The sequence below is a fragment of the Chlamydotis macqueenii genome, chromosome 14, assembly GCF_036417535.1.
Source record: "Chlamydotis macqueenii isolate bChlMac1 chromosome 14, bChlMac1.mat, whole genome shotgun sequence".
Taxonomy (NCBI): domain Eukaryota; kingdom Metazoa; phylum Chordata; class Aves; order Otidiformes; family Otididae; genus Chlamydotis; species Chlamydotis macqueenii.
In genome coordinates, this window is record NC_141569.1 from 2,875,240 (window position 1) to 2,997,135 (window position 121,896).

At 52.0% G+C, this 121,896-nt stretch overlaps 7 protein-coding genes and 8 pseudogenes across 7 annotated transcripts; all 15 read right to left on the minus strand.

Annotated features, from left to right (window-relative positions):
* Positions 1-1,352, minus strand: part of LOC147598940 (protocadherin gamma-B5 pseudogene) — a 3,202-nt pseudogene extending 1,850 nt beyond the window's left edge.
* Positions 1,353-4,996: 3,644 nt separating this feature from the next.
* Positions 4,997-8,121, minus strand: LOC147598941 (protocadherin gamma-A5 pseudogene; annotated as a pseudogene).
* Positions 8,122-13,531: 5,410 nt separating this feature from the next.
* Positions 13,532-16,444, minus strand: LOC147598942 (protocadherin gamma-B5 pseudogene; annotated as a pseudogene).
* A 912-nt stretch (positions 16,445-17,356) lies between these two features.
* On the minus strand, positions 17,357-22,446 carry LOC147598943 (protocadherin gamma-A5 pseudogene; annotated as a pseudogene).
* A 6,753-nt stretch (positions 22,447-29,199) lies between these two features.
* On the minus strand, positions 29,200-32,022 carry LOC147598944 (protocadherin gamma-A5 pseudogene; annotated as a pseudogene).
* A 5,779-nt stretch (positions 32,023-37,801) lies between these two features.
* On the minus strand, positions 37,802-40,628 carry LOC147598945 (protocadherin gamma-A10 pseudogene; annotated as a pseudogene).
* Positions 40,629-47,291: 6,663 nt separating this feature from the next.
* On the minus strand, positions 47,292-49,908 carry LOC147598946 (protocadherin gamma-B5 pseudogene; annotated as a pseudogene).
* On the minus strand, positions 49,819-54,720 carry LOC147598947 (protocadherin gamma-A10 pseudogene; annotated as a pseudogene).
* An 8,000-nt stretch (positions 54,721-62,720) lies between these two features.
* LOC147598948 (protocadherin beta-15-like) lies at positions 62,721-67,002 on the minus strand. Its single transcript, XM_086759223.1, has 2 exons — positions 66,969-67,002; positions 62,721-65,715 (listed from the first exon to the last, which is right to left on the minus strand). Exons 1-2 carry the CDS (start codon positions 67,000-67,002, stop codon positions 62,858-62,860), a joined length of 2,892 nt encoding a protein of 963 aa, XP_086615349.1. The 3' UTR covers positions 62,721-62,857.
* A 1,825-nt stretch (positions 67,003-68,827) lies between these two features.
* On the minus strand, positions 68,828-73,430 carry LOC147598949 (protocadherin beta-15-like). Its single transcript, XM_086759253.1, has one exon. The coding sequence runs from the start codon at positions 73,383-73,385 to the stop codon at positions 70,944-70,946; it is 2,442 nt and encodes an 813-aa protein (XP_086615379.1). The 5' UTR covers positions 73,386-73,430; the 3' UTR covers positions 68,828-70,943.
* Positions 73,431-82,470: 9,040 nt separating this feature from the next.
* On the minus strand, positions 82,471-85,422 carry LOC147598950 (protocadherin beta-15-like). The gene has a single exon (XM_086759256.1). The coding sequence runs from the start codon at positions 85,347-85,349 to the stop codon at positions 82,908-82,910; it is 2,442 nt and encodes an 813-aa protein (XP_086615382.1). The 5' UTR covers positions 85,350-85,422; the 3' UTR covers positions 82,471-82,907.
* A 5,669-nt stretch (positions 85,423-91,091) lies between these two features.
* Positions 91,092-94,629, minus strand: LOC147598951 (protocadherin beta-15-like). Its single transcript, XM_086759224.1, has one exon. The coding sequence runs from the start codon at positions 94,627-94,629 to the stop codon at positions 92,188-92,190; it is 2,442 nt and encodes an 813-aa protein (XP_086615350.1). The 3' UTR covers positions 91,092-92,187.
* A 6,313-nt stretch (positions 94,630-100,942) lies between these two features.
* LOC147598952 (protocadherin beta-15-like) lies at positions 100,943-104,026 on the minus strand. The gene has a single exon (XM_086758885.1). It carries the CDS (start codon positions 103,908-103,910, stop codon positions 101,469-101,471), a length of 2,442 nt encoding a protein of 813 aa, XP_086615011.1. The 5' UTR covers positions 103,911-104,026; the 3' UTR covers positions 100,943-101,468.
* A 3,412-nt stretch (positions 104,027-107,438) lies between these two features.
* LOC104480261 (protocadherin beta-15-like) lies at positions 107,439-112,509 on the minus strand. Its single transcript, XM_086759255.1, has one exon. It carries the CDS (start codon positions 112,319-112,321, stop codon positions 109,880-109,882), a length of 2,442 nt encoding a protein of 813 aa, XP_086615381.1. The 5' UTR covers positions 112,322-112,509; the 3' UTR covers positions 107,439-109,879.
* Positions 112,510-113,724: 1,215 nt separating this feature from the next.
* Positions 113,725-119,510, minus strand: LOC104475988 (protocadherin beta-16-like). The gene is made up of 2 exons (XM_086759252.1): positions 116,956-119,510; positions 113,725-115,958 (listed from the first exon to the last, which is right to left on the minus strand). The coding sequence occupies exons 1-2, from the start codon at positions 119,392-119,394 to the stop codon at positions 115,839-115,841; spliced, it is 2,559 nt and encodes an 852-aa protein (XP_086615378.1). The 5' UTR covers positions 119,395-119,510; the 3' UTR covers positions 113,725-115,838.
* Positions 119,511-121,896: the final 2,386 nt, after the last annotated feature.

Below are 121,896 nucleotides of genomic sequence, written 5' to 3' on the forward strand. Positions count from 1 at the left end.
CGCCCGACGACGCCACCATCGATAGTGCCGCCTCGCCCGACAGCTCGCACGACACCTCACCATTCTCCCCGGAGTCCGTGTCGCCCACACTCAGCAGGGCCACCACCGTGCCGACCGGCGCGTCCTCGGGCACCGGGCTCGACACCGACAGCACCCTGATTTCGGGTGCGTTGTCGTTCACGTCCAGCACCTCCACCTCCACCTTGCAGTGCGCCACCAGACCGCCCCCGTCCCTCGCCTCCACCAGCAGCGTGTAGCCTCGCGTGTCCTCGAAGTCCAGCGCCTCCAGCAGCGCGATCGTCCCGCTCTCCGCGTCCACCACGAACTTCTCAAGCACCTTGGCCGCCGTTTTCCCGAACCCGTAGGTGATGCGGGCGTTGCTGCCGGCGTCGGCGTCAGAGGCGGAGACGTTCAGCACCGTCGAGCCCGGCGGCGCGTCCTCGCGCAGGCTCGCGCGGTACCGCTCCTGCGCGAACACGGGTGGGTTGTCGTTGGCGTCGGTGACGTTGATGCAGAGCTGGGCGGTGCCGCTGCGGGGCGGCTCCCCGCCGTCCACCGCCGTCAGCACCAGCTGAAAGGAGCTCTGCTTCTCCCGGTCCAGTGGCCTCTCCAGCTCTAATTCTGGCTGTTTGCTGCCGTCTGGGCTCTCTTTCACGGCCAGACTGAAGGACGGGTTGCTAGCTAGACGGTAAGTCAGCAGTGAGTTGCTGCCGACGTCCGCGTCCCGGGCTGTCTCCAGCGGAAAACGCGCCCCGGGAGGCGTCCATTCTCCGATCTCGAGGTGCAGAGCAAGCTCGCTGAAGGACGGCGCGTTGTCATTGACATCTTGGATGGCCACCTCGACGTGGAAAACGTTCAGAGGGTTTTCCACCAGCACCTGGAGGTTGACGGAGCAGGACGCTGCCTCGCCGCACATCTCCTCCCGGTCCAGCCTCTCGCTCACGTACAGGTTCCCGCTCTCCCCGCTCACGCCGAAGTATTGCTTCTCGCCGCTGAGCCGCAGCTTGCGCGCCGGCAGCTCCGCCGGGCTCAGCCCCAGGTCCCGCGCCAGCGGCCCCACCAGCGAGCCTCTGCCCAGCTCCTCGGGGATGGTGTAGCGGATCCGCTCCGCCGCCGCCCGGCAGCACAAGCCCAGCAACGCGGCCAGCAGCACTCGCCCGGCCGCTCGCCGCCGCTTCTGTCTGCCGGCCATGCTCGGCAGCTCTTCCCGCGATCCTCCCTCCTGCCGCTGCCCTCCTCCCTTCCAACCGCTCTCCGCAGAGAGCGCAGGGGCCGCCGGAGGGCAGCGAGCTCGGCGCGGGATCGGACGCCGCTGCTCTTCTCGCCGCTGCCGCTCTGGCTGGCGCCGTGCGAGCGAGGAGCCTGCGGGGGCAGGACGCTGCGGCGGCTGCGGCTCCAGCGCCGCTCCGCGTCGGCCAACAGCGGCACCCAGAGGCGCCGCGACGCCACCGCAGCCGCCTGATGGCCTCGCTGGCGGAGCCCGGGCCGTGGCCGCCGGGAATGGGCTGCTACGAGCCTCGTAGCCCCGCTTTTTCGGGAACCGAGCAGCGCAGAAAGAATCAATTCCAGTTCTTCAACTCCACTCCACCTTTGGAAAAGTACAGCGGTGGATTACCACGAATGCACAGGGATTTTATAAACTAACACATAGTAACAAGCAATTTTCTCTCCTCTTGCCCTCTCTTTCTCAATCTGAAGCTTGGAATTCCCGACCGGGAAATTCCCAGAAGCAACGAAAAATTTGCAGGAGTGCCTGGGAATGGTCTCCCGGTTGAGGAAGAAGTACCTCCAATGTGGAAAACACACAGCATTCTGATACACAAACTTGCCACTGCTGTCACTATTGGCTGAGGAGCACACTGTGTGAGGAACTTGCACACAGGAGACAAGAACAAGACCTACCCCAAAGCAGGAACAGGCGGCTCTATGTTCTTTTCCAATAATGGCTTACATCCATACTACATATTGACTGTTAACTGAAAAAGATATGTGACAAGGGAAGAATGATAATTCAGTGGGTCAAAGACAGACCTGAGAAAAAAAACCACCACAACTAACATGCCGTTCAGGATGAAAATATTTTTGTATGTGTAACAATCCCATCCTTCAAGTAAAAGTGCTGACTAGCAGGTAAGGAGCATAGAAAAAGAAGACAACCTTTGCAACGGATACTGCTCCTAAGAAAACATAGTACTCTGTTCCACACTGCTTTCAAAGATAATAAACAACAAACAATATCAGATTGAGTGCTACTACATGCGTGAGCAGATAATAATGAGAAACAAGCAATAAGATCGTAGAAAAAGTACAAAGCAGTAATTAACACATCACAGAAAGTTATGCACAGGGCTATTGACAGCTCATTTAAAGACAATCTCATCCTACTCAAGTACAATTGCTGTCAGAAAGAGATCTGATCCTGGTAATAACACAAGCTTCCATTTGTTAATAAGGCAAAATAATGCTGTTCTCCCTTCAGAAGACCTAATAGTGCCAGGAAAAATTGGTATTACGTATTACGAAGACAAAATGAGAAATGACCTGGCGCGAGATAAAACCAGAAAGTTCGGCTCTAACTTCACATACCCGCAGACCCACATCCTCCGCCTCCAGCGAAGGGACATATATGGGACAAAGCCTGGCCACAGAAACTCAACAGGGGAGTGGCACAGCCAGCAGGGTGTGACAGCAGCTGCCACCTGCCCAAGGGACTGTTTCTTCCACAAACTATACACAATGTTTTTGCCATTGATCAGTCACAGGCAAAAGAGCATTTCCTTCTGCGACATTTCGGGAAAATGTTTATCAACGTCTTCGTCTTGGCAGCTGTATCCTTCAAGGTACGGATGGAAACTGCTTCCCTCATGATTTTAACAGATCTCCACTTTTAAAGGACTATCGTCTAAATGGAGTCCCAGGTTCAGAATATGAGAAGAAGCAAGGAAAGAATGAGAAACCTGCAGAAGTGAAGGCACCATAGTATAACAGTTCAGATTATGTCAACTGTAGGAGGTACACAGTATGTACTTTTGTCTAGTTGATAAAAGGTATGCGGGAGGATCACAGAGAAGTTTATAGAAGCAAAGATCACACAGACCTTTCTCCAAGGAATTTCCTTGGATAATAAGACAAGGAAAATGCACACGACCACAACTATGGCACCCATTTAACAACTTGGAGAAAGTGAATATTGGCACCTACCTTTAGACATTTCAAACCATACCACTGCGAAGTCTCCCACCTGCCCTGTCTCTGTGCACACAGAATGCTTCAAGCGTGCACCAACATCATGGTAAGGGGAAGCTATGTTTTCACATAGACAGAAACATTTTCCACACAACTTCTCTTCAGAGAGAAGTATCACAACATGTTTCAGAGAGAAGGATACATGCTTAGAGTCTTCTCTGCTCATCATACTCATTTGAAGAAATGTAAAATGTTCTAAAGGCCATAAGCGATATGCAGCTCAGTTAAAGACTCAGTCGACAGTATCAGCTCTAAGACATCATCACTCTTTTGCAGCACACGGACAATTTGGATGGTACATGACTCTGCAACCCTTAATGCCATGTTTACATCTTCACTCAGTATCTACCATCCAAAAGAAAAGCTGTATCCTGCATGACAGTGCACAAATTGAGTTTCTTCCTCACACATGCTTCAAATAACAAGCCCCACACCCAGAAATTCCTGACGAAAATACCCCCCCTACATTCACACCAATTTAATACTCACACAACATGAGTAGTTACTTCCTATCAGCCAGAGCCATTAATATCTCTCCTGAAACACTTCACATATTGCATCGTTGCCACTGATCTTCATCTTTTGCATGTAGACTTCACCCAAAGAAAAGATGCATAGGCAGCTGCTTCTTTACCATAAATAGTGTATCACTTCTTACTATGTGTATTTGGCAAGCAAGAGCATTTATTCTGGGAACATTTTAGCATTGCAAAAATATTTCTTCCAGTAACATTTCAACTAGGAAAACAAGCAAGGCAAGAATGCAAAACACACACAAAAAAGGAACATAGTATACTCTTCTAGACGATGGCAGAGTAGATGCATAATTAAAGTATTTAGTAGGTGATGAATACACTGTTGGCTCCTCCCAAAGATCCCACTGTGGCACTTCTTATAAGTACATAATTAATCTCTCATTGAAGCACATAACAGCAACCTGTAAACAGACAGGAAGAACCTCAGAGGACATAAAGACAAAATAATGTGGTTTAGGACAAACATTTGCGGCAAGGCGAAACTCATATTGCTTCTCCCAAAGAGCGCCTTATGTCATTTCTCCTGAGTATATAATTAAGCTACTGGTTAAGTATTGACAGCCTGGAGGAAGAACCTCCCAGGCCTCCTAGTCACACATCCTCTGCCAGACTCCTTGGGGAAGACAAAACTCACATTGCTTGATACTTGAGACTGAACAAGGGAAAAGAGACACCATATCTCCTTTGTCTTTCAATAGCCCCACAAACACAGCTCCTACGACTCTCCTTGCCAACCCTTCACAACTTGCACGGTGTTCTTTGACTCTCATGATTTTAAAGCACCTGTCATCAAAAGGCCAGTTGCCCAGACCATTCCTCCACAACATCCACCGCTATCACACCTTGGACTTCACATCGATATCTTTACCTCTCTGTATTAGGATGGAAGAGACATTTGTCTGCTCACTGGTCTTCTGAATGTGTCTAAAAGGAAAAGAAGAAAGGTCCTCTAGGAGAGACTGGGCCAGTGAACATCTGCTTAGGTGGAATATTCTCCTCCTGACATCTCTCCCTGCACCTAGTATGTCTCCCCTTCCGTCCTTGTATGGATTTTCCCATAGCATTTATTTTGTAGTCAAGACCCATGCTACTTCGTTTTCAATAAGTCAACACTAAAAAACTGGGAATCAGCAAAAAAAAAAATCTCCCGTTTCCTCCAGTAGCCTTTCACACGCAGCCACCCACAGACTTTCTCACAGTCTCATCTTCAGGCATCAACAAGGGACCAGTTCTTGCCCAGACCGTTCCTCCACCTGGCACACAAACGTGGCAATATGAGGAATACGAAGACATTTCGTTTCTCACCATGTCAACATGGAGAAAAAGAAAGGCTGAGAGGTGTAGAAACCACAAGCAGCTGAGTTACAGATGAGGGCATTAAGGCTCCATTTCAAGAAAATATCATCCCACTCAAGTACAATTCCTGTCGGAAAGACATCTGACCCTGGTAAAAAGGCAAACTTCCTTTTGCTAGTAATGCAATACATCCAGAAGAGCTGCTAGTGACATGGATAATGGAATTACACATGTTAGGGAACAAAACAGGAAACGAACAGCCTCGTGATAGGAACAGGAAACCTCACTCAAACGAACTTCCAGCCTACTGCAGATCCACATTCTCTGCTTCAGACAACAACTATAACGCTGAGCAACAATCCCAGGTTCACGTCCCAGGACCGAGAGAAATCAGAACACCACGCATGTTGTGAACGAAGCCTTGCCTACTTGTAAGCAAGCTTCCCCATGCAGGACACAGCGCGGGGCAAGGGGAGGGGAGAAGCGTAGGGACGCGTGGGAGAGAAAGCCCGGCCAGAGGAACTCACCGGCGGAGGGGCGGGGTCGGCGCGGCGGGCGGCTGCAGGGTCCTCCCCGAGCAGCGGCGCGGGCTCGTCGGGCGGCGGGCGGGCCGGGAGCGTGTCGCAGCAGCTGTCGCCCGGCGAGCGGAGCTGGCTCTTGCGCGAGCCGGCGGTGAGCGACACCTCGTGCGAGTAGGAGTGCAGGAAGGCGCGGACGCCGTCGATGCCCACGAAGTGCGAGGCCGGGACGCCGCGCAAGGCGCCGCTGCCCGCCGCCAGCAGCTGCTCGCGGCGCCAGCGCCAGCGCCGCAGGCGCAGCGCCAGCAGCAGCAGCAGGAAGGCGAGGAAGAGGCAGGACACGGCCGCCACGGCCACCACCAGCCAGCGCGTCAGGCTGCCGGCCGGCTCGCCCGGCGCCGCCGCCGCCGCGCTGCCCAGCTCCGACAGCAGCTCGGCCACGCTCTCGGCCAGCACCACCGTCAGCGTGGCCGTGGCCGACAGCGCCGGCCGCCCGTGGTCCTTCACCACCACCACCAGGCTCTGCCGCGCCGCGTCGCGGGCCAGCGGGAAGCGCGCCGTGCGCACCTCGCCGCTGTGCAGCCCGACGCGGAACAGCCCCGGCTCCGTCGCCTTGGCCAGCTCGTACGACAGCCACGCGTTCTGCCCCGCGTCCGCGTCCACCGCCACCACCTTGGCCACCAGCGCCCCGGGCTCCGCCGACCGCGGCGCCAGCTCCACGCCCGCCCCCGGCGCCGCCGGCGGGTACAGCACCTGCGGCGCGTTGTCGTTCTCGTCCACGATCGACACCCGCACCGACACGTTGCTGCTCAGCGCCGGCGCGCCGCCGTCCTCCGCCCGCACCCACAGCCACACCTCGCGCACCTCCTCGTAGTCGAACGACCGCAGCGCGTACAGCGCGCCCGTCTCCGCCTGCACCGACACGTACGACGACAGCGGCGCGCCCCGCACACGCCCCTCCGACAAGCGGTACCGCACGCGCGCGTTCTGCCCCGAGTCCGCGTCCGCCGCGCGCACCGTCAGCACCAGCGCGCCCGCCGCGTTGTTCTCGGACAGCCGGGCGCTGTAGCTCGCCTCCGCGAACACCGGCGCGTTGTCGTTCACGTCCAGCACCCGCAGCCACAGCACCGCGCTGCTCCACAGCGCCGGCGACCCGCCGTCCGCCGCCCGCACCGTCACGTTGTACTCCGACACCTCCTCCCGGTCCAGCTCCCGCGCCGTCAACACGCGGTAGTAGTCCTCAAACGACTTCTCCAGCCGGAACGGCGAGCTCCCGACGATGCTGCACCGCACCTCGCCGTAGGCTCCCGAGTCGCGATCCTGCACATGCAGGAGGGCCACCACGGTCCCCGATGGGGCGTCCTCCGAGATCTCGCTTAGCGACGACCGCAACGAGATCTGAGGCGCATTATCGTTTTCGTCTGTCACTGTGACCACGACTTTCGCTGTGTCGAAAAGCTCTCCTCCATCATGTGCCTGTACCTCCAGTTCGTATGAGGAGATCTCTTCAAAGTCCAAATTCTCCTTAAGGGAAATTTCCCCTGTCTCAGAGTCCAAGTTAAAAAGTTTCGACGCCCGGTCTGAAATTTTATGGAAGCTGTATTTCAAGTCTGCGTTCAGCCCCTCGTCGGCGTCGGTGGCCGTGACAGTGACGAGGGTCGAGCCCACGGGCACGTCCTCCGGCACACGCACACTGTACTCCGCCTGGCTGAACACGGGCGCGTTGTCGTTCGCGTCCAGCACCACCACGCGGATCCGCGCCGTGCCCGTACGCGCCGGATCGCCGCCGTCGCTCGCCCTCAGCACCAGCTCGTGAAATGCCGCTGCCTCACGGTCCAGAGCCTTGGCCAGCACCAGCTCGGGACGCTGAGCCCCGGCGGGGCCCGCCTGCACGGCCAGCGAGAAGTGCTCGTCGCCGCTCAGCTCGTAGCTCCGCAGGGAATTCGGGCCCGAGTCTGGGTCCTGCGCATCCCGGAGTGGAAACCGCGACCCCGGGGCTGTGGTCTCGCTCACTCTCAGTTGTGTTTCTGCCTCTCGGAAGGTGGGGGCGTTGTCGTTAATGTCCCTGATTTCCACTTTGATTTTATAAACCTTCATTTCCCCCTCCACGATCACCTCACAGCGCAGCACGCATTGCTGCACACTCTCGCACAGCTGCTCTCTGTCTATCCGCTCCGCCGTCACCAAATGTCCCGTCTTCCCGTGCAGGGAGAAATACTGCGTCCTACCTTCGGAGACAACACGGACGCCGCGGTCGCGGAGCGCCGGCAGCTGCAGCCCCAGGTCCTTGGCCACGTCGCCCACGAACGAGCCCTTGGGCAGCTCCTCGGGAACCGAGTAGCGCAGCTGCCCCCACGCCGCCTCCCACGCCGCCACCAGCACGCACCACAGCACGGCTCGCTCCCCCCTGCTCCAGCGCTTCCCCGCCGCGCACATCGCTGCCGCGACCCCGCCGACAGCTCCCCGCCGCAGCTGCCGCCGGACCCTCCGCCTCGCCGCAACACGGCTCCGCAATGCCGGGACGCTCGCACAGCGCCCGCCCGCCGACACACACAGCGAGAGACCGAGACAGTCGGCCCGCAGTGGCCAGGGCTGCCTCCTGCGCTCCGGCCTTCCTCTCGCTCCTTCTCGGTCAACAGCGGCGCCCGCAGCCTCCTCCCGGCACTGCAGGCACCGAGCGCTGCCCAGCAGCAAATGCCCACCAGGAAATGCTCCTGCCGCAGCTATCGATAAGTAATCACAAACAGAAAAAAGCAGAGCCGTTGCAATCTTGTAATGTCCATTCCTTCCTTCTGCTTATGCAACGCTCTGACGCTTGTCCCAGCGTCAAGTCTTCTTTCAGGCAGAAGAATGATTACACTGAGTAATCTATCCCCCAAACGGTAACGTGTATAGATCTGACGTTTGTGCCAGCGTCAGTTTATTTTTTTTACAGAAAAGAACAATTACACAGAGAAGTGCATCCCGCGAAGGGTAATGTGTATAGCTCCATGCTAAGATAGAAGAATGGCCTTTATTCTTTTGATTCTGATTCACAGAACCTCCTTCTTCTGCATTTCCTTACTTGAGGTGTTCGCAATGGAAAAGTTGAACCAAAGAATGGGTTGGGTTGGAAGGGACCTTTGAACACCAGCTAGTCCAACCCCTCCACCACAGGCAGGAACATCCTTCAACAGAGGAAGCTGCTCAAAGGCCTGTCCAACCAAACGTTGAGCACTTCCTCTTTTGGGGATCCACAACTTCTCTGGTTAACCTGTTCCATTTTCTCACCACCCATATCATAAAACATTTCCTCTTTACCTCCAATCCAAACTCTTCGTTGCCTCTTCTCCTGTCACATCAAGTCTTGGTAAAAAAAAAACCCTGTCTCCATCTTTCTTATAAACCTCATTTATCAATTCCAAAGTTGCAATAGGGTCTCTGCAGAGCCTTCTCTTCTCCAGGAAGATGAATTTCAACTCTCTTAGCCTTGCTTCACAGCCCTTTCACAGTTTTGCAGCCCTCCTCTGCTGCTGGTCTAACATGTCTATGTCTTGCATGTACTGCAGGCTCCAGAGCTGTATGCATACTCCAGGCAGTCTCACAAAGGCTTAGTAGAGAGGGGATGTCATAGTTTAGCCCCGCTTAGGACCAATCTACACAGTCTCTCACTCCCCCCACCCTCCAAGAGAATAGGGAGAGCTAAAAAAAAAAAAAAAGTTCGAGATTTGAGATAAGGACAGAGAGACATTCTTAAAGTTACCATTACGTGCAAAACAGGCTCGACTTGGGGAAAACTATTTGTTATTAAAACCAAAGCACTATAATGAGAAAGAGAACAAGATAACTTCCCCCACCCCTCCGTCTTTCTGGGCTTAACATCATCTATACTTCCTTCCCCCCTAACCCCGAGCCGCACAGAGGGGAAGAGGTAATGGGAATTATAGTCAGTTCATCAAACATTGCTTTATGCTGCTCCTTCCTCCTCAGTGGAAGAACTCCTCCCATTCCTCCCCTACTCCAGTGTGGGGTCTCTCCCATATGATACAGTTCTTCATGAACTGCTTTGGTGTTGGTCATTTTTCCACAAGGTGCAGTTCCTCCAAAATGGCTGCCCCACTCAGCGATCTACACAGGCCCTCTTGAGGCATCCACCTGCGCAGACATGGGGTTCTCCATGGGCTACAGATGGATCTCTGCTCCACAGTGGGCCTCCATGGACTGCAGGGGGACAGTCTACCTCACCATGTTTTTCACCACAGGCTGCAAGGGATTTTCTGCGGGGAGCAATATTACTCCTCCTTTTCCTTCTTTACTGACCTTTGCGTCTGCAACCATTCCTCTCACAAAAAAAAAAAAAAAAAAAAAAATTCTTTCCAATCGGCAGGCAGATACCTCGCAGGTTCTCTTCACATCCCCTCTCCATTTCTTGCCACTGGGCAGGGACAAATCTGGTCCAGACAGCCACGCAGAGGGAGGCCAGAGGGTGAGGGCTGCAAGACCCACAAGGCTCGTGCCTCCCCATCTCTGCCCTCACTCAGCTTCTTCACATCATCTATTCTCCTTTTTTCCTGTTTTTCCCATTCTTAAATACATTATCACAGAGGTGTTATCAGAAAACATTCTGCTACAAACTGGCTTGGTCCTGGCCAACAGCAGGTCCACCGTAGGCCCGGCCAAGTCCACCGGACAAAGGAGAAACAATTTCTAGCAACTTCTTACAGAAGCTGCAACCATAGCTCCCCCTCACTAGATAAAACTAACACAGGGGAGAATCACCTCCCTTGACCTGCTGCCCATGCTGCTTGTTGCACAGCTCGGGACACGATTGGGTTTTTGGGCTGCAAGCACACGTTGCTGGCTCATGTCCTACTTCAAGTCCTGCTCTGCGAGGCTGCTCACAATCCATTCACCCCACAGTAAGTATTGGTATTGAGGCTTACCCCAACCCAGGTGCAGGACCTTGCACTTGGCCTTGTGGTTTGCACAGGCCCACCACTCAAGCCTATCAATGTCCCTCTCAATGGCATCCCTTCTCTCTACTCAATCAACTGCACCACTCAGTTTGTATCGTCTGCAAACTTGGTGATGGTGCACTCAATCCCACTCTGTGGTTGATGAAGATACTGAATTTTACTGGTCCCAGTATAGACCCTGGATGCGCACCACACATTACTGGTTTCCAGGTGGACACTGATCCACTAACTTTTAGTACATGGCCATCCAGCCAGGTCCTCACCATCTAACAGCCAATCATAGGTCTAGGAAAGCCTTCATCTTTACAGCTGTAAACATCAAAGGTGTGCATGGGAACTGCCCTACACTCAGACAATTGGAACAGATGGGACCTTCCCCATTTGATCAGACACCCTGAGGGTGAATAATAAGCTGATGTCGACAAGCAAGGGAAGAGTTAGAAACTTAACAGAAATGAACAAGTTGGGTGCAATATTATTTCTTAGGACAACCTTATTGAACAGAAGCAACTCAAATTGCATGGTACTCCACTAGGCTCGCAGTTGTGTTCACAATGACAAGCAAGGAAATTTTAATCTCTTCTTCTATAGGCTCACAACCAGAACTCCTCATTTTCTCTCCAGCTCTACAGAACTTACAGGTTTCCTTCTGACCTTTTTATAACTGACAAAACATATCACCTGAAGATAATGCACTAGGATAACGCCAAGAAGGGAGGTGCATTATTCTCCTCACCACCATTCTCAGAAGAAAGAGAAGGATTCTAAAGCACACAGAAGAGAAACAGCCAAGCTAAAACAGCAGTGATCACCCAACAGAGAACAGGTCAAACTAATGGCTTAGGGAGAATCTCCTCCTCTTTTTTATCACTTACAGTGGTCCAAAGGGACGCGACTTCTACCCAGGTCATGTTTACACCTATTCCCCACAACAATAACAGAAAACAAAGATACTTTTGCATCTCCTGACTTTCACAGCCATTTTAGCATGAGCAAGAAGCACGAGTACATGACGCCTTACTAAATGAAGCTATGCAGAGAATTTAATGTAAATCTACATACCGAGTAGACTACGTAAAGAAAAAACAAAACATAAATCAGATAAGCAAGGCAAGAAAACATTAGAAGATAAAGAGATGTCAGAGAAACTCACTGGGAAGTTGGCTCACTCTTCACTGCAGGTGTAGAAATTCACCCTTAAGAGGACCTGCAAGTCATGGAGGTCTCACATTGCAAGTGCAGCCCTAAAATCTTACTCCAGACTACAAAGAAGTGGGGTTGATTTTAAGAAATGGTCATCACCTCTCAACAAATTTTGTAACACATCGCTTACTATCTCCCACAAATATCAAGCTGTAAGTTTAAAGGCCGCATCAGGCACCACTTTCTCAAGCTAACTTTTAAAAGAAATTACAACTGATACTCTTTCAGCTTCTGCTTCATTTTCTCACCCATACAATTGTGTCTTAGGTGGTTGAAGTAGCATTTGCTGCAAAACAACACTCAAGAAAAGGAAGAGGTGGGCCATATCCTGCATTTTCCTTGCCTTCCTCCAAAATGGTAACAGATATGACCTTACCCATTTGACCAGACATCCTCAGGTTTAGCTGTAGCTCATCACAACAAGGAAGGCAAGAATAGCAAACATACAGAAATGAATGGATCAGCTGGAATAACATTTCTTATATCAATCTCATTGTCGTGGTTTAGCACCATCCAGCAGCTAAAACACCACACATTTCCTCACCCACTTCCTCCACGTCAGTCCGCTCTCCATAGGATGAGTAGGAGAATCGAGAAAGAAAGGCAAAACTCCGGGGGTTGAAATAAAAAATGCTGAAGAGAGCAACAGAGGAAGAGAAAATAGAGATGGAAGAAAAAAAAAAAAAAAAACAAAACTGTAACAATATACTGAAGCATGTAATTTACAGTACAATAGTGCAGCTTCATGCTCATCTCCCTCCAAGCAGTAAAACTTGCCCCTCAGCACCATCCCCACTTTAGGCATTGAGCATGAGGTCACATGGGATGGAATAGCCCTTGGGCTAGTTTGGGTAAATTATCCCAGCTCTGTCCTCAGCCACAGGTGCCACCAGCTCCACCTCCTCTCACAGCTCTATAAAAAATTAACTCTATCCTAGCAACAACCAGGACACTTATTGAGCAGAAGCAACTCAAGTTTTATGCATTGTACTGCAACTGTGTGAATTACAGGTTACAAAAACAAGTAGGGAAATTAGCATCTCTTATTCCACTGCTCATCCTCCGACATACCTCCTCTGAGTCTTCTCTCGGCATGAAGTCAGGGAAGAAGGCATTTCTGAGAAAATTGTACTGCTCCAACACCATTCTCTGCCACCCACCCCGCTTTCAGGCTCTAGGTCACTGGATCACTTTCCACTGGTTGTACTACAGATACCCAGAAGGCAGGAAGCACTGTCACAAATCATCTGCTTGGCTCCCCACAAACTGCAGGGAAAATGGCTTTGCTCGTGCAGCAAGAAGAAGAGATACATCTGTGTTGGGTCCTGTGCCTATCTTGTAGCCCACACATCTATAACTTCTCAATGCATCAAGCCACACACAATGGGGTTTGCAATAAGGTCCAAATACACCAGTTTGCAAAAAGAAGCATTTAGGAAGGAAAAATCTCCAACACCATGTGACAATCCCGAGCCTGTCACACACAATCATTGGGTCTCATTCTACACAGTAAGCAGTCACCGTTAATACCTTATATGGTTTTCGACAGCACAAGAGTTGTCGACAAAACCTGTCAGTTGAAACTGAACCTGTAACCACTTAAGAACAAAGGAGCACACCGGCTAACTGCCTGCTCTGAGTGTGGAAGGGACTTGGAGTGTGAGCAGAAGGCAGTCACCCCGATCTTTCGTTCCTTCACGGAGACACACACCAGCACTCCACATCCACACCCCCCCAAGGAAAACCCACGGCAAAGAGGACGGGGTTCCAGAAAGGTTCAAGACAAGCAACGAGAACGCGTGGGCTGACAGACCTGCGGTGCGTCGGGGTCCGCGGGCGGCTCTCCCGCGCAGATCCTGCTGCTCGGGCTCCGCTTCCCGCAGGGCTCCCCGCTGAGCAGCTCCTCCGCGGGCAGGCTGGGCAGCGACGGCGGCAGCCAAGAGGCCTCTGCCATGGCGCGGCCCGGCGCCACGGCCAGGTTGTAGCAGTAGGGCAAGGTGCCCTCGCAGAAGTCGGCCGGGAAGGCGGCGCCGGCCACGGAGAAGCGCTGCGCGCCCAGGCAGCGCAGGACGGCGGGCGGCCCGGCCCCGCGCACCCGCGCCAGCACGGCCAGCGCCACGCTGAGCAGGAACAGGGCGGAGAGGAGCGCCAGCGCCAGCACCAGGTAGAACTGCAGCTCCGCCGGCGAGTCGGCGCCCGCCGCCCGCTCGCTCAGCTCCGGCAGCGCCTCCTGCAAGCTCTCGGCCAGCACCACGTGCAGCGTGGCCGTGGCCGACAGCGCCGGCTGCCCGTGGTCCTTCACCACGGCCACCAGCCGCTGCTTCGCCGCGTCCCTCTCCGACACGGCCCGCGCCGTGCGCACCTCGCCGCTGTGCAGCCCGACGCGGAACAGCCCCGGCTCCGGCGCCTGCACCAGCTCGTACGACAGCCACGCGTTGCGCCCCGCGTCCGCGTCCACCGCCACCACCTTGGCCACCAGGTACCCGGGCTCCGCCGACCGCGGCACCACCTCGAACGGGGCCGAGGCTGCTGCCGACCCCGCCTCTCCTGAGACCGCCCCCGCGCCTGCCGCCGGCCACAGCACCCGCGGCGCGTTGTCGTTGCGGTCCAGCACGAAGACGCGCACCGTCGCCGTCGAGCTCCGCGCCGGCGAGCCGCCATCCTGCGCCCGCACCGCCACCGCGAACTCGCGGCACTGCTCGTAGTCGAACGAGCGCTGCGCGTACACCGCGCCGCTCTGCGCCTCCACCGACACGTACGGCGCCGCGCCCGCGCTGCCGCCCGCCAGCCAGTAGCTCACGCGCCCGTTGGCACCGGCGTCCGCGTCCCGCGCGCGCACGTGCAGCACCGCCGTTCCCGCCGCGTTGTTCTCCGCCACGTAGGTGCTGTAGGCGGCCTCCTCGAACACCGGCGCGTTGTCGTTCACGTCCGACACCTCCAGCACGAGCGCCATGCGGCTAGACAGCGACGGGATGCCCCGGTCCCTGGCCACCACCGTCACCCGCTGCTCGGCCGCCTGCTCCCGGTCCAGTGCGCTCGCCGTCACCACCTTGTACGAGCCGCCCGACGACGCCACCATCGACAGCGCCGCCTCGCCCGACAGCTCGCACGACACTTCACCGTTCTCCCCGGAGTCCGGGTCGCTCACCCTCAGCAGGGCCACCACCGTGCCGACCGGCGCGTCCTCGGGCACCGGGCTCGACACCGACAGCACCCTGATTTCGGGCGCGTTGTCGTTCACGTCCAGCACCTCCACCTCCACCTTGCAGTGCGCCACCAGACCGCCCCCGTCCCTCGCCTCCACCAGCAGCGTGTAGCCTCGCGTGTCCTCGAAGTCCAGCGCCTCCAGCAGCGCGATCGTCCCGCTCTCCGCGTCCACCACGAACTTCTCAAGCACCTTGGCCGCCGTTTTCCCGAACCCGTAGGTGATGCGGGCGTTGCTGCCGGCGTCGGCGTCAGAGGCGGAGACGTTCAGCACCGTCGAGCCCGGCGGCGCGTCCTCGCGCAGGCTCGCGCGGTACCGCTCTTGCGCGAACACGGGTGGGTTGTCGTTGGCGTCGGTGACGTTGATGCAGAGCTGGGCGGTGCCGCTGCGGGGCGGCTCCCCGCCGTCCACCGCCGTCAGCACTAGCCGAAAGAAGCTCTTATTCTCCCGGTCCAGCGCCCGACGCAGCACGAGCTCCGCGAACTTGCTGCCTTCCTCGCTCTCCTTCACCTCCACCGCGAAGTGCCCGTTGCCCTCCAGCTCGTATACCTGCAGCGAGTTGCTCCCTACGTCCGCGTCCTCAGCGGCACCCACGGCAAAGCGGGCGCCGGCAGGGGTAGATTCAATGATTTCGAAGTGGATGTTGTCCTTAAGGAAACGCGGCGCGTTGTCGTTGACGTCCTGGATGGCCACCTCGACATGGAAAACGTTCAGCGGGTTTTGCACCAACACCTCCAAGATGATGGAGCAGGACGCTGCCTCGCCGCACATCTCCTCCCGGTCCAGCCTCTCGCTCACGTACAGGTTCCCGCTCTCCCCGCTCACGCCGAAGTATTGCTTCTCGCCGCTGAGCCGCAGCTTGCGCGCCGGCAGCTCCGCCGGGCTCAGCCCCACGTCCCGCGCCAGCGGCCCCACCAGCGAGCCTCTGCCCAGCTCCTCGGGGATGGCGTAGCGGATCCGCTCCGCCGCCGCCCGGCAGCACAAGCCCAGCAGCAACGCGGCCAGCAGCACTCGCCCGGCTGCTCGCCGCCGCTTCTGCCTGCCCGCCATGCTCGGCAGCGCTTGCCGCTCTCCGCAGCGAGCGCAGGGGCCGCCGAAGGGCAGCGAGCTCCGCGCCGGCTCGGACGCCGCTGCTCCTCTCCCCGCTGCTGCCCGCGCCGCTGCCGCTCTGGCCGGCACCGCGCGAGCGAGGAGCCTGCGGGGGCAGGACGCCGCGGCGGATCTGGCTGCGGCTGCAGCTCCAGCGCCGCTCCGCGTTGGCCAACAGCGGCACCCGGAGGCGACGCGGCGCCACTGCAGCCGCCTGATGGCCGGGCTGGCAGAGCCCCGGCCGGGGCTGCCCGGCAGCTGCTGCTCCCGGCCTCGGGGCTCCGTTTTTGCGGGAATCGGGCAGCGCAGAAGGAACAGTTTCCTGCCGTTCAGCAGTGGGAAGGAAAAGGCCAGCTGAGGAACGTGCTGCAGAGCAGCGAAGGAGCGCACGGACATCGTACAACGCAGCTCAACTCAGAACAGGTAGATACCAGCAGGGCAGCAGGTGGCTGGTGTATTCCAACAGCTCCTAATTCTGCTGCGGGGTCTCTGCTCGGGTATTTGGGTATTTTTTTTGCTCCAAGAAAGAACAGCTACACGGTACTTCAGAGGATAAGTAGCTACACAGTACTTCCAAGGAGAAGCTCTTGGAAAATAGAAGCACCACAGCCACTGTTTGCTTTCAGGAAATGCTTGTTTATATAAATTTCATTTTATATACATGTCAGAGTTACTGAGAATCAATATCGATGTATGCTCTTAGTTTTACAGATTACAAAGCTCGCCATAATTTCTTGCTCGGGAACACAGACCTATGAAAATCTCTCTTTCAAAATTGCTTTTTTTTTTTCCTTCAATAAACAGGGTAATTAAGTAGATCTGAGAACATGGATGCACAGCAAAAAGGTACCCATGCGCCCAGGATCCTTCAATTGCCAGTGTGCTATTCTGAAAATTGTAAAGTGGAGCGGTACACTCCTCCATCGTGATGCCCAAGTTGTATACAACGTATCGGTTGCTTTTCCCAGGAGACACAGAGACTTGTAGAAAAAAGATGGAAAAAAAAATCCCAAGAGTAAAAGTTAGAAGTTGCATTACTAAGGTACTGCTTACATGCATTTCAAGTAATTAACGTTAAATGAAAACTCTGTGTTGTAAGACAATAGTGGTAAATAGAGCAACAAATGACAGACTGTTGGGAAAACCTTCAAATAATAAGCCCTTCACAATAAATATACCTGTGCATGTCTAATAGTCCAGTACTATGGGTAATGCTGCCCAGCAAAATCGAAAATTGTATCAGCATTAGGCTCAGTGGGACATATTGCCAGCCAGTTGCCAGCCCCTCGGCCACATTGCTACCTCTAACTACACCTCCCTCTAAAAGACACGATGACAAACAGCAAAGAAGATGAGATGTGCCCATAGTTCAGTAATGATGTATCGGAGATTACCCCACCTTTGTCAGGAGGGACCACAAGGTTTCTGGGTGAAGAGACTCCTGCGAGGAAAACAAGGTCATTCTCACAAAATCATCCCAGGTGGAGGAAGACTCTGGATGTGCTCAACAGCTGATAAGGAGCACAGAAAGAGAAAACACCTCTCTAACCTGTAATACCATGCTACTCTGCTCCTCACGCACCATTTCCATTGATGTTAAGTACTTAGCGTCGAAAGATCAAGTGCTGCTACACGAGGGATAACGATAGGAAACGAACTGTAAGTTGACACACAAGGCACAAAGGAATAACCCTTCAGAGCAAGAATAGCTTCACATCTCTTGAAGTGCCATGCCATCTGTAAGGCACCCCAGCAGAAACCGCTGCAATACTCTCCACTTTCTACAAATTCATCCACAGTTTGAAGGTCTAAGAGGCTTACAGAGTCTATAAGCACAGTCTGGGAACAGCCAGTTCTTCTGGTGAGTCCACTTCACCTTTGGAAGAGCACAGCAGTGGATCACCATGTATGCTCACAGATTTTAGAATTTAACACATAGCAACAAACAATTTTGCTCCTCTTGCCCCCTCTTTTTCAATCTGGAGCTTGGAAATTCTCAACTGAAGAAATTCCCGGAAGCAAAGAGTTACCTCCAATGTGGAAAACACACAGCATTCTGGTACACAAACTTGCCACTGCTGTCACTACTGGCTGAGAAACACGCTGTGTAAGGAACTTGCACACAGGAGACAAGAACAAGACCCACTCCAAAACAGGAACAGGCAGCTCTATGTTCATTTCCAATAATGGCTTACATTCATACTTATCATTATTGCTTAGTGAAAAAGATATATAACTAGGGAAGAGTGATAATTCAGTGAGATGGACTTGAGAAAAAAAAAACACCACAACTAACAAGCCATTCATGATAAAAATATTTTTGTATGTGTAACAATCCCATCCTTCAAGTAAAACTGCTCACAAGCACGTAAGTAGCACAGAAAAAGAAGACAACCTTTGTAACAGATACTGCTCCTAAGAAAACATAGTAGTGTGTTCCTCACACACTGCTTTCAAAAATAATATGTAACAAACAATAGTAGATCAAGTGCTACTACAAGCGTGAGCAGGTAATTATGAGAAACAAGCGTAGAAAAAGTACAAAGTAGTAATTAACACATTACGGAAAGTGATGGGGCTATTAACAGCTCATTTAAAGACAATCTCATCCTACCCAAGTAAAATTCCTGTCGGAAAGACATCTGACCCTGGTAAAAAGGCAAACTTCCTTTTCCTAGTAATGCAATACATCCTTTCAAAAGAGCTAATAGTGACATGGATAATGGAATTACACATGTTGGGGGGGGGGGAATGAGAAAAGACGTGGCGAGAGATAAGAAGAGGAAACCTCACTCAAACGAACTTCCAGCCTACTGCAGATCCACATTCTCTGCTTCAGACAACAACTATAACGCTGAGCAACAATCCCAGGTTCACGTCCCAGGACCGAGAGAAATCAGAACACCACGCATGTTGTGAACGAAGCCTTGCCTACTTGTAAGCAAGCTTCCCCATGCAGGACACAGCGCGGGGCAAGGGGAGGGGAGAAGCGTAGGGACGCGTGGGAGAGAAAGCCCGGCCAGAGGAACTCACCGGCGGAGGGGCGGGGTCTGCGCGGCGGGCGGCCGCAGGGTCCTCCCCGAGCAGCGGCGCGGGCTCGTCGGGCGGCGGGCGGGCCGGGAGGGTGTCGCAGCAGCTGTCGCCCGGCGAGCGGAGCTGGCTCTTGCGCGAGCCGGCGGTGAGCGACACCTCGTGCGAGTAGGAGTGCAGGAAGGCGCGGACGCCGTCGATGCCCACGAAGTGCGAGGCCGGGACGCCGCGCAAGGCGCCGCTGCCCGCCGCCAGCAGCTGCTCGCGGCGCCAGCGCCAGCGCCGCAGGCGCAGCGCCAGCAGCAGCAGCAGGAAGGCGAGGAAGAGGCAGGACACGGCCGCCACGGCCACCACCAGCCAGCGCGTCAGGCTGCCGGCCGGCTCGCCCGGCGCCGCCGCCGCCGCCGCCGCGCTGCCCAGCTCCGACAGCAGCTCGGCCACGCTCTCGGCCAGCACCACCGTCAGCGTGGCCGTGGCCGACAGCGCCGGCCGCCCGTGGTCCTTCACCACCACCACCAGGCTCTGCCGCGCCGCGTCGCGGGCCAGCGGGAAGCGCGCCGTGCGCACCTCGCCGCTGTGCAGCCCGACGCGGAACAGCCCCGGCTCCGTCGCCTTGGCCAGCTCGTACGACAGCCACGCGTTCTGCCCCGCGTCCGCGTCCACCGCCACCACCTTGGCCACCAGCGCCCCGGGCTCCGCCGACCGCGGCGCCAGCTCCACGCCCGCCCCCGGCGCCGCCGGCGGGTACAGCACCTGCGGCGCGTTGTCGTTCTCGTCCACGATCGACACCCGCACCGACACGTTGCTGCTCAGCGCCGGCGCGCCGCCGTCCTCCGCCCGCACCCACAGCCACACCTCGCGCACCTCCTCGTAGTCGAACGACCGCAGCGCGTACAGCGCGCCCGTCTCCGCCTGCACCGACACGTACGACGACAGCGGCGCGCCCCGCACACGCCCCTCCGACAAGCGGTACCGCACGCGCGCGTTCTGCCCCGAGTCCGCGTCCGCCGCGCGCACCGTCAGCACCAGCGCGCCCGCCGCGTTGTTCTCGGACAGCCGGGCGCTGTAGCTCGCCTCCGCGAACACCGGCGCGTTGTCGTTCACGTCCAGCACCCGCAGCCACAGCACCGCGCTGCTCCACAGCGCCGGCGACCCGCCGTCCGCCGCCCGCACTGTCACGTTGTACTCCGACACCTCCTCCCGGTCCAGCTCCCGCGCCGTCAACACGCGGTAGTAGTCCTCAAACGACTTCTCCAGCCGGAACGGCGGGCTCCCGACGATGCTGCACCGCACCTCGCCGTAGGCTCCCGAGTCGTGATCCTGCACATGCAGGAGGGCCACCACGGTCCCCGATGGGGCGTCCTCTGAGATCTCGCTCAGCGACGACGACACTGTCAGTTCAGGCGCGTTGTCGTTAATGTCTGTCACAGTGATCGTGACTTTTGCCGTGTCGGAAAGGCCGCCGCCGTCCCAAGCGTGCACCTCCACTTCGTAGGAGTTGCCTTCCTCGAAGTCCAGGCTCCGCAACAGCGTGATTGCTCCCGTGTCGGAATTCAGCTGGAGAGTTTCCGATGCCATGTGAGACGTTTTCTTGAAGGAGTATTTCACGTCCCCATACAGACCCTCGTCGGCGTCGGTGGCCGTCACAGTGACGAGGGTCGAGCCCACGGGCACGTCCTCCGGCACACGCACTGTGTACTCCGCCTGGCTGAACACGGGCGCGTTGTCGTTCGCGTCCAGCACCACCACGCGGATCCGCGCCGTGCCCGTTCGTGGCGGATCGCCGCTGTCGCTCGCCCTCAGCACCAGCTCGTGAAACGCCGCTGCCTCACGGTCCAGAGCCTTCGCCAGCACCAGCTCGGGACGCTGAGCCCCGGCGGGGCCCGCCTGCACGGCCAGCGAGAAGTGCTCGTCGCCGCTCAGCTCGTAGCTCCGCAGGGAATTCGGGCCCGAGTCCGGGTCGTGTGCCTCGGACAGGGGAAACCGCGATCCCGGGGCTGTCGTCTCGCTTATTCTCTCCTCCAGCTCACTTTCCTTGAAGCTGGGGGCGTTGTCATTAATGTCCCTGATTTCCACTTCGATTTTATAAATCTTCATTTCCCCCTCCACGATCACCTCACAGCGCAGCACGCACTTCTCCACCAACCGGCATAGCTGCTCTCTGTCTATCCGTTCAGCCGTCACCAAATGTCCCGTCTTCCCGTGCAGAGAGAAATACTGCGTCCTACCTCTCTCCAAGATGCGAACGCCGTGGTCGCGGAGCGCCGGCAGCTGCAGCCCAAGGTCCTTGGCCACGTCGCCCACGAACGAGCCCTTGGGCAGCTCCTCGGGAACCGAGTAGCGCAGCTGCCCCCACGCCGCCTCCGACGCCGCCACCAGCACGCACCACAGCACGGCTCGCTCCCGCCAGCCCCACCGCCTCCCTGCCGAGCACATCGCCGCCGTGGCCCTGCCGCAGCTCCCCGCCGCAGCTGCCGCCGGACTCTCTGCACCACGGCTCCGCACCGCTGGGACGCTCGCACAGCGCCCGCCCGCCGACACACACAGTGAGAGACCGAGACAGTCGGCCCGCAGCGGGCGGGGCTGCCTCCAGCGCTCCGGCCTTCCTCTCGCTCCTCCTCGGTCAACAGCGGCGCCCGCAGCCTCCTCCCGGCACTGCAGGCACCGAGCGCTGCCCGGCAGCAAATGCCCACCAGGAAGCGCTCCTCTCGCAGCTGTCAATAAGTAATCACAAACAGAAAAACAAAAGCCATTGTAATCTTTTCATGTCAGATCTACCAAACCTGTACAGCTTCCCGACATTCCTTCATTTTCCTCATGCAATACTCTGATGTTTGTCTCACCATCAATTCTTCCGTTAGGCAGAAGAATGATTACACTCAGTAATCTATCCCCCAAACGGTAACGTGTATAGCTGTATGCTAAGATAACAGAAAACCCTTTATTAGTTTTTTTTTCTCATTCACAGAAGTTCCTTCTTTTGCGTCTCTATACTTGAGGGGCTCACGATGGAAAGGTGTAAAGCCACGTTAAGTCTGTTGTAGAATGAAATAATGGTTTGGATTGGAAGGGACCTTTGAAGACCAGCCAGTCAAACCCATCCACCATGGCCAGGGACATCCTTCAGCAGATCAGGCTCCTCAAAGACCTATCCATATGTTATGTGCACCTGCACATAACAGAGGTTTCATATTACAAGTGCAGCCTTGAAGTTTCATTCCAGACTATGTAGAAGAGGGGTTCATTTTAAGAAAGAATCATCAGCTCTCAACAATTCTTCTAACATGCCGCCTACCCATCCACCTACCCTGACCTTGAGCACTTCCAATGATGGAGCATCCACAACTTCTCTGGGCAACGTCTTCCATTGTCTCACCACCCTTATCATAAAACTTTTCTTCCTTGCCTCCAATCCATTCTCTGTCTTTTATATAAACCTCTTTTATCTATTCAAAAGCTGCAGTCTTCTGCACAGCCTTCTCTTCTCCAGGCAGAGGAATTTCAACTCTCTTCAACTTTCTTCACAGCCCTTTCACAGTTCTGTAGCGCTCCTCTGGTGCTGCTCTAACAGGTTCCTGTCTTTCATATACTGGGGGCTCCAGAGATCCATGCATACTCCAGGCAGAGTCTTACAAAGGTTTAGCAGAGGGGAATGGCATAGTTTAGCCCCACTCAGGACCAATCTACGCAGTCTCTCTCTCACTCTTCACACCCTCCAAGGGAATAGGGAGAGATAATGTAAGAAAAAAAAAAACACTCAAGATTTTAGATAAGGACAGGGACAGATGTTTAAAGTTACTGTTATGTGCAAAACAGACTCGACTTGTAGAAAACTATTCATTTCTTCCTAAAACCAAAGCAGGATAATGAGACAGAGAACAAGATAACTTCCCCCCACCCCTCCCTCTTCCCGGGCTGAACATTACCTCTACCTCCTTCCTGCCTCAAGTGGCACAGGGAAGAAGAGGGCATTGGAGCTTATGGTCAGTTCATCACTTGTTGCTTTACACCGCTCCTTCCTCCTTGGGGGAAGAACTCCTCACATTCCTCCCCTGCTCCAGCTTGGGGTCCCTCCCACGGGCTGCAGTCCTTCAGGAACAGCTCTGGCATGGGTCATTTTTCCACAGGGTGGAGTCCCTCCGGAATGGCTGCTGCAGCATGGGCCCTCCATGGGCTGCAGCCTCCTTCAGGCAACCACCTACCCAGACATGCGGTCCTCCATGTGCTGCAGGTGGATATCTGCTCCTCAGTGGTCCACCATGGGCTGCAGGGGGACAACCTGCTTCACCATGGTGTTCATCACAGGGTACAAGGGAATTCTGGCCAGGAGCAGCATTACTCCTCCGCCTCCTTCTTCACTGAACCTTGGTGTCTGCAGCCCTTCCTCTCACAAAAAAAAAAAAAAAAAATTATTCACAATCAGCAGGCAGATGCCTCTCAGGTTCTCTCCACGTCTTACCACTTCTTGAAGCCAGGCCAGGCCAAATCAGCCCAGGTGGCTGCCCAGAGGGTGGCAACATGGTGAGGGCCACAAGGCCCACAAGGTTTCCACCTCCCCCTCTCTGCCCTCTGCTTCAGCTTCTTCATATCATCTCTTCTCCTTTTTTTTTTCCCTGTTTTTCCCATTCTTAAATACACAGAGGTGTTATCACGGAACATTCTGCTACCAACTGACTTGGCCGTGGCCAGCAGCAGGTCCGCCATAGGCCTGTCTGAGTACACTGGACAAAGGGGAAACAACTTCCAATACCTTCTTCAAGAAGCTGCAACCGTAGCTCCCCCTCACTAGATAAAACTAACACAGGGGAGAATCACCTCCCTTAACCTGCTGGCCATGCTGCTTGTTAAGCAGCTCAGGACACGATTGGGTTTTTGGGCTGCAAGCACACATTGCTGGCTCAAGTCCTACTCTGCAAGGATGCTCTCAATCCATTCATCCCACAGTAAGTATTGGTATTGAGGCTTACCCCAACCCAGGTGCAGGACCTTGCACTTGGCCTTGTGGTTTGCACAGGCCCACCTCTCAAGCCTATCAATGTCCCTCTCAATGGCATTCCTTCTCTCTACTTAATCAATGGCACCACTCAGTTGGTATCGTCTGCAAACTTGATGAGGGTGCACTCAATCCCACTCTGTGGTTGATGAAGATACTGAATTGTACTAGTCCTAGTATGGACCCCAGAGGAGCACCACGCATTACTGGTTTCCAGGTGGACATTGATCCACTGATATTACGTAGCTGTCCAGCCAAGTCCTCATCGACCTAACAGCCAAATCACCTGTCTAACTCATCTCTCTCCAGTTTCCAGCATAGTTTGGGGAACACACTGCACACATTCTCCCACTGACTGCTAGACTGGTCACGGAATCCTTAGCTGAGCTGAGGGCTACTCTGCATTCTCAGGATGGCACTACAGATGGGCTTGCTTCATTACACTGCAGACCAGTGTGCCTCTGCGATCATGCATAGGTCTAGAAAAGCCTTCCTCTTTACAGTTGTAAACATCAAAGGTGTGCATGGGAACTGCCTTGCAGTCTGACAGCTGGAACAGATGGCACCTTCCCCATTCAATCAGACACCCTGACGTCGAGCAACAAGCTCATGAAAACAAGCAAGGCAAGAGTTAGAAACATAGAGAAATAAAAAAAATCGGGTGCAATAACAATTCTTAGGGCAACCTTACTGAGCAGAAGCAACTGAAACTGCATGGTACTCCACTAGGTACGCAGTTGTGTTCGCTATGACAAGCAAGGAAATGACCACCTGTTCTTCTCTAGCCTCCCAACCAGAGCTCACCCTCTTCTCTCCAACTCTACACACCTTGCAGGCTTCCTTCTGACCTTCTTGTAACATGAAAAAACATATCACAGAATCATGGAATCGTTAAGGGACCTTTTAAGGTCATCCACTTCAATCATCCTGCAAGGACGAGGGACATCTCCAACCACATCAGGTTGCTCAGAGACTCATCCAAGCTGGCCTTGAATATTTCCAGGGATGGGGCATCCACCACCTCTCTGGGCAACCTGGGCCAGAGCGTCACCAACATCAGTGTAAAAACTTTTTTCCTTATATCTAATCTAAAGCTGTCTCACTCTGTTTTAAGACCATTACCCCTAGTCTAGTCACAACAGGCCCTCCTGAAGAGTTTCTCCCCATCTTTCCTGGAGGCCCCCTTGAGGTACTGGGAGACCCCTATATAGGAGGTCTATACACCCCCTATATAGGGGACTCCCCGGAGCCTCCTTTTCTCAAGGCTGAACAGCCCCAACTTTCTTACCATGTCCTCATAGGAGAGGTGCTCCAGCCCTCTTATCATCTTTGTGGCCCTCCTCTGGACCCTATCCAACTCGTCCATGTCCTTCTGGTGTTGGGGGCTCCAGAACTGGACACAGTACTCCAGGTGGGGTCTCACCAGAGCAGAGTACAGGGGCAGAATCACCTCCCTCAACCTGCTGTCCATGCTGTTCTTGATGCAGCCCAGGATACGGTTGGCCTTCTGGGCCTCAAGGGCGCATTGCTGGCCCATGTTGAGCTTCTTGTCCACCATCATCCCGAAGTCCCTCTCCTCAGGGCTGCTCTCAATCCATTCTCCACCCAGCCTGTATTTGTGCGTGGGATTGCCCTAACCCGCGTGCAGGACCTTGCACTTGGTCTGGTTGAACTTCATGAGGTTTGCACGGGCCCACCTCACCAGACTGTCAAGGTCCATCTGGATGGCATCTCTCCCCTCCAGTGTGTCGACAACACCACATAGCTTGGTGTCATCAGTGAACTTGCTCTCTATCCCACTGTCCATGTCACCGACAAAGATGTTGAACAGGGCCCAAAACTGACACTCATCAGTGGGAATGACACTCATCACCAGCCTCCACCTGGATATTGAGCCGTTGACCACCACTCTCTGAGTGCGGCCATCCAGCCAATTCCTTATCCACTGAGTGGTTCATCCGTTAAACGCATGCCTCTCCAGTTTAGAAAGAAGAACAGTGTCAAATGCCTTGCACAAGTCCAGGTAGATGATGGCAGTTGCTTCTCCCTTGTCCACCCATACTGTAACCCCTTCATACAAGGCAGGATCTGCATTTAGTGAAGCCATGCTGGCTGTCACCAATCTCCTTGTTGCTCTCCATGTGCCTTAGTATGGTTTCCAGCAGAATCTGCTCCATTACCTTGCCAGGCACAGAGGTGAGGCTGATCAGCCTGTAGTTCCCTGGGTCTTCCTCGTTCCCCTTTATAAAAACGGGGGTTATGTTACCCCTCTTCCAGTCATCAGGGACTTCATCAGACTGCCACGACTTTTCAAAGATGATGGCCAGCATCTAGGCAACTTCATCCACCAGTTCCGTCAGGACGCACAGATGCATCTCATCACATCCCATGGACTTGTAGACCTCCAAGTTCCTCAGGTATTCGCAAACCTGCTCTTCCAGCACAGCAGGTGATTCTTCATTCTCCCAGTCCCTGCTTTTGCCTTCTGCGACTTGGGTGGTTTCGAGTCCTTATTGGTGAACACTGAGGCAAAAAAAAAAAGTTATTAAGCTCCTCAGCCTTCTCCATCTCCTGGGTAACAAGGTCACCCGTTTCCTTCCAGAAAGATCCAACGTTCTCCGTGAACCTTCTCATCACCCAAGGATAATGCACTACAACCACACCAAGAAGGGAGGTACACCATTCTCAAAATGCTGCTCCCAAGCAGCAAAACCTGACCCTCACCACCATCCCCACTTTAGGCACTGACCAGGAGGTCACATGGGATGGAAGAGCCCTTGGGCTAATTTGGGTGAACTATCCCAGCTCTGGCTAATTAGCCAATTATACCACCTGTGTCTCCAGACACAGGTGCCACCAGCTCCACCTCCTCTCACAGATCAGGTGAAAATTAGCTCTATCACAGCCACAAACAGGACACACATGGAGCAGAAGCAACTCAAGTTTTATGCATGGTACTGCAACTGTGTGAATTACAAGTTACAACAACAAGTAGGGAAATGAGCAACTCTTCTTCCACTGCTCACCCTCCAATATATCTCCTCCAAGTCTTCTCTCCAACCATGAATGACTAGCGGGTTTCCTTCAGAGCCTTTTAATTGGCAAGAGGCACTGACACACAATGCTACTTTGGCTGACGTTTTGCACAGCAACTAGAAGCCATTCCACCCATACACCATCCTTCTAGGTACACACTTGTGCTCAAATACTTTCTTCTCAGAGGATTACCATTGCCTTTCTGGACAGCAAATCCAGGATCACACCATGAATGGCACAGACCTATGCACCAACCATGAGATCAAACCATCGGCCAAGACAAAAACACACTGACCCACCTACTTTCCTGGTTGGAAGCCAGGCTCTCACTCTCCTTGCTCTGCATACACAGCTTTTACTTGAACCATGGCCTATACCCAATGTTTGGGCCATGAATCAGGCACAGGCAGAAGAGCATTTCACTCTGCAACATTCTGGGGAAACAGAAGTAGATCAATGTCTTTGTCAATGTCTACAGTCTTGGCAGCTGTATCCTTCAATGTATGGATGGAAACTGCTCCCCCAGAGTGATAATTTTCACAGATCTCTACTTTTAAAGGACTATCAGACTAATGGAGGGCCAGCTTTAGAGCATAACAAAAAAAAAAACAAAACAAGGAAGGAATAGGAAACCTGCAGAAGTGAAGGCATCATATCTTAACAGTTCAGATAACGTCAACTGTAGGAGATACATGAGATGGGTACTTAGCTGGTTACAAGTACATGCGAGGATCACCCTGGAATGCGCAAAATAGACCGTAGCCACTGTTCCCCAAGGAATTTCTTTGGACAATAAGAAAATACACAGGAACACAACTATGGCACCCACATAACAACTTGGAGAAAGTCAATATTGGCACCTACCTTTTAGACATTTCAAACCATACCACAGTGAAGTCTTCCACCCACCCTGTCTCTGTGCACACAGAACGCCTCAGTGTGCTCAAATATCATGGAAGGGGAAGCAAGGTTTTCAAACAGACATCGTTGAAGTAAATGTTTCCCACACAACTTCTCCTCAAAGAGAAGAAGGGTCACAAAACAGACATACGCTTAGAGACTTCTCTGCTCATCACGCTCATTTGAAGAAACACAAAATGTTCTAAAGGCCATAGGCGATATGCAGCTCAGTTAAAGACTCAGTCAGCAGTATCAGCTCAAAGACATCATCATTCTTCAGCACATGGACAATTTGGATGGAACATGACTCTGGCACTGTTAATGCAATGTTTACATCTACACCCAATATCTACCATCCACAACAAAAGCTGCATCCTACATCACAGTGCACAAATTGAGTAGCTTCCACACCCAGAAATTCCTGACAAAAATACCCTCCCATTCTCTACATTCACACCTCTCTAATCCTCACAAAACATCAGCAGTTGCTTCCTATGAGCAAGAGCCATTAATAACTCCTCACAGATTGCATCGTTGCCATTGATTTTCATCATATGTATGTAGACCCTACCCAAAGAAAAGATTCATAGACAGCTTGTCCTTTACCATGAGGTCTATCAACTCTTACCATGTGTATTTAGTGAGCAAAAACACTTATTCCAGGAACATTTTAACATAGACACATTTAACATTTCTCCAAGGAATTTCTTTGGACAATAAGAAAAGGAAAATGCACAGGACCACAACAACAGCTGTCAATTAAGACCGTCACAACAAACTGGAAACACAAAGGAAGAACCTCAGAGGACTCCCCAAAAAAGTGACAACAATGTGTTTTAGGCAAAAATCTTGTAGGAAGATTAAACTCATATTGCATGAAACCATAGCTAGGCACTGAACAGGGAAAGGAGCAAAACGTATCTCTTCTCTAATTCAACAGCTCCTCACACACAGCTCCCACAGCTCTCATCTCCAACCCTTCACAGCTTGCGTGGTGATCCTTGACAAGCGTGATCTGCATGAACGTCTTCTCAAAAGACCAGTTCCCCACACCACTTCCCTGAAATAACTACCACCATCAGGCCATGGACATATGGGCGGAGGGAGGGCACATTTCCTGAGAGGTTTGAAAGCACAGAAATGACACACACATACATCCACCTCTTCTACTGCATTAATAGCTGCTTTACATCTACTTCCCCTACCGGAGAAAGGACAGAACACCAAAGCACCCTCACTTCTCCTGCCTTCCACACCAGGTAGAAGGCTGATGAAAGCTCCAGAAAATGACCTACGTGAACAATAGGCGCCAACACACAGAGTCTCTGTACAGGTAGCTATGCCCCGCCTTATCTTCGTGCACGGAGGAAAGGTAATGGAAAACAAAAAAGAAATTGAGACTCCAATAAAAGAAAGCCAGGAGAAGCACACCGCACGTCGTGAACCTCCTTAAAGCAAGGCTCCTCCCTCTTGAAAGCTTAAAGAACTCCTTGTAAGCAAGCCTCCCCATGCAGGACACAGCGCGGGGCAAGGGGAGGGGAGAAGCGTAGGGACGCGTGGGAGAGAAAGCCCGGCCAGAGGAACTCACCGGCGGAGGGGCGGGGTCGGCGCGGCGGGCGGCCGCAGGGTCCTCCCCGAGCAGCGGCGCGGGCTCGTCGGGCGGCGGGCGGGCCGGGAGGGTGTCGCAGCAGCTGTCGCCCGGCGAGCGGAGCTGGCTCTTGCGCGAGCCGGCGGTGAGCGACACCTCGTGCGAGTAGGAGTGCAGGAAGGCGCGGACGCCGTCGATGCCCACGAAGTGCGAGGCCGGGACGCCGCGCAAGGCGCCGCTGCCCGCCGCCAGCAGCTGCTCGCGGCGCCAGCGCCAGCGCCGCAGGCGCAGCGCCAGCAGCAGCAGCAGGAAGGCGAGGAAGAGGCAGGACACGGCCGCCACGGCCACCACCAGCCAGCGCGTCAGGCTGCCGGCCGGCTCGCCCGGCGCCGCCGCCGCCGCGCTGCCCAGCTCCGACAGCAGCTCGGCCACGCTCTCGGCCAGCACCACCGTCAGCGTGGCCGTGGCCGACAGCGCCGGCCGCCCGTGGTCCTTCACCACCACCACCAGGCTCTGCCGCGCCGCGTCGCGGGCCAGCGGGAAGCGCGCCGTGCGCACCTCGCTGCTGTGCAGCCCGACGCGGAACAGCCCCGGCTCCGGCGCCTTGGCCAGCTCGTACGACAGCCACGCGTTCTGCCCCGCGTCCGCGTCCACCGCCACCACCTTGGCCACCAGCGCCCCGGGCTCCGCCGACCGCGGCGCCAGCTCCACGCCCGCCCCCGGCGCCGCCGGCGGGTACAGCACCTGCGGCGCGTTGTCGTTCTCGTCCACGATCGACACCCGCACCGACACGTTGCTGCTCAGCGCCGGCGCGCCGCCGTCCTCCGCCCGCACCCACAGCCACACCTCGCGCACCTCCTCGTAGTCGAACGACCGCAGCGCGTACAGCGCGCCCGTCTCCGCCTGCACCGACACGTACGACGACAGCGGCGCGCCCCGCACACGCCCCTCCGACAAGCGGTACCGCACGCGCGCGTTCTGCCCCGAGTCCGCGTCCGCCGCGCGCACCGTCAGCACCAGCGCGCCCGCCGCGTTGTTCTCGGACAGCCGGGCGCTGTAGCTCGCCTCCGCGAACACCGGCGCGTTGTCGTTCACGTCCAGCACCCGCAGCCACAGCACCGCGCTGCTCCACAGCGCCGGCGACCCGCCGTCCGCCGCCCGCACCGTCACGTTGTACTCCGACACCTCCTCCCGGTCCAGCTCCCGCGCCGTCAACACGCGGTAGTAGCTGCCCCGCGAGCTCTGCAGCCGGAACGGGAGCCCCTCGTCCAGCGAGCACCGCACCTCGCCGTTGGCCCCCGAGTCGCGGTCCTGCACGTGCAGCAGGGCCACCACCGTCCCCGACGGGGCGTCCTCCGAGATCTCGCTCAGCGACGACCTAACCGAAATCTCGGGCGCGTTGTCGTTCACGTCTGTCACCGTGATCGAGACTTTCGCAGTGTCGAAAAGCTGTCCTCCGTCCCGTGCCTGCACCTCCAGTTCATACGAGTCGCCTTCCTCGAAGTCCAGGCTCCGCAACAGCGCTATCGTTCCTGTCTCCGCGTCCACCTGGAATACATCCGGTGTGATATCCGCCGCTTTCTTCATCGAGTATTTAACTTGACCGTTCATCCCCTCGTCGGCGTCGGTGGCCGTCACAGTGACGAGTGTCGAGCCCACGGGCACGTCCTCCGGCACACGCACTGTGTACTCCGCCTGGCTGAACACGGGCGCGTTGTCGTTCGCGTCCAGTACCACCACGCGGATCCGCGCCGTGCCCGTCCTCACCGGCTCGCCGCCGTCGCTCGCCCTCAGCACCAGCTCGTGAGACGCCGCCTCCTCACGGTCCAGAGCCTTCGCCAGCACCAGCTCGGGACGCTGAGCCCCGGAGGGGCCCGCCTGCACGGCCAGCGAGAAGTGCTCGTCGCCGCTCAGCTCGTAGCTCCGCAGGGAATTCGGGCCCGAGTCCGGGTCGTGAGCCCTGGCCAGGGGAAACCGCGATCCCGGGGCTGTCGTCTCGCTTATTCTCTCCTCCAGCTCACTTTCCTTGAAGCTGGGGGCGTTGTCATTAATGTCCCTGATTTCCACTTCGATTTCGTGGATTTCCATGTCCCCCTCCACGATCACCTCACAGCGCAGCACGCATTTCTCCACCAGCCGGCATAGCTGCTCTCTGTCTATCCGCTCCACCGTCACCAAATGTCCCGTCTTCCCGTGCAGAGAGAAATACTGCGTCCTACCTTCGGAGACAACTCGAATGCCGTGGTCGCGGAGCGCCGGCAGCTGCAGCCCCAGGTCCTTGGCCACGTCGCCCACGAACGAGCCCTTGGGCAGCTCCTCGGGAACCGAGTAGCGCAGCTGCCCCCACGCCGCCTCCCACGCCGCCACCAGCACGCACCACAGCACGGCTCGCTCCCGCCAGCCCCATCGCCTCCCTGCCGAGCACATCGCCGCCGCGACCCCACCGACAGCTCCCAGTCACCGCTGCCGCCGGACTCTCCGCCTCGCCGTACCACGGCTCCGCACCGCTGGGACGCTCGCACAGCGCCCGCCCGCCGACACACACAGCGAGAGACCGACACAGCCGGCCCGCAGCGGGCGGGGCTGCCTCCAGCGCTCCGGCCTTCCTCTCGCTCCTCCTCGGTCAACAGCGGCGCCCGCAGCCTCCTCCCGGCACTGCAGGCACCGAGCGCTCCCCGGTAGCAAATACCCACCACGATGTGGTGGGAGCTATCAATAAGTAATCACAAACAGAAGAATGCCAAAGCCATTGCAATCTTTTCATGTCAGACCTAGCAAGGCTTTCCAGCTTCCTAGCATTCCTTCCTTTGGCTCATGCAATATTCTGACTTTTGTCCCACTGTCAATTCTTCTTTCAGGGAGTACAACTATTACACTGACAAATAGATTCCCCAAAGGGTAATGTGTATACATCTATGGTAAGAGAGCAGAATGACCTTTATTCTTTTGTTTCTCCTTCACAGAACTTCCTTCTTTTTCTTCTCGTTAAAAAAAAAAAAACCAAACCTTCTCTGTCTTTCTTATACACTTCATTTTTCTATTCAAAAGCCTCAATAAGGTCTCCGCACAGCCTTCTCTTCTCCAGTCACAAGAACTTCAAATCTCTTAGCCTTTCTTCAGAACCCCTTCACAGTTTTGTTGCCCTTCTCCGGTGCTGCTGTAACAGGTCCATTTCTTTCATGTACTGGGGGCTCCAGAGCTGCATGCAGTACCCCAGGCAGAGTCTCACAAAAGTTTAGTGGAGGCACACACTGCCAGCTTATGTCCCATTCTTCACTCATCTCTCCACCCAAGTCCTTCTCTGCAAGGCTGCTCTCAATCCATTCATCCCACAGTCCTTATTGATAATGAGGCTTGCCCCAACTCAGGGGGGCCTGAGCCATCTTCCACTTGGCCTTGTGTTTTGCACAGGCCCACTTCTCAAGCCTGCCAATGTCCTTCTGGAAATCATCCCTTCCCTCTACTCAACCAACTTCACGACTCAGTTGTTATTATCTGCAAACTTGATAAGGGTGCACTCAATCCCACTCTCTATGTCGTAGATAAAGATATATAGTTTTGTTCCCAGTACAGACCCTTGAGGTATACTACACGTTACTGGTTTCCATTTGGAGATTGAACCACTGACTCAGTACATGGCCATACATCCAGGTCCTCATCATCTAACAGGCAAACCATATAACCTGTCTCTCTCTGGTTGAGTTTCCAACATGGATTGTGGGACACCCTGCACACGTTCTCCCTCTGATCCCTAGTCTCTTCATGGAATCCTTGGCTGAGCTGGGTTGCCACTCTACACTTTCAGGATGCCACTAGAGTTTACTTTGCTTCGTTACGCTCCTTCATCTTTACAGCTGTAAACATCAAAGGTGTGCATGGGAACTGCCCTGCACTCAGAAAACTGGAATAGCTGGGACCTTCCCCATTTGATCAGACACCCTGAGGTAGAGTTGTAGCTCATGACTACAAGCAAGGCAAGAGTTAGAAACATATAGAGATGACAGATAGGGTGGAAAAACATTTTTTTACACCAAACTTATTGACTAGAAGCAACTGAAATTGCATAGTACTCCATTAGGCTCACGGCTGTGTTCACTATGGCAAGCAAGAAAATAACCATCTTTTGTTCCACAGCCTCACAACCAGAGCTCACCCTCATCTCTCCAGCTCTACAGAACTTGCAGGCTTCCTTCTGACCTTCTCATATATGACAAAAATATATAATTCAAGGATATCGTACTATGACCACACCAAGAAGGGAGGTATGTTGTTTGCCTCACCACAATTCTCAGAAGGAGGAGAAGGATTCTAAAGCACATGAAAGAGAAACAGCCAACCTAAACCAAAAGTAATCACCCAAGAGAGAACGGGTCATCAAACTAATGGCTTAGGGAGAATTTCCTCCTCTTTTTCATCACTCGTACTGTTCCACAAAGATGCGATTTCTACCCAGGTTACATTTACACCTATTCCCCATAACAATAACCAAAATCAAAGATACCCTTACATCTCCTGACTTTCACACCCATTGTAGCATGAACAAGAAGCATGGAGACACAACGCATTGCTAAATGATGCTATGCTGAGAATTTCAAGCAAACCTACATAACGAGTAGACCAAGTAAAGAAAAACCAAACACAAATCAGACAAGCAAGGCAGGGAAGCATTAGAAGAGAAAGTGGTGTCAGAGAAGCTCACCAGGAAGTTGGCTCAGTCTTCATTGCAGGTGTAGAAATTCATCCCTGAGAATACCAGCAAGTCATGGAGGTCTCACACTGCAAGTGCAGCCCTAAAGTCTTACTCTGGACTATGTAGGAGGGAGTTTCATTTTAAGAAATCAGGTCTCAGCAATTTTTCTAATATATCACCTACCCACCTCCCACAAGCCGGAAGTCCAAACACCTCATCAGGAGCCTCTTTCTCAAGCTAAGTTTTCAGAGAAATTACCACAAATGCTCTTTTAGCTTCTGCTTCATTTTCCTCACACATACATAGTCTTAGGTGGCTGAAGTAGTGTTTGCAATATAACACGCAGGAAGGGAAAGAAGTGGGCCATGTCCTGCCTCTTCCTCACCTTCCTCCAAAATTGGAATAGATCTGACCTTCCCCATTTGATAAGATCTCCTTAGGACTAGCTGTAGCTCATAACAATGAGGAAGGCAAGAATTGGAAACATACATAAATTAATGGATCCATTGGAATAACATTTCTTGCATTAGACTTACTGCTGTGGTTTAGCCCCACTCAGCAGCTGAAACACCACACGGTTGCTCTCTTACTTCCCCTCGTTCACCACACTCCTCCTCCTTTCACTTCCCCTCCTTCATCACACTACCCCTCAGTGGGATAGGCAGGAGAATCAGACACAAAATGTAAAACTCATGGGTTGAGATAAAACAGTTGAAGAGATGTAAAATAAAACCAATAAGACAATATACGAAGCATGTGATTTACAGTACAATAGCTCCCAAGGGAGCTTGATGTCCATCTCCCTCCCAAGTAGCAAAACCTGACCCTCAGCACCATCTCCACTTTAGGCACTGAGCATGAGGTCATATGGGATGGAATAGCTCTTGGTCTATTTTGCGTAAACTATCCCAGCTCTGGCTAATTAGCAAACTATCGCAGCTGTATCTCCAGCCACACAGGCCACCAGCTCCACCTTCTCTCATAACTCAGGTGAAAACTCTATCCTAGCTACATCTAGGACACTTACTGAGCAGAAGCAAGCTTTATGCATGGTACTCTAACTGTGTGACTTACAGAGCAACTATGATATGAAGGGAAATTAGCATCTCTTCTTCTACTGCTCATCGTCCAACATATCTCTGAGTCTTCTCTCCAACCTGAAATGATTGTAGGTTTGCTTCTGAACCTCTTAATGCGCAAGAATATTGAACCAAGAGGGGAGCTACATTTGTCTGCTCACCACCATTCTCAGAAGAAATAAGATTTCAAATAACACAAATGAGCAAACGCTGACATATAACAGCAGCGGTCATCCAACAGAGAATGAGTCATCAAACTAGCGACTCAGGTGGAATCTCCTCCCCTCTTTTATTACATGCACTCTTCCATAGAGATGCAACTCGTACTCTAGTCATGCTTTCATCTACTCACACTACCAAAAACAGAATACAAGTGCACCCTCACATCTCCTGCCTTCCATACCAGCTGCAGCATGAGCAAGAACCACTGACACACAATGCTACTTTGAATGAGGTTTCACACAGCAAGTAGAAGCCGTTCCACCCATACACCATCCTTCTAGGTACACACTTGTGCTCAAATACTTTCTTCTCAGAGGATTACCATTGCCTTTCTGGACAGCAAATCCAGGATCACACCATGAATGGCACAGACCTATGCACCAGCCATGAGATCAAACCATCGGCCAAGACAAAAACACACTGACCCACCTACTTTCCTGGTTGGAAGCCAGGCTCTCACTCTCCTTGCTCTGCATACACAGCTTTTACTTGAACCATGGCCTATACCCAATGTTTGGGCCATGGATCAGGCACAGGCAGAAGAGCATTTCACTCTGCAACATTCTGGGGAAACAGAAGTAGATCAATGTCTTTGTCAATGTCTACAGTCTTGGCAGCTGTATCCTTCAATGTATGGATGGAAACTGCTCCCCCAGAGTGATAATTTTCACAGATCTCTACTTTTAAAGGACTATCAAACTAATGGAAGCCCAGCTTTAGAGCATAACAAAAAAAAAAACAAGGAAGGAATAGGAAACCTGCAGAAGTGAAGGCATCATATCTTAACAGTTCAGATAACGTCAACTGTAGGAGATACATGAGATGGGTACTTAGCTGGTTACAAGTACATGCGAGGATCACCCTGGAATGCGCAAAATAGACCGTAGCCACTGTTCCCCAAGGAATTTCTTTGGACAATAAGAAAATACACAGGAACACAACTATGGCACCCACATAACAACTTGGAGAAAGTCAATATTGGCACCTACCTTTTAGACATTTCGAACCATACCACAGTGAAGTCTTCCACCACCCTGTCTCTGTGTACACAGAACGCCTCAGTGTGCTCAAATATCATGGAAGGGGAAGCAAGGTTTTCAAACAGACATCGTTGAAGTAAATGTTTCCCCCACACTTCTCCTCAAAGAGAAGAAGGGTCACAACACGGACGTATGCTTAGAGACTTCTCTGCTCATCACGCTCATTTGAAGAAACACAAAATGTTCTAAAGGCCATAAGCGACATGCAGCTCAGTTAAAGACTCAGTCAGCAGTATCAGCTCAAAGATATCATCATTCTTCAGCACATGGACAATTTGGATGGAACATGACTCTGGCACTGTTAATGCAATGTTTACATCTACACCCAATATCTACCATCCACAACAAAAGCTGCATCCTACATCACAGTGCACAAATTGAGTAGCTTCCACACCCAGAAATTCCTGACAAAAATACCCTCCCATTCTCTACATTCACACCTCTCTAATCCTCACAAAACATCAGCAGTTGCTTCCTATGAGCAAGAGCCATTAATAACTCCTCACAGATTGCATCGTTACCATTGATTTTCATCATATGTATGTAGACCCTACCAAAATAAAAGATGCACAGACAGCTTGTCCATTACCACGAGGTCTATCAACTCTTACCATGTGTATTTAGCAAGCAAAAACATTTATTCCAGGAACATTTTAACATAGACACATTTAACATTTCTCCAAGGAATTTCTTTGGACAATAAGAAAAGAAAAATGCACAGGACCACAACAACAGCTATCAATTAAGACCGTCACAACAAACTGGAAACACAAAGGAAGAACCTCAGAGGACTCCCCAAAAAAGTGACAACAATGTGTTTTAGGCAAAAATCTTGTAGGAAGATTAAACTCATATTGCATGAAACCATAGCTAGGCACTGAACAGGGAAAGGAGCAAAACGTATCTCTTCTCTAATTCAACAGCTCCTCACACACAGCTCCCACAGCTCTCATCTCCAACCCTTCACAGCTTGCGTGGTGATCCTTGACAAGCGTGATCTGCATGAACGTCTTCTCAAAAGACCAGTTCCCCACACCACTTCCCTGAAATAACTACCACCATCAGGCCATGGACGTATGGGCGGAGGGAGGGCACATTTCCTGAGAGGTTTGAAAGCACAGAAATGACACACACATACATCCACCTCTTCTACTGCATTAATAGCTGCTTTACATCTACTTCCCCTACCGGAGAAAGGACAGAACACCAAAGCACCCTCACTTCTCCTGCCTTCCACACCAGGTAGAAGGCTGATGAAAGCTCCAGAAAATGACCTACGTGAACAACAGGCGCCAACACACAGAGTCTCTGTACAGGTAGCTATGCCCCGCCTTATCTTCGTGCACGGAGGAAAGGTAATGGAAAACAAAAAAAGAAATTGAGACTCCAATAAAAGAAAGCCAGGAGAAGCACACCGCACGTCGTGAACCTCCTTAAAGCAAGGCTCCTCCCTCTTGAAAGCTTAAAGAACTCCTTGTAAGCAAGCCTCCCCATGCAGGACACAGCGCGGGGCAAGGGGAGGGGAGAAGCGTAGGGACGCGTGGGAGAGAAAGCCCGGCCAGAGGAACTCACCGGCGGAGGGGCGGGGTCGGCGCGGCAGGCGGCCGCAGGGTCCTCCCCGAGCAGCGGCGCGGGCTCGTCGGGCGGCGGGCGGGCCGGGAGGGTGTCGCAGCAGCTGTCGCCCGGCGAGCGGAGCTGGCTCTTGCGCGAGCCGGCGGTGAGCGACACCTCGTGCGAGTAGGAGTGCAGGAAGGCGCGGACGCCGTCGATGCCCACGAAGTGCGAGGCCGGGACGCCGCGCAAGGCGCCGCTGCCCGCCGCCAGCAGCTGCTCGCGGCGCCAGCGCCAGCGCCGCAGGCGCAGCGCCAGCAGCAGCAGCAGGAAGGCGAGGAAGAGGCAGGACACGGCCGCCACGGCCACCACCAGCCAGCGCGTCAGGCTGCCGGCCGGCTCGCCCGGCGCCGCCGCCGCCGCGCTGCCCAGCTCCGACAGCAGCTCGGCCACGCTCTCGGCCAGCACCACCGTCAGCGTGGCCGTGGCCGACAGCGCCGGCCGCCCGTGGTCCTTCACCACCACCACCAGGCTCTGCCGCGCCGCGTCGCGGGCCAGCGGGAAGCGCGCCGTGCGCACCTCGCCGCTGTGCAGCCCGACGCGGAACAGCCCCGGCTCCGGCGCCTTGGCCAGCTCGTACGACAGCCACGCGTTCTGCCCCGCGTCCGCGTCCACCGCCACCACCTTGGCCACCAGCGCCCCGGGCTCCGCCGACCGCGGCGCCAGCTCCACGCCCGCCCCCGGCGCCGCCGGCGGGTACAGCACCTGCGGCGCGTTGTCGTTCTCGTCCACGATCGACACCCGCACCGACACGTTGCTGCTCAGCGCCGGCGCGCCGCCGTCCTCCGCCCGCACCCACAGCCACACCTCGCGCACCTCCTCGTAGTCGAACGACCGCAGCGCGTACAGCGCGCCCGTCTCCGCCTGCACCGACACGTACGACGACAGCGGCGCGCCCCGCACACGCCCCTCCGACAAGCGGTACCGCACGCGCGCGTTCTGCCCCGAGTCCGCGTCCGCCGCGCGCACCGTCAGCACCAGCGCGCCCGCCGCGTTGTTCTCGGACAGCCGGGCGCTGTAGCTCGCCTCCGCGAACACCGGCGCGTTGTCGTTCACGTCCAGCACCCGCAGCCACAGCACCGCGCTGCTCCACAGCGCCGGCGACCCGCCGTCCGCCGCCCGCACCGTCACGTTGTACTCCGACACCTCCTCCCGGTCCAGCTCCCGCGCCGTCAACACGCGGTAGTAGCTGCCCCGCGAGCTCTGCAGCCGGAACGGGAGCCCCTCGTCCAGCGAGCACCGCACCTCGCCGTTGGCCCCCGAGTCGCGGTCCTGCACGTGCAGCAGGGCCACCACCGTCCCCGACGGGGCGTCCTCCGAGATCTCGCTCAGCGACGACGACACTGTCAGTTCGGGCGCGTTGTCGTTGACGTCTGTCACGGTGAGCGCGACTTTCGCCGTGTCGGAAAGACCGCCGCCATCCCGTGCCTGCACCTCCAGTTCGTACGAGTCGCCTTCCTCGAAGTCCAGGCTCCGCACCAGCGCGATCATTCCTGTCTCCGCGTCCAGCTGAAAAACCTGGGAGGCTTTTTCTAAGACTGGCTTCAGCGAATATCTGACTTGACCGTTCATCCCTTCATCGGCGTCCGTGGCAGTCACAGTGACGAGGGCCGAGCCCACGGGCACGTCCTCCGGCACACGCACTGTGTACTCCGCCTGGCTGAACACGGGCGCGTTGTCGTTCGCGTCCAGCACCACCACGTGGATCCGCGCCGTGCCCGTACGCACCGGCTCGCCGCCGTCGGTCGCCCTCAACACCAGCTCGTGAAACGCCGCTGCCTCACGGTCCAGCGCCTTCGCCAGCACCAGCTCGGGACGCTGAGCCCCGGCAGGGCCCGCCTGCACGGCCAGCGAGAAGTGCTCGTCGCCGCTCAGCTCGTAGCTCCGCAGGGAATTCGGGCCCGAGTCCGGGTCGTGAGCCCTGGCCAGGGGAAACCGCGATCCCGGGGCTGTCGTCTCGCTTATTCTCTCCTCCAGCTCACTTTCCTTGAAGCTGGGGGCGTTGTCGTTAATGTCCCTGATTTCCACTTCGATTTCGTGAATTTCCATGTCCCCCTCCACGATCACCTCACAGCGCAGCACGCATTGCTGCACACTCTCGCACAGCTGCTCTCTGTCTATCCGCTCCACCGTCACCAAATGTCCCGTCTTCCCGTGCAGAGAGAAATACTGCGTCCTACCTCTTTCCAAGATGCGGACGCCGTGGTCGTGGAGCGCCGGCAGCTGCAGCCCAAGGTCCTTGGCCACGTCGCCCACGAACGAGCCCTTGGGCAGCTCCTCGGGAACCGAGTAGCGCAGCTGCCCCCACGCCGCCTCCCACGCCGCCACCAGCACGCACCACAGCACGGCTCGCTCCCGCCGGCTCCAGCGCTTCCCCGCCGCGCACATCGCCGCCGCGACCCCACCGACAGCTCCCCGCCGCCGATGCCACTGGACCCTCCCCCTTGCCGCACCACGGCTCCGCACTGCTGGGATCCTCTCACACCGCCCGCCCGCCGACACACACAGCGAGAGACCGAGACAGCCGGCCCGCAGCGGGCGGGGCTGCCTCCAGCGCTCCGGCCTTCCTCTCGCTCCTCCTCGGTCAACAGCGGCGCCCGCAGCCTCCTCCCGGCACTGCAGGCACCGACAGCTGCCCGGCAGCAAATGCCCACCAGAAAATGCTCCTGCCGCAGCTATCAATAAGTAATCACAAACAGAAAAAAGCAAAACCGTTGCCATCTTTTCATGTCAAAGCTAACAAGGCTTTCCACCTTCCCAGCATTTCTTTCTTTTCCTCATGCAATGCTCTGTCGTTTGTCCCACCATCACTTCTTCTTTCAGAGAGAAAACGTTTACGCTGAGAAATATATCCCCCAAAGGGTAATGTGTATAACTGTATAGTAAGATAGCAGAACGACCTTTATTCTTTTGTTTCTGATTCAGAGAACTTCCTTCTTTTGCTTCTCTTTAGTTGAGGGGCTCACTACAGAAAACTAGAAAGCCATGACAAGTCTTTCATAGAATCAAAGAATGTTTTGTATTGGAAGGGACCTTTGAAGATCAGCCTATCCTAGCCCTCCACCACGGGCAGGGACACCCTTTGGTAGATCAATCTACTCAAAGACATGTCCAAGCTGACCTTGAGCACTTCCAATGATGGTGCATCCACAACTTCTCTGGGCAACGTCTTCCATTGTCTCACCACCCTTATCGTAAAACATTTATTCCTTACCTCCAATCAAACCTACCCTCTTTCACTTTCAAATCCTTACCCCTTCTCCTGTCACATCAAGTCCTGTCCAAAAGTCATTCTCTGTCCTATAATCCTCCTTTATCTATATCGAAGCCTCAATAAGGTCTCTGCATATCCTTCTCTTCTCCAGGCAGAGGAATTTTAGCTGTCTTAGCCTTTCTTCACAGTCCTTTCACGGTTTTGTAGCCCTCCTCTGCTGCTGCTCTAACAGGTTCCTGTCTTTCATATACTGCAGGCTACAGAGCTGCATGCATACTTGAGCCACAGTTTCACAAAGATTTAGTAGAGGAGGATGTCATAGTTTAGCCCCACTTGGGCCAATCTACACAGTCTCTCTCTCACTCCCCACACCTTGCTTGAGAGGCTCACAATGGAAAAGTGCAAAGCCACATCTAGTCTTTCATAGAACCAAGAAATTATTTGGGTTGGAAGGGACCATAAAGATCATGTAGCCTGACATTGCCCCCCGTAGAGTAAGCAGGGACAGCCTCCAGTAGATTCAGTTGCTCAAAGACTTGTCCAACATGACCTTGAATACTTACAATGATAGAGCATCCACATCTCAGAAAACTTGCTGATGATGCCCTCATTCCCACTGTCTATGTCACCGATAAAGATATTCTTGAGATATATTAAATACTACTGGTTCAAATACAGACCTTTGAGGGACACCACATGTAACCAGTTTCCACTTGGACATCGAACAGCCGACTGTAACTCCAACTGTAACTCCGCCGACGTCCGCTCCTCAGAGTTTCTTAACCATCTAACAGCGACCAGTCAAACCCATTTCTCCCCAGTTGAGTTTCCAGCATGGACTGGGGGACACCCTTCACACATTCTCCCACTGACCCATAGTCTCTTCATGGAATCCTTGTCTGAGCTGGGCTGCCACTCTGCACTTTCAGGATGGCACTACAGATGTGCTTGCTTCATTACTCTCCAGACAAGGGTGTCTCTGAGAGCACACGTAGGTCTAGGAAAGCCTTCCTCTTTACAGCTGTGAACATCCAAGGTGTGTATGGAACTGCCCTGCACTCAGAAATTGGAACAGATGGCACCTTCCCCATTTAATCATTTGATCAAACACCTGAGGTCGAGCTGTATCTCATGACAACATGCGAGGCAAGAGTTAGAAAGATACAGAGGTTAATGGATCAGGTGGAAAAACATTTATTAGGGCAAGAATTTACTACTGAGCAAATAGCATGGTACTCCATCATGCACACGGTTGTGTTCACTATGGCAAGCAAGTAAATGACCACCTGTTCTTCTATAGCCTCACAACGAGAGCTCCCCATCTTACTTCCAAAACTCTACACAACTTGTGAGTTTGCTTCTGACCTTCTCATAAATGACAAAAATTTATCATCAGAGGATAATGCACTATGATCACACCAAGAGAGGAAGTACATTATTCTCCTCACCACCATTTTCAGAAGAAAGAGAGGGATTCTAAAGCACATGAAAGAGAAACAGACAATGTAAAAGAGAAGTGATCACCCAACAGAGAATAGATCTTCAAACTAACAGCTTAGGGAGAATCTCCTCCCCTCTTGCACTGTTCCACAGAGATGTGACCCCAGTCACATTCACACATATACCCCACCCAACAATAACCAAAACCAAAGATATCCTCCCGTCTCTTGACTTTCACAGGCACTGTAGCGTGACCAAGAAGCATGAACACACAACACATTGCTAAATGAAGCCATCCTGAGAATTTCAAGTAAACCTACATAACAAGTATAGCGGGTAGAGAAAAACAAAAACACAAATCGGACAAGCAAGGCAAGGAAGCATTAGAGGAGAAAGTGGTCTCAGAGCAATTCACTGGGAAGATTGCTCAGTCTTACTCTGGACTACACAGAAGGGGGATTTCTTTTAAGAAATAATCATCACCTCTCAGCAATTGTTTTAATACATGGCCTACTCATCTCCCACAAATATCAAACTGCAAGTTTAAAGGCTGCATCAAGGGCATCTTTCTCAAGCTAAGTCCTCAGAGAAATTACAACAGCTGCTCTTTTAGCTTCTGCTTCATTTCTCTCACACATACAATTGTGTTTATGTGGCTGAAGTAGTATTTTCTGCAAAACAACACTCAGGAAGAGGAAGAGATGGGCCATGTCCTGCCTCTTCCTTGCCTTCCTCCAAAATTGGAACAGATCTGACCTTCCCCATTTGACCAAACACCCTCGGGTCTAGCTATAGCACATGACAGCAAGTAAAGTAAGAATTAGAAGCATACAGAAATGAACAGAGCAATAGGAATAACATTTCTTACACCAAAATTAGTGTCATGATTTAGCTAAAATACCACACATTTGCTCACTCACTTCCCCCTCCGTGGGACAAGGAGAAGAATTGGGAATGAAAGGCAAAACTCCTGGGCTTAGATAAAAACAATTGAAGAGAACAACAGAGGAAGAGAAAACAGAGATGGAAAACAAAACCAATAACAGAAGCATGTAATGTACAGTAAAATTGCTCACAGGGAAGCCTCATGCCCCAAGCAGCAAAACCTGACCCTCACCACCATCCCCACTTTAGGCACTGACCATGAGGTCATATGGGATGGAAAAGCCCTTGGGCTAAGTTGGGTGAACTATCCCAGCTCTTGGCTTATTAGGAAATTATCCCAGCTCTGTCTCCCAGACACAGGTGCCACCAGCTTCACCACCTCTCCCAGCTCAGCCAAAAATTAACACTAATCTAGCCACAATCAGGACACTTATTGAGCAGAAACAACTCACACTTTATGCACAGCACTGCAACTGTGTGACTTCTGGAGCACCTATGAGAAGTGGGGAAATTAGCATCTCTTCTTCTACTGCTCAACCTCTGTCATCTTTTAGCCCCGCTCAGGACCAAGCTACACTCCCCCCACCCTCCAACACATCTTCTCCAAGTCTTCTCTCAAGCCTTCAACGAGTTGCAGGTTTACTTCTGATCCTCTTAACTGGCAAAAATATATCATGAGATGACAATGCACTATGATCGCACCAAGAAGGGAGGTACGTTTGTCTGCTCAGCACTATCCTCAGAAGAAAGATGACTCTAAATACCATGAATGTGCAATCGTTGAGGTAAAACACGAGTGGTCATCAAGGTAATGAACTAGGTGGAATGTCCTACTCTCTTTAATCATGCAAACTATTTCATAGAGATGCAACTTGTACCCTAGTCATGCTCTCATCTACTCGCCATACCAAAACCAGAACACAAGTGTACAAGAGACTTACCCTCTTCCTTCTTTCTTTCCTTCACGGACACACAGTTCCACTTCCCATCCACAACACCCAGGGAAACACAGGAGAAAGAGGATGGAGGTTCAGAAAAGCCCAGGGTTCTACTTCTGTACAGTACAGATACACATACACCCTTACTAACACATAGCATTTTAGACAGCACAGCTTTTGGAGACAATTTTTTTGCCTTGTCAATGTCCACAATCTGCAGAGCTCATTACTCCCAAGAGCTTCACCACACACTGAACCATTTTGTTCAGCACAAGCTCTATGGCAAGAACCTCTCCACTGAGCCTCCTTTATGAGTGAATGGTGACACAGGAAGTGCCAGTTCGCACATTTGTTCATGGAAACATAGATCAGTGCTAATGGCCCAAGAAGAGAAAGGAAGACCAACTGCCCACTACCCCCAGCGTGAGGTCAGGAAAGGTCTCTGCATCAGGTTAGGCAAGAAGGCCTTCCTGAGAACACCATACAGGAGGAGGCTCCTCTACCGCTCCATCACTCTCTGCCACCAACCCCGCTTTCAAGCTCTAGGTCACTGGATCACTTTGCACTGGTTGTACTACAGCTACCCAGGAGGCAGGAAGAACTGCAGTGAACCTGTCCAGTGAACCTGTCCAGCCAAGCCATCTGCTTGGCTCCCCTCAAACTGCAGGGAAAATGGCTTTGCAAGTGCAGCAAGAGGAAGAACAGGTACATCTGCCTATTTCATACCCCACAACACCAAAAATGAGAATGACAGCAGCACTATGACAGAACTGTTTTGCTGCAAATTCTTCTGGTGTGCCTGTTTTACCCACATGTGTCTATTCTCAACAGTAGTTTTGAACCGGATGAGAGGAACTGACTTGCTTTAAAATGCTGATTCATCTAAAGATACAGCTAATATGGGAAAAGGCCTTCAAGTAGGACTTCAATCTTAAGTAGGGACTCTAAGTTGAAGGACTCTAACCTGTGATTTCCCTTTTAAATGCAGCACGTGGATTTGGGGTGTAAAAGATCGATGCTTATAAGTAAAGTACTGATCTAATTCTTGTAGCTTCATCTTGTTAGGATACCTTTTCAACAAAATACTCTAGGATAGCAGGAGTAGAAAAGTTCAGTTGCACACCCTAAACTATGCGGACCATTTGTGAAGGTGTAAATGATGTGTAAATGATAATTTACATGTAAATGTAAATTAGATAATTAGATAAATTAAATAAATTAGATAATTTACATTTACATGTAAATGTAAATAATTTACACTTAAATGTATATTAGGTACTTCATTCAAGTACCTAATCGCTGTCATTCTGTGTATCTCATTGTAGGTTCAGGTATGTTCTCTGGACGGGTATAGCCTTCCCTGGTAAAACAGGTAGGCACAACAACGGTTGCCACAGGTGGCTGAGAGACCAAATTGCTCGCTTTAGAATTCCTGTCAAGGGGATCAACCAGGTCCAAGCACCTCTCTTTGGGAAGAGGGGACAGGAAGAGAAGGCAATGGAACGCAAAACGTGAAGCTTTGTCTTTTTCTTGAGATCTCATTCTACACCATCACCTCTGTATGAGAGAGAGACCAGAAAAGATAAAAGAGGGACCTACCACCCAAAAAAGACATGAGAAATAACTGCACAAAGGGCTTTATCGTGCCTGGATAAATTTTATCCATCCCATTAATTACGCCATTTCCGCAGCAGCCTTCTTCCAAAAGATGAGAGGGCACTTGGCAGAAGAGGAGAACAATCACTAGGGAGGAACAATCTGTAACCTCTCAACTCATGGAGAAAACACACACCTTTCCTTTGGGAAACCAACAGGTTTGCATCCGGCTAGCAACCACGTTCAAACACATCAGTTTGGGAAAAAAAGTGATAAGGAAGGAAAAAATTCTCTAACAGAAAGCCTCCCCCACACTTTCTGTCGTGCACAATCATTAATTTGCCACGTCACCATTACTAACCCATACGATACCCTGTTCCTTTCTTCACCGAGACGCCGATCAGCACTTCCCATCCACAAAGGTTAAACCGTCCCACTACTGCTACCATTTCTGCAGCAGCATTCCCCCAAAAGATGGGCAACATTCTTCTGTCACTAGGGACGAAGTATCTGTCACCTTTCCATTCATGGAGACACATTCACCTTTCATTTGGGAGTCCAATATCGAAAAAGCATTAACCAATGGGTTTGTGTCCACCTATCAACCAGGGGCAAGTACATTAGTTTGAGAAAAAGCGATCAGGAAGGAAAAATCTCCAACACCATGTGACAATCCCGAGCCTGTCACACACAATCATTGGGTCTCATTCTACACAGTAAGGAGTCACAGTCAATAACTCATATGGTTTTAGCATAGGAGTTGTCGACAAAACCTGTCAGTTGAACACGAACCTGTAACCACTTCAGAAAAAAAGGAGCACAGCAGCTAAGTGCCTGCTCTGAGTGTGGAAGGGACTTGGAGTGTGAGCAGAAGGCAGTCACCCCGATCTTTCGTTCCTTCACGGAGACACACACCAGCACTCCACATCCACACCCCCCCAAGGAAAACCCACGGCAAAGAGGACGGGGTTCCAGAAAGGTTCAAGACAAGCAACGAGAACGCGCGGGCTGACAGACCTGCGGTGCGTCGGGGTCCGCGGGCGGCTCTCCCGCGCCGATGCTGCTGCTCGGGCTCCGCTTCCCGCCGGGCTCCCCGCCGAGCAGCTCCTCCGCGGGCAGGCTGGGCAGCGGCGGCGGCAGCCAAGAGGCCTCTGCCATGGCGCGGCCCGGCGCCACGGCCAGGTTGTAGCAGTAGGGCAAGGTGCCCTCGCAGAAGTCGGCCGGGAAGGCGGCGCCGGCCACGGAGAAGCGCTGCGCGCCCAGGCAGCGCAGGACGGCGGGCGGCCCGGCCCCGCGCACCCGCGCCAGCACGGCCAGCGCCACGCTGAGCAGGAACAGGGCGGAGAGGAGCGCCAGCGCCAGCACCAGGTAGAACTGCAGCTCCGCCGGCGAGTCGGCGCCCGCCGCCCGCTCGCTCAGCTCCGGCAGCGCCTCCTGCAAGCTCTCGGCCAGCACCACGTGCAGCGTGGCCGTGGCCGACAGCGCCGGCTGCCCGTGGTCCTTCACCACGGCCACCAGCCGCTGCTTCGCCGCGTCCCTCTCCGACACGGCCCGCGCCGTGCGCACCTCGCCGCTGTGCAGCCCGACGCGGAACAGCGCCGGCTCCGGCGCCTGCACCAGCTCGTACGACAGCCACGCGTTGCGCCCCGCGTCCGCGTCCACCGCCACCACCTTGGCCACCAGGTACCCGGGCTCCGCCGACCGCGGCACCACCTCGAACGGGGCCGGGGCTGCTGCCGACCCCGCGGTGTCCGCCGCCGCGCCTGCCGCCGGCCACAGCACCCGCGGCGCGTTGTCGTTGCGGTCCAGCACGAAGATGCGCACCGTCGCCGTCGAGCTCCGCGCCGGCGAGCCGCCGTCCTGCGCCCGCACTGCCACCGCGAACTCGCGGCACTGCTCGTAGTCGAACGAGCGCTGCGCGTACACCGCGCCGCTCTGCGCCTCCACCGACACGTACGGCGCCGCGCCCCCGCTGCCGCCCGCCAGCCAGTAGCTCACGCGCCCGTTGGCGCCCGCGTCCGCGTCCCGCGCGTGCACGTGCAGCACCGCCGCGCCCGCCGCGTTGTTCTCCGCCACGTAAGCGCTGTAGGCGGCTTCCTCGAACACCGGCGCGTTGTCGTTCACGTCCGACACCTCCAGCACCAGCGCCGTGCGGCTGGACAACGACGGGCTGCCCCGGTCCCTGGCAGTCATGCTGATATTGTAAGCGGAGACCGTTTCCCTGTCCAGCGCACTGGCTGTTACTAGTTTATAGGTGTTCTCTGATGACGCTTCTAGTCTGAAAGGCAAATCGCCGTCGATGGTGCAGCTCACATCTCCATTATCTCCCAAGTCTCTGTCACGGACGTTGATCACGGCTACAACCGTGCTCGGGACCGAGTCTTCGGGTATCGGGTTCAAGATCGGCAGGAGGGAAACGGCTGGCGCGTTGTCGTTCACATCTAGAATCTCTATGTGCACTTTGACACGCGCATTCAGCCCACCCCCATCCCTGCCTTCAACAGTCGTTTCATAATATTTTTCTTCTTCGTAATCTAAGGGGCCTGTAACCTTCACGTCCCCTGTCCTGGAGTCCAGAGCAAAGAGCTGGCGAGCACTCTTTGCGATGTCACTGAAAGAGTAGGTAATTTCTGCATTTGCACCTTCGTCGCCGTCAGTAGCTGTCACCTGAAATGCCAAGGACCCCACCGGCAGGTTTTCCAGCAGTTGAACCTTGTAGATCTCTTTGGTGAATACCGGCGGGTTGTCATTTGCATCGGTCACGTTAATCTGAATCCGAGCAGTCGCAGATCGGACTGGATCCCCACCATCCACCGCCGTCAGTATCAGATGGTGATTGCTCTGCTTTTCTCGATCTAAACTTTTCTCCAGCACTAATTCCGGCTGCTTCGTCCCATCAGGACCCTCCTTCACTACAAGGGAGAAGAGCTGGTTGGGGCTAAGTTGGTAGCTTTGTAATGAGTTCGCCCCAACGTCGGGATCTCTGCCACTGGCCAGGGGGAACCTGGCGCCGGGAGGCGTGGACTCGTTCATTTCCATGGCAACGAATTCTCTGTCAAACTGCGGCGCATTGTCATTGATATCCTGGATAGTAACGCTCACATGAAATATATTGAAAGGGTTTTCCACGACTGCCTCCAAACTGAGGACGCAGGGCGACACGACCCCGCAGATGCTCTCTCGGTCTAGCCTCTCGTTTACCCGCAGATTTGTATTCTCTTCCCCCAGAGTGAAGTATCGTTTTTCGTCACCGGACACGATCCGCAGCTTGCGCGCCGGCAGCTCCGCCGCGCTCAGCCCCAGGTCCCGCGCCAGCGGCCCCACCAGCGAGCCTCTGCCCAGCTCCTCGGGGATGGTGTAGCGGATCCGCTCCGCCGCCGCCCGGTAGCACAAGCCCAGCAGCAACGCGGCCAGCAGCGCGACTCGCCCGGCGGCTGCCCAGCCCTGCGCTACCGGTCGGCCCTCCATCCTCTGGTTTGCAGAAGCGTATTCTGCAGACGACCTTCAATTAGGCTTTCCGAGCAGCTGAATCAGTCCTTGAGATACAGAAGTCACTTAAACCCCTGTTGCCGGACGGAGGACGGGCTGAGTCGGTCGATTCCTGCTCTTCTCGGCTCTGCTCCGTGCGCAGGGGCACTGCGCGGGCGCCGGGGCCCGGGAGGAGCCGACGGCGGAGCTGCTTCTCTGCCTTGGCCAACAGTGACACCCTGAGTCCGTGCCTCAGAATCGCAGCGTCCGAGAGGAGGGGAACAGCCGGAAGGTCCCGCCCTGCGCGTCCTCAAACCGCACTCCCCGGTGGGTTGGAAAGTACCACCGTGAGAGAAACGGCGGACGGGACGAACGCTGAGGAACTGCTCGTAGACACCGGATTGATTTTCGAGAGTTGGGAGACCCGTAGGTAGCAGTCAGCTTTCCCGCTTTGAACGGTGATCGCTGACGGACGAGCAAAGCCGGGAATCCCAGCCACCGAAAAAACCACAGCGGTCACAACACTCCTACCGGATCCCACCTCTTTCGACATTCAAAACCCAGAATCGCCGTATCAGTGCCATACAAACAAACTCAAATTTCTTTTGGCTGTGTCTCAGACAAACCCTGTCCTTGCCTCCCAAACCGACTGCTGCTGCATCGGGTTTCAAGCCCTAAGAATGTTTTTTGGACAAATGTCAACGGCGGTGACTGTTGCTTGAAGAAGCCAAGAGAAAACAGACAGATCCCAAACTTATGAAAAGACGTTACATCTCACCTCCGTATTAAGAACTCGTGTCTTTTACGGTGTGGGGGGGGGGGAAACACGAAACGAAACAAACCTGAAGAAAGGCTGTATCACCTCATCTCCTTATGCAGAACACAGGAAACAGTCAGAAAACCCACCACATTGCCTACCCAGAGGACTAGCTCTCGCATGCGCACCATGCATCTCTGTAGATGCCAATGTCAAGATCTCCACCCCTTCTCAGTAAAGGTGTCCTTAAGAAATATGTTTTCCTGCTAGCTCTGGACATTCACTCAGTGGAGAGTAATTTCTTTTTCTCCAGCTGCACCTGTACACAGCTCACAGTAACAGATGAATAAACTGTCAGAACGAGAAGTTGGTTTGTATGTGCAGTGTTTCAGGAGTTGAGAGGTAGCAGGCACGTGGGCATCCCTATATGAGGTCAAGAGAAGGATGTGGATATTTACACAGGGACGAGCTGAAACTTGTCGGGGTCAGTTCACTGCCACCTATATGGCGACAGTTCCCTATTACAACCGAGACACACATTTTCATATATCTTTCTTTCATATATACAAAGACACGTAACTTACAGTACAATCGCTCACAGTGGAGCCTGATCCTCAGCTCCCTCCCAGGTAGCAAAACCCGACTCCACCCATCACTCCCACTTTAGTAAGTCAGCATGAGATCACAAGGGACGTAAGAGCCCTCGGGCTATTTTTGGTAAACTATCTTGGCTAATTAGCAAACTATCCAGCTTCGTCCCCTAGCCTCAGGTGCCACCAGCTCCACATCCGCTCCCAGCTCAGACGAAAATTAACTCTGTCCTAGCCACAAACAGCACACTGATACAGGGAATGGCAATGAAATTCTGGGAACTGGGTACTAGAAAGTACTTAAACATTTTCAAGTGTCGGAAGAAGATCCAGAGACTGAAAGTTCCTGTGATGGTTTAGCCCAAATCACCACACAGTTTCTCGCTCACTCTCCCCCTCCCCAGGGGGATGGGGGAGAGAATTGGGAAGGAAGGAGAACTCGTGGGTTGAGATGAAGACAATTTACTAAAATAAAAGGGAAAACTACAATAATAACAGAATATAAGGATATTAAAAAATATACAAAGTGAACAATATGTGTTTTCTCACCACCCGATGTCCCAATGACCGATACAGCCCGTCCCGAGCAGCGATCACGGAAACAAACCCGAGCAGCAAGCAAAGGAGCAAAAGGGAGCCAGCAAGGTAGGGGGAACGATGCCAGCCAAAACAAGCAGGAAGGATGGATGCCAGGAAGGCAGATACCCACCCTCGCCTGCCCCCACTTATATACTGAGCATGACGTTTATGGCATGGAATACTCTCTTTGGCTAGTTTGGATCAATTATGCTGTCTGTCTTTCTCCCAGCTTCCTGCATCTGCACATTAGCGAGACTCGGAAAGCAGGACGGTGTCCTTGGTCTCATTCACAACAACTGGTATCATCAGGGTGTTTATGAACATTCTTCACACACAAAATCCAAAACATACCAGCTACTGAGAGGAAAAATTAACTCCATCCCTGCCAAAACCAGGACAGTTCCCTATGCAGTTGCAGAAGAAAGGGAACCTTCCAGCATTAGAGAAAGATCAGTATGACGAGTTCTAGCCTGCCAGTAGATTCAGCACACATTCACAAGCTGGCGACCATCGTGAAATGTGAACCATGCACTTTGAAAGGTCTGTGGCTACCCTAAGAATCCCGTGCAGCGCATGCACAAAAGAAAGTTAAAAAAAAACGTACCTGAAAGGAAAGTTGGTCGCCGTTGTCTGCAGAAGGATCTGCGGCTGGAACGAGATCATCTAAAGGCTCAGCCGGTAGGCGGGTCGGGAGCGCGTCGCAGGAGCTGTCGCCCGGCGAGCGGAGCTGGCTCTTGCGCGAGCCGGCGGTGAGCGACACCTCGTGCGAGTAGGAGTGCAGGAAGGCGCGGACGCCGTCGATGCCCACGAAGTGCGAGGCCGGGACGCCGCGCAAGGCGCCGCTGCCCGCCGCCAGCAGCTGCTCGCGGCGCCAGCGCCAGCGCCGCAGGCGCAGCGCCAGCAGCAGCAGCAGGAAGGCGAGGAAGAGGCAGGACACGGCCGCCACGGCCACCACCAGCCAGCGCGTCAGGCTGCCGGCCGGCTCGCCCGGCGCCGCCGCCGCCGCGCTGCCCAGCTCCGACAGCAGCTCGGCCACGCTCTCGGCCAGCACCACCGTCAGCGTGGCCGTGGCCGACAGCGCCGGCCGCCCGTGGTCCTTCACCACCACCACCAGGCTCTGCCGCGCCGCGTCGCGGGCCAGCGGGAAGCGCGCCGTGCGCACCTCGCCGCTGTGCAGCCCGACGCGGAACAGCCCCGGCTCCGGCGCCTTGGCCAGCTCGTACGACAGCCACGCGTTCTGCCCCGCGTCCGCGTCCACCGCCACCACCTTGGCCACCAGCGCCCCGGGCTCCGCCGACCGCGGCGCCAGCTCCACGCCCGCCCCCGGCGCCGCCGGCGGGTACAGCACCTGCGGCGCGTTGTCGTTCTCGTCCACGATCGACACCCGCACCGACACGTTGCTGCTCAGCGCCGGCGCGCCGCCGTCCTCCGCCCGCACCCACAGCCACACCTCGCGCACCTCCTCGTAGTCGAACGCCCGCAGCGCGTACAGCGCGCCCGTCTCCGCCTGCACCGACACGTACGACGACAGCGGCGCGCCCCGCACACGCCCCTCCGACAAGCGGTACCGCACGCGCGCGTTCTGCCCCGAGTCCGCGTCCGCCGCGCGCACCGTCAGCACCAGCGCGCCCGCCGCGTTGTTCTCGGACAGCCGGGCGCTGTAGCTCGCCTCCGCGAACACCGGCGCGTTGTCGTTCACGTCCAGCACCCGCAGCCACAGCACCGCGCTGCTCCACAGCGCCGGCGACCCGCCGTCCGCCGCCCGCACCGTCACGTTGTACTCCGACACCTCCTCCCGGTCCAGCTCCCGCGCCGTCAACACGCGGTAGTAGTCCTCAAACGACTTCTCCAGCCGGAACGGCGGGCTCCCGACGATGCTGCACCGCACCTCGCCGTAGGCCCCCGAGTCGCGGTCCTGCACGTGCAGCAGGGCCACCACCGTCCCCGACGGGGCGTCCTCCGAGATCTCGCTCAGCGACGACCTAACCGAAATCTCGGGCGCGTTGTCGTTGACGTCTGTCACGGTGATTGTGACTCTCGCTGCGTCAAGAAGACTGCCCTTGTCTTCTGCCTGCACCTGCAGTTCGTACAGAGCCGCTTCCTCGAAGTCCAGGCTCCGCACCAGAATTGTCACTCCCGTCTCGGAGTCTAGCTGGAAAATCTGCGAGGCTTTGAGAGAAACCTTTTGAAATGAATACTTTACGCGCCCGTTCATCCCCTCGTCGGCGTCGGTGGCCGTCACAGTGACGAGGGTCGAGCCCACGGGCACGTCCTCCGGCACACGCACACTGTACTCCGCCTGGCTGAACACGGGCGCGTTGTCGTTCGCGTCCAGCACCACCACGCGGATCCGCGCCGTGCCCGTTCGTGGAGGCTCGCCGCCATCGATCGCCCTCAGCACCAGCTCGTGAAACGCCGCCTCCTCACGGTCCAGAGCCTTCGCCAGCACCAGCTCGGGACGCTGAGCCCCGGCAGGGCCCGCCTGCACGGCCAGCGAGAAGTGCTCGTCGCCGCTCAGCTCGTAGCTCCGCAGGGAATTCGGGCCCGAGTCCGGGTCGCGAGCCTCGGCCAGGGGAAATCGCGACCCCGGGGCTGTCATCTCGCTCACTCTCAGTTGTTTTTCTGCCTCTCGGAAGCTGGGGGCGTTGTCGTTAACGTCTGTGATTTCCACTTTGATTTTATAAATCTTCATTTCCCCCTCCACGATCACCTCACAGCGCAGCACGCATTGCTGCACACTCTCGCACAGCTGCTCTCTGTCTATCCGCTCCGCCGTCACCAAATGTCCCGTCTTCCCGTGCAGAGAGAAATACTGCGTCCTACCTCTGTCCAAGATGCTGAGGTAGCGAAGCGCCGGCAGCTGCAGCCCCAGGTCCTTGGCCACGTCGCCCACGAACGAGCCCTTGGGCAGCTCCTCGGGAACCGAGTAGCGCAGCTGCCCCCACGCCGCCTCCCACGCCGCCACCAGCACGCACCACAGAACGGCTCGGCCCCCGCTCCCTCCTCTCTCCGGCATCGCCAAGCCCTCCAGCAGCTGCCCCCTCGCCCCTCAGCACACTGTTGCCGCCCCGCGGAGGTGTCACCTCCGCGCCTTCCCCCGTTCAGCCCGGCTCGGCTCGCTCCCACCGTTCCGCTTCGGGCTCGGACCGTGCAGCCCCGCGGCTCGCTCACTGTTTCACCGCTGTTCCGGCGGCCGCTCTGCACCTTGCGGCCCATCGTGAGCCGACAGCGACACTTTGCAGCCGCAGACAGCAACTGCAGCGTTCCGGCGCTGGGAAGAGGCCTTCACCTGGCTGGCTTCCCTCTCCTGTTCAGCTAACAGCGCCTGCGGCAGCCTCGTGCTTGCCATTAACCCAAATAGCAGCGCTGGCAGATTCCTGGGACATGCATGCATTCAAGATAGTCTCCATAACAAGTCCTGTCCATAGTATGCTTCATTGAATCATAGAACTGTTTAGGTAGTAAGGGATCTTTAAAGGACATTCAGTCCAACTACCTGAAGGCATCTTCAACAAGATCAGGTTGCTCAGAGTCTCATCCAACCGGGCTTTGAATGTTTCCAGGGACGTGGGATCTATCACCTCTCTGGGGAACCTGTGCCAGTGCTCCACTACCCTTACTGTAAAAATTGCTTCTTTGTATCTAGTCTGAATCTACCCTCTTTTAGTTTAAAACCGTTACCCCTTGCCCTATCATAAGAGGCCTTACTGAAGTCTGTCCCTATCTTTTTTATAAGCCCTCTTTAAGTATTGAAAGGCCACAATAAGGTCTCCCTGGAGTGTTCTCCAGGCTGAACAATTTCAACTCTCTCAGCCTTTCCTCATAGGAGAGGTGCTCCAGCCCTCTGGTCATTTCTGAGGCCATCCTCTGAACCCACTCGAACAGTTCCGTGACTTTTCTGTGCTGCAGATCCCAGAGCTGGACACAGTACTGCAGGTGGGGTCTCACAAGAGTAGAGTTAGAGGGGCAGAATCACCTCCCTCAGCCTGCTAGCAATGCTGCTTATGAGGCAGCCCAGGATACAGTTGGCTTTCTGGGCTATGAGTACACACTACTGGCTCATGTCGTTTTTCACTCAACAGTACCTCCAAGTCCTTCTCCTCAGGGCTGTTCTCAATCCCTTCATCCCTCAGCTTGTACTGATACTGGAAGTTGCCCTTACCCATGCTGGCGTGGAAGTCACAGACACTGCACACGACCAACATGATCAAGCAAATGCCAATTTATTGTTGATACATCCCGGTTAATATAGCCCTTCTAGTTCCGTATCATGCTCAAGCTCTTTACTAATTGGTTAACTATATCATGCACGTGCTCCTAGCTAAAACTAAAATATGATTCGTTAAGTCTCTTTGTTCACGCGCACGGTCCTCTCCGCCTGCATCCTGCTTCATGTTCTGTTTTCAGTCATGTATACCAGCTGTTTTCCTTCTTCTCAAGGTTGCTTCATTACTTTCTCACAGGAAGCTTCATAACTTTCTCACGGGCGGCTTCATAACTTTCTCACAGGCGGCCTCCGCAATATCCTTGAAGCCTACTGCTCCCAAACATAGCAATTTCATTCGGTCTGGGTTGTTCACTAAGTGTCCCCGATTCTCCAGATATCCAACAAATTCCCCTTTTTGTTTTTGAACAATCCAGACTTCTGTCATCATACATTATACATATTCATGATTGCTAAGCAAAACTAAGTTTCACTATCTTCTAGTAATTTTCTATTATAGCATTCTTCTACCATTATAGATATAAAACTCCAGTAACTTTCTTATCTACAAGACCAGTGACTAGTTTTTTTGCAGGCCTCTGTTGAAACAAGCCATAAATTCTGCTAATAATGTTTCGTATGTTAAACCTTCCCTTCTCATTCCATGGCTTTCTTTCTGCGAGCGTGATTGCATTCCTTTCCCAAGGTCAGTGTGCTTTCACTGATACCATACTGGCTCAGCGAAATACCACATCTCCCCCTTCTTTGTTTATGAGAAGAGGCTTGTTTCAACGCTTTATCTATTAAAGTTTGCACACATTTTAACACACGGAATATAGATCAAAATACATATATAAAAAAGAATGAATAGGCATCCTACAGCTATTTGTAATAAGCTTATATCAATCCACCAAAAGGATTTCTGAATATATCAAAACCATCACTTTGTTGCAGTTTTTGTACTCCTTTTGCAAGTTTTCAATGCTTTTGTGAATAGATTCCGAATGATCAGACAGATTCATGCAGGAAAGCCCATCAAAATCCTGACAACCATGATTTTGTGCTAATAATAAAAAATCTATTGCTGATCTATTCTATTACCAACCCCACTACACCAAAGACACCGCTGAGCAAGAGGATGATGATCAGTGGGGTCAGAGCAGAGAAGGGAGGCAGGCGCAGCAGCTTCAGGGCGTCCCCTGTTGTTAATAGAGTGTGCTCTGGGTCCCTTCTTTCTCCTCCGCTCTGAGCCACCTCTGTTTATACCCTCAGCAGATTCAGTGGAAGAGTACTGACTAGATGTTGCTGCATGCGTGGCCAGCGCAAGGCCTGTCAAATATCTGCTCTGCAGGCTAACAGCGGTTCTGTTTTGTAAAGTAGCATAGCGTATAGAATCTATATCAGTTAGCAGTGTTGATAGTACCGATACAGTTGCATGTGCTTTCTTAGCAAGCCACCAGCCCAATTTATTTAGCGTAGTTAACGCCTAGGCACTTGCCACATCAGGTGCAAAGATTGAAGCAGCAATAATTTTACTTGGTTTCCAAAACTCTGTATTATCTTGGCAATCAGATTCAAAGCTATGTGTATTTCATTTAGGTCCTTTATGCTGTCTGGATTTTGATGTGTTAGTGCTTGCATGATTATACCATGCTGAATCGTTGCAGTGTATAGATCTTAAAGCATTTACAATCATTACCCCTCTAGAAACATTAGCTCTTGAAAAGTTAAAAAAAATAGACAGAAGTCCATCTTTACTGATCCCAAAAGTTCCATCTCTTGTACTTCAGCATTCAGCACTCGCAGCTGCTGTTGTTTTACACAGAGTTGCCGTCCTACCATTATCTGGCAGATTGACCAAGCATGTTCTGAAAGGGTCACTTGCAGATGACACAGACAGACAAATGGCGCCCTGCCCTGTGGCACCAGCCATAGTTACCCACACGTTTGTTCCCTCCATGACCGATGTCCATGGGGCTGCCACACAGCTTGTTTAATAATCTGAAGAACGCAAGGTGGCTTGGAACACTGGTCGTACCCATTGTGCAGGGATCCACTTGTTCACTGCTCCTGTAGAGACACAAGCATATCCTTTCCCCACGTTATAAGAGGGAATGGTCCTTCCCAATTACCTGTTTCCAGATTCTTAACCATCACTGAAGCTTGCCCTCGGATGGCCTCATGTACAGTAGATGATCCAAAATGTTTCTGTATTGGGGAAGAATTGTCACTCCAATGATTTAGAAAATTGAGCACATACATTGCTTTTGCTAACTTTTTGTTTGTAGATTTTCCTTCTATTTCCCCTTTTTTTAAATTTTTTTTAAAATTATTTATTTATTTATTTTTATTTTAACAGCATATTTTTAAGTGTACCATGGGCACATTCAATGACTGCCCGTCCAGTGGGGTGGGATACCAGTAACACGCTCGATGCCCCAAAGAGCAAGGAAGATTTGGACTGTGTGAGAAGCATACGCTGGCCCATTATCTGTTTTTATAGATAATGGGAACCCCCATGAAAGCAAACACTGATGTCCAATGTCGGCAAACATCTTTAGCACGTTCTCCTGTATGAGCAAACAATAAGCTGGAATGGGTATCAGTAGTTATATGTACATATTTGTGTTGGCCCAATGACGGGACATGAGTTATATCATATTGCCATAATTCTTGAAAGCACAAACCGGGCAGATTAACCCCATATAAAGATGGCATAATTGTGTTTTGGTAACTGCTATAGGAACGCACAATTGCCCAAGTTTGTTCCCGTGTCAGCTTAAATACTCTTTGAAGGGCTGTAGAGTTTTGGTGATAAAATTCATGGGATAGCTTAGCTTGCATGAGCGTGTTTGCAAAGAGGGCTGCATTAGTGAGAGCATCTGCTCTTGTGTTACCTTCTGTGTCAAGTATTGGAAGTGAAGTGTGAGCTCTCAGATGTACAATAAGGTAAGGATGATCCCGCACATGTAATACCGACAATATCTGTTGAAACTGATCATACAACAAAGGATTATTAATTTCCTTTAACATTGCCCATTCAGCGCATTGTATTACATTGACCACATAGGCAGATTCAGAGACAATATTGAGGGATTAATCTTTCCACTTATACAAAGCTCGTACCACCACTGCAAGTTCTACAGTTTGGGTTGAACCTTCTACCAATTGTACGTCATGATGCCACTTACCATTTTTATTCCACACAATCATGGTCTTGTGCGTTTTTCCTGATTGTTCCTGCACAACATCCTTCTCTCTAAACTAGAGAGACATGGTTTTGATGGACCCACCACTCGGTGGATAAGGAGTTGGCTGGATGGCCGCACTCAGAGAGTGGTGGTTAATGGCTCAATGTCCATGTGGAGACCGGTCACGAGTGGGATCCCTCAGGGGTCTGTGTTGGGCCCGGCCCTGTTCAACATCTTTGTCAGCGACATGGACAGTGGGATAGAGTGCACCCTCAGCAAGTTCGCCGATGACACCAAGTTGTGTGGTGCCGTCAACATGCTGGAAGGGAGGGATGGCATCCAGAGGGACCTTGACAGGCTGGAGTGGTGGGCCCGTGCCAACCTCATGAAGTTCAACCAGGCCAAGGGCAAGGTCCTGCACCTGGGTCATGGCAATCCCAGGCACAAACACAGGCTGGGCGGAGAATGGATTGAGAGCAGCCCTGAGGAGAAGGACTTGGGAGTGCTGGTGAATGAGAAGCTTAACATGAGCAGGCAATGTGCCCTTGCAGCCCAGAAGGCCAACCGCATCCTGGGTTGCATCAAGAGAAGTGTGGCCAGCAGGTCCGGGGAGGTGATTCTCCCCCTCTACTCTGCTCTGGTGAGACCCCACCTGGAGTACTGTGTCCAGTTCTGGAGCCCCCAACATCAGAAGGATGTGGACCAGTTGGAGAAGGTCCAGAGGAGGGCCACGAAGATGATAAAAGGGCTGGAGCACCTTTCCTGTGAGGACAGGCTGAGAGAGTTGGGGCTGTTCAGCCTGGAGAAGAGGAGGCTCCAGGGAGACCTGATAGCGGTCTTCCAGTACCTCAAGGGGGCCTACAAGAAAGATGAGGAGAGGCTGTTTAGTAGGGCCTGTTGCCATAGGACAAGGAGTAATGGTTTTAAAATAGAGGGGGGTAGATTTAGATTGGATATTAGGAAAAAATTTTTTTTACAATGAGGGTTGTAGAACACTGGAACAGGTTGCCCGGAGCGGTGGTGGAAGCCGCATCCCTGGAAACGTTCAAGGCCAGGCTGGATGAGGCTCTGAGCAACCTGATCTAGTTGAGGATGTCCCTGCTCCTTTCTGGGGGGTTGGACTAGATGACCTTTGAAGGTCCCTTCCAACCCTAACCATTCTATGATTCTATGATTCTATGCCCTCTGTATAAAATAACCCAAAAGAAGAATTATTTTAAATAGGGCCCTGAACAACAGCAAACCTTTGAACAAATTGAACAAGAAATTGTTCATGTGGTAGCCCTTGGGCCAGGCCAGACAGGGGAAGAGGTAAAAAAAATGTGCTCTACACTGCAGCTGGGAGAATGGCCCTACCTGGAGTCTCTGGCAGAAAGTTGGCTGCTACCTAGCTGGCTCTTTGCTTCCTCCTGCTCCCCACCCTGAGAGACTTATATTGTATCAAAAGTATTATAGTAAAAAATCACCTAGATCAACAAAGAATGAACTTTGATAAAACAGAAAAATGCAGCAGTGATGGAACCAGAACTGGCTTTTGCTACTAGCACTCAGCAACAGATCTTCAGTCTGTAGACCATGAACATGCTAAGTCACTTGCACCGGATACACTACCTGAGCAAACATTGCATTGTCTGTCCTACACTGACAGACTGTTACGATGGAAGGAGCCCAAAATTATGGACTGGATAAACTTAACAGACATTTTGGAGGGATGGGCCATAGACTAAGGGAGTTACATCTGTGTGTATGTATATTAAAAAGAAAAAGTTGATGATTAACTGGAAAGTGTAGGATCTGGGCATGATGTAGATGGTATGGAATAAGGAGTCAGGGCTAAACTACAACAGATGTCATTCACAACTCTGTCGGTTATAGCTCAGATTATTGGAAAGAGATGAGCATAGATAATCTTAGGTCCCTTTAGACGTGGAGAACAGTGAGCAGATAATCCTCACACAGGAATCCAGCCACTTACATTATGTCATGTAGACCCCAGTAACAAGACATTATAGGACCTTCCTGCAATAAGGCAATTCTACTAATTATTTTTACTGTCACTGTAAAAGATGTTCCTATGTGGACTTCTTGCTTGCAGGTTCTTATCAGTAGCAAGTGGGAGTTGCATGAAGGCTCCTCGGTTACAATGAGCTGTCAGAGTTTATCCTCTCTGAGGAGGACTGAGGCAGCACAACACAGGATAGCAGAGCACAGCACACCACAGGACTGTGCCTTCCCACATTAATTGGACTGTGGATCACTCAATCATTGATGTACAACGGTCTTCTAGTCAGCATCACTAAAGGACCCTGTCCTCAGCACTTACGGTTTATTGGAGCATTTGTGGAAGGGACAGCAGCAGTTCTCTTCATTTCCTGAGAGGTGAACCCTCTCCCTGGTAGAAGTTTTCAACCACCAATTGCCTGTCTCCTGGGGCTCCCGCATATAACTCCCCAAAGGAATATGTATGCAGTCTTTGTTTTATCCATCCACTAAAACATTTAGAACCAAAAAACTTTGTCCTCGAACACTTCACAGTTGCTTTCTGCAGCTGGAGCTGCTGGGAGACTTGGAAAGGTCCCTTCCTCTACCTTACTGCTTTGTAGGCAAGGGACAAAATGAGCGAAAAACTCTCAACCTTGTGAAAATTTTGGGAGAGCTTTCCCAGAAAGAACATCTCTACAAACACTGTCTCCACACAAGTGGTCTCTTTATTTCACTTTGACACACAAGGGCATCCCAGTTTACAATGGTACACTGTATCACTGCAGCAAAACACAGTATGAGGCATTCCAAATATTACATGACACAGTGTCTTCATTCAAATTATCGCTTATTATATATGGGGTGACAGTCCTCCTCTAGAGAAAGAGGCAGGCCATTGCTCAAAGACAATTTGCAGAGTAGAAGGAGAAAGGGTAAAAAGGAGAATGCAAATGCTCTAACACAAACCCAGAAAACCCTAGCAGAGCAGCTTTCCACTCGAATCAAGAAGTATCTGAAGTCAGGAAAAACAAAGATGACACCAAACTCAACGTCCATTTTCCATCTTCATCTTCATGCTACCTTCAAACAAAGTCCTTTGGAGAAAATTGTGGAGTTTTCATATAACCAACCCAAAGACAATGAACATGGTTTCACAATTTTGTTACAGTCTGTCCCAACACCATTAGTGCTGCTACATTTTCAAAGCAATCCCAAGGACACAGCCTGCCCAACCCCCTCATATGAGCCAAAAAAAAAAAAGATCTCTGCACAGACAACATAGTGACCAGAGCGCAAAACACACTGAGCCCACACATCTCAGTCAGAGACACCCAGAACCCAGAAAAGAGCGAGCCTTGTGCTTGCACCACACAGTAACACAGTACTCACAACTTCCATGATTTACTGACCTGGAAGGAGAGCTACGGGCATTTCAGCGAGTATGCAATTTGACTGCTTCACCTTGCAAATGAAATACAGACAGTACAGAATAAGAGGTTCACGGTCTTGCTGGAGGGCAAGTGAGAGTAGAACTTAGCCAGGGACTCCAGAGCTAATGAAACTCTTGAGGTATTTAATAAAATATTATAAGATTATTTACTGAGTGAGGGAGCGTTTCATTTACTTGTTTTCTTTTCTTACGACTTAGAATTTGAAGGAAATTGGTGATGCCATTTACAAATGCAGATTTATTCTGGAGGAACTGTTGCCACATGTTGCAGGCCAGATCACTTTCTATCATGAGGCATGAAGACTCTGGCTGTGCTGACTCCATGCTAGTTAAAGGAAAGACTATTGAACTGTTCTGAAGAGAGCCTCCCTGGGTTATCTGCTGCCATGTTCTCTGCAGTGATAGGGCTACAGCGGAAATCCCGTTCATCGTCGATACCCTCACCTGGGGCACAGTGCTGTGGTGGCAGGCTGGGGAGGATGGGCTTCAGGAATTTGAACTCACTCTTGCCCGAGCCCGTTGTGAGGCTGACCTCGTAGCAATAGCCATGGGGCAGGGTACCCGCAGTGGCTGCATCTGCCAAGCTGCTCTGCAAGTGGCTGGTGCCATAAAGCATGTGCTTGCTTTTCAGCTCTTTCCTCTTGCACACCTGGAAAGTGGTGAAGGCTACCATGGATGCAAGGAAGAGGAGTGAGATGAAGACCAATGAAACAATTAAATAGGTTGTCAGGGAGCCACCCTCATCCTCCATGACCAGGCTGTTTTGCGGGAGGCGTACATCTGAGAAGTCATTCAGCAGGAGTGCGCTCAGGGCCACGGTGGCTGACTGTGGTGGCTGCCCGTTGTCTCGCACCAGGACAACAAGCTTCTGCTTCACAGCATCTCTCTCCGTCACTGGCCTCCTCAGACGCAGCTCCCCGCTTTGGCTACCCACCACAAACAGACCGGGGTCAGTGGCCTTCAGCAGGTGGTACGAGAGCCACGAGTTCTGCCCTGAGTCAGCATCAACAGCCACCACTTTGGTGATGAGATACCCGGCCTCAGCTGAAAGGGGCACCAGCTCGCTGGATGGTGGGCTGCTCTCCTGTGACGGGTACAGCACCAGTGGCGCATTGTCATTTTCATCCACCACGACAAGACGGACAGTGATGTTGGAACTGAGGGGAGGAGACCCCATGTCAGAGGCCAACACCAAGACCTCTATCTGCCTCACTTGCTCGTAGTCCAGAGGCCGCAGCACAAACACGTGCCCGTTCTCAGAGTTCACAGAGATGCAGGAGCAAGGAGGCCGCTCTGCAGGGTGGGCCTGTGCCAGGGAATAGGTCACCTTGGCATTGGGCCCCTCGTCAGCATCCGAGGCAGTCACAGCTCCAACCAGCACTGTGGGGACGTTGTTCTCACGCACGTACATGGTGTACGATGTCTGGTTGAAGACAGGCACATTGTCATTGACGTCGGAGATGTCCACTGTAAAGGTCTGGGTCATTGTGAGAGGAGGTGACCCAGCGTCTGCTGCTGTGACAGTGACAATGTACTGGGCTGTCTCCTCACGGTCCAGTGTGCTCACAGTCACCAGCTCATAGTAATTCTTATAGGCTGGCCGCAAGGAGAACGACAGCTGGTCCTCAAGGGCACAGGAGACCTTCCCATTAGCACCAGCATCCCGGTCCCTGACTGTGAAGAGGGCAACCACTGTTCCAGGTAATGTATTCTCAGGAATGGGGCTGCTGAAGGAACTGACCACCAGCTCTGGTGCATTGTCATTCACATCCACCACCTCCACCACCACCTTGCACATCGCTGACAGGCCCCCACCATCTCTGGCCCGCACACTGAGCTCATGATTCTCTGCCTCCTCAAAGTCCAGAGGCTTTGAGAGTTTAATTTCACCACTCGTGGATTCAATTTCGAATGCTGAATAGCTCTGGCCCACCCCTTGGCTGAACTGATATGAGATGTCCCCATTCACTCCCATATCCCGATCAGATGCCACCACACGCAGAACCACAGAGCCCTCCGGCGCATTTTCCAAAACCCGACCAACGTACAGTTCCTGTGTGAAGATGGGAGCATTGTCATTTACATCTAGAACGACAATGTGGATTTGGGTGGTCCCACTTCGGGGTGGAGAGCCTCCATCCACTGCAATGAGACTGAAATCCAGCTCTGCCTGCTCCTCTCTGTCTAGAGGCTTTTCCAAGACCAGTTCCACATATTTCTTGCCCTTAACCCGACTCCCAAAGGAGACGCTGAAGTGCTCGTTCTCAGGAGCAATGCTGTACGCCTGGATGCTGTTGCTGCCCGCATCCAGGTCCTGAGCCCCTTCCAACGGGAAACGCGAGCCAACGTTGCTCGTTTCCGGGATGCTCAGAGTGACTCGTTCCTCCGGGAAAACGGGCGAGTGGTCGTTGACGTCCTGCAGGGCCACCTCGACCCGAAAGAACTGCAGCGGGTTGGCCAGCAGCAGCTCGAAGGCGAGCGTGCAGGTGGCGGCCTGCCCGCACAGCTGCTCCCGGTCCAGCCTCTCCGCCACGACGAGGCGGCCGCGGCCGCGCTCTAAGCGAAAGGGCTGCCGGCCGTCCTCCGACGCCAGGCGGGCGCCGCGAGCCGAGAGCTGCGCCAGCGCCAGCCCCGCGTCCTCCGCCACGTTGCCGACCACGGAGCCGCTCTCCCCCTCCTCGGCTACGAAGTAGCGGAGGGGCTCGCAGCGAGCGTGCGGCAGGGAGAGGAAAGCACAGAGACACAGCACTTGCCTTGCGATCGCCATGGCGGGGCGGTGGCCAGCCTCCGTCTCGCGGATTGCCCGCGCAGTCCTCCGCGGCAAGTGGCGCCCGGCAGCAGCGCGGCAGGCGGGCCCTCTCCCTCGCTTGGCCTGTCTCACCGAGTCCGGCTCGTTGCTTGGAACGCGGCCGCCGTGGCGCGGCAGCGGATGGCCCGGGCTACCGCTCGCTGCGGCTGCCCGGCTGGGCTGTGCTGGGCTAGGTGGAGCTCGAACTCCTCCTCGCCCGCAGCCGCTTCGCTCCGCCTTGGCCTGGATCGCCACCCTGCGGCTCGCGGCGGGACTGCGCCCGCATCCTCCCGTTGCCTGCGCTGCCGGCTGGCCCCGGTCCCCGGCCCCGTGAGCACACGCCTGGGGACCCCTTTTCACGCACAGCGCCGGAGAGGGCAGGAGCGCCGAGAGCCCTGCGGGGTAACAGCTCCGTTAACAGCGCGGCTCGCCCCTGCAGCTCCTGGCGCATCTCAGCCTGGGGACCGGACGCGGAGGCGCCTCCCGGCGGGGTTCGGCCGCCCAGTGCGGCGGATGAATGGAAGGAGGGGCCGTGCCCCCCTTCCCTTTCGCCCGCGGGCTGATACCTGCGTAGCGCTCCTGCAATCGCACCAACGCTGCTTTGCTAAACGACCTGGCAAAAGCCAATTACCTCGGCCCCCCACCAACCCAGCTCTCCTGCATCGCCGCGGGCTCTCAGCAGCATCCCCCTCGCTCGGGACGCCTCGCAGCCACGGCCACCTTAGACCGAAGGGGTTTCAGAACCGTCTGCCGGCAAGCTTGCCCAAAGGCCAGAGTGAAGTTGGACCTCTCAAGGCTCGGTTTTAGCCCGTAGAGGAATGCTGATGCAATGGCAGCAGCTACACTCGAGAAAGATCTTTGACATATAGACCAGTCTCCGCTACCTACTTCTCCACCTGGAAAGAGAAAAAGAGGAAACTTGGAACTGCAGCCTGTGTCCTCTCTCTCTCTCTCTTTCATTGGATCAAAATATTTGCCTCTCTTCCTCTATTCTGTGTTTCTACATCTTCTACATATATTTTGTCTTAGGATTGTAAGTTGGTGTGAATCCTCTTCTCGAATCTGTAATTATGTTGCGGTTTTAATCACGACATATTCTACTGAATCACCTAATTAAGCGCTAAATTGCTAATGATCAGGTGTTGCTACTTTCAGCTTGGATTGCCCTGACACCATTAATAACTCTTAAATTCCTGCTCAATCCTAACCGTGTGAAATATTTCAGCCGCCACAAGTTGGCAGAATCGGCAGGATGACAAGCAAAGTCATCAAACACTCACAAAATCAAGGTATTCAACCAATTCCCACCTTCCCAGAAGACTGGGCTTGTAATATTAGGCAGAAATGGGAAGAGATAGGAAACCAGTTAAGTGAGGATCAACTGAAGTTGGAAAAAAAGGTAGGTAGAATTTGTGAAATATTTGGAGTGTGCCTAGGAGCTGCCTGAGAGGATAGGAGAAGCATAAGAAGAGGAAGCAAGACCTACAGGAGGAAATAGAAGGCAGAAAGGCAGCTGAATTCACCCTGTCTTTGAAAACTGAGCAGCTGCAGAAGCAGAGAGGAGAGGAAAACGAGAAAGCACAAAAGTTGGAAGAAAAGATCGAGACGATGCTCACGCGGACCCCGCATCTCCTAACCCCATACAAACTAGGGAACTCATGGTGTCCCCAGACGAAACGCATGGTGATACTTGGGCTGGTCCCGCTGACTCTGATGGGGGAAATGATGACCCCTCGTTCCCTTCCGATTCCTCTGAGGAGAAAATTCTAACAGATACGGGAAAGTTCTAACAGATACGGGAGCACAAATGTCAACAGTAACACAAGAGGATGCCGAGAAACTGGGAGTGAAACCCGGGCGGCAGACAGTTAAATTCACTGCAGTAACCGAACAAGTGTTATTTGCCAAACCGTAACAGGTAATCTACGGCTCCCGGGCGAGAAGCGCGTGTCGTTCCCATCACTACTGCACCAGGAAATGCAATTGAAAAGAGGAGAAGAGAGGAGAAAAAGAGAGGAAAAGGAGAGGAGGAGGGGAGAAGTGGATCAAATCGAATCGGTAAGGTTGGAAAAGACCTCTAAGATGGTCAACCACAGTCCACAGTCCAACCCTCAAATCAACACCACCATGCCTACCAAACCATCTCCTCAAGTGCCACGTCTACATGTTTGTTGAACACCTCCAGGGATGGCGACTCCGTCACTTCCCCAGGCAGCTTCTTCCAATGCTTCACTACTCTTTCACTAAATTTTCCTCAGATCCAATCTAATCCTCCCCTGACGCAACATGAGACCATTTCCTCTCCTCCTATCGCTAGTTACTTGGGAGAAGAGACCAACACACACCTCACTACAGCCTCCGTGTAGGTAGTTGGAGACAGCAATCGGGTCTCCCCTCAGCATCCTCTTCTCCAGAATAAACAACCCCAGGTCTCTAAGCCGCTCCTCATCAGGCTGCTTCTCCAGACCCTTCACTGGGTTCCTTGCCCTTCACTGCACACGCTCCAGAGCTCATTTCTGAAGTCATAGCACATTGAGGAAAGCGGCACATTATTTCCAGAAAGCATTGCCCGTACAACGCAACAGTCTGGCCATGCCCATCACCTGACAGGAGATGGCGACCGACAATTGATTATCGGTGCCTAAATGCCGACGCAGCTCCGCTAACGGCCCTACTCACTTTTTCGAAAGGGAAACCCACAGGAATTGAATTCAGAAAAGGAAGAGGCAGTCAAAACCCTAACACAGGAACTAAAAACACACCAATCTCCAGGACCTGTCCATGTGGGCAACCCTATTAGACTGGAATGGGGTTTGTTCAACGTGGTACCTACTGTAACCTATTTCAAGCTGGCCCTGATGGACCAAAAACGCCTTAAACATTTAGCTTGACTGCATTTAAAGAGACAGAACAGAGATATTCCGAGAGGGAAACAGGACTTCTGTCTTTGTCCGAGCAGTTAAACAATCTACTGTGCAATCTACTGTAAGAGCAATTGTCAGAGAAGGTGAAGCAAACACCTTGCCCACTGAAATTTGGAAGATAAACTTTGGGATAACGCAACCAAATTTGAAAGAGAATTCCAATCCTGGTGACATCTAATCAATTTTACCTATGACCCCACCGACAGTAAAGCCACAGCTTTTGTTCTAACAATACACAAAGTTTTGATATAAACCATACGCCCAATCATTGTGCTGGGATTAAATTACAATGAAACTATACTCTGTCCCATCAAACAGAGACTATGGGCCCAAAAAAAAAAAAAAAAAAAAAAGAAAAGAAAAGAAAAGAAAAGGCAAACTGTGCCACCGTGCAGTGAAGCAGGAAGGAGAATTGCTAAAGTAAAGACGGCAAAACACATGGGTTTAGATACAAAACATTTAGTAGAACAACAAATGAAAAGAAAACACAGATAGAAAACAACCAAACCAAATAACAGAAAATACTTCAGCACGTGATTTACAGTGTCACCAAAATCAGGAATGAAACTGCTTAACACCAATGTAGCATTAACAAGCAGGCATTCTTTATTGCGGTGCCAGATGCACACGGGATCCATCCAAAGAGCATGCATGCTTCTCTCAAAATCCAGAAGGAATATATTCAGTAATTTTATACACAATCACCAACAGTTTCTCTAATATTGATACACAGTCATTAGTTTTCCTAGAAGTTATTATAATATTCCCCACCCATTTCTGCATGCTCGGTCTTTTGCCTCGATGGTCGTCTGGTGGTCACAAGGGCAGTCAGAGCACACCCTCCTCAAATCCACTGGTTGAACTTCCATTAAACATCTCCATCTATGGTCTTGACAACAGGTCATGGTGTTCCTTGATCTTCTCTATTTCCAAAATACTGGCTGAGGGCCTGCTTTATGCTCCACGATCGAGGCGTACCTTTCTTCTACCATACCTCTTAATCATCCCACATAGGCTAGGCTAACTTTTAAAAAACAGAACAATAAATTTTCCTCAATCCTAAAACTAACAGTTCTCTCTAAGGATTAATTGATTACAAATGAAGTATAGCCTATGTGACTGCAGTTACATAGACAGCAAAAACTGCCTGGTCATTCTACCACTTTCAAAAATCGTATTGTTCTAAAATTACACTGCTTAATTATTTTACATCATATAACAACAGTACAATAGCTCACAGCAGACCATAATGCCCAGCTTCCTCCCAAGTAGCAGGAAGCTCCCCTCAGCACCCTCCTCACTTATACACTGAGCCTGGCATCACAGGGTGTGGAAGAGCCTTTGGGCTCATTTGGGAAAACTTATCCCAGCTGTTGGCTAATTTGGAAACTATGCCAGCTGTGTCCCCCACACACAGGTGCCACCAGATCCAGCTCCTCTCCCAGATCAGGGGAAAATTAACTCTATCCTAGCCACAACCAGGACAACATTATAACAAAACACATTGCCTACCCCTACTGGAATGAACCTGACATTGGTGAGAAAACTGGTGCAGCATGAGGACCTAAATCAACTGCTGGAAGAAATGGGAAAAAAAAAAAACCAGACATAATCTTCTTCTCTTCTGGTCACCACCACTAAGCCAGCCTGTCCTCGGAACTTATTCTTTTATTGGGTTCTTTTTTTTTTTGTGGAAGGGATGGCTGTAGTCCTCTGCATTTCCTGACAGTCAATCCTCTTCCTGCCAGAAGTTCTCACCCACCAATTGCCCACCTCCTGGCATTCAAACACCTCACAGTTGCCTTCTGCAGATGGAGCTGTTGGGAGAGTTGCAGAGATTGCTGCCCTCACCCCACAGCTTTGAAGACAAGGTGCAAAAGGAACAAAAAGACTGCCAGCCCTGTGAAAACTTTGGCAGAGCTTTCCCAGAAAGAACATCTCTACAAAGATTGTCTCTGCACAAGGCATTCAGGTGGTCTCTTTATTCCATTTTGACACACAAGGGCATCCCAGTTCACAATGGTACACTTTGTCACTGCAGCACAACACGGCATGAGGCTTTCCAAATATTCCATGACACAGTGCCTTCATTCAAATTATCACTTATAAATATGGGGCGACAGTTCTCCTCCAGAGGAAGAGGCAGCACAGTGCACAAACACAATTCAAAGAGGAGTAGTAGTATTATTGAACAGAAGGCAAAACACACTGAGCCCACACATCTCAGTCAGACACATCCAGAATTCAGACAAGAGAGAGACCAGTACTTGCACCACATGGTAACACAATACTCACAGCTTCCATGCTTTTCTGGATGCGGAAGGAGGGCTATGGGCATGTCAGTGAGCATGCAATTTGTCAGCCCAAACTTGCTATTGTACAGAATAAGAATGAGTTTGTAGAGTACAGAATAAGAGGTCCATGGTCTTGCCTGAGGGCAAGTATATGAGAAATTAGCCATGGATGCTGGAACTAAGAGAGCTCTCAAGTTTTTCAGAAATGGCTGTAACAGACCTGAAACATTATTTCCTGCATGAAGAAGAGTTTAGTTTCATAAGTTTGGTTGATTTTTTAAAGGAGAGGAATCAGTGATGCCAATTACAAATGCAGATTTATTCTGGAGGAATCATTGCCACATGTTGCAGGCCAGATCCCTTCCTATCACGAGGAATGAAGCCTCTGGCTGTGCTGACTCCATGCTAGTTAAAGGAAAGACTATTGAACTGTTCTGAAGAGAGCCTCCCTGGGTTCTCTGGTGCCATGTCCTCTGCAGTGATAGGGCCACGGGGGAACTCCCGTTCATCGTTGATAGCCTCACCTGGGGTACAGTGCTGTGGTGGCAGGCTGGGGAGGATGGGCTTCAGGAATTTGAACTCACTCTTGCCCGAGCCCGTTGTGAGGCTGACCTCGTAGCAATAGCCATGGGGCAGGGTACCCGCAGTGGCTGCATCCGCCAGGCTGCTCTGCAAGTGGCTGGTGCCATAAAGCATGTGCTCCCTTTTTAGCTCTTTTCTCTTGCACACCTGGAAAGTGGTGAAGGCTACCATGGATGCAAGGAAGAGGAGTGAGATGAAGACCAACGAAACAATTAAATAGGTTGTCAGGGAGCCACCCTCATCCTCCACGACCAGGCTGTTTTGCGGGAGGCGTACATCTGAGAAGTCATTCAGCAGGAGTGCGCTCAGGGCCACGGTGGCTGACTGTGGTGGCTGCCCATTGTCTCGCACCAGGACAACAAGCTTCTGCTTCACAGCATCTCTCTCCGTCACTGGCCTCCTCAGACGCAGCTCCCCGCTTTGGCTACCCACCACAAACAGACCGGGGTCGGTGGCCTTCAGCAGGTGGTACGAGAGCCAGGAGTTCTGCCCTGAGTCAGCATCAACAGCCACCACTTTGGTGATGAGATACCCGGCCTCAGCTGAAAGGGGCACCAGCTCGCTGGATGGTGGGCTGCTCTCCTGTGACGGGTACAGCACCAGTGGTGCATTGTCATTTTCATCCACCACGACAAGACGGACAGTGACGTTGGAACTGAGGGGAGGAGACCCCATGTCAGAGGCCAACACCAAGACCTCTATCTGCCTCACTTGCTCGTAGTCCAGAGGCCGCAGCACAAACACGTGCCCGTTCTCAGAGTTCACAGAGATGCAGGAGCAAGGAGGCCGCTCTGCAGGGTGGGCCAGTGCCAGGGAATAGGTCACCTTGGCATTGGGCCCCTCGTCAGCATCCGAGGCAGTCACAGCTCCAACCAGCATTGTGGGGACGTTGTTCTCACGCACGTACATGGTGTACGATGTCTGGTTGAAGACAGGCACATTGTCATTGATGTCGGAGATGTCCACCGTGAAGGTCTGGGTCATTGTGAGAGGAGGTGACCCAGCGTCTGCTGCTGTGATGGTGACAGTGTACTGGGCTGTCTCCTCACGGTCCAGCGTGCTCATGGTCACCAGCTCATAGTAATTCTTATAGGCTGGCCGCAAGGAGAACGACAGCTGGTCCTCAAGGGCACAGGAGACCTTCCCGTTGGCACCAGCATCCCGGTCCCTGACTGTAAAGAGGGCCACCACTGTCCCAGGTAACGCATTCTCAGGAAGGGGGCTGCTGAAGGAACTGACCACCAGCTCTGGTGCATTGTCATTCACATCCACCACCTCCACCACCACCTTGCACATCGCTGACAGGCCCCCACCATCTACGGCCTGCACACCCAGCTTGTGTTTCTCTGCCTCCTCAAAGTCCAGAGGCTTTGTGAGTTTAATTTCACCACTCATGGGGTCAATCGCAAATGCTGAGTAGCTCTGGCCCACCCCTTGGCTGAACTGATACGAGATGTCCCCGTTCACTCCCACATCTCGATCGGATGCCACCACACGCAGAACCACAGAGCCCTCTGGCGCATTTTCCAAAACTTGACCAACGTACAGTTCCTGTGTGAAGATAGGAGCATTGTCATTTACATCTAGAACGACAACGTGGATTTCAGTGGTCCCACTCCTGGGTGGAGAGCCTCCATCCACTGCAATGAGACTGAAATCCAGCTCTGCCTGCTCCTCTCTGTCTAGGGGCTTTTCCAAGACCAGTTCCACATACTTATCATCCTCACTCTGACTCCCAAAGGAAACGCGGAAGTGCTCGTTCTCAGGAGCAATGCTGTACGCCTGGATGCTGTTGCTGCCCACATCCAGGTCCCGAGCCCCTTCCAACGGGAAACGCGAGCCCGGGTCGCTCCTTTCCGGGATCCTCAGAGTGACTCGTTCCTCCGGGAAAACGGGCGAGTGGTCGTTGACGTCCTGCAGGGCCACCTCGACCCGAAAGAACTGCAGCGGGTTGGCCAGCAGCAGCTCGAAGGCGAGCGTGCAGGTGGCGGCCTGCCCGCACAGCTGCTCCCGGTCCAGCCTCTCCGCCACGACGAGGCGGCCGGTGCCACGCTCTAAGCGAAAGGGCTGCCGGCCGTCCTCCGACGCCAGGCGGGCGCCGCGAGCCGAGAGCTGCGCCGGCGCCAGCCCCGCGTCCTCCGCCACGTTGCCGACCACGGAGCCGCTCTCCCCCTCCTCGGCTACGGAGTAGCGGAGGGGCTCGCAGCGAGCGTGCGGCAGGGAGAGGAAAGCACAGAGACACAGCACTTGCCTTGCGATCGCCATGGCGGGGCGGCGGCCAGCCTCCGTTTCGCGGATCGCTCGCGCAGTCCTCCGCGGCAAGTGGCGTCCTGCAACGAGGCGGTGGGCCTGCGCCCTCCCTCGTTCCGTCTCTCTCACCGAGTCCGGCTGTCGGCCCGGAGCGCGGCCGCCGTGCCCCTCCAGTGGATGGCTCGGAGTGCCGCTCGCCGCCGCTGCCCGGCTGCGCTGCTCTGGGCTAGGCTGAGGTCGAACTCCTCCTCGCCCACAGGCGCTCGTCATCGCCTTGGCTTGGATCGCCACCCTGCGGCCTTCTGCGGGACTGCGCCCGCATCCTCCCGCCGCCCGCATCCTCCCGCCGCCCGCATCCTCCCGCCGCCCGCGGTGCCGGATAGCCCCCGCCCACGGCCCCGTCCGCACACGTTTGGGGGCTCCGCGGCAGAACGCGCGCGCACCTCGCCGGAGAGGGCAGGAGCGCCGAGAGCCCTGCGGGGTAACAGCTCCGTTAACAGCGCCGCTTGGCCCTGCAGCTCCTCGCTCATCTCAGCCTGGGCACCGGGGCACCTCCCGGCAAGGCTCGGCCGCCCTGTTCGGCGGATGAACGGGAGGAGAGGCCGTGCTCCCAGGCCTGCCTTCCCTCTTGCCCGAGGGATGACACCTGCGGAGCGCTCCTGCACTCGTGCCCGCTCTGCTTTGCTAAACGACCTGGCAAAAGCCCTTGCACCCTATAAACCGCCACCCACCGAGCTCTCCTGCACCGCCGCAAGCTCTAAGCAGCACCTTCCCTAGCTCGGGACGCCTAACAGGCACCGCCTCCTTAGACCGAAGGGGTTTCAGGACCGTCTGCCGGCAAAGTCGCCCAGAGGCCAGGGCTTAGTTGGACTTCTCGAGGCTCGGTTCTCGCCCGTTGAGGAACGCCAATGCACTGGCAGCAGTCACACTCGAGAAAGAAGAGGGACCTGTTACCTATAGGCTCGTCTGCCCTACCCACCTCTCCACCTAGACAGAGAAAAGGAGGAAACGTGGAACTCCAGAGGCGGTGTCCTCTGTCTGTATATATTACATTGACTCCAAATATTTGCCCCTTTTCGTGTGTTCTGTCTTCATACAGATCTACAGATATATTGATTTAGGATCGGCTGTAACAAGGTAGTGTGAATCTTCTCGAATCTGTCATTACATCCATGTTTTAATCTATTGAATCACTCTATGAAGCTGCTACATTCACCTTGGATTTCTCTCACACCATGTACAAATCTTAAATTCATGCTTAATCCTAACCGTGTGAAATATTTCAGCCGCCACAAATTGGCAGAGTTGGCAGGATAACAAGCAAAGTCATCAAACACTCACAAAACCAAAGTATCCAACCACATCTGGGCTTGTAATATTTGGCAGAACCGGGAAGCAATAGAAAACCAGTTAACTGAGGTTCAACTAAAGCTGGAATAAAGGAAGGCAGAACTTGTGAAATGTTAGGAGTGTTTCTTGAAGCTACCTGTCAGGACAACGTATAAGAAGAGGGAGCGAGACCTACAGGAGGAAATAGAAGGCAGAAAGGCAGTGGAATTCACCCTGTCTTTGAAAACTGAGCAGCTGCAGAAGCAGAGACGGGAGGAAAAGGAGAAAGCACAAAAGTTGGAAGAAAAGATCGAGACGATGCTCACGCGGACCCCGCATCTCCTAACCCCATACAAACTAGGGAACTCATGGTGTCCCCAGACGATACGCATGGTGATACTTGGGGTGGTCCTGCTGACTCTGACGAGGAAAATTACGACCTGTCACATTCCTCTAACAGGAAAGTTCTAACACATACGGGAGCACAGCTTTGAACATTAACACGAGAGGATGCCGACAAACTGGGTATGAAACCCGGGCAGTAGAGAGTTAAAGTCACCACAGTAACCGAACAAGTGTTACTCGACAAACCAGAACCAGTAATTTACAGCTCCTGGGCGAGAAGCGCGTGTCACCTACTCGCGTACAGTTAAAGATGACAAGGCAAATATCTGGGGTTTTGATGCTTTGAACGGGCGAACCTGGTGCCTGTCGGACAGCAGGGTCTGGTCCTTCGTTTGCAATGCTGTTCCCGACCCCAACAGAAATTGAAAGGCTACAGTGTGTGTAGTGCGTACAGCCCCTGCACACACCGATTCGAGGATTCCTGATGTCCCGAGAACCCGTTCTCTGCTGCGCCACAAACTGCAATTCAGAAGAGGAGAAGAGAGGAGAAGAAGAGAGGAAAAGGAGAGGAGGAGGGGAGAAGCGGATCAAATGGAATCAGTAAGGTTGGAAAAGACTCCACGACTTCCCTGGGCGGCTTCTAATGATTTACTACTCTTTCAGTAAAGATCTTTTTTCCTCAGATCCAATTTAATCCTCCCATAACGCAACATGAGACTAGACGAGAACATTTCCTCTCCTCCTATCGCTAGTTACTCGGGAGAAGAGACCAACACACACCTCACTACAACCTCCTTGCAGGTAGTTTGAGACAGCAATCAGGTCTCCCCTTCAGCATCCTCTTCTCCAGAATAAACAACCCCAGGTCTCTAAGCCGCTCCTCATCAGGCTTCTCCAGACACTGCACCGGGTTCCTTGCCCTTCTCTGCACACGCTCCAGAGCTCATTTCTGAAGTCATAGCACATTGAGGAAAGCGGCACATTATTTCCAGAACGCACGGCCCGTACAACGCAACAGTCTGGCCATGCCCATCACCTGACAGGAGATGGCGACCGACAATTGATTATCGGTGCCTAAATGCCGACGCAGCTCCGCTAACGGCCCTACTCACTTTTTCGAAAGGGAAAACCCATAGGAATTGAATTCAGAAAAGGAAGAGGCAGTCAAAACCCTAACACAGGAACTAAAAACACACCAATCTCTAGGACCTGTCCATGTGGGCAACCCTATTAGACTGGAATGGGGTTTGTTCAATGTGGTACCTACTGTAACCTATTTCAAGCTGGCCCTGATGGACCAAAAATGCCTTAAACATTTAGCTTGACTGCATTTAAAGAGACAGAACAGAGATATTCCGAGAGGGAAACAGGACTTCTGTCTTTGTCCGAGCAGTTAAACAATCTACTGTGCAATCTACTGTAAGAGCAATTGTCAGAGAAGGTGAAGCAAACACCTTGCCCACTGAAATTTGGAAGATAAACTTGGGATAATGCAACCAAATTTGAAAGAGAATTGCAATCCTGGTGACATCTAATCAATTTTACCTATGACCCCACCGACAGTAGTCATAGCTTTTGTTCTAACAATATGCAAAGCTTTGGTATACACCGTACACCCAATCATCATGCTGGGATTAAATCACAATGCAACTATACTCTGCCCCATCAAACAGAGTCTATGCGCCAGCAACACAGATAGAAAACAAACCAACCAAACCAAATAACAGAAAATACTTCAGCATGCAATTTACAGTGCCACTGAAATGGGGAATGAAACTCCTTAACAGCAATGTAGCATTAACAAGCAGGCATTATTTATTGCAGTGCCACATGCACGTAGGATCCATCCACCTAAGTGCACGCTTGTCTTAAAATCAAGAAGGAATATATTCAGTAATTTCATACATGATCATCAACAACTCCCCAAATACTGATACACAGTCATTAGTTTTCCTAGAAATTATTATAATATTCTTCACACGTTTCTGCATGCTCAGTCTTTTGACTCGAGGGTCGTCTGGTGGTCCCGTGGTAGTCAGAGCACACCCTCATCAAATTCACTGGTTGGGCTTCCATTAAACATCTCCATCTATGGTCTGGAGAACAGGTCATGGTGTTCCTTGTTCCACTTCTTTATTTCAGAAGTACTGTCTCAGGGCCTGCTTTACACTCCATCCGCAAGGCCTAACTTAGTTCTACCATCTGTCCTCACCATCCCGGATATGCTAGGCTAAATTTTAACAAACATGACATGCAGATCAAACTCTACAACTCAGAGAGAGTTATAGAGCAGGCATGTTTATTCGCTGCCACGTGTGTGGGGGATCGCTCCTCCAAAAGCACGCACACCAACAGCACATTTTACCAAAAATTTATATGGTGCAGGTATACATATTCAGAGGTTTGCACAATACAAAGATACATATGCATCAGTGAGGTGGGGTTATTTTAAAAAAAAAAAAAAACAACTTGCTTTAGCATTTCAGGTCTGTGTGTGGTGGTTGTTTACTTCTTCAGGGGTCTGACCTTCCTCTAGATGAACTTTAGTCATTCACCCATACTCTCCTTTCACTTGGTGATTTCAGCAGTTTCTTAATGACTTCTGACCAGATTTGTGGTGGAACACTAACATTGCAGCTCCCGTTACCATGTCCTTTGCTTGACATATTAGTCCTTGACAAATACCATTTTCTTGACAAATACCAGTCCCAGATAAGCTTAAGTGAGTTTCAAGGCAAACAGGATTGCTAGGCATTATCTAGCAGACAGTTAGTCTCCTATATCAAACAATATGCAGAGAGTTAGTCTCCTATATCAAGCAATATTTAGCAGACAGTTAATTTGCTGTATCAATTCCCCCCTTTTCTTTCTCCTAAGCAAATTCTTTTGCTGTTAAAAGTGGTTCATTATATTTCATTACTAATTTTAAGGCCCATATTTGTTCAGCAAGCTTCTTCAGTTTATACCAAAAGATAAGATTGACTACGATTAATATTGCCATAAATATCAGTAATATCAATATTCGGGTGGGTCAGTAGTTGTCGTGGTTTTGTTAGTAAGGGGGGGCCTAAGGTGGTAGCTTCTGTAGGAAACTGCTAGAAGTCGCTCCCCTTTGTTCAGTGGACTCGGACAGGCCTAGGGCGGACCCACTGCTGGCTAAGGCCAAGCCGATTGGTAGCAGAATGTCCCGTGATAACACCTCTGCGATAACGTATTTAAGAAAGGGAAAACAGAAAAAAAAAAAGGGAGAAGAGAAGATGTGAAGAAGCTGAGCAGTGGCAGAGGCGCAGAGGGGGAGGCACAGGCCTCACGGGCCTTGCAGGCTTCACCCTCTGGCCTCTCGCCAGGCAGCCGACTGGGCCCGACTCGGTCCAGCCGGGCTGCAAGAAGTGGAAAGGAGATGAGAAGTGAATAAGATGTAAAAAAAGATCCTGAGAGACATCTACCAGCCTGTTGTGAGGAACGGCTGCAGACGCCAAGGTCAGTTCAGAAGGAGGGGGAGGAGTAATGCTGCTGCTGGCCAAGATTCCCCTGCAGCCTGTGGTGACGACCATGGTGGAGCAGGTTGTCCCCCTGCAGCCCATGGAGGTCCACGGAGAAGCAGAGATCTACTTGGAGCCTGTGAAGGACCCCGTACCGGGGGAGGTGGATGCCTGAAGGCAGCTGTGGCCCGTGGAGGGCCCGCTGGGACAGCTGTTCTAGACGGACTGCACCCGTGGAAGAGATGACCCACACCGGAGCAGTTCCACGAAGGACTGTGGCTCGTGGGAGGGACCCCACGATGGAGCAGGGGAGGAATGTGAGGAGTTCTTTCCCCGACCATGAAGCAGCGGCGTGAAATAACGTACGATGAACTGACCACAACCCCCATTCCCTCTTCCCCCCTGTGCCGCTCAGGAGGGGAAGGTAGTAGAGATAATGTTAAGCTTGGGAAGAGGGAAGGGTGGAGGGAGGTTATCTTGTTCTCTGTCTCATTATCCTGCTGTTTGTAGTAATAAACGAATAGTTTTTTCCAAGTCGAGTCTGTTTTGCCCATGACGGTAACTTTAAGGATTTCTCCCTGTCCTTATCTCAAACCTCGAGCTGTTTTTCCTTATATTTTCTCTCCCTGTTCTCTCGGAGGGTGGGGGGAGTGAGAGAGAGACTGCGTAGTCTGGTCCTGATCAGGGCTGAACTACGACAGTAGTTTAAAATCTTCATAGCAGATGGGGAATAACCCATGAACATATCCCACCAATAGTGCTCTCCGTCTGACTTCACTCGTTCCATTATTTGGTGTATTCTTTCTGCATCATGTTGAATAGTAATTGAAGTCTTTTGGCCACTTTCCTGGACTTGCTTTATCAACCTCTTCAAATTCTCATGATGCAGTAGTTTTCTTATCAGAGCAAGATTCATTCCAAAAGGGGTGGGCTGCCAATCTTGAATCACTTTGTAACTAGATCGTAACAATTGATAGGTAGTGAGAGGAGCAGCATAATTAAAATCACATCCTGTGAGACGAACAAAATTACAGATACAAATATTTGAATGGTTACTCATGTCCACCATTAGATCACATAGAGTTCTCAAACAAGCACATCCCATACCCCTGTAAATTACAATGGTTTCTAGGGTTTCATTGGGGTGTTTCTCAAAGTGACAAACATTTTGTTCCATGTCAAGCCAAACATCCTGCGCTTTTATGGTATTGCCTTCACAAATAAATCCCTGCTGGTCTTGCACAGCACAAGTCTCGACATCAATAGTTTGCCATTTCTTCCCAGGTTTCATAGTCCAAACCCTTATTCTAAGGGATAAAGTACAGTTCTACGGTGATTTAATCCTAATGCAACAATCTGATGTAAATGTGGCTGTGTTGCTAGTAGGGTCAAAGGTAAAATTAACTAATTGCCACCATGATTGGAATTTCCTTTCAAATTCAGTTGCATTATCCCAAATTACCTTACAGATTTCTCTTGGCAGGATTCTGTCCTCTCCTTCCCTGATGATCGCAGCTGCTATTGATTGTATACATAATCGGGCTTGGATACAACTGAGTGCTTTAGAAACATTAGTTTGAACTATGTCTAATGCATCTACAATTAATTCATTATAACAACTTTTGCAATAAAATGAGGCCCTCTATCTGCAGGAATCCTGAATCTCTGTACAATTTCTTGTAGTAGTGCTTTAGTTACCTCCCTAGCCTTATTGGTTGAGGGAATGCTTCTGGCCAGCCTGAAAAGGTGCCTGTTAGGACCAACGGATATTGGAACCCCCCTTTTCTTGGGAGTTCTGAGAAATCGATTTGCCATTGCTGCCCTGGGTACTTTCCTTTCCCTATTTGTCCGAGTTGGGCTTTAGGGCTTATCTTAGGATTATTCTGCAAACATATTTCACACTGCTGTGTTGCTTGTTTAACAGCAGTGTAGAGGTTCTGGGCAACTATATGCTGATTCAAGTATTTATACAATGCTTCAGCTCCACAATGGGATCTTCTGTGTTCTGTTACAAGTACAACCCACAATAATGCAAATGGAATTATTATTCTGCCTTGCAGAATCTTTGCCCACCTACCCTTCTCTATTTCTCCACCTAAATCTTCAACTAATTTTCGATCCTCTTTGGAATACTTGGGTTCACAATCAATTTGTATTTTACTGTCTGGGACTAAAGACTGCACCTCCAATTCACCCCTCTCAGCTGCTCTTTTCGCTTCCCAATCCACCATGGCACTGCCCAATTCCTGAGTGGTATTTCCTTTCTGATGAGCCTTGCAATGCATGATAGCCACCTTTTCGGGTAGCTGCACTGCTTCCAGGAGCCTAAGTATTTCTTCAGCATGTTTTATATGTTTCCCTTGGGTGAAAGAGTCCCCTTTCTTTCCATATCACCCCATGGGCATGGACTACCCCAAAAGCATATTTGGAGCCCGTCCAGATACTAATATACCTGTCTTTAGCTAGTTCCATCACTCGGGTTAAAGTTATTATTTCTGCCTTTGTGCCAAGGTATTTGGGGCAAGGGCTGAAGATTCTATTACTTGATCCATAGTGGTTACCACATACGCTGCTTTGCAGACGCCTTGTTGAACAAAGCTGCTTCCTTCTATGTACCAGGAGTCTTCAGCATCTTTCAGTGCCTCCTCTTTTGGGCCCGGACAGCTGGAATAGACTGCTTCAGTTGTCTCCAGGCAGTAATGCGATACCGGTATCAAACAGAAAATAAATTTTCCTCACAATCCTAAAATTAACAGTTCTCTCTAAGGACTATTGATTACACATGAAGTATAGCCCATGTGACTGCAGTTACACAGACAGCAAAAACTGCCTGGTCATTCTACCACTTTCAAAAATCATATTGTTCTAAAATTACACTGCTTAATTATTTTACATCATATGACAACAGTACAATAGCTCACAGCAGACCATAATGCCCAGCTTCCTCCCAAGTAGCAGGAAGCTCCCCTCAGCACCCTCCTCACTTATACACTGAGCCTGGCATCACAGGGTGTGGAAGAGCCTTTGGGCTCATTTGGGAAAACTTATCCCAGTTGTTGGCTAATTTGGAAACTATGCCAGCTGTGTCCCCCACACACAGGTGCCACCAGATCCAGCTCCTCTCCCAGATCAGGGGAAAATTAACTCTATCCTAGCCATAACCAGGACAACATTATAACAAAACACATTACCTACCCCTACTGGAATGAACCTCACATTGGTGAGAAAACTGGTGCAGCATGAGGACCTAAATCAACTGCTGGAAGAAATGGGAAAAAAAACCACACATAATCTTCTTCTCTTCTGGTCACCACCACTAAGCCAGCCTGTCCTCAGAACTTATTGTTTTATTATTGTTTTGTTTTTTTTTTTTTTTGTGGAAGGATTGCTGTAGTCCTCTGCATTTCCTGACAGTCAATCCTCTTCCTGCCAGAAGTTCTCACCCACCAATTGCCCACCTCCTGGCATTCAAACACCTCACAGTTGCCTTCTGCAGCTGGAGCTGTTGGGAGAGTTGCAGAGGTTGCTCACCCCACAGCTTTGAAGACAAGGAGCAAAAGGAACAGAAAGACTCATGGCCCTGTGAAAACTTTGGCAGAGCTTTCCCAGAAAGAACATCTCTACAAAGATTGTCTCTTCACAAAGCATTCAGGTGGTCTCTTTATTCCATTTTGACACACAAGGGCATCCCCGTTCACAATGGTACACTTTGTCACTGCAGCACAACACGGCATGAGGCTTTCCAAATATTCCATGACAAAGTGCCTTCATTCAAATTATCACTTATAAATATTGGGCGACAGTTCTCCTCCAGAGGAAGAGGCAGCACAATGCACAAACACAATTCAAAGAGGAGTAGTAGTATTAGTAAACGGAAACACACTGAGCCCACACATCTCAGTCAGACACATCCAGAATTCAGACAAGAGAGAGACACCAGTGTTTACACCACATGGTAACACAATACTCACAGCTTCCACGCTTTTCTGAACGTGGAAGAAGGGCTATGGGCATGTCAGTGAGCATGCAATTTGTCAGCCCAAACTTGCTATTGTACAGAATAAGAATGAGTTTGTAGAGTACAGAATAAGAGGTCCATGGTCTTGCCTGAGGGCAAGTATATGAGAAATTAGCCATGGACGCTGGAACTAAGAGAGCTCTCAAGTTTTTCAGAAATGGCTGTAACAGACCTGAAACATTACTTCCTGCATGAAGAACACTTTAGTTTCATAAGTTTGGCTGTTTTTTTTTTTTAGGGGAGAGGAATCAGTGATGCCACTTGCAAATGCAGATTTACCTTGGAGTAAACCGTTGCCGCATGTTGCTGCCTGGATCCCTTCCTATAACGGGGCATGAAGACTCTAGCTGTGCTGACTCCATGCTAGTTAAAGGAAAGACTATTGAACTGTTCTGAAGAGAGCCTCCCTGGGTTGTCTGGTGCCATGTCCTCTGCAGTGATAGGGCCACGGGGGAACTCCCGTTCATCGTTGATAGCCTCACCTGGGGTACGGTGCTGTGGTGGCAGGCTGGGGAGGATGGGCTTCAGGAATTTGAACTCACTCTTGCCCGAGCCCGTTGTGAGGCTGACCTCATAGCAATAGCCATGGGGCAGGGTACCCGCAGTGGCTGCGTCTGCCAGGCTGCTCTGCAAGTGGCTGGTGCCATAAAGCATGTGCTCGCTTTTCAGCTCTTTTCTCTTGCACACCTGGAAAGTGGTGAAGGCTACCATGGATGCAAGGAAGAGGAGTGAGACGAAGACCAACGAAACAATTAAATAGGTTGTCAGGGAGTTACCCTCATCCTCCATGACCAGGCTGTTCTGCGGGAGGCGTATATCTGAAAAGTCATTCAGCAGGAGTGCGCTCAGGGCCACGGTGGCTGACTGTGGTGGCTGCCCGTTGTCTCGCACCAGGACAACAAGCTTCTGCTTCACAGCATCTCTCTCCGTCACTGGCCTCCTCAGACGCAGCTCCCCGCTTTGGCTACCCACCACAAACAGACTGGGGTCGGTGGCCTTCAGCAGGTGGTACGAGAGCCACGAGTTCTGCCCTGAGTCAGCATCAACAGCCACCACTTTGGTGATGAGATACCCGGCCTCAGCTGAAAGGGGCACCAGCTCGCTGGATGGTGGGCTGCTCTCCTGTGACGGGTACAGCACCAGTGGCGCATTGTCGTTTTCATCCACCACGACAAGACGGACAGTGACGTTGGAACTGAGGGGAGGAGACCCCATGTCAGAGGCCAACACCAAGACCTCCATCTGCCTCACTTGCTCGTAGTCCAGAGGCCGCAGCACAAACACGTGCCCGTTCTCAGAGTTCACAGAGATGCAGGAGCAAGGAGGCCGCTCTGCAGGGTGGGCCCATGCCAGGGAATAGGTCACCTTGGCATTGGGCCCCTCGTCAGCATCCGAGGCAGTCACAGCTCCAACCAGCACTGTGGGGACGTTGTTCTCACGTACGTACACGGTGTACGATGTCTGGTTGAAGACAGGCACATTGTCATTGACGTCGGAGATGTCCACCGTGAAGGTCTGGGTCATTGTGAGAGGAGGTGACCCAGCGTCTGCTGCTGTGACAGTGACAATGTACTGGGCTGTCACCTCCCGGTCCAGCGTGCTTGCGGTCACCAGCTCATAGTAATTCTTATAGGCTGGCCGCAAGGAGAACGACAGCTGGTCCTCAAGGGCACAGGAGACCTTCCCGTTGGCACCAGCATCCCAGTCTCTAACAGTAAAGAGGGCCACCACTGTCCCAGGTAATGTATTCTCAGGAAGGGGGCTGCTGAAGGAACTGACCACCAGCTCTGGTGCATTGTCATTCACATCCACCACCTCCACCACCACCTTGCACATCGCTGACAGGCCCCCACCATCTGTGGCCCGCACACTGAGCTCGTGATTGTCTGCCTCCTCAAAGTCCAGAGGCTTTGTGAGTTTAATTTCACCACTCATGGGGTCAATTGTGAACGCTGAGTAGCTCTGGCCCACCCCTTGGCTGAACTGATACGAGATGTCCCCGTTCACTCCCACATCCCGATCGGTTGCTACCACGCGTAGAACAACAGAGCCCTCCGGCGCATTTTCCAAAACCTGAAAAATGTACAGTTTCTGTGTGAAGATGGGAGCATTGTCATTTACATCTAGAACGACAACGTGGATTTCAGTAGTCCCACTTCGGGGTGGAGAGCCTCCATCCACTGCAATGAGACTGAAATCCAGCTCTGCCTGCTCCTCTCTGTCTAGAGGCTTTTCCAAGACCAGTTCCACATATTTATCGTCCTCACTCTGACTCCCAAAGGAAACGCTGAAGTGCTCGTTCTCAGGAGCAATGCTGTATGCCTGGATGCTGTTGCTGCCCACATCCAGGTCCCGAGCCCCTTCCAACGGGAAACGCGAGCCCACGTTGCTCGTTTCCGGGATCCTCAGAGTGACTCGTTCCTCCGGGAAAACGGGCGAGTGGTCGTTGACGTCCTGCAGGGCCACCTCGACCCGAAAGAACTGCAGCGGGTTGGCCAGCAGCAGCTCGAAGGCGAGCGTGCAGGTGGCAGCCTGCCCGCACAGCTGCTCCCGGTCCAGCCTCTCAGCCACGACGAGGCGGCCGCTGCCGCGCTCTAAGCGAAAGGGCTGCCGGCCGTCCTCCGACGCCAGGCGGGCGCCGCGAGCCGAGAGCTGCGCCGGCGCCAGCCCCGCGTCCTCCGCCACGTTGCCGACCACGGAGCCGCTCTCCCCCTCCTCGGCTACGGAGTAGCGGAGGGGCTCGCAGCGAGCGTGCGGCAGGGAGAGGAAAGCACAGAGACACAGCACTTGCCTTGCGATCGCCATGGCGGGGCGGCGGCCAGCCTCCGTCTCGCGGATCCCCCGCGCAGTCCTCCGCGGCAAACGGCGCCCGGCAGCAGCGCGGCAGGCGGACGCCCTCCCTCGCTCCGTCTCTCTCGCCCAGTCCGGCTGGCGGCCGGGATCGCGGCCGCTGTTGCCCGGTAGTGGACGGCCCGGGGCACCGCTCGCCGCTGCTACCCGGCTGGGCTGGGCTGTGCTGGGCTGGGTTGAGCTCTCCTCCCCGCCCGCAGCCGCTCGTCACCGCCTTGCTGCGATCGCCATCCTGCGGCCTTCTGCGGGACTGAACCCGCATCCGCCTCCCGCCCGCGGTGCCGGATAGCCCCGGTCCCCGGCCCCGTGCGCACACGTTTGGGGGCTCCGCGGCAGAACGCGGGCGCACCTCGCCGGAGAGGGCAGGAGCGCCGGGAGCCCCGCTGGGTAACAGCGCCGCTAACAGCGCCGCTCGGCCCTGCAGCTCCTCGCTCATCTCAGCCTGGGCACCGGGCGCCGACGCACCTCCCGGCAAGGCTCGGCCGCCCAGGCCGGCGGATGAACGGGAGGAGAGGCCGTGCTCCCAGGCCTGCCTTTCATCTCGCCCGCCGCCTGACACCTGCGGAGCACTCCTGCGCTTCTGCACTCGCGCCCGCTCTGCTTTGCTAAACGACCTGGCAAAAGCCAATTACCTCGCACCCTATAAATCGCCACCCACCGAGCTCTCCTGCACCCCCGCGGGCTCTAAGAAGCATCTCCCCTCCCTCGGGACGCCTCGCGGGCAAGGACTCCTTACGCCGAAGGGGTTTCAGGACCGTCTGCCGGCAAAGTCGCCCAGAGGCCAGGGCTAAGTTGGACTTCTCGAGGCTCGGTTCTCGCCCGTTGAGGAACGCCAATGCACTGGCAGCAGTCACACTCGAGAAAGAAGAGGGATCTGTTACCTATAGGCTCGTCTGCTCTACCCACCTCTCCACCTAGACAGAGAAAAAGATGAAACTTGGAACTCCAGGCGGTGTTCTCTCTCTGTATATATTGCATTGGATGCAAATACTTGCCCCCTTTCTTCGTCTGTTCTGTCTTTATATGTTTCTACATACATATTGATTTAGCATCGCCTCTCATAACTTAGTGTGTATCATCATCTTCTCGAATTTGTCATTACGTCGCTGTTTTAGTCTCAACACGTACTATTGAATCACTCTATGAAGCGCTAAATCGCTGCTACATTCACCTTGGATTTCCCTTACACCATTAACAAATCTTAAATTCCTGCTCAATCCTAACCGTGTGAAATATTTCAGCCGCCACAAATTGGAGGAGTTGGCAGGATGACAAGCAAAGTCATCAAACACTCACAAAACCAAAGTATTCAACCACATCTGGGTTTGTAATACTTGGCAGAACCGGGAAGCAATAGAAAACCGGTTAACTGAGGTTCAACTAAAGTTGGAATAAAGGAAGGCAGAACATGTGAAATGTTAGGACTGTGCCTAGAAGCTGCCTGTCAGGATAGGAAAACCATAAGAAAAGGGAGCAAGACCTACAGGAGGAAATAGAAGGCAGAAAGGCAGCGGAATTCACCCTGTCTTTGAAAACTGAGCAGCTGCAGAAGCAGAGACAGGAGGAAAAGGAGAAAGCACAAAAGTGGAAAGAAAAGATCGAGATGACGCTCACTGGGATCTGCATCCCCCTAACCCCATACAAACTAGGGAACTCATGGTGTCCCCAGACGATACGCATGGTGATACTTGGGGTGGTCCTGCTGACTCTGATGAGGGAAATGATGATCCCTCGTTCCCCTCAGATTCCTCTGAGGAGAAAATTCTAACAGATACGGGAGCACAGCTTTCAATACTAACACAAGAGGATTTTGAGGGGCATGCGCAAGTGGGTGGGGAATATTATAATGATTTCTAGAAAAACTGATTATTATGTATTAGTATTCCGGGGATTATTAATGATTACTCCTGAAATCACTAAATATATTCTGTCCAGATTTTCAGATCGGCATGCACGCTACATGGAAGGATCCTCTGTGCATCAGGCTCTACAATAAACAATGTCTGGTTCTTAATGCTACACTGGCGTTAAGGAGTTTGATTCCTGATTTCAGTGACAGTTTCTTGTGACCGAGATGGGACTCTCTTTCTGAACCTCGACGGATCTGACAGATCGCAGGACCTCCAGCCGGCACTGAGGGATTCTTGGGGAGAACCTCTGATCCCTGGACCAAAGATCTCGAAGCAAGTTCCCTGGGACAAGGTAAAGGCATTCTTATTTCATCTGAAAGGGGTGCCCACCCTTAAGTCGTGGTGAGAGCTTCACAGGGTTGGGCTAAAAAAGGTTAGAAGTTGCCTACTCGTAAATCGCGGCAAAAGCTTTGTGTGGTAGGATTAACGCGGGTCGGTATTGGTTAGGTCTGTACACAGCTTTGAAAGGGGCCCCAGGGTGTTTTAGCAGTAATTTAATAGTTGGTAATTTCTGCTACAACGCTGTTAATGTTGAAGTCTATATGCATATGTTGTGGTAAACGGGACTTGAATATCACACAGAATTGCATTTGGGGCTTTGAACTTTTCTTGGTGGCAGGATTGACCTTGTCTGTAGATCAGTATTATTGTTTCTTTTTTTGGTACAAAAAACTCTTTTGTAAAATATAGGAAAGCACGTCTTTTACGTCTACCTCGATGGAAGGGGAAGTATTAATGAAGTCTCCACTGGGATGTGTTCTTAAACACTGGAAGGATATAAGGGGAGACCCACTGACTAGGAGAAAATCGGTAGAATATTTTACAGTTGATGTTATCTTGTAGAAGGGAAGGAAAGTGTGATGTAGTCCCCTACGTTGATTTGTTCTTTGCTTTGAGAAATCATCCCGAGTGGCAGAAAGCTTGTGGATGTGTCCCCAAGGATCCAATGGTTTTGGCATTAGAGAAAGGAAAAAAAAAAAAAGAAAAAATAAAAAGGTTGAAAAGATCTAGTTCTGCTTGCAGCATAGAAAATGGTGTTTAAAATGTGGAACTGAAGAGGAAGACATAGAATTTATGTGTTAAACTTATGTGTTATCTTTAAGTGTTGATGCAGATTTAACAAAAGAAATAATAGAAAAGGGGGCAGAACACCAAATCCCTGGTGGGAGCTGCAGAATGCAGCAGTTGAATATCGAGGGATTCAGTCCTATTGCAGGGAGAACTGGAAGCCAACAAGATCAGGCAGAATAAGGAGTGCTTCAAGCCCTCCCACTTTGACAAGCAGTACGGGAACAAAGCAGGGATGAGGTCAGGCGTGTGGTAGAGAAATGGATAAAATAACTGCAATAGGAGAGAGATTGGGAAAATCAGTGTGCAAAGTGTAAAGAAGGGTGGCATTGGAAAAATGAATGTCCTTATTCTGAAAAAGAAATAAAAACTGGCAGCACAACAGACACCTTTATCAGAAGTGTAAAGATTTTCTAGTTGATACTGGAGCTACCTATTCAGTTTTAAATACTTGTAGAAGAAAATTGAGTAAAAGCATGTAGACATAATTGGTGCCACAGGGAAAGCTGAAAAGAAATCTTTCTTTCAATTTTTAACTTTTAAGTTGGGTAAACAATGAGGAATTCACCAATGTATATATACCAGTGTCCTGTTTCCTTACTGGGGAGAAATTTATTGAATGAATTGAAAGCACAAATTAGTTTTTAAAACTGTGAAATTCAATTAAATATTCCTGAATCAAAAGCCATAAAGGCAAAAATTTTATGTTACAGACAACTTCAGAGCCACATGAAATCCCTCAAGAAGTGGAGAATGCAGTAACTCCTTTGGTGTGGGCTGGTGAAGTTCCTGGACATTCAAAAGCAGCAGAACCAGTTAAGATTTTTTAAAATATCGACTATTAGTCGAATGTGAATCAGAATTCAATACTCCCATTTTACCTGTGAAAGAGCCAAAAGGTGAGGAATGTAGATTAGCACAAGATTTAATGGTAATAAATTTAATAGTTTAAGATATTCATTCTGTAGTGGCAAATGTGCATACCTTGTTGATAGCTTTAAAAGAAAATCACAAGTGGTTCACTGTATTGGATTTGAAAGATGCCTTTTTCTGTATTCCCCTTGACAAAAGTAGTCAGGCATATTTTGCCTTTGAGTGGGAAAATCCCAGAACCGGGCAGAAGACTCAGCTCATATGGACAGCGCTACCTCAAGGATTTAAAAATAGCCAAACAACCTTTGGAAATCAATTGGCTAAGCAATTAGAAACATGAAAAAGAATTTATCCTGAAGAATTGATGTTGCAATATGGAGATGACATTTTAATAGCCACAGAAACCAGAGAAGAATGTTTCCACTTTCCTACTAATCTGTTTAATTTCTTGGGAAAAAAAAGTGATTACAGAGTTTCCAAGAAGAAAGCACAAATTGGGAAAGAGATCGTCATGTGTTTCCGATTTGAGATCACACAAAGACAAAGATGACTTGAAAACGAGAGAAAGGAGGCAGTTTGTCAAATGCTGGAACCAAAAGGAGCTAAGAAGTGGCAAACATTTCTGGAAATGGCTGGATGGTGTCACCTGTGGATTCCTAATTATGGACTGCTGGTAAAATCTTTATACGATACTTTAAAGGAATCTAAGGAGGGGCCCCTCGTGTGGGTACCTGAAGCTCAAAAGGCATTCCAGAATGTAAAGGTAGCTCTGATGTCTGCTCCTGCTCTAGGATTGCCTGATTTAACCAAATCCTTTGAATTGAGAAGAGGAGAAGGGAGGAGAAGAAGAGACAAAAAGGAGAGGAGGAGGAGAGAAGTGGATCAAATCAAATCAGTAAAGCTGGAAAAGACCTTTAAGACGATCAACCACCATCCACAGTCCAATCGTCAACCCAACACCATCATGCCTACCAAACCATCTCCCAAGTGTCACGTCTACAGGTTGGTTGAACACCTCCAGGGATGGCCACTCCACCACTTCACTGGGCGGCTTCTTTCAATGCTTCACCACTCTTTCACTAAAGAATTTTTTTCATCTGCTCCAATCCAAACCTCCCCTGACGCAACTTGAGACCATTTCCTCTCCTCCTATCGCTAGTTACTTGGGAGAAGAGACCAACACACACCTCACTGCAACCTCCTTACAGGTAGTTGGAGACAGCAATCAAGTCTCCCCTCAGCATCCTCTTAGAATAATAGAATCACAGAATGGTTAGGGTTGGAAGGGACCTTCAAAGGTCATCCAGTCCAACCCCCCTACAAGAAGCAGGGACATCCCCGACTAGATAAGGTTGCTCAGAGCCTCATCCAACCTGGCCTTGAAAGTTTCCAGGGATGGGGCATCCACCGCCTCTCTGGGCAACGTGTTCCAGTGCTCTACAACCATCAGTGTAAAAAATTTTTTACTAATATCTAATCTAAATCTACCTCCCCCTACTTTAAAACCATTACCCCTCGTCCTAGCACAACAGGCCCTACTGAACAGTCTCTCCCGTCGTTTAATTTGGGTCTTTGTGGAAGAGATGGCTGTAGTCCTCTGCATTTCCTGACAGTCAATCCTCTCCCTGCCAGGAGTTCTCACCCACCAATTGCCCACCTCCTGGCACTCAAACACCTCATAGTTGCCTTCTGCAGATGGAGCTGTTGGGAGAGTTGCAGAGGTTGCTCCCCTCACCCCACAGCTTTGCAGACAAGGTGCAAAAGGAACAAAAAAAAACCTCCTAGCCCTGTGAAAACCTTGGCAGAGCTTTCCCAGAAAGAACTTCTCTACAAAGACTGTCTCCACACAAGGCATTCAGGTGGTCTCTTTATTTCACTTTGACACACAAGGGCATCCCAGTTTACAATGGTACACTGTATCACTGCAAAACAACACAGCATGAGGCTTTCCAAACATTCCATGACACAGTGCCTTCATTCAAATTATCACTTATTATATATGGGGTGACCATCCTCCTCCAGAGGAAGAAGCAGGACAATACTCAAACACAATTTTAAGAGTAGAAGGAGAAAGGGGGAAAAGGAGAATGCAAATGCTCTAACACAAACCCAGAAAATCCTACATGGGACTGGAAAGCTGTTCCACAAGAAACATCTGAAATCAGGAATAACATAGATGAGACCAAACTCAATGAGTCTTTTCCAAGTTCATCTTCATTTTACCTTCAAAGGCCTTTGAAGTAGCATGTGGAGTTTTCATACAAGCCAACCAAAATCAATGAACATAGTTTCACCATTCTGGATAGTTACACTCTGTCCCAACACCTTTCGCACTGCTACATGTTCAAAGCAATCCAAAGGACACAGCCTACCTACCCATCCCCCTCACGTGGGCCAAAGGAAGATCTCTGCACAGACAATATAGTGACCAGAGAGCAAAACACATTGAGCCCACACATCTCAGTCAGACACAGCCAGAACCCAGACAAGAGAGAGACAAGTGCTTGCACCACATGGTAACACAGTACTCACAACTTCCATGCTTTTCTGGGTGCAGGAGGAGGCCTATAAGCATTTCCAGTGAGCATGTGATTTGTATGCCCAACTTTGCTATTCTACAGAAAAAGAAAATGCGTTTATAGAGTACAGAATAAGAGTTCCAGGTTCTTATCTGAGGACAAATGAGACAAGAAATCAGCTGGAGATTCTGGAACTAAACAGACTCTCAAAGTTTTTCAGAAACGGCTGTAACAGAGCTGAAACATTATTTCCTGAGTGAAGAAGCCTTTTGTTTCATTAGTTTGGTTGCTTTTTTTAGGGGATGGAAATCATTGATGCCAACTGGAAATGCAAATTTACTCTGGAGGAACTGTTGCGGCACGTTGAAGCCTGGATCCCTTCTTATAATGAGGCATGAGGCCTCTGGCTGTGCTGACTCCATGCTAGTTAAAGGAAAGACTATTGAACTGTTCTGAAGAGAGCCTCCCTGGGTTCTCTGCTGCCATGTTCTCTGCAGTGATGGGGCTACAGCGGAAATCCCGTTCATCGTTGATAGCCTCACCTGGGGTACAGTGCTGAGGTGGCAGGCTGGGGAGGATGGGCTTCAGGAATTTGAACTCACTCTTGCCCGAGCCCGTTGTGAGGCTGACCTCGTAGCAATAGCCATGGGGCAGGGTACCCGCAGTGGCTGCATCCGCCACGCTGCTCTGCAAGTGGCTGGTGCCATAAAGCATGTGCTCGCTTTTCAGCTCTTTTCTCTTGCACACCTGGAAAGTGGTGAAGGCTACCATGGATGCAAGGAAGAGGAGTGAGACGAAGACCAACGAAACAATTAAATAGGTTGTCAGGGAGCCACCCTCATCCTCCATGACCAGGTTGTTCTGCGGGAGGCGCACGTCTGAGAAGTCATTTAGCAGGAGTGCGCTCAGGGCCACGGTGGCTGACTGTGGTGGCTGCCCATTGTCTCGCACCAGGACAACAAGCTTCTGCTTCACAGCATCTCTCTCCGTCACTGGCCTCCTCAGACGCAGCTCCCCGCTTTGGCTACCCACCACAAACAGACTGGGGTCGGTGGCCTTCAGCAGGTGGTACGAGAGCCACGAGTTCTGCCCTGAGTCAGCATCAACAGCCACCACTTTGGTGATGAGATACCCGGCCTCAGCTGAAAGGGGCACCAGCTCGCTGGATGGTGGGCTGCTCTCCTGTGACGGGTACAGCACCAGTGGCGCATTGTCGTTTTCATCCACCACGACAAGACGGACAGTGACGTTGGAACTGAGGGGAGGAGACCCCATGTCAGAGGCCAACACCAAGACCTCCATCTGCCTCACTTGCTCGTAGTCCAGAGGCCGCAGCACAAACACATGCCCGTTCTCAGAGTTCACAGAGATGCAGGAGCAAGGCAGCTGCTTTGCAGGGTGGGCCAGTGCCAGGGAATAGGTCACCTTGGCATTGGGCCCCTCGTCAGCATCCGAGGCAGTCACAGCTCCAACCAGCACTGTGGGGACGTTGTTCTCACGCACGTACATGGTGTACGATGTCTGGTTGAAGACAGGCACATTGTCATTGATGTCAGAGATGTCCACTGTGAAGGTCTGGGTCGTTGTGAGAGGAGGCGACCCAGCATCTGCTGCTGTGACAGGGATGAGGTACTGTGCTGTCTCCTCACGGTCCAGCGTGCTCACAGTCACCAGCTCATAGTAATTCTTATAGGCTGGCCGCAAGGAGAACGACAGCTGGTCCTCAAGGGCACAGGAGACCTTCCCGTTGGCACCAGCATCCCGGTCCCTGACTGTAAAGAGGGCCACCACTGTCCCAGGTAATGTATTCTCAGGAAGGGGGCTGCTGAAGGAACTGACCACCAGCTCTGGTGCATTGTCATTCACATCCACCACCTCCACCACCACCTTGCAGATTGCTGACAGGCCCCCACTATCTGTAGCCCGCACACTGAGCTCGTATTTATCTGCCTGCTCAAAGTCCAGAGGCTTTGTGAGTTTAATTTCACCACTCATGGGGTCAATTGTGAACGCTGAGTAGCTCTGGCCCACCCCTTGGCTGAACTGATACGAGATGTCCCCATTCACTCCCACATCCCGATCGGTTGCCACCACACGCAGAACCACAGAGCCCTCTGGTGCATTTTCCAAAACCTGAGCAACATACCGTTCCTGTGTGAAGACAGGCGCATTGTCATTTGCATCCAGAATAACAATGCGGATTTGGGTAGTCCCACTTCGGGGTGGAGAGCCTCCGTCCACAGCGATGAGACCAAAACTCAACTCTGCCTGCTCCTCTCTGTCTAGAGGCTTTTCCAAGACCAGTTCCACATATTTGTCGCCATTACTACGAGTCCCAAAGGAGACGCTGAAGTGCTCGTTCTCAGGAGCAATGCTGTATGCCTGGATGCTGTTGCTGCCCACATCCAGGTCCCGAGCCCCTTCCAACGGGAAACGCGAGCCCACGTTGCTCGTTTCCGGGATCCTCAGAGTGACTCGTTCCTCCGGGAAAACGGGCGAGTGGTCGTTGACGTCCTGCAGGGCCACCTCGACCCGAAAGAACTGCAACGGGTTGGCCAGCAGCAGCTCGAAGGCGAGCGTGCAGGTGGCGGCCTGCCCGCACAGCTGCTCCCGGTCCAGCCTCTCAGCCACGACGAGGCGGCCGCTGCCGCGCTCTAAGCGAAAGGGCTGCCGGCCGTCCTCCGACGCCAGGCGGGCGCCGCGAGCCGAGAGCTGCGCCAGCGCCAGCCCCGCGTCCTCCGCCACGTTGCCGACCACGGAGCCGCTCTCCCCCTCCTCGGCTACGGAGTAGCGGAGGGGCTCGCAGCGAGCGTGCGGCAGGGAGAGGAAAGCACAGAGACACAGCACTTGCCTTGCGATCGCCATGGCGGGGCGGCGGCCAGCCTCCCTCTCGCGGATTGCCCGCGCAGTCCTCCGCGGCAAGTGGCGCCCGGCAGCAGCGCGGCAGGCGGACGCCCTCCCTCGCTCCGTCTCTCTCGCCCAGTCCGGCTGGCGGCCGGGATCGCGGCCGCTGTTGCCCGGTAGTGGACGGCCCGGGGCACCGCTCGCCGCTGCTACCCGGCTGGGCTGGGCTGTGCTGGGCTGGGTTGAGCTCTCCTCCCCGCCCGCAGCCGCTCGTCACCGCCTTGCTGCGATCGCCATCCTGCGGCCTTCTGCGGGACTGAACCCGCATCCGCCTCCCGCCCGCGGTGCCGGATAGCCCCGGTCCCCGGCCCCGTGCGCACACGTTTGGGGGCTCCGCGGCAGAACGCGGGCGCACCTCGCCGGAGAGGGCAGGAGCGCCGGGAGCCCCGCTGGGTTACAGCGCCGCTAACAGCGCCGCTCGGCCCTGCAGCTCCTCGCTCATCTCAGCCTGGGGACCGGGCGCCGACGCACCTCCCGGCAAGGCTCGGCCGCCCTGTTCGGCAGATGAACGGGAGGAGAGGCCGTGCTCCCAGGCCTGCCTTTCATCTCGCCCGCCGCCTGACACCTGCGGAGCACTCCTGCGCTTCTGCACTCGCGCCCGCTCTGCTTTGCTAAACGACCTGGCAAAAGCCAATTACCTCGCACCCTATAAATCGCCACCCACCGAGCTCTCCTGCACCCCCGCGGGCTCTAAGAAGCATCTCCCCTCCCTCGGGACGCCTCGCGGGCAAGGACTCCTTACGCCGAAGGGGTTTCAGGACCGTCTGCCGGCAAAGTCGCCCAGAGGCCAGGGCTTAGTTGGACTTCTCGAGGCTCGGTTCTCGCCCGTTGAGGAACGCCAATGCACTGGCAGCAGTCACACTCGAGAAAGAAGAGGGATCTGTTACCTATAGGCTCGTCTGCTCTACCCACCTCTCCACCTAGACAGAGAAAAAGATGAAACTTGGAACTCCAGGCGGTGTTCTCTCTCTGTATATATTGCATTGGATGCAAATACTTGCCCCCTTTCTTCGTCTGTTCTGTCTTTATATGTTTCTACATACATATTGATTTAGCATCGCCTCTCATAACTTAGTGTGTATCATCATCTTCTCGAATTTGTCATTACGTCGCTGTTTTAGTCTCAACACGTACTATTGAATCACTCTATGAAGCGCTAAATTGCTGCTACATTCACCTTGGATTTCCCTTACACCATTAACAAATCTTAAATTCCTGCTCAATCCTAACCGTGTGAAATATTTCAGCCGCCACAAATTGGAGGAGTTGGCAGGATGACAAGCAAAGTCATCAAACACTCACAAAACCAAAGTATTCAACCACATCTGGGCTTGTAATATTTGGCAGAACCGGGAAGCAATAGAAAACCGGTTAACTGAGGTTCAACTAAAACTGGAATAAAGGAAGGCAGAACATGTGAAATGTTAGGACTGTGCCTAGAAGCTGCCTGTCAGGATAGGAAAACCATAAGAAAAGGGAGCAAGACCTACAGGAGGAAATAGAAGGCAGAAAGGCAGCGGAATTCACCCTGTCTTTGAAAACTGAGCAGCTGCAGAAGCAGAGACAGGAGGAAAAGGAGAAAGCACAAAAGTGGAAAGAAAAGATCGAGATGACGCTCACTGGGATCTGCATCCCCCTAACCCCATACAAACTAGGGAACTCATGGTGTCCCCAGACGATACGCATGGTGATACTTGGGGTGGTCCTGCTGACTCTGATGAGGGAAATGATGATCCCTCGTTCCCCTCAGATTCCTCTGAGGAGAAAATTCTAACAGATACGGGAGCACAGCTTTCAATACTAACACAAGAGGATTTTGAGGGGCATGCGCAAGTGGGTGGGGAATATTATAATAATTTCTAGAAAAACTGATGATTATGTATTAGTATTCCAGGGATTATTAATGATTACTCATGAAATCACTAAATATATTCTGTCCAGATTTTCAGATCGGCATGCACGCTACATGGAAGGATCCTCTGTGCATCAGGCTCTACAATAAACAATGTCTGGTTCTTAATGCTACACTGGCGTTAAGGAGTTTGATTCCTGATTTCAGTGACAGTTTCTTGTGACCGAGATGGGACTCTCTTTCTGAACCTCGACGGATCTGACAGATCGCAGGACCTCCAGCCGGCACTGAGGGATTCTTGGGGAGAACCTCTGATCCCTGGACCAAAGATCTCGAAGCAAGTTCCCTGGGACAAGGTAAAGGCATTCTTATTTCATCTGAAAGGGGTGCCCACCCTTAAGTCGTGGTGAGAGCTTCACAGGGTTGGGCTAAAAAAGGTTAGAAGTTGCCTACTCGTAAATCGCGGCAAAAGCTTTGTGTGGTAGGATTAACGCGGGTCGGTATTGGTTAGGTCTGTACACAGCTTTGAAAGGGGCCCCAGGGTGTTTTAGCAGTAATTTAATAGTTGGTAATTTCTGCTACAACGCTGTTAATGTTGAAGTCTATATGCATATGTTGTGGTAAACGGGACTTGAATATCACACAGAATTGCATTTGGGGCTTTGAACTTTTCTTGGTGGCAGGATTGACCTTGTCTGTAGATCAGTATTATTGTTTCTTTTTTTGGTACAAAAAACTCTTTTGTAAAATATAGGAAAGCACGTCTTTTACGTCTACCTCGATGGAAGGGGAAATATTAATGAAGTCTCCACTGGGATGTGTTCTTAAACACTGGAAGGATATAAGGGGAGACCCACTGACTAGGAGAAAATCGGTAGAATATTTTACAGTTGATGTTATCTTGTAGAAGGGAAGGAAAGTGTGATGTAGTCCCCTACGTTGATTTGTTCTTTGCTTTGAGAAATCATCCCGAGTGGCAGAAAGCTTGTGGATGTGTCCCCAAGGATCCAATGGTTTTGGCATTAGAGAAAGGAAAAAAAAAAAAGAAAAAATAAAAAGGTTGAAAAGATCTAGTTCTGCTTGCAGCATAGAAAATGGTGTTTAAAATGTGGAACTGAAGAGGAAGACATAGAATTTATGTGTTAAACTTATGTGTTATCTTTAAGTGTTGATGCAGATTTAACAAAAGAAATAATAGAAAAGGGGGCAGAACACCAAATCCCTGGTGGGAGCTGCAGAATGCAGCAGTTGAATATCGAGGGATTCAGTCCTATTGCAGGGAGAACTGGAAGCCAACAAGATCAGGCAGAATAAGGAGTGCTTCAAGCCCTCCCACTTTGACAAGCAGTACGGGAACAAAGCAGGGATGAGGTCAGGCGTGTGGTAGAGAAATGGATAAAATAACTGCAATAGGAGAGAGATTGGGAAAATCAGTGTGCAAAGTGTAAAGAAGGGTGGCATTGGAAAAATGAATGTCCTTATTCTGAAAAAGAAATAAAAACTGGCAGCACAACAGACACCTTTATCAGAAGTGTAAAGATTTTCTAGTTGATACTGGAGCTACCTATTCAGTTTTAAATACTTGTAGAAGAAAATTGAGTAAAAGCATGTAGACATAATTGGTGCCACAGGGAAAGCTGAAAAGAAATCTTTCTTTCAATTTTTAACTTTTAAGTTGGGTAAACAATGAGGAATTCACCAATGTATATATACCAGTGTCCTGTTTCCTTACTGGGGAGAAATTTATTGAATGAATTGAAAGCACAAATTAGTTTTTAAAACTGTGAAATTCAATTAAATATTCCTGAATCAAAAGCCATAAAGGCAAAAATTTTATGTTACAGACAACTTCAGAGCCACATGAAATCCCTCAAGAAGTGGAGAATGCAGTAACTCCTTTGGTGTGGGCTGGTGAAGTTCCTGGACGTTCAAAAGCAGCAGAACCAGTTAAGATTTTTTAAAATATCGACTATTAGTCGAATGTGAATCAGAATTCAATACTCCCATTTTACCTGTGAAAGAGCCAGAAGGTGAGGAATGTAGATTAGCACAAGATTTAATGGTAATAAATTTAATAGTTTAAGATATTCATTCTGTAGTGGCAAATGTGCATACCTTGTTGATAGCTTTAAAAGAAAATCACAAGTGGTTCACTGTATTGGATTTGAAAGATGCCTTTTTCTGTATTCCCCTTGACAAAAGTAGTCAGGCATATTTTGCCTTTGAGTGGGAAAATCCCAGAACCGGGCAGAAGACTCAGCTCATATGGACAGCGCTACCTCAAGGATTTAAAAATAGCCAAACAACCTTTGGAAATCAATTGGCTAAGCAATTAGAAACATGAAAAAGAATTTATCCTGAAGAATTGATGTTGCAATATGGAGATGACATTTTAATAGTCACAGAAACCAGAGAAGAATGTTTCCACTTTCCTACTAATCTGTTTAATTTCTTGGGAAAAAAAAGTGATTACAGAGTTTCCAAGAAGAAAGCACAAATTGGGAAAGAGATCGTCATGTGTTTCCGATTTGAGATCACACAAAGACAAAGATGACTTGAAAACGAGAGAAAGGAGGCAATTTGTCAAATGCTGGAACCAAAAGGAGCTAAGAAGTGGCAAACATTTCTGGAAATGGCTGGATGGTGTCACCTGTGGATTCCTAATTATGGACTGCTGGTAAAATCTTTATACGATACTTTAAAGGAATCTAAGGAGGGGCCCCTCGTGTGGGTACCTGAAGCTCAAAAGGCATTCCAGAATGTAAAGGTAGCTCTGATGTCTGCTCCTGCTCTAGGATTGCCTGATTTAACCAAATCCTTTGAATTGAGAAGAGGAGAAGGGAGGAGAAGAAGAGACAAAAAGGAGAGGAGGAGGAGAGAAGTGGATCAAATCAAATCAGTAAAGCTGGAAAAGACCTTTAAGACGATCAACCACCATCCACAGTCCAATCATCAACCCAACACCATCATGCCTACCAAACCATCTCCCGAAGTGTCACGTCTACAGGTTGGTTGAACACCTCCAGGGATGGCCACTCCACCACTTCACTGGGCGGCTTCTTTCAATGCTTCACCACTCTTTCACTAAAGAATTTTTTTCATCTGCTCCAATCCAAACCTCCCCTGACGCAACTTGAGGCCATTTCCTCTCCTCCTATCGCTAGTTACTTGGGAGAAGAGACCAACACACACCTCACTGCAACCTCCTTACAGGTAGTTGGAGACAGCAATCAAGTCTCCCCTCAGCATCCTCTTAGAATAATAGAATCACAGAATGGTTAGGGTTGGAAGGGACCTTCAAAGGTCATCCAGTCCAACCCCCCTACAAGAAGCAGGGACATCCCCAACTAGATAAGGTTGCTCAGAGCCTCATCCAACCTGGCCTTGAAAGTTTCCAGGGATGGGGCATCCACCACCTCTCTGGGCAACGTGTTCCAGTGTTCTACAACCATCAGTGTAAAAAATTTTTTACTAATATCTAATCTAAATCTACCTCCCCCTACTTTAAAACCATTACCCCTCGTCCTAGCACAACAGGCCCTACTGAACAGTCTCTCCCGTCGTTTAATTTGGGTCTTTGTGGAAGGGATGGCTGTAGTCCTCTGCATTTCCTGACAGTCAATCCTCTCCCTGCCAGGAGTTCTCACCCACCAATTGCCCACCTCCTGGCACTCAAACACCTCATAGTTGCCTTCTGCAGATGGACCTGTTGGGAGAGTTGCAGAGGTTGCTCCCCCTACCTCCCAGCTTTGCAGACAAGGGCAAAAGGAACAAAAAAAAACCTCCTAGCCCTGTGAAAACTTTGGCAGAGCTTTCCCAGAAAGAACTTCTCTACAAAGACTGTCTCCACACAAGGCATTCAGGTGGTCTCTTTATTTCACGTTGACACACAAGGGCATCCCAGTTTACAATGGTACACTGTATCACTGCAAAACAACACAGCATGAGGCTTTCCAAACATTCCATGACACAGTGCCTTCATTCAAATTATCACTTATTATATATGGGGTGACCATCCTCCTCCAGAGGAAGAAGCAGGACAATGCTCCAAGACAATTTTAAGAGTAGAAGGAGAAAGGGGGAAAAGGAGAATGCAAATGCTCTAACACAAACCCAGAAAATCCTACATGGGACTGGAAAGCTGTTCCACAAGAAACATCTGAAATCAGGAATAACATAGATGAGACCAAACTCAATGAGTCTTTTCCAAGTTCATCTTCATTTTACCTTCAAAGGCCTTTGAAGTAGCATGTGGAGTTTTCATACAAGCCAACCAAAATCAATGAACATAGTTTCACCATTCTGGATAGTTACACTCTGTCCCAACACCTTTCGCACTGCTACGTGTTCAAAGCAATCCAAAGGACATGGCCTACCTACCCATCCCCCTCACGTGGGCCAAAGGAAGATCTCTGCACAGACAATATAGTGACCAGAGAGCAAAACACATTGAGCCCACACATCTCAGTCAGACACAGCCAGAACCCAGACAAGAGAGAGACAAGTGCTTGCACCACATGGTAACACAGTACTCACAACTTCCATGCTTTTCTGGGTGCAGGAGGAGGCCTATAAGCATTTCCAGTGAGCATGTGATTTGTATGCCCAACTTTGCTATTCTACAGAAAAAGAAAATGCGTTTATAGAGTACAGAATAAGAGTTTCAGGTTCTTATCTGAGGGCAAATGAGACAAGAAATCAGCTGGAGATTCTGGAACTAAACAGACTCTCAAAGTTTTTCAGAAACGGCTGTAACAGAGCTGAAACATTATTTCCTGAGTGAAGAAGCCTTTTGTTTCATAAGTTTGGTTGGTTTTTTTTTAGGGGAGGGAAATCATTGATGCCAACTGGAAATGCAAATTTACTCTGGAGGAACTGTTGCGGCATGTTGCAGCCTGGATCCCTTCTTATAATGAGGCATGAGGCCTCTGGCTGTGCTGACTCCATGCTAGTTAAAGGAAAGACTATTGAACTGTTCTGAAGAGAGCCTCCCTGGGTTGTCTGGCGCCATGTTCTCTGCAGTGATATGGCCACAGGGGAAATCCTGTTCATCGTTGATACACTCACCCGGGGCACAGTGCTGTGGTGGCAGGCTGGGGAGGATGGGCTTCAGGAATTTGAACTCACTCTTGCCCGAGCCCGTTGTGAGGCTGACCTCGTAGCAATAGCCATGGGGCAGGGTACCCGCAGTGGCTGCATCTGCCAAGCTGCTCTGCAAGTGGCTGGTGCCATAAAGCATGTGCTCGCTTTTCAGCTCTTTTCTCTTGCACACCTTGAAAGCGATGAAGGCTACTATGGATGCAAGGAAGAGGAGTGAGACAAAGACCAACGAAACAATTAAATAGGTTGTCAGGGAATCACCCTCATCCTCAATGCCCAGGTTGTTCTGTGGGAGGCGCACATCTGAGAAGTCATTCAGCAGGAGTGCGCTCAGGGCCACGGTGGCTGACTGTGGTGGCTGCCCATTGTCTCGCACCAGGACAACAAGCTTCTGCTTCACAGCATCTCTCTCCGTCACTGGCCTCCTCAGACGCAGCTCCCCGCTTTGACTACCCACCACAAACAGACCGGGGTCGGTGGCCTTCAGCAGGTGGTACGAGAGCCAGGAGTTCTGCCCTGAGTCAGCATCAACAGCCACCACTTTGGTGATGAGATACCCGGCCTCAGCTGAAAGGGGCACCAGCTCGCTAGATGGTGGGCTGCTCTCCTGTGACGGGTACAGCACCAGTGGCGCATTGTCATTTTCATCCACCACGACAAGACGGACAGTGACGTTGGAACTGAGGGGAGGAGACCCCATGTCAGAGGCCAACACCAAGACCTCTATCTGCCTCACTTGCTCATAGTCCAGAGGCCGCAGCACAAACACGTGCCCGTTCTCAGAGTTCACAGAGATGCAGGAGCAAGGAGGCCGCTCTGCAGGGTGGGCCTGTGCCAGGGAATAGGTCACCTTGGCATTGGGCCCCTCGTCAGCATCCGAGGCAGTCACAGCTCCAACCAGCACTGTGGGGACGTTGTTCTCACGCACGTACATGGTGTACGATGTCTGGTTGAAGACAGGCACATTGTCATTGATGTCGGAGATGTCCACCGTGAAGGTCTGGGTCATTGTGAGAGGAGGTGACCCAGCGTCTGCTGCTGTGATGGTGACAGTGTACTGGGCTGTCTCCTCACGGTCCAGCATGCTCACAGTCACCAGCTCATAGTAATTCTTATAGGCTGGCCGCAAGGAGAATGACAGCTGGTCCTCAAGGGCACAGGAGACCTTCCCATTAGCACCAGCATCCCGGTCCCTGACTGTGAAGAGGGCAACCACTGTTCCAGGTAATGTATTCTCGGGAAGGGGGCTGCTGAAGGAACTGACCACCAGCTCTGGTGCATTGTCATTCACATCCACCACCTCCACCACCACCTTGCACATCGCTGACAGGCCCCCGCCATCTATGCCCCGCACACTGAGCTCATGATTGTTAGCCTGCTCAAAGTCCAGAGGCTTTGTGAGTTTAATTTCACCACTCATGGGGTCAATTGTGAACGCTGAGTAGCTCTGGCCCACCCCTTGGCTGAACTGATACGAGATGTCCCCATTCACTCCCACATCCCGATCGGTTGCCACCACACGCAGAACCACAGAGCCCTCTGGCGCATTTTCCAAAACCTCAGCAACATACCGTTCCTGTGTGAAGACAGGCGCGTTGTCATTTACATCCAGAATAACAATGTGGATTTGGGTAGTCCCACTTCGGGGTGGAGAGCCCCCGTCCACTGCAATGAGATCAAAACTCAACTCTGCCTGCTCCTCTCTGTCTAGAGGCTTTTCCAAGACCAGTTCCACATATTTGTCGCCATTACTACGAGTCCCAAAGGAGACGCTGAAGTGCTCGTTCTCAGGAGCAATGCTGTATGCCTGGATGCTGTTGCTGCCCACATCCAGGTCCCGAGCCCCCTCCAGCGGGAAACGCGAGCCCGGGTCGCTCCTTTCCAGGATCCTCAGAGTGACTCGTTCCTCCGGGAAAACGGGCGAGTGGTCGTTGACGTCCTGCAGGGCCACCTCGACCCGAAAGAACTGCAGCGGGTTGGCCAGCAGCAGCTCGAAGGCGAGCGTGCAGGTGGCGGCCTGCCCGCACAGCTGCTCCCGGTCCAGCCTCTCCGCCACGACGAGGCGGCCGCTGCCGCGCTCTAAGCGAAAGGGCTGCCGGCCGTCCTCCGACGCCAGGCGGGCGCCGCGAGCCGAGAGCTGCGCCAGCGCCAGCCCCGCGTCCTCCGCCACGTTGCCGACCACGGAGCCGCTCTCCCCCTCCTCGGCTACGGAGTAGCGGAGGGGCTCGCAGCGAGCGTGCGGCAGGGAGAGGAAAGCACAGAGACACAGCACTTGCCTTGCGATCGCCATGGCGGGGCGGCGGCCAGCCTCCCTCTCGCGGATTGCCCGCGCAGTCCTCCGCGGCAAACGGCGCCCGGCAGCAGCGCGCCAGGCGGGCCCTCTACCTCGCTCCGTCCGTCTCTCTCGCCCAGTCAGTCTGGTGGCCTGGAACGCGTCTGCTGTGTCCCGGGGCACCGCTCGCCGCCGCTGCCCGGCTGCGCTGTGCTGTGCTCGGCCACCTCCCGCCGCAGCCGCTCGTCAGCGCCTTGGCCTGCATCGCCACCCTGCGGCCCGCGACGGGACTGCGACCGCAACCGCCCGCTGCCGGCTAGCCCTGGCCCCGTGCGCACACGAGTTGGTGCTCCGCGGCAGGACGTGCGCGTACCGCGCAGGAGAGGGCAAGAGCTCCGAGAGCCCTGCGGGGTAACAGCGCCGCTAACAGCTCCGCTCGGCCCTGCAGCTCCTCGCGCATCTCAGCCTGGGCACCGGGCGCCGACGCACCTCCCGGCAAGGCTCGGCCGCCCAGGCCGGCGGATGAACGGGAGGAGGGGCCCTACTCCCCGGATTACCTTCCCTCTCGCCCGCGGGCTGACACCTGCGCTGCTCTCCTCACCCACGCTGCTTTGTAAAACGACCTGACAAAAGCCAATTACCTCACAGCCTATAAACCGCCACCCACCGAGCTCTCCTGCACCCCCGCGGGCTCTCAGCAGCGTGTCCCCTCCCTCGGGAAGACCCGAAGGCACGGCCTCCTTAGACTCAGGGGGTTTCAGGACCGTCTGCCCGCGAATTCGATCAAAGGCCAGGGCTAAGTTGGACTTCTCGAGGCTCGGTTCTCGCCCTTTCATGAATGCCGATGCAGCAATCACACTCGAGAAAGAAGAGGGATCTGTTACCTATAGGCTCGTCTCCTCTACCCACCTCTCCACCTAGACAGAGAAAAGGAGGAAAAGTGGAACTCCAGACGGTGTCCTCTCTCTGTATATATTGCATTGGATGCAAATACTTGCCCCCTTTCCTGTGTTCTGTCTTTATACAGTTTTACGGATATATTGTGTTAGGATGGCCTGTAACAAGGTAGTGTGAATCTCCTTCTCGAATCTGTCAGTACATCACTGTTTTAATTTATTGAATCACTCTATGAAGTGCTAAATCGCTAATTGCTGCTACTTCCAGCTTGGATTGCCCTCACACCATTAACAACTCTTAAATTCCTGCTCAGTCCTAACCGTGTGAAATATTTCAGCCACCACAAATTGGCAGAGTCGGCAGGATGACAAGCAAAGTCACCAAATACTCACAAAACCAAGGTATTCAACCAAATTCCACCCTCCCAGAGGACTGGGCTTGTAATATTTGGAAGAACTGGGAAGCGATAGAAAATCAGTTAACTGAGGTTCAACTAAAACTGGAATAAAGAAAGGCAGAACTTGTGAAATGTTAGGACTGTGCCTAGAAGCTGTCTGTCAGGATAAAATATAACAAGAGGGAGCAAGACCTACAGGAGGAAATAGAAGGCAGAAAGGCAGCAGAATTCACCCTGTCTTTGAAAACTGAGCAGCTGCAGAAGCAGAGACGAGAGGAAAAGGAGAAAGCACAAAAGCTGGAAGAAAAGATCGAGACCTAACCCCATACAAACTAGGGAACTCATGGTGTCCCCAAACGATATGCATGGTGATACTTGGGGTGGTCCTGCTGACTCTGACGGGGGAAATGATGACCCCTCGTTCCTCTCACATTCCTCTAACAGGAAAGTTCTAACAGATACAGGAGCACAACTTTAAATACTAACACAAGAGGATGCCGACAAACCGGGTATGAAACCCAGGCAGTAGAGAGTTAAAGTCACCACAGTAACCGAACAAGTGTTACTCGACAAACTGTAACAGGTAATTCACTGCTCCCGGGCGAGAAGTGCGTGTCACCTACTCGCGCTACAGTTAAAGATGACAAGGCAAATATCTGGGGTTTTGATCCTTTGAAGGGGCCAACCTGGTGCCTGTCAAATAGCAGGGTGTGGTCCTTCGTTTGCAATGCTGCCCCCAACTCGAATAGAAACCTAGAGGCTAGAGTGTTTGTAGTGTGTGCAGTGCGTGCAGCCACTGCACGCCCTGATTCAAGCATTCCTGATGTCCCGAGAACCCATTCTCTGCTGCGCCACAAACTGGAATTGAGAAGAGGAGACGACAGGATGAGAAGAGATGAAAAAAACATGAGGAGAGAAGCGGATTAAATGAAATCAAATCAGTAAGGTTAAAGAAAACCTGTAAGATGATCAACCACCGTCCACAGTTCAAGCCTCAATCCAACACCACCATGCCTACCAAACCATCTCCTCAAGTACCACATCTACATGTCTGTTGAACACCTCCAGGGATGGCCACTCCATCACTTCACTGGGCAGCTTCTTCCAATGCTTCACCACTCTTTCACTAGAGACTTTTTTCCTCAGATCAAATCTAATCCTCCCATGATGCTACTTGAGACCATTTCCTCTCCTCCTATCGCTAGTTACTCGGAAGAAGAGACCAACACACACCTCACTACAACCTCCTTACAGGTAGTTGGAGACAGCAATCAGGTCTTCCCTTCAGCATCCTCTTCTCCAGAATTAAACAACCCCAGGTCCCTCAGCCGCTCCTCATCAGGCTGCTTCTCCAGACACTGCACCAGATTCCTTGCCCTTCTCTGCACACGCTCCAGAACTCATTTCTGAAGTCATAGCACGTTGAGGAAAGCGGCACATTATTTCCAGAACGCATGGCCCATACAACGCAACAGTCTGGCCATGCCCATCACCTAACAGGAGGTGGCATCCAACAATTTATTATCTACATTGGATAATCAAAGTTGGATTATCTAAATGCCAATGCAGCTCTGCTAACGGCTCTACTCACTTTTTCGAAAGGGAAAACCGCGGGAATTGAATTCAGAACAGGAAGAGGCAGTCAAAACCTTAACACAGGAAGTAGAAACATACCAATCTCCAGGAGCTGTCCATCTGGGCAACCCTATTAGACTGGAATGGGGTTTATTCAACGTGGTACCTACTGTAACCTATTTCAAGCTGGCCCTGACGGACCAAAACCCACCTTAAACATTTAGCACGACTGCATTTAAAGAGACAGAACAGAGATATTCCGAAAGGGAAACAGGACTTCTGTCTTTCATCCTAGCAGTTAAACAATCTACTGTAAGAGCAATTGTCAGGGAAGGTGAAGCAAACACCTTGGCCACTGAAATTTGGAAGATAAACTTGAGATAATGCAACCAAATTTGAAAGAGAATTCCAATCCTGGTGATGTCTAATCAATTTCACCTGTGACCCCACCGACAGTAAAGCCATAGTTTTTGTTCTAACAATACACAAAGCTTTGGTGTACACCATACACCAAATCATTGTGCTGAGATTAAATCACAATGAAACTATACTTTGTCCAATTAAACAGAGACTATGGGGCCAGAGATCAAAAACAAACAAACCAAACAACAGAAAATACTTCAGCACGTAATTTACAGTGTCACCAAAATTGGCAATGAAACTCCTTAACACTAATGTAGCAGTAACAAGCAGGCATTCTTTATTGTGGTACCAGATGCACACGGGATCCATCCACCTAACGTGCACACCAGTCTTAAAATCCAGAAGGAATATATTCAGTAGTTTCATACATGATCATCAACAATTCCCCAAGTACAGATACACGGTCTCTAGTTATCCTAGAAATTACTATAATACTTCCCACTCACTCCCATGTGCTCAGTCTCTTGATTGGAGGGTGGTCTGGTCTGGTGGTCCAAGGGCAGTCAGAGCACACCCTCCTCAAATCCACTGGTTGAACTTCCATTAAACATCTCCATCTATGGTCTTGACAACAGGTCATGGTGTTCCTTGATCTTCTCTATTTCCAAAATACCGGCTGAGGACCTGCTTTACACTCCACGATTGAGGTGTACCTTTCTTCTACCATCCCTCTTAATCATCCCACATAGGCTAGGCTAACTTTTAAAAAACAGAACAATAAATTTTCCTCACAATCCTAAAACTAACAGTTCTCTCTAAGGATTAACTGATTACACATGAAGTATAGCCCATGTGACTGCAGTTACACAGACAGCAAAAACTGCCTGATCATTCTACCACTTTCAAAAAACATATTGTTCTAAAATTACATTACTTAATTATTTTATGTAGTATAACAACAGCACAATAGCTCACAGCAGACCATAATGCCCAGCTTCCTCCCAAGTAGCAGGAAGCTCCCCTCAGCACCCTCCTCACTTATACACTGAGCCTGGCGGCACAGGGTGTGGAAGAGCCTTTGGGCTCATTTGGGAAAACTAATCCCAGTTGTTGGCTAATTTGGAAACTATGCCAGCTGTGTCCCCCACACACAGGTGCCACCAGATCCAGCTCCTCTCCCAGATCAGGGGAAAATTAACTCTATCCTAGCCACAACCAGGACAACGTTATAACAAAACACATTGCCTGCCCCTACTGGAATAAACCGCACATTGGTGAGAAAACTGGTGCAGCATGAGGACCTAAATCAATTGCTAAACCAAATTCACGAAAACAGACAGAATCTAACTGTCAGCATCACTAAGCCAGCCTGTGCCCAGGACTTGTAGTTTTATTGGGGTCTTTGTGGAAGGGATGGCTGTAGTCCTCTGCATTTCCTGACAGTCAATCCTCTCCCTGCCAGGAGTTCTCACCCACCAATTGCCCACCTCCTGGCACTCAAACACCTCACAGTTGCCTTCTGCAGATGAACCTGTTGGGAGAGATGCAGAGGTTGCTCCCCCTACCTCAAAGATTTGCAGACAAGGTGCAAAAGGAACAAAAAAAAAACCTCCTAGCCCTGTGAAAACTTTGGCAGAGCTTTCCCAGAAAGAACACCTCTACAAAGACTGTCTTCACACAAGGCATTCAGGTGGTCTCTTTATTTCACGTTGACACACAAGGGCATCCCAGTTTACAATGGTACATTGTATCACTGCACAACAACATGGCATGAGGCTTTCCAACTATGCCAGGTCACAGTGCCTTCATTCAAATTATCACTTATAAAACATGGGGTAACAGCCCTTCTCCAGAGGAAAAGGCAGGACAATGCTCCAAGACAATTTTAAGAGTAGAAGGAGAAGGGAAAAAGGAGAACACAAACGCTCGAAAATCCAGTGGGACAGCTTTCTACCGCATTGGGAAGTCTCTGATACCAGGAAAAGCAAACGTGAGACCAAACTCAATGGCCTTTTTCCATGTACATCTTCATTCTACCTTCAGAAAAAGTCCTTTGAAGCAACTTGTGAAGTTCTCATACAACCCACTCAAAGACAATGAACATAGTTGCACAACTGCATACAGTTACAGTCTACTGCAACACCATTTGTGCTGCTACATTTTCAAAGCAATCCCAAGGACACAGCTTACCCAACCCCCTCACATGGGCCAAAGGAAGATCTCTGCACAGACAGACAACATAGTGACCAGAAAGCAAAACAAACTGAGCCCACATATCTCAGTCAGACACATCCAGAACTCAGACAAGAGAGAGACCAGTGCTTGCACCACACGGTAACACAGTACTCACAACTTCCATGCTTTTCTGAATGCGGGAGGAGGGCTACGAGCATTTCAGTGAGCATGCGATTTCTCTGCCCAACCTTGCTGTTCTACAGAATAAGAATAAGAGTTTGTAGAGTACAAGAGTTCCAGGTTCTTGCTTGAGGACAAGTGAGACAAGAAATTAGCTGAGGATTCTGGAACTAAATAAACTCAATAATTTTCAGAAACAGCTGTAACAGAGCTGAAATGTTATATCCCGGGTGAGGAAGCCTTTAGTTTCATAAGTTTGGTTGGGTTTTTTTTTAGGGAAGGGAAATCATTGATGCCAACTGGAAATGCAAATTTACTCTGGAGGAACTGTTGCGGCATGTTGCAGCCTGGATCCCTTCTTATAATGAGGCATGAGGCCTCTGGCTGTGCTGAATCCATGCTAGTTAAAGGAAAGACTATTGAACTGTTCTGAAGAGAGCCTCCCTGGGTTATCTGCTACCATGTCCTCTGCAGTGATAGGGCTACAGCGGAAATCCCGTTCATCGTCGATACCCTCACCTGGGGCACAGTGCTGTGGTGGCAGGCTGGGGAGGATGGGCTTCAGGAATTTGAACTCACTCTTGCCCGAGCCCGTTGTGAGGCTGACCTCATAGCAATAGCCATGGGGCAGGGTACCCGCAGTGGCTGCATCTGCCAGGCTGCTCTGCAAGTGGCTGGTGCCATAAAGCATGTGCTCGCTTTTCAGCTCTTTTCTCTTGCACACCTTGAAAGCGATGAAGGCTACTATGGATGCAAGGAAGAGGAGTGAGACAAAGACCAATGAAACAATTAAATAGGTTGTCAGGGAGTCACCCTCATCCTCTGTGACCACGTTGTTTTGCGGAAGGTGCACGTCTGAGAAGTCATTTAGCAGGAGTGCGCTCAGGGCCACGGTGGCTGACTGTGGTGGCTGCCCGTTGTCTCGCACCAGGACAACAAGCTTCTGCTTCACAGCATCTCTCTCCGTCACTGGCCTCCTCAGACGCAGCTCCCCGCTTTGGCTACCCACCACAAACAGACCGGGGTCGGTGGCCTTCAGCAGGTGGTACGAGAGCCAGGAGTTCTGCCCTGAGTCAGCATCAACAGCCACCACTTTGGTGATGAGATACCCGGCCTCAGCTGAAAGGGGCACCAGCTCGCTGGATGGTGGGCTGCTCTCCTTTGATGGGTACAGCACCAGTGGCGCATTGTCGTTTTCATCCACCACGACAAGACGGACAGTGACGTTGGAACTGAGGGGAGGAGACCCCATGTCAGAGGCCAATACCAAGATCTCTATCTGCCTCACTTGCTCGTAGTCCAGAGGCCGCAGCACAAACACGTGCCCGTTCTCAGAGTTCACAGAGATGCAGGAGCAAGGAGGCCGCTCTGCAGGGTGGGCCAGTGCCAGGGAATAGGTCACCTTGGCATTGGGCCCCTCGTCAGCATCCGAGGCAGTCACAGCTCCAACCAGCACTGTGGGGACGTTGTTCTCACGCACGTACATGGTGTACGATGTCTGGTTGAAGACAGGTACATTGTCATTCATGTCGGAGATGTCCACTGTGAAGGTCTGGGTCGTTGTGAGAGGAGGTGACCCAGCGTCTGCTGCTGTGATGGTGACAATGTACTGGGCCATCTGCTCCCGGTCCAGCATGCTCACAGTCACCAGCTCATAGTAATTCTTATAGGCTGGCCGCAAGGAGAACGACAGCTGGTCCTCAAGGGCACAGGAGACCTTCCCGTTGGCACCAGCATCCCGGTCCCTGACTGTAAAGAGGGCCACCACTGTCCCAGGTAACACATTCTCAGGAAGGGGGCTGCTGAAGGAACTGACCACCAGCTCTGGTGCATTGTCATTCACATCCACCACCTCCACCACCACCTTGCAGATTGCTGACAGGCCCCCGCCATCTATGCCCCGCACGCTTATCTCGTATTTATCTGCCTGCTCAAAGTCCAGAGGCTTTGTGAGTTTAATTTCACCACTCATGGGGTCAATTGTGAACGCTGAGTAGCTCTGGCCCACCCCTTGGCTGAACTGATACGAGATGTCCCCGTTCACTCCCACATCTCGATCGGTTGCCACCACATGCAAAACGACAGAGCCCTCTGGTGCATTTTCCAAAACCTCAGCAACATACCGTTCCTGTGTGAAGACAGGTGCGTTGTCATTTACATCCAGAATAACAATGCAGATTTGGGTGGTCCCACTTCGGGATGGAGAGCCTCCATCCACAGCGATCAGATCGAAACTCAACTCTGCCTGCTCCTCTCTGTCTAGAGGCTTTTCCAAGACCAGTTCCACATATTTGTCGCCATTACTACGAGTCCCAAAGGAGACGCTGAAGTGCTCGTTCTCAGGAGCAATGCTGTACGCCTGGATGCTGTTGCTGCCCACATCCAGGTCCCGAGCCCCTTCCAACGGGAAACGCGAGCCCACGTTGCTTGTTTCCAGGATCCTCAGAGTGACTCGTTCCTCCGGGAAAACGGGCGAGTGGTCGTTGACGTCCTGCAGGGCCACCTCGACCCGAAAGAACTGCAGCGGGTTGGCCAGCAGCAGCTCGAAGGCGAGCGTGCAGGTGGCAGCCTGCCCGCACAGCTGCTCCCGGTCCAGCCTCTCAGCCACGACGAGGCGGCCGCTGCCGCGCTCTAAGCGAAAGGGCTGCCGGCCGTCCTCCGACGCCAGGCGGGCGCCGCGAGCCGAGAGCTGCGCCAGCGCCAGCCCCGCGTCCTCCGCCACGTTGCCGACCACGGAGCCGCTCTCCCCCTCCTCGGCTACGGAGTAGCGGAGGGGCTCGCAGCGAGCGTGCGGCAGGGAGAGGAAAGCACAGAGACACAGCACTTGCCTTGCGATCGCCATGGCGGGGCGGCGGCCAGCCTCCCTCTCGCGGATTGCCCGCGCAGTCCTCCGCGGCAAACGGCGCCCGGCAGCAGCGCGGCAGGCGGGCTCTCTCCCTCGCTCCGTCCCTCTCACCGAGTCCGGCTGGCGGCCCAGACCGCTGCTGCCGTGTCCCGGCAGCGAATGGCCCGGGGCACCGCTCGCCGCCGCTCGCCGCTGCTACCCGGCTGGGATGAGCTGCCCTGGGCTGTGCTCGGCCGCCTCCCCTCCCGCAGCTCCTCGGCGCCGACTTGGCCTGGATCGCCACCCTGCGGCCTTCTGCGGGACTGCTCCCGCATCCTCCCGCAGCCCGCGCTGCCGGCTCGCCGCGGTCCCCGGCCCCGTGCTCACACGCGTGGGGACCTCGCGGCAGGACGCGCGCGCAGCGCGCCGGAGAGAGCAGGAGAGCCGAGAGCCCCGCGGGGTAACAGCTCCGGTAACAGCGCCGCTCGGCCCTGCAGCTCCTCGCGCATCTCAGCCTGGGGAGGGCTCGCGGAGGCGCTTCCCGGCGGGGCTCGGCCGCTCAGTCCGGCGGATGCAGGGGAGGAGAGCCCGTGCTCCCCGAAATGCCTTCCCTCTCGCCCGGGGGTGACACCTGAGCAGCGATCCTGCACCTACGCCCGACTCTGCGCTGCTTTGCGTGCTCGCCAGGACAGGGTTCAGGAACGACAAGTTGTGCCTGAACGCGAGCCGTGCAGAGCTTGGCCGCCAAAATATCTAGGGCGAACAGGAGGAAGAGCGACGAGATGCAGCCCCGGGAGGCGACGAGGTCACTGGTCAGCAGGTTCGCGCTGCCGTCCGGGCGCGGGTGCAGCATGTCTGGTGTGTTTTCGTTCCCGTCCCGCACTCCCACGCGCCGCCTCCAAAACGCGCACCTTGAAGTCCAGTGGGCGCAGCGCCCGCATGGTTCCCTTCTCCACTTCCACGGACACGAATGGTGCCGCGGCGGCTGCGCCCGGCGGGGATGGTGTCCTCGCGGGCTGATTTTTGGTCAGCACCGTGGTGTAAACGGCCTGGGCGAAGGTACGTACGTCGTCGTTCACGTCCAAGAGCCCCACGGGCAGCGTTTTGCATGCCGAGAGCGTGGGGGATCCCTGTCGCCATGCTGCCGGACTATCACGTTGTAGACCGCAGCCTGCTCCCTGTCCAGCGCCTCCGATGTCACCAACCAGCCGCGCAATGGTGAAGGGCTACTCGCCCGACACCTCGCAGCTCGTCCTGCCACTATACCTCGAGTCCCTGTCCCTCACGGTGAACAGGACCACCACGGTGTTCGGTGGGGCATTTTCCGAGAGGGTGTCGGTGAGGGAGGTGATGGTCACCTCGGGGGCATTGTCGTTCGCGTCCACTACCTGCACCTCCACCTTGCAGTGCGTGGACAGGCCCTCTCCCTCTGTGACCTGGACGGCTATGTGGCAGGTCTTTGTTTCTTCATAATCCACCGGCTTTTTCAGCCTAATCGTCCCTCTCTCTGAATTTATTTTAAACGTCTGGTGATTTTCCTCTGAATTTTGAACCATGGAATAGGCTATTTCCCTGTTCGTTTCTGAGTCTAAATCGCTAGCAGACACCAGCATCACTGGGGTATTCTCGGCGCTATTTTCTAAGACTTGGACTTTATACAGCCTACGTGTGAATATCGAGAAGCTGTCATTTATATGCAGAACTACTACGCGGATTAAAGCTGTACCAGAGCGCAGTGGAGACCCACCATCTACAGTCGTGGTGCTGGAAGCCACTTCTGCTCCCGGTCCAGGGTTCGGTCCAACACCAGCGCGGCGTACCTCCTGCCATCACTCAGCCTCCGGGTGCGGATCTGGAAATAATCGTTCGAGCTGATAACTGCCGTGTTGAAGATTGTTCCCCGTGTCTGGATCCTGAACGCTTTCCAACAACAAAAAAAAAAGTCGAGCCTCCGGCATTGTAGTTTCCGGGATCTTTAAAACGATTTCTTTAAGAGCCTAGGAGCTTGATCATTTCTGTCTTACCTCGGCTCGGCAGGACTGCAGTGGGCTCTCCAGCACCAGGCAGGGCTCGCTCTGCCCCCGCGGCTACTCCCGGTCCATCTGCTCTCGCACCACCAAATCCCCGGTGTGTTGGTTCAGCTGTTTTTCTCCTTCAGCAGCAAGCCGAGCCTGTTGAGCCAGTAATTCCTCACCCACCACTTCAATGAGCAGTGCTTCTGTTTGCCTTTTGTTTGAAAACGAGGTTTATTTAAAGCTGTTTTTCCTACTTTTCCTCCCTACAACGGCTTGAACCGTTTATGCACAGTGAAGGAATTACTTTTAGGCTGTTTAGCTAAAAAACAACAAAAAACCCCAACCAAAACAACAACAACAAAAAAAACCGCACCCAAAGCTGTGCATTTTTACAGGTGTTTAGCATGATTTTCCCATAATAATTGCCGGTCCGGTTTCTGGAACGGACAGAGATCGTCCCCTTGATTCACAACCTCTCAGGCTGGAAGCCCACCTGAAGAAGCTGGGGTCTCTCAGATCTCAGCTTGGATCAAAAAAATCCCACTCCGTCTTGCTCCGGCTTCTGAGAACGGCCTACTTCCAAGATTTCCCCTGCGTAAAATCCACTCCGAAGGCACGGATTTGTTCCCGAAATCCTGCTCTTGGAGTGCCCGTTTCCTCGGCGATGACTGTGACAAGGGATCTTCGAGATAGCACACTCACCCGAGGGAGTTCCAAGTAGATTTTGTTGGTTTCTGTCATCAGACATTCGACTCTTAAATACTTGTGAGCGACAGGAAGGATCACATTACTTTATAGATCATTACCAATTAACGAAAGGCAAAGAAAACAGAAAGCTTCTTAACTCCCTATGTTTTACAATGCCTTAAACCACAAACAGTAAATATAATTCTCTACTACTTTACACTAAAAAAAAAAAATCTTGAAATGGTCATTTCAACATTAGGTTATGAAAAAGAAATGAATACATTGCTCAAAGCGCACTCTTTACAGTATGGAGACCTTGTGAGCTCCTAGCCAAATATGCTAAGTGTGCCAATGTCAGCCGTTTCTAATCAGCTTCTGCTTGTTATTAAGGAATTCCTTTGCAAGCACCACTTAATTTTGCTCAATATCTGTTTGGCCTGATACTGAACAGACTGCAGAAAATTAAGACATTATTACAGAGCCCTCTTCATAAGAAAGAAAAACAAATCGGAAAACACTATGTGGGAACAAGTTATCTTGAAGATCTGCTTCCAGTTTTCAGGATTTCCCTTAACATTTAGGAGCAGTAGCACTGACAATTGTACATCAAGTCTCGCTGTAATCAACATGCAACACAGTCATTCTCCATCCATATGACAATTACAAAATACCTAGACGAATTAAGTACTGCTCAAGAGGCGAAAGGTTTTTCTCTCTCATAGAGAAGCCTTGTACCTCCCTGGTACTTTTTGGTGGCTATCTGGTCTCTTTGTTTTCCTTTCCCTGTGAGGATATTAGCCCTTGAGGACAGACGTGCTTGTCTTTCTCCTCACTTACTGATGGGTGAGCCAAGGGTTTTGATCAGAATTGACGTTTGGCTCCATCCCCCTGCTTGCAGTATGAGCCACTTCTGCAGGTCTGGGTCCCGTGTCTTCGGAGAGGGGAGCTCTGCCCTGCAAAGAACAGCGAGTGGAGGTTGTCATTGGGGCATTGAAGGTAACCAGGCTTCAGGAAGAATCTTAGAGGGCACCTCTTACACTGCTGCGTTTGTGCCACCACTCTTCTCTACCCAGAGCCAAAAAGGAGATTGAACCAGGAGGTGGGTCTCTGACCTGAACAGAAACAACCTAAAGCTGGAAACCATCCTCCACTCTATCACAAAGGTGAACCTCCTATGAGTCTGAGGGAATAATTTAAGCTGGTAAGAGCCCAAAATAAAACCCCTTTGCTACAAGCAGTAAATGTAGCTTAATGTTGATGTATCAAGATGGGTCCTTGTCTCTTCTGAGGCTACTGCAGTTCTGAGAACCTGCAGTAAAGTGAATCTAAGTAATTGGTGGTTATGAATTATAAAATTGTTGTTGGATGACCGTAAGATGGCGTTTGTGAGTCTTCAGATTCATATATGTTCGTTGTCCGGACTTTTGTGAAGTGCTAAATGAATCCCTGGAAACTTGTAACCCCATGGGGAGAGAGAGAGGAGGGAAAGATGTTTCAATAACTACCTCTTGCCTTCCCCATGCTCAAAGGGCATCTCAAACATGACTCGCTCTGGTTCACAGCAGCACTGGAAAGAGAGGTGCTGGTACTATCCGGGATCACCTGTCTGGGTCAGGAACGGACAGTGAGGGTGTGTTGTAAAGCCTCGGTATCAATATTTTTTTGGCCAATACCGTTAATCCAAGCCAGAAAAATAATAAGGGAATTTAAGAGAATTAAGACAGCCTGAGTTCAGCACTGCCATCACCCTGGTGAAAGCCACTTAGCAGCGCCGAGCACCAGCTCCTAACAGCAGTGCAGGAGACGCCGTCGGTGATGCAACACCCCTTTGCACCGTTATCCCCACAGTCCCGGTTGGGGGGAGCACATGGGTTGGAGCACTTCCCCGTTCCCTTCCACCCCGCACTGCTCCCTCCCCTCTCCCCCCATCGCCTAGGCCCGGCCCTTCACCTGTGCAGCCCAGTCGCCTTCTTCCCCGAGCCTGGCCGCCTCTTGCGAGCACACCGAATTCCGCTGTTGGCCCGGCCCGGTGGGCAGCCCGGCGGGGAAGCAGGGCAAGAGGGGTCTGAGGAATCGAAACTCGCTGTTAACGGTGCCGGCGGCGAAGCAGACGTCGTAGACATAGCTGCGTGGCAGGGAGCCCGCGTCGCTCCCCGTGGCAACCTTCGGGAACGTGGGTAAGGTCTCCGCCGCGCTCCGCCTGGCCCGTCGGACCTTCACCACCACGGCGGCCAGGGCGGTGGCCAGGAACAGGGCCGACACGCAGGCCAGGCAGACGATGAGGTAGAGGGTCAGCGGCCCGTCGGGCTCGGCGGCCGGTGCCTCCTCGCTCCCCTGCAAATGGGCATCGGAGAAGCCGCCCACCAGCGCGATGGCCAGGGTGGCGGTGGCGGAGCGCGGCGGCTGCCCGCTGTCCCGCACCAGCACAACAAGCTTCTGCCGGGACGCGTCCCTTTCCGCCACGGCCCGCGCCGTGCGCACCTCGCCGCTGTGCAGCCCGACGCGGAACAGCCCCGGCTCCGTCGCCTTGGCCAGCTCGTACGACAGCCACGCGTTCTGCCCTGCGTCCGCGTCCACCGCCACCACCTTGGCCACCAGGTAGCCTGCCGGCGCCCAGCGCGGCACCAGCTCGCCCACGGCCGAGCTGCCGTCGTGGGGCGGGTGCAGCACAACGGGAGCGTTGTCATTCTCGTCCTGCACCATCACGCGCAGCACCGCCCGGGCGCTGAGCGACGGCGAGCCGCCGTCGGCAGCGCGCACGGCCACCTCGAAGGCGCGCACCTCCTCGTAGTCCAGCGGGCGGAGAATATAAACAGCACCGTTTTCAGAGTTGATCGACACCTCGGGCTGCCCCTTGCCCTCCTGCTGCACCAGCGCATAGGTGACGCGAGCGTTTTTGCCCGCGTCGGCGTCCGTGGCGTTCACGTGGCCGATTCGAAGCATGGGGCTGTTGTTCTCCTTGACCGACATAGTGTAAACCTCCTGGTTGAACTCTGGGACGTTGTCGTTCACATCCCATATCTGCACGCAGATGCTTTCCCGAGAGCTCAGCCGCGGTGTGCCCCAGTCCGTGGCTGTGATGGTGATGTTATACTCCGCCGTCTTCTCCCTGTCCAGAGCCGCGTTTGTTCTCAATTCGTAGTAGTTATCAAAAGTAGGGGTGAGACTGAAGGGCAAGTCCCCGTCGATCGAGCACTCCGTCCTGCCGTTGTCCCCGGAGTCCCGGTCCCGCACACTGAACAAGGCCACCACGGTCTGGGCTGGGGCGTCCTCGGGGATGGAGGCGGTGAGGGAGGTGAGCGCTATCTCCGGGACGTTGTCGTTCACGTCCAGGATCTCCACCCGCACTTTGCAATGCGAAGACAGCCCCCCGCCGTCGGTGGCTCTCACTACCATCTCGTGGTTTTTCACTTCCTCGAAGTCCAGGTTGCCCGCCACCCGGATCTCTCCCGTGGTAGGGTTCAGCTCGAAGAGCTGCCGGGACTGTTCCGAAGTTTGGGTGAAGGTGTACCGCACCTTCCCGTTGGACCCTTCGTCGGGATCCACGGCCGCGACTCTGACCACCAACTGCTCCGCGGGGCTGTTCTCGGCCAGGCGCACCTCGTAGACCTCCCGACGGAACACTGGGATGTTGTCATTGGCATCCAGCACCACGATCCGGATTTGAGCCGTGCCCGACCTGGGCGGCGAGCCCCCGTCGGTGGCGGTGAGGAGTAGATTCAGCTCTTGCTGCTCTTCCCGGTCCAACTGCCGGTCTAGGACGAGCTCCGCGTATTTTACTCCATCGTTCCCTGTTTCGAGAGCTAGGGAGAAATGCGAATTGGACCCGAGGCTGTAGTTCTGCAAACCATTGCTGCCCACGTCCTTATCCCGGGCACTTTCTACAGGGAAACGGGACCCGGGAGATGCCGTTTCCAGAATCTCTAACACCATTTCCTTCTCCGGGAACACGGGGGAGTTGTCGTTCACGTCACGAACCTCCACCTCCCCTCGGATCAGCTGCAACGGATTTTCAAAGAATATCTTGAAGAAGAGCGTGCAGGTGTCGCTCTGCGGACAGATCTCCTCTCGGTCCAGCGGCTCCTTTGCCGTCAGGATTCCGGTGTTTTGATGGAGGTGGAAAAGCTGCTCGTTCCCCTCGGAAACAACGCGGGCCTTGCGAGCCGCCAGCTGGCTCGGAGCAACCCCCAGGTCGTTCGCAATATTGGCGACAAAGGCATCCCTTTCCATTTCCTCCGCCAGACAATAGCGGAGGGTTTCGGCCCCACTCTGACACACGCAAACGCACAGAATAAACAAGATCACTTGCCTCTTGCTGTCTGCGTTCCGTTTCCCGCACGCCGTTACTCTCCAGAAAAGCCATTCACCAGCCTCCGGGATTCCCAGCATTTTTAAGCAGAGCCCTAGTCGGAGCGGTGTTTGTCAGGAATCCCGGGCTAACGGGCCGGGGGGTGGGGGAGGTGTCGGAAAATCGGCGAGCACCCCGACTTTGTGTCCCTCCGCCTTTTCCGAGCAGCTCACACCGGGGGTTTGTGGTTTTTTTTTTTTTTGTCTCGCCGTGCCTGCAAAGCCAGTGTGGGCAGAGGAATCCGCCAGTCCGTGGCCAACATCCCCACCCAGCGTCGCGAGGGGGAATATCTCCTCTGTCTGCTCATTCCGGGCAGAGCTGCTGGTTTGGATTTTGCTGCTTGGGTCTGGACTCTCCGTGTCAAATCAAAGCCAAAAGGTGCAGTGTAAATTAATGCGAAGGTGCCACATTCCCCCGAGCTCACCCTCACCCTGGAATGACAATGCTGCCCTAGAACACATCATCCTAATGTTGTTTTCTTCACACCATGTATCACATCTCGCCCAAGGGACACACAGCTTTAACGCTTTTCTGTGTGAGAAGAGTTTTTCTCCTTAACTGACAGGAGTATCCTCCCTCTCACCCATGGCAAGGTGTGTCACATTCGTGAAAAAATGTCCCTATACTTTAAAGATGCCTTTACTCAGAGGCTAAACCTGAACTCCTATACCTGTGTAAGGATATATGGCTGGAAACCAGATAAAAACCCCAAGGTCAGGCACTCACTGCTGGCCAACGCACACGCAACGCACTGGAGATGTGCACAGCCACCTCCAGGATCCGTCTTCCTCTCTCTTACAGAATAAAAACATGGAGGAGAAAATAAAATATAGCTTGCAATACTTACTTTTGGTTCAAGCAATTTTAATTCAGCCGTTACTATAAAAGGAACCAAGCTATTTTTTTTATATTGAAAGTGCCTTAACCTCCTTGGGTTTGACACCTTTCCCTTCATTTCCTAGATGGTTTCCCCCACTCTCTCTCTCTTTTTTTTTTCTTTTTTTTTTTTTTTCCTACTAAAAGGGCTGACTGTCAAACAATACTCACTAGGTGAAGTCCTAGAAACCCGCTGATGCTTTAATTTTTTTTTTTATGTAAACTTCGTGTATGTATCAGTAGGAGAAAGAAATAAGCAGGTTGACTTTAGGATTCTCCAGAATTTTAGTTACTAGAGGACTTTTCACGGGTGCAGCTTTTTTTGGTTTTTTTTTGTTTGTTTGTGGTTTTTTTTTTTTTGGGGGTGTGGGTGTGGGGGGGTGTGTGTGTGTGTGTGATTTCCTCTTATCGCAGTTTGACTCAGAAGCGTGGTAGGATGTTGAAGGCTAATTTACATCAACGGCCAGGTCAGCTATTTCTTCCTTTCTTCCCTTTCAGGGATGTGGCCGTCTCTCGAGTTTCTACCATCATCACCAACAGAAAAAAACTTGATGCAAAACCAACCAGAGACCAAGTACAGCAGTACCTGGGAAAGTGGCTTGTCTCCTCATTTGTGCCATGCAAAAATAACAGAGACACCTAGAATCCATTTGCTTTGTGCCCTTGCCAGTGTTCCTGCTCAGCTCTTGGCACCTCCGAGAGAGGAAGATTTACTTCTCCATAATCTGACCTTCGGCACCGCTATGCAGCAGAGAACAGATACAAGCTGAGAAGAGCTTCCACAGAGGTTTCTCACCATGACTGTTGTAACCTGGTAATTTTCACTCCCCTAATTTCAGGAGGAAAACGGTGTCCTTCAGCTTCAGGTGTAGAAGTGTGCAAGAAGAGCTGTGATCCTCAACAGGGCTGTTGGTTATCATAGTATCCTTGCACATCAGGAGATGCTGCTCTTAGAGTGAAGCTCATATTCTTTCAGATTTTAGAGAAATGCAAAATAAAGAGGGTCACTTACCGTGCAGCACTGGATAGCTAATGCTGGTGTTTCCCGTTGGGTAGCAACCATAAAATGGATGTGTACACGTGGAAAAAAAAAAAAGTAGTATGTATACAGCCAGACGAAGGCATGCTCTGTTTTAGGACAGAATAAGGAACCATAGCTATTGCTGTAGATAAGAATATAATTTGCGTAATTGTGTCAAAGAATTTACTTTTCTCCTTGAGTGCATAGTGATGTTGCAGGCTTCCTCATTTTTTGGTTTAGCGATGACTTCTGTATCCTAAGAAGGTAGCTTGAAATTACCGAAAACCGTTTTCCTCTTTACTTGGAAATTTACATCAACGCTAGAAAAGAGCTACAGCAACATATCCTGCTCAGTTCCTGGTAAATCTCCTTATTTCAGAAAACAATGTTCCTTAAAGAGGATTCTCCCCGCACTTCTGCAGCCTGAGCAATTTCAGTTTTCAAAATCCCCTTCTTGGTCTTCCAGCTTTGAAATTGAGATCCGCAGAGTGAAATCTCGGAGCGCCCAGGCAGCGTTTTGTTCTCCCCTACCCTTCCCCTTCCCCCTACCCTTGGCTTCTTCCCCATCCCTGGAGCCCACCCACCTCCAGCACAGCCTGCAGACAGGGGGGCTTCGGAAGAGCAATTGCCTGCAGATCAAAACCAC

What these genes read in the sequence shown, in the direction of transcription:
- LOC147598948 (XM_086759223.1), bottom strand. Translation starts at nt 67,002, where the DNA reads ATGCGTTTCGTCTGGGGACACCATGAGTTCCCTA. An exon ending in GGGACACCATGAGTTCCCTA is followed by an intron (nt 65,716 to 66,968) that starts GTTTGTATGGGG and finishes GTTACCCCGCAG; the next exon opens with GGCTCTCGGCGCTCCTGCCC.
- LOC147598949 (XM_086759253.1), bottom strand. Translation starts at nt 73,385, where the DNA reads ATGGCGATCGCAAGGCAAGTGCTGTGTCTCTGTGCTTTCCTCTCCCTG.
- LOC147598950 (XM_086759256.1), bottom strand. Translation starts at nt 85,349, where the DNA reads ATGGCGATCGCAAGGCAAGTGCTGTGTCTCTGTGCTTTCCTCTCCCTG.
- LOC147598951 (XM_086759224.1), bottom strand. Translation starts at nt 94,629, where the DNA reads ATGGCGATCGCAAGGCAAGTGCTGTGTCTCTGTGCTTTCCTCTCCCTG.
- LOC147598952 (XM_086758885.1), bottom strand. Translation starts at nt 103,910, where the DNA reads ATGGCGATCGCAAGGCAAGTGCTGTGTCTCTGTGCTTTCCTCTCCCTG.
- LOC104480261 (XM_086759255.1), bottom strand. Translation starts at nt 112,321, where the DNA reads ATGGCGATCGCAAGGCAAGTGCTGTGTCTCTGTGCTTTCCTCTCCCTG.
- LOC104475988 (XM_086759252.1), bottom strand. Translation starts at nt 119,394, where the DNA reads ATGCTGGGAATCCCGGAGGCTGGTGAATGGCTTTTCTGGAGAGTAACG. An exon ending in AAGGCGACTGGGCTGCACAG is followed by an intron (nt 115,959 to 116,955) that starts GTGAAGGGCCGG and finishes TGTTCTTTGCAG; the next exon opens with GGCAGAGCTCCCCTCTCCGA.